The sequence below is a fragment of the Pristiophorus japonicus genome, chromosome 4, assembly GCF_044704955.1.
Source record: "Pristiophorus japonicus isolate sPriJap1 chromosome 4, sPriJap1.hap1, whole genome shotgun sequence".
In the NCBI taxonomy this organism is placed as follows: domain Eukaryota; kingdom Metazoa; phylum Chordata; class Chondrichthyes; family Pristiophoridae; genus Pristiophorus; species Pristiophorus japonicus.
This window is the reverse complement of record NC_091980.1, coordinates 69,445,676-69,589,854: the sequence shown is the minus strand read 5'-3', so window position 1 is coordinate 69,589,854 and position 144,179 is coordinate 69,445,676. Positions and strand designations below refer to the sequence as shown.

The window sequence follows — 144,179 nt, the reverse complement described above, 5'->3', positions numbered from 1 at the left end:
ACTGGTGTGCAGGCTCCAAGCACGTGGGGCACTTCTGGGTCAGGAATGTTGCACATAGGCACTCCATAGGCATCGGGCCTCAGCACCCCATAATGGAGGGAGCCAGTACCCCATGCACAGCAGCGCCATAGGCACAAGATCACATTATCAGCCCTTTGTTTATCTTATGACGGGTTCATTCCAGAATTATTATTGAATAAGGAGTAAAACCATCATCTGTGGATGCTCGCTTCCTCATGCCTTTTGTTCATGGTAAACAGTAGTTTCAATTGTCAAGAGCATTTGGAATTTCACCTTGAATTATTCATGGTAAAAATGTTATTCTTTCTCTCCTAGTTTATCTTATTCCCTCTTTCCTTTTCTCTCGCCACAATACACTCTGTCTCTTTTCATATTTCCTCTTTTCCTCACATCCTCCCTCCCTCTTTCCCTATCTCTCTAGTTCCCTTTATCTCTTATATTTATCCCATTCTTATTTCCTCTTCCCCTCGCAATCTCTCTATCACTTTCATACCCTCTCTCTCGCTCCATCTTTCACATTCCCTCTCTCGTTTCCTTCTCCATGTCTTACTCGTTTCCTCTTTGTCTTTCTTTCTCATCCCCTCTATTCTCCTTTGTTGCACCCATCTCTTCCTATTTCTCATGTTCTTTCTCTTCCTATCTCTTTTTTTCCTCACTCCCTGCTAAGTAGTGGACAGGGGAATGTCTATGGATGTTATTTATATGGACTTCCAGAAGGCATTTGATAAATGTTCTCATAAGAGACTGTTAACGAAGGTTGAAGGCCATGGAATTGAAGGCAAATTATTAACCTGGTTAGGAAATTAGCTGAGCGGCAGGAGACGGGGAGTAGGAAAAACGGGCAGTTGGACCGAATGGCCTGTTTCGTTGCTGTAAGTCGTATTGTTCTGGGTGAACGCAGGCCTTTCTTATAATGAGATTTTTTTAAATACAGCAATGGTACACTGATGCAACAATCAAATAGCTCCCACAGTCATAGAACCATAGAAACTTACAGTGTGGAAGGAGACCATTTTGGCCCATCATGTCCGCACCAGTCGACCAAGAGCCATCCAGCCGAATCCCACTTTCCAGCTCTCGGTCCGTAGCCCTGCAGGTTACGGCACTTCAAGTGCACATCCAAGCACTTTTCAAAATGTGGTGAGGGTTTCTGCCTCGACCACCCCCCCAGGCACACTATGATATGTGTGCGCACTAGGTCCGTGCAGCAGAGCTGGTCTCCAGTCGCCCTGGGTAATCTTTGCCACTGGACCAAGACTTAGCTCTGTCAAGCCCGTGTCGTAACTGGTGTGCAACGGTCACCACACGTTAAAAAAAATCCACGCACAGGCATTTTCCACCCTTCAAGATGTAGTTCGGGTCCTTCATTGAAACACCTGTGAACTCATCCTTTTTTAGTGTGGAAGCAAGTCATTCTCGTTTCGAGAGACCGCCTATGATGATGATGATAACGGGCAGATACTCTAATTGGCAGGATGTGACTAATGGTGTCTCAAAGGGATCTGTGTTGGGACCTCAACTATTCACAGTAATTATTAACGACTTGGATCATGGGATAGACAGCCACATATCCAAATTTGCCGATGGCACAAAGAAAGGCGGCATTGTAGGCAGTGTGGATGAAAGCATAAAATTACAAAGAGGTATTGATAGATTAACTGAATGGGCAAAACTGTGGCAAATGGATTTCAATGTAGGCAGATATGAGGTCATCCACTTTGGACCTAAAAAGGTTAGAGCAGGTTATTTTCTATGTGGTGAAAAGGCAAAAACAGTGGCAGTCCAAAGAGACTTGGGGTCCGGGTACATAGATCAATAAAATGTCATGAACAGGTACAGAAAATAATCAAAAAGGCTAATGAAATGCTGGACTTTATATCTAGAGGACTAGAATATAAGGGGGAAGTTATACCACAGTCATACAAAGCTCTAGTTAGACCACACCTGGAGTACTGTGAACAGTTTGGGCACCACATCTCAGGAAGGCTATATTGGCCTTGGAGGGGTGCAGCGTAGGGTTATCAGAATGATACCAGGACTCCAGGGGCTAAATTACAAAAACTAGGGTTGTATTCCCTAGAACTTAGAAGGTTAAGGAGTGATTTAGTCAAAGTTTTCAAGGTATTAAGGGAACAGATAGGGTAGATAGAGAGAAACTATTTCTGCTGGTTCGGGAGTCTAGGACTAGGGGGCATAGTCTAAAAATTAGGAGTGAAACCAGGAAACACTTCTATAGACAAAGGGTGGTAGAAGTTTGGAACTCTCTTTCGCAAATGACAATTGATGCTAGACCAATTGTTAATTTTAAATCTGAGATTGTTAGATTTTTGTTAACCAAAGGTATTTAGGGATATGGGCCAAAGGCAGGCATATGGAGTTAAGTTGCCAATCAGCCATGATCTCTTTGAATGGCGTAATAGACTTGAGGGGCTCAGAGGCCTACTCCTGTTCCTCTCATTTCATTTCTTTCTATACCCATCTCATTCATTCTTATCCCCCTTTGTTTTTTTCTCATTCTCCTCTCTTATTCCCTCTCTAAATCCCTTTCTCTTTTCATTTTTCTGGCACTCCCTGTGTCTCTTTAATTCCATTCTACAATTTTTCTCTTTTATGAACTGATTTCTAACATGAAATCTCCAGTTACCAAATTTCTCTCTCACTCGCAGCTGATTCTGCTCTTTGTCATGAATTTGGAGGCAGTTCAGAGAAGGTTCACCAGGTTGATTCCTGAGGTGAAGGGGTTGTGGTGAAGGAATCTAATTTCACCACCCTGTCCCCAAAATAGTTCTTTTCCACGAAGAGCTTTTTATTTGGAATCTGGAGAATTCATGGAAACACTCAAATAAAGCAATGAAGGTGTGGTTCGCATCACAAATAGTTCAAGGATTATAATTTTAGCTGCTATTTTAATCCAGCACAAGATTGCTCATTGATGTCAATTATGTTCACATGCATTGGATTCTACCTTTAGGCATTGCTACAGGAGAAAGGGAGGAGATAAAAGAAATCCATCATCATCATAGGATAAATCCCCAGGGCCTGATAGTCTGCATCCCAGAGTGCTTAAGGAAGTGGCCCTAGAAATAATAGATGCATTGGTGGTCATTTTCCAACATTCTATAGACTCTGGATCAGTTCCTATGGATTGGAGGGTAGCTAATGTATCTCCACTTTTTAAAAAGGATGGAAAGAGAAAACAGGGAATTATAGACCGGATAGCTTGACATCGGTAGTGGGGAAAATGTTGGAATCAATTATTAAAGATATAATAGCAGCGCATTTGGAAAGCAGTGACAGGATCAGTCCAAGTCAGAATGGATTTATGAAAGGGAAATCATGCTTGACAAATCTTCTAGAATTTTTTGAGGATGTAACTAGTAGAGTGGACAAGGGAGAACCAGTGGATGTGGTATATTTGGACTTTCAAAAGGCTTTTGACAAGGTCCCACACAAGAGATTAGTATGCAAAATTAAAGCACATGGTATTGAGGTTAATGTATTGACGTGGATCGAGAACTGGTTGGCAGACAGGAAGCAAAGAGAAGGAATAAATGGGTCCTTTTCAGAATAGCAGGCAGTGACTAGTGGGGTACCCCAAGGTTCAGTGCTGGGACCCCAGCAATTTACAATATACATTAATGATTTTGATGAAGCAATTGAATGTAATATCTCCAAGTTTGCAGATGACACACAGCTGGGTGGCCGTGTGAGCTGTGAGAAGGATGCTAAGGGGCTGCAGGGTGACTTGGACAGGTTAAGTGAGTGGGCAAATGAATGGCAGATGTGGTATAATGTAGATAAATGTGAGGTTATCCACTTTGGTGGCAAAAACAGGAAGGCAGAATATTATCTGAATGGTGACAGATTAGGAAAAGTTGAGGTACAACGAGACCTGGGTGTCATGGTACATCAGTCATTGAAAGTTGCCATGCAGGTACAGCAGGCGGTGAAGAAGGCAAATTGTATGTTGGCCTTCATAGCTAGAGGAATTGTGTATAGGAGCAAGGAGGTCTTACTGCAGTTGTACAGGGCCTTGGTAATATACATTTTGAATATTATGTACAGTTTTGGTCTCCTAATCTGAGGAAGGACATTCTTGCTATTGAGGGAGTGCAGCGAAGGTTCATCAGACTGATTCCTGGGATGGCAGGACTGACATATGAAGAAAGACTGGATCGACTAGGCTTATATTCACTGGAAATTAGAAGAATGACAGGGGATCTCATAGAACCATATAAAATTCTGACGGGACTGGACAGGTTAGATGCAGGAAGAATGTTCCCGATGTTGGGGAAGTCCAGAACCAGAGGTCACAGTCTAGGGATAAGGGGTAAGCCATTTAGGACCAAGATGAGGAGAAACTTCTTCACTCAGAGAATTGTGAACCTGTGGAATTCACTACCGCAGAAAGTTGTAGAGGCCAGTTCATTAGATATATTCAAAAGGAATTAGATGCGGCTAAAGGGATCAAGGGGTATGGAGGGAAAGCAGGAGTGGGGTACTGAAGTTGCATGATCAGCCATGATCCCTTGAATGAGAATGACTTGCTTCCATACCAAAAGGGATGAGTTCACAGATGTTTCAATGGAGGATCCGATATTCCAGTCCTGAACTCCAGGGATGGAAGATGCCTGTGCGTGGATTTTTATAACGTGTGTTGACCGTTGCACATCAGTCATCATACGGGCTCGACAGAGCTTGGCCTTTATCCAGTGGCAAGGGTAAACCAGGACGACTGGAGACCTGCTCTGCTGCACGGACCTAGTGCGCACACATAATGCAGTGTTGGCTGGACCATGCTGCCCCTGGGCCCTTGACTCTTCTGGGCCCCTGTAATGGTTTCTGCATTCCTTGTCCTTACTACAGTTCTTTGACTCTGGGATTTACAGGAAAAAAAGATACACAACACAAAGGTTTAGGCTCAACCCAAAACTATTAGTTTATTAAAACCAACAACACACAGACAAAAGAGATATGGTTGAAACATACAATCACCAATTCCTCGGCTGTCGTCTGAGATTGACGATCGGCCGTTTCCTTAGTTGCAGCTTGTGTCCGGAAGACTAGCTAGCGTCGTTGCTGTTCCTGTGTTCTGCTTCTTCTTCCAAAATGAGTCTTCGTTATACCAAAAACCAACAACACAATGGCTGCATCAAATGTAAACTCTTGATGGCTAATTGTTCCTCATCTAGAATCATGGTTGGTTTCCTGGTAGCCTTCATATCCAAATGGCTCAGGATCCAGTCCATTGTATAGGTCTGCCCTGGTACCAGCCTTTCTGGAGTCACAGTCCAGAAACTAGGTAACCCCTTAAGGTAAATGAATATATGAATGTTCCTGTATCTTTTCAAAAAGGAAACCATTGAAGGTGTGAATGTCTCGCTTCTGCTGCCATTGCACTCTACTCGGAACTCCTACATGGCAAGCGAGCCCCGGGTGGGCAGAGGAACCATTTAAGGACATTCTCAAAGCCTCCTTGAAAAAATGCAACATCCCCACTGACACCTGGGAGTCCCTGGCCAAAGACCACTCTAATTGGAGGAAGAGCATCCAGCTGAGTACCTCGAGTCTCGTCGTCGAGAGCATGCAGAAAGCAAACGCAGGCAGCGGAAGGAGCGTGCGGCAAACCAGTCTTCCCACCCACCCTTTCCTTTAATGACTGTCTGTTCCACCTGTGACAGCGACTGTAATTCCCATATTGGACTGTTCAGTCACCTAAGAACTCACTTTTAGAGTGGAAGCAAGTCTTTCTTGATTTCGAGGGACTGCCTATGATGATGATTGTCAAGTGATTTAGGTCGATAGCATATTTCTTGTATCGTTGTCCCTCATGATGTCTGATGGTTTGGCTGTAATGTAAGAATTAACCTTTTCCTGCCCAGCTCTCTTAGCAGGCTGTAACGCAGTTCTGAAGTTTTATATTCAATAGTCCAATTTTTACCGTTGGGAGGGAGGAACGGATCATACATCTCCCCCATTTAATGTCTCTTCTTAAAACTAGAGATATTACTCCAGACGACTTCTCCTTCTCCTTCTCCTTTGCCAGTCTCAACCAAATCTTTACATTACATACATCTGACTTCAGTTCATACATTCTCACCCTCCCGCTTCAATAATCCTTCAAGATTCCCCTGTTTTGTCTTTCTTTTTCATTTACATGACAAGATTAACAGATACAACACAATAATCAACTGTACAATCACTAACATATGTGACACGATTTGAATCCAAGGATGGATCTCAATGTTACCCCAATGTTTTTCACCCGGTATACAGGTACAGGTTGTTGCAACTGATTCATCACCGGCATCCTAAAACTATCCCATTATAGGTTGAGTACTCTGACCACAGTTGACTGGGACTGGGTATGCTTCAGAGGCTGACCGCAGCTGACACGGATTCAGGATGTTGTCATAAATATTTAAAGCCTTTCGGTGCTTGTTGCTGATCCACGATGGTACGTGGCCTTGTTTTAAATCTTCCAAATTACTGCACCAGGCTCCATACATGACACACACATCATTTTGGGCAGCCCGATCCAATCCTCCTTTATTAATACATTGATGGTCTGAGCGTGAGTCTCCACCTCAGCTACCATCTCCTTTAGATGAATTGTCATCACATGGTCTTCCTGTAATTCGTGACTCTCAATGTCACTACCCTCCCCCAGTATTTTCTTGAGCTGGTCCCTTCGAGTATTTACTTGCAATTGCAAATGCGCTTTGTCCATGCTATTGACCAGTGACGTCCCCGTGTTAAACGATGTAGCCACATCATTAATCAGTACCCATTTTCATCTCCGCCAACCCGTGTGGTTGTTGTTTATTTATTTGTACGCTTCTCCCTGATTTTCGTCCCCGTAATTCTTCTGGTAGAATTGTTTGAACATTTCTTTTAACAACTGCTCATTTAGCTTTACCGTCTCTGGCAGGCATCACTGGGGCAATTGTAACTCCATTAAATTAAGAATAACCGACGCTACTTCATCATACACGGTATGATACAGCATTTTCCATGTTGGGATTAACACCAGCCCATTTTTAAAAACATCAGAACATAAGAAATAGGAACAGGAATAGGCCATAAAGCCCCTCGAGCCTGCTCCGTCATTCAATAAGATCATGGCTGATCTGATCATGGACTCAGCTCCACTTCCCTGCCCGCTCCCCACAACCCCTTATCCCCTTATCGTTCAAGAAACTGTCTATTTCTGTCTTAAATTTATTCAATGTCCCAGCTTCCACAGCTCTCTGAGGCAGCAAATTCCACAGATTTATAACCCTCTGAGAGAAGAAATTCCTCCTCATCTTAGTTCTAAATGGGCGGCCCCTTATTCTAAGATCATGTCCTCTAGTTCTAGTCTCCCCCATCAGTGTAAACATCCTCGCTGCATCCACCCTGTCAAGCCCCCTCATAATCTTATACATTTCGATAAGATCACCTCTCATTCTTCTGAATTCCAATGAGTAGAGGCCCAACCTACTCAACCTTTCCTCATAAGTCAACCCCCTCACCCCTGGAATCAACCTGATGATTTAGGTTCAGGTGTCGTCATGGGACATTTAACTTCTTTACCCTGTGTCTCCTGGATTTTTGGTAGAGGCTTTAATCTGCTCACGATTAGTTCGGTCGCATTAACTGCTTTTGGAGGATCCAAGGTCACGCAAGAGTCAAAACCCTGCGTCCAATTCATACCCGACCCGGAAGCCTGCCACTGCCTTTTAAAAATAATAGCCACACGCCCCTTACAGTTGTGGGCCAACCCGACCACACACACACAAATCCCTTGCTCCGTCTTCCACCATTTCTCCCAACACAACTTCACCCCTTCCTTCGTTCCCATGGTCCGCCTGTTTGAGTTATTACCCAACTTCTCCCATTCCGTAGATGTGTTAATTTTACTCCTGTCTGGGGGTGCTCCCTTTACATTCCAGACAAGCCTGTGTACCCTCTTTCACCCGTACCTTCTTGGTCGTGATGTTGGGCAAGACACTGATACCTCCCCAAGTTTGTTTCCGGTTTGCCTTGAGTACTTGGTTGAATTTAATTCTAGCCACTTGGCCCACTTCCAGTGTGAGCGTACGCACTTGTACCCTTATTACTCCGTATTGCCCACTGCCCGCCCCGCCCCCCGGAGTTACGGTGGGGCCGGTTCCTCCCATACACCCATATGTAAGGAATATTTCGGTGTCTCCCCGATCTCCCCACCCTGCTTTAATCAAGATCATTCACACGCTCATCCACAGCATCCACCTTATCTCACGTCCTCAACTCGATTTGCTTCTATAAAAACAAAATAAAAGAATAGCGCTCCCCTTCACTTAGGTTATATACATATTATTCATGCTGTGATAGCTGCAATCACCGTGTCCCTTTTTCCTTTCTATCCTTAAATTTCTGCTAAATTTCCCTTCCCGAGTGCTTGAGCAGCAACTCATATCAATTTAGCTAAGTCAATTTTAATTTCACAGAACCTTATGTCCAGCCTTTGTAATTTAACCTTACTGGAGATCACACAGCACTGCCCTATCAACGTTCAAGTTCGGTAACACCTTGACGTCATCTCCATATTAAAGGACCTCTCTTGGTAATCAACACTCATGCTTAGAAGAAAAGAAAAAGAACATCCATTGTGGCTTTCCTGCCATCCCAATGGGTTAATTCATCAATTCTGATCCTCTTTTTGTTACTGAGGGAAATATCCGCTCAAATTCGAAACTTAACATTTTATTAAAATGTGACAAATGTTCAAAATATTTACATTCAACTCTACATAAGGTGTTGCTTTCTGAAGTCTTCCTTTTTTCCGCATTTTAAAAGTTGCATTACCTTCTATACTCCACGCATAACAATATGTAATGTCTGTAAGCTTGTAATGTTGTAGCTTCACACTGTGGATGTGGACTTATTGGGCCCAAGTTTTGGGCCGCACCTAAAACGGCGCGGCCCGGACCTGGACGCTCGTTTATCGCGCCAGAAAGTGCGCCTAAAAAAAACTTACCTATTCTCCGGCTCCTTGCAGGTCCTCTGGAGCTGGGTGTGGCACAGCATGAGCTGTGGGTGACGGAGCCAGGTCCCTACGCTGAAAACAGTGCCGGGACCTCTGCACATAGCGCGCATGTGCAGTAGCTCCAGGCGCCCAAAACTGTGGGAGGGGCCCGAAGCACGCAGCCCCTAGCCCTGGCTGAATGGCCAAACTGGGGCTGCGTGGATAAGGCTCCTCCCACCCGACCGGACCCGACCCGACTCCCGCTCTCCCCCCGCCCGCGGCAACCCGACCTCCGCTCACCCCGCCGGACCTCCGCGACTCTCTATCCCCCCACCCCCGGAGCTCCGCGACTCTACCCACCCCAGACCTCCGCGACTCCCATCCCCGGACCTCCGCGACTCTCCCCCCACCCCCCCCGGACCTCCGCGACCTCCCCCCCGAGACCCGACGCCACCTACCTGTAAATCCAGCCCGAAGTCTTTGGCCTGGCCGTTCAGCCTCCTTCTCTCCCTTCCCCCCTCCTCTCTCCTTCCCTCCCTCCCTCCCCTCTCCTTCCCTCCCTCCCTCCCTCCCTCCTCTCTCCTTCCCTCCCTCCCTCCCTCCTCTCTCCTTCCCTCCCTCCCTCCCTCCTCTCTTCTTCCCTCCCTCCCTCCTCTCTCCTTCCCTCCCTCCCTCCCTCCTCTCTTCTTCCCTCCCTCCCTCCTCTCTCCCCCTCTCCTGCCTCTCCCCCTCGCCCCCTCCTCCTTCCCCCCCCTCTCCCCCCCTTCTCCCCCCTCTCCCCCCATCTCCCCCTCTCCCCTCCTCCCTCCCTCCTCCCCCCTCCTCCCCCCTCCTCCCCCTCCTCCTCCCCCTCACCTCACCCCCCCTCCTCCCCCCCCGCACCCCACCCCACCCCCCCTACACCCTCCTCCCCCACCCCACCCAACCCCTCCCCACTCCCCTCTACCCCCACCCCACCCCCTCTACTCCCACCCCACCCCCCTCTACCTCCCAACTCCTTCCTCCCTCTCCCCCCTTCTCCCCCTCCCACCCCCCTTCTCCCCCACCCTCGCTGTCAGAAACACAGACACTGACAGACAGAGAGTGAGAGACACACACACACAGACAGACAGAGAGATAGAGACACTGACAGAGACACACTGGGGGGGCCGTCCCAGCACGCTGTTGGAGGACTCCCGGTGCTGCAGTCGGTAAGTAGAAAATGTTTTATTGATTGATTTTTAAAATTTTTTTTATTTTTTATTAATTTTTTTTGATTGATTTATTGGTTGATTTATTGATGTATTTATCATTTATTATTGATGATGGCTCTTTATTTGTAAAACTGAAGTGTTTAATGTTTGTAACCTTCCCTTTAAACCCCGCCCCCCCATTCCCTACGGCTAATTTGTAACCTACGCCTGATTTTCTAAAGTGTAGACAAGGTTTTTTCGAACGTACAAAAATCTTCACTTACTCCATTCTAAGTTAGTTTGGAGTAAGTTTTCACTGCCTAAACTTTGAAAACAGGTGTAAGTGGCCGGACACACCCCCTTTTGAAAAAAAAATTCTATTCCAAAGTGAAACTGTTCTAACTGACTAGAACTGGAGCAAATTAAATGCCGAGAATTCAAATTTCTAAGATACTCCATTCTAAACCAGTTGCTCCAAAAAAACAGGAGTAACTCAGGCCGAAACTTGGCCCCACTGTGTTACTGCAACTAAAGATGAATAAATGAGTCAGCTGACCAGAAGCTTCAGGAACTTTTGAGATGTTAGTGAGGCCTCACCTGGAATATTGTGTTCAGTTTTGATCTCCTAATCTGAGGAAGGACGTTCTTGTTATTGAAGGAGTGCAGCGAAGATTCACCAGGGATGGCTGGACTGTCATATGAGGAGAGACTGATTCCAGGGATGGCTGGACTGTCATATGAGGAGAGACTGGATCAACTGGGCCTTTATTCACTGGAGTTTAGAGGGATGAGAGGGGATCTCATAGAAACGCATAAGATTCTGACGGGACTGGACAGGTTAGATGAGGGAAGAATGTTCCTGATGTTGGGGAAGTCCAGAACCAGGGGACCTAGTCTTAGGATAAGGGGTAGGCCATTTAGGACTGAGATGAGGAGAAAGTTCTTCACTCAGAGAGTTGTTAACCTGTGGAATTCCCTACCGCAGACAGTTGTTGATGCCAGTTCATTGGATATATTCAAGAGGAAGTTAGATATAGCCCTTACGGCTAAGGGGACCAAGGGTTATGGAGAGAAAGTAGGAAAGGGGTTCATGAGGGAATGATCAGCCATAATCTTATTGAATGGCAGTGCAGGCTCGAAGGGCCAAAAGGCCTACTCCTGCACCTATTTTCTATGTTTCTATGTTTCTATCTACCCGCATTACTTCCCTCCTGTCTCCATTCCCTTTTACTCCTCACATTCCCGTTCACTTCGTACACCTACCCCCATTGTTTCTCCTCTTCCCCTTGTCCTGACTTGAAAGCTAGAGTCAGCTTTCTCAACACACCCACCTCCGTATTGTGGAGGGCCTCTGGGACAAACCATGACTCAGTCCTTGCCCTGATTCTCGGCAAACTACTGGACACTGTGGTTCTCAGCCAATGATTTCTGGGAGCCCCTATTAAGTCTGCACGGACTAGATTCCCTCCAGTGGTCCTCAAGTAAGTCGGCCATAGTCTATCTGCAAACGTATCTGCCGATTCGCCTACTTGCTGTTTAGTCTGCTCTACCTGCCAGAACAGATTATCTTGGCTGTGCCCTAAAGCTACCAAAATTTCCTCTTTTAAGCCATGCATGGTTCCTCCCCCTAACTTAATGGCTGCCGACAAACTCTGATATAGCTTCCCATCCAGGGAGACCAGTATCAACTTTCTCATCTCTTCCTCGTTGCAGTTATTAATGCCTCCTATCTGCTCCAGGTTGGCAAAATGCACACAGACATCCCCTCCCTGCTTCAGTTTAACCCCACCCATTAGCATTTCCTGCAGCTGAAGTGGCGTAAATGGGAACACATAATCACTCTGCAACGGTGCCAGATCACTGCCTTGTGGGGGTGGACCGAACTTCTGCTGTCACGGGGACCCATCGGTCTCGGAGGTCCTGGTGCCTTGGGAGCCGGCCGATGCTCGCTATACTGGGGCTCATTGTCTGATTCCTTCCCCTCTAGATCCCAGTCTTCCCCAACTCCTCCAGGCACCAGGAGACAAACCATCCCTTTGGCCCCGTTTAGCTCTGAGGTTAACTGACGGATCCTTTCCTTACAAGGCCCGTGATCTGCCCCCTCATAACCCTGATTCTGAGATACTTTGTACACTATTTTTATATTCCTTAATCGTTCCTCCGCTTCTTTGGCTCTTTCTAGATTTCTTTTATTTTGTTCACAGCAAATCTGCCGCTGCTTCTTAAACTCGGTCACCTGACACTGCAATTATTCTAGATTGTTCTGCGCCATTTCCTCCTTCACTTTTTGCTCCTGCTTTTCCTCATTTAAATCTTTCATCAGCCGCTCTACTATGGAATCCTTATCACTTATTTTGCTTTCCAGTTCCCTTTTCTCGTCCTCCAGCTGTCTCACCTTTTCCCTGAGAAGCTGTGTTTTCTTCTGTAGACACATTAGCCAAATCACCTTCTCTCTTGACCTTTTATGGTTATTACTAACCGTCCACTCAGCCACTTTTTCATGCGGGTCCTCAGAGAGTAACATTTCTCGTGCCCATGGCTCAGAAATGTCTAACTTATTACAGATGTACGAAGATACCTTAGCCTCCATAGACTTCCTACGACTACCACTAGCCGCCCACTCTGCCACTTTTCCCTGCGGAGAATCCATTTCCTTTGCCCCTGGCTTGGAAATAGTTACCTACCATCTTGTCCTCCCTGAGACCACCTTTGCCTCCATGAGTCTGCCTTTGCCTCCCTGAGACCACCTCAGCCTCCCTGAGACCACCTCAATCTCCCTGATACTGCCATTGCCTCCCTGGGGTTTCTTGCCCTCACTTTGTGCCTGTTTTTGTTCCAAACTTCAGAGTCCTTCTGCGGTCGCCATTTGTGTAAGTTTATTGCTTTCCTTGTCCTTAATACAGTTCTTTGACTCTGGGATTTATAGGAACAAAATATACATGACACAACCCAAAACTATTAGTGTATTAAAACCAACAACACACGGATAAAACCCCTTAGAGATTTGGTTGAAACGTACAATCAACAATTCCTCGGCTACCTTCTGAGGTTGACTGTAGGCCGTTTACTTAGTTGCAGCTTGTGTCCGGAACACTAGCTAGCTTCATTGCTGCTCCTGTGTTCTGCTTCAGTCTTCGAAAATGAGTCTTCTTTATACAAAACACCATCATCATCATCATCAAAGGCAGTCCCTCAAAATCAAGGAAGACTTGCTTCCACTTCAAAAGTGAGTTATCAGGTGACTGAACAGTCCAATTCAGAAATTACAGTCTCTGTCATAAGTGGTACAGACAGTCGTTGGAGGAAAGGGTGGGTGGGGAGTCTGGTTTGCTGCACGCTCCTTCCGTTGCCTGCACTTGATTTTTTCCATGCTCTCAGCAATGAGACTCCAGGTACTCAGCGCCCTCCTGGATGCTCTTCCTCCAATTAGGGCGGTCTTTGGCCAGGGACTCCCAGGAGTCGGTGGGGATGTTGCATTTTATAAAGGAGGCTTTGAGGGTGTCCTTGAAACGTTTCCTCTGGCCACCTGGGGCTCGCTTGCCATGTCTGAGTTCCAAGTAGAGAGCTAGAGCGAATAATGTGGCCTGCACAATGGAACTTCGATGCTGAGGATGTTGGCCTGATTGAGAACACTGACGTTGGTGTGTTTGTCCTCCCTGGGGATTTGCAGGATCTTGCGGGGGGCATCGTTGGTGATATTTCTCTCACGATTTGAGGTGTCTACTGTATCATCATCATCATCGTAGTATAAGATTTCTAAATCTCTCTGGGCTTACATTTGACAGTGAGACAATTCTTTCAAAACAATTGGCACAGTTTATTAAAAACATACACTCATGCACATTATCAGCAGTGATCAGATTTCTTAAAAAGACACACACATGCACATTATCAACAGTGATCAGTGATCAGTTATCTTATAACAGAGCTACAATGAGGTTATAATAACAAGCAATTACTTCCCTTTGATTGGCTGGTTTGAACATATGGCTTGCCGTTTCAGCTGGTCTTAGAAGGAATATCTCGTGCCGTGTGTTCCCAAAACAGAGAGAGTGAAAAGTTGCTGCAGGGTCCTTTATATTCCTAAAGTTCATTGTTCCTCAGGGCAGTTCCTTATTGGCTCTCCTCACCTATATGGCTGTTTTGACTAGCCCACCCGCCTCTTGATTAGATTATGCTAAAATGTCTTTCCAATTAAGACAAAGAACAAAAGCCGTGTGGCATCTGTGGGGGCTTTCATTTTGATTCCTTTTGTTTCAACACAGACGGGCCTTCCCGTACAATCCACACTTTTAACATTTATACATACACAGAATCAATTAATAAACACTTTTATTCTTACAGACTCCCCATCTTGAGGGGGAAATATCCTTATTGAGCCCTCATATTGAGAGGGAGAGAAAGAAAAGTGGGTGGCCTGACTTGGTCCCCACCTCGAAAGGTGTAGGGGATTTACTATAGTCCATTAATATCTCCAGCGGAGACTCTCCCCTTCCTGTATCTTCAGCGCACTGTCGCTTCTCACAGCACATTGATGATTGATGATGTTCGTGAGTCATGCTGCACCTCCTGCTTCTCCATCTTCCCTCGGCTTCGGTCTTGGCCAGTGTCGTCCTGACAATCGTGAGGATCCGTAACATGCTCTGTGGGAAACAAGATCAGTGCAGTATTTACTCTTTGGCAGTTTTTAACTGATTAATGTGAAACCATTTCTTGTACTTAACACCCTTCTTCCCCGGTAACTGAATCAAATAAACCGCGGGGTTCAATCGGTCTATAATCTTATGCGGTCCCCACCACCTGGGCTCAAATGCAGCTTCTTTTTCCCATAATTTGGAATCATGACTGAGTCTCCCACCTCGTATTCAAAGGGACGTATTTTCTTGTCAAAGTATTTTTTAAGTTGTCTTTTTGACTTCTCCAATTTGATGGCCACAAATCGATTGAACTGATCGGTGTGATCTATCACTTGTTCCAGCCACTTGGAACTAAATGTTTTCATTGTCAGGGGACTCATCCCTGTTAGTGTTAGCTGGCCTGGTGTTCTCATGAGCCTCCCCATCATGGCCTGATATGGGGAGACCCCTGTTGTTCTATGAGGTGTGGATCTCATTGTCATTAAGCACATTGGCAGCATGTTAGCCCATTGAGTGGGGTGGTCCACGCACAAATTTTTTAACATTAACTTGAGCGTCCTGTTCCCCCTTTTGACCCCTCCGGATGACTGGGGGTGGTGATCAATATGTAATTTGTGTTTTATCCCCAACATTTCCTGCAGGTGGGTAAAATTTTTACCGGTAAAGTGTGAACTTTGATCGCTGTCCACTTGTACTGGTACTCCCCACCTACAAGACACATGATTCAGTAATGTTTTGGCTGCTGTGATTGCAGTCAGTGTTGGAGTGGCAGGGGACTGCTTCGATCCGTTTAGTGAATTGATCCACCACCACTCAGGCATGCTGAAAATTGCCTTGTGCCTGTGGAAGTGGTCCAATGAAGTCTACCTGGAGGTGAGTTCATGGGCCTTGAGATAGAGGTGCACTTTGAAGCAAGGCTCGATTAGTGCATGCGGGAAGATTATGTTGCAGGCACAGTAGGCATCATGCCACGTATTGGTCGATTGTTTCCCTCGTGGAAGGCCACCAAGCTGTGGATGTTACCTTGTCGAAGGTTACCAGGGCCGAATAGTGCCCTGCTGTGGGGTGGGAGTGAAGGAGGGAAAGCAATTCCTGACCTACCTCTGGTGGATCACACACCACCGGGCAGGCGTTTGTCTTTCTTTTGAACATCAGCAACTGCTCATCTGAGTCAGGGACAGTGGCTAGTATAGTATTGGGAGCCAGGCTGTTAGTTGAGGAAGGGGTCTGCCTTCCTCGTTGTTATGTATGTAAACATTACCAATGTGTAAGACTTGCCACCAGGGGGCACACCTGTGGGAGACCCAAGGGTCACCAAACACCCTGGGCAAGCAGGTATAAAAGGCAGTCTACCATGCTACTTCCTCATTCTGGAGTTCCAATAAAGAGACCAAGGTCACAACAGTTTGAGCTTAAGATATACAGTCTTGTGGAGTTATTCTGAACTTAACAATTGGCGACGAGTAACAGATCACGAACTTTCACGCGGTTTTGGCTGTCGTTGGTTTGTTGAGGGTGATAATTGGGAAGCTTTCGTTGAGCGTCTTGACCAGTACTTCGTGGCCAACGAACTGGAAAACAAAGAAACCGGGGTCAAGCGCAGGGCGATTCTCCTCACTGTTTGCGGTCCATGATATATGGCATCATCAAAAATCTGCTAGCACCGACGAAGCCAACGGAGAAGACATATGAAGAGTTGTGCACGCTGGTTCGGGAACACCTCAAGCCAAAAGAGAGCATCTTGATGGCCAGGTATCGCTTTAATATGCACCACCGCTCCAAGGGCCAGGTTGTGGCAAGCTACGTCGCCGACCGAGGATGCCTTGCAGGACCGTGCATATTTTCTGGCTTTTTGGGGGAAGTGTTGCCGACTTTTTCGTGCTTGGAATCGGCCACGAGGTCATTCTTCGCAAACTACTGTCCGCCGAATCCCTAGATCTGAGCAAGGCCATCACTATAGCCCAGGCTTTTATGTCCACGAACTATAACACTAAACAGATATCATTGCAGCATCGAAACTCATTGGCAAGTACCGTGCATAAAATAATGTCTTAAGCAGGCAGAACTGTTCATTGCAGGGCCTACATGCCTGCAGAGGCCGGACCTAGGATGATTCAGAGTCCGCCATGGGACGTGAATACAAATCCATTAGCACAATGATGGCGCTGCGGGGATAATGTCGATTCAAGTACTACGTGTGCAAGGGCTGTGGAACAATGGGGCACCTTCAGTGAATGTGCAGACATGCTGCGACTCACCACGTGGCAGAGTCGGCAGAAGATGACCGATCCGGCGCAGATCATGCTGAACGAGTAAGAGAGGCAACTCAACCTGAGGCTGAAGAGGAAGTGTATGGGGTACACACCTTCACCACCAAAAGCCCTCCGATAATGTTAAAAGTCAAATTAAACTGTATTCCAGTTTCCATGGAATTGGACACGGGGGCGAGTCAGTCAATTATGAGCCAGAAGGCTTTTGAGAAACTGTGGGGCAACAAGGCACAAAGGCCAAAACTAAGCCCGATCCACACCAAGCTGCGCACTTACACCAAAGAGCTCATATCAGTCATTGGCAGTGCGGCAGTTAAAGTATCGTACGATGAAGCTGTGCATGATTTACCACTATGGATTGTACCAGGCGATGGCCCAACACTATTCGGCCGAAGCTGGCTAGGAAAGATCCAATGGAACTGGGACGACATCAAAGCACTGTCTTCGGAGGGTGACGCCTCATGCGCCCAAGTGCTAAACAAATTCCCTGTTGTTATTCGAGCCAGGCATCAGCAACTTCACAGGCGCCAAAGTGCAGATCCCTCTAGGCCCTGATGCATGATCTGTTCATCACAAGGCCCAAGCAGTTACATATATGATGTGAGAGAAAGTCGAGATTGAGCTGGATAGACTTCAACGAGAGGGGATCATATCGCCAGTCGAGTTCAACGAGTGGGCCAGTCCAATTGTTCCAGTGTTGAAAAGCGACGGAACGGTCAGAATCTGCGGGGACTACAAGGTAACGATCAACCGAGTCTCGTTACAGGACCAGTACCCACTACCCAAAGTGGATGACCTGTTTGCAACACTGGCAGGGGGGAAGTCATTCACCAAGCTGGATCTAACCTCTGCTTATGTGACACAGGAGTTGGCTGAACCTTCAAAATAATTGACGTGCATCAACACGCACAGAGGACTGTTCACATACCACAGATGCCCCTTTGGGATTCGCTCGGCTGCGGCCCTCTTCCAGAGGAACATGGAGAGTCTGCTGAAACTGGTTCCGCGCACAGTGATGTTTCAAGATTATATCTTGATCACTTGCAGCAACACCTCCGAACACTTGCACAACCTGGAAGAGGTTCTCAAGCGACTTTACAGAGTGGGGCTCAGGCTGAAATGTTCCAAGTATGTTTTCCAGAGGTCGAATTTCTGGGGAGAAAGATTGCGGCGGACGGCATCAGATCCACAGACTCCAAGACGGAGGCCATCAAGATTGCACCCAAAACACAGAATGTGACATAGAAACATAGAAACATAGAAAATAGGTGCAGGAGTAGGCCATTCGGCCCTTCGAGCCTGCACCACCATTCAATATGATCATGGCTGATCATTCACCTCAGTACCCCTTTCACGCTTTCTCTCCATACCCCTTGATCCCTTTAGCCGTAAAGGCTATATCTAACTCCCTCTTGAATATATCCAATGAACTGGCATCAACTACTCTCTGTGGTAGGGAATTCCACAGGTTAACAACTCTCTGAGTGAAGAAGTTCCTCCTCATCTCAGTCCTAAATGGCCTACCTATTCTGAGACTGTGTCCCCTGGTTCTGGACTTCCCCAACATCGGGAACATTCTTCCCACATCGAACCTATCCAGTCCCGTCAGAATCTTATATGTTTCTATGAGATCCCCTCTCATCCTTCTAAACTCCAGTGTATAAAGGCCCAGTTGATCCAATCTCTCCTCATATGTCAGTCCAGCCATCCCTGGAATCAGTCTGGTGAACCTTCGCTGCACTCCCTCAATAGCAAGAACGTCCTTCCTCAGATTAGGAGACCAAAACTGAACACAATATTCCAGGTGAGGTCTTACGAAGGCCCTGTACAATTGCAGTAAGACCTCCCTGCTCCTATACTCAAATCTCCTAGCTATGAAGGCCAACATGCCATTTGCCTTATTCACCTGCGTTCATTCTTGGGATTCCTCAACTATTTTGGTAACTTTCTACCGGGGTTGAGAACTTTGCTCGAACCATTGCATTTATTGCTACGCAAGGGTGACGACTGGGTTTGGGGTAAACCTCAAGAGACAGCCTGTTATGTCTTGAATAAGGAGTCAGACTAGATACTGCAAGCTCAAAGTAAGTGTGACCGTAGTCCTTTATTACAGATCTCAGAGTGTCCCTCCAGCCAGTGAGGCCTTCTTATATACAGGTGCTCCCAAGGGATTATGGGATCCCTTGGGACTCCAGGGGATAAGCCCTCAGGTGGTGAGACATGGTAATTAAAGATATTTACATACATAACAACACTCCCCCCCCCCCCCCCCCCTCCCCAATGTCAATTGTGCAACTATTTACAGTGTGAGGCGATCGGGGGCCTTCCTTTCCCTGGTTGATTGTCCAGGTGCAAATGCTAGTATAGGTGAGTCGTTTGTTGGGCCTTCACTGGGCTGCTGCGCAGCTGGTCTTGCTGGACTGCTGGGGGTGGTGAGCCTTGCTGGGCTGCTGCAGGTGATGGGTTCTGCTTCATGGTCAACCGCTGGGTACCGGTTGCCACTTGTGTGTGTGTTGGAGGGTCGAAAAAGGTAGAGTCTATTGTGCGTTGTTCTGGATTGTCCGTAAATCCGAGTTTGGTTTGGTCCAAGTGTTTTCTGCAGGTGAATCCATTTGCGAGTTTGACCACAAACATCCTATTCCCCTCTTTGGCCAAAACAGTGCCAGAAATCTACTTGGGACCTTGTCCATAGTTCAACACAAATACAGGATAATTTATTTCAAATTTGCGAGACACATTTGCGCGATCATGATATGTATTCTGTTGAAGCCGCCTGCTCTCTACCTGTTCGTGTAGATCAGGGTGGACTAACGAGAGCCTTGTCCTAAGTACCCTTTTCATGAGCAGTTCGGTGGGGTTTTGTGCGGTAACTAAGCAGGACTCGGGATAAGCGAGTCTGCAGTGAGCCTTCAGTTACCCTTTTCAAGCTCTGCTTGATTGTTTGAACTGCTCGTTCTGCCTGACCATTGGACACTAGCTTAAGCGGGACAGATGTGACATATTTGATCCCATTGCAGGTCATGAATTCCTTGAATTCGGCACTGGTAAAGCACGGCCCATTGTCACTTACAAGGACATCAGTCAGGCCGTGCGTGGCAAACATGGCCCGTAGGCTTTCAATGATGGCAGCGGATGTGCTCGCCGACATTATCACGCATTCAGCCACTTGGAGTACGCATCTACAACCAAAACATTTTTCCCAAGAATGGGCCTGCATAGTCGACATGAACCCGAGACCACGGTATGGAGGGCCAAGACCATAAACTTAGTGGCGCCTCCCTGGGTGCATTGCTTAACTGGGAACATGTATTACATTTGTGCAGACAGGACTCTAAGTCTGCATCGATACCGGGCCACCACATGTGGGTTCTGGCTATCGCTTTCATCATTACAATGCCTGGGTGGGTACAGTGGAGATCACTAATGAAAGTATCTCTGCCCTTTTTTGGCACAACTACCTGATTATCCCATAGGAGGCAGTCTGCCTGTATAGACATTTCATCTTCGTGCCGCTGGTATGGCTTTATTTCTTCCTGCATCTTTAACGGGACACTAGACCAACTCCCATGGAGCACACAGTTTTTTACTAAGGACAGTAAGAGGTCCTGGCTTGTCCAGGTTCTAATCTGTCGAGCGGTAACAGTTGATTGCTCACTCTCGAATGCTTCCATTACCATAACTAAATCTGCAGGCTGTGCCATCTCCACTCTGGTGGTGGGCAATGGTAGCCTACTGAGAACATCGGCACAGTTTTCTGTGCCTGGTCTGTGGCGGATGGCGTAGTTATATGTGGACACTTCTCGGCCTTTTGGCTAAGATCATGCGTAACTGACCTGACAGGGGAGTAGCCACCATGACCTCCGGGTGGTTCTCCCTGGATCAGGAAGGTATATGCTTGCTTTTTTGGAAACAGGAGGTGGGTGGGGTGGCTTGACCCATCCACCTCCACGGAGGTGTGTGGGGGACCTGACCCATTCACCTCCATGGCACGAACCTGGTATTGCAGTACTTCCAGGAACGGTGCAGTGGCTCTAGGCCTTTTGGCTAAGAGCACTGGCGCAGAGTGATCCTTGGCGTGTGCAAGGTGACCTCTGGCGTTTGTGATTTGACAAAGAATTGGAACGATTGGCTACGAATTTCAAAAAAAAAAAAAAAAAAATTCTCGGCCTTTTGGCTAAGATCATGCGGAACTGACCTGACAGGGGAGTAGCCACCATGACCTCCGGGTGGTTCTCCCTGGATCAGGAAGGTATATGCTTGCTTTTTTGGAAACAGGAGGTGGGTGGGGTGGCTTGACCCATCCACCTCCACGGAGGTGTGTGGGGGACCTGACCCATCCACCTCCATGGCACGAACCTGGTATTGCAGTACTTCTAGGAACGGTGCAGTGGCTCTAGGCCTTTTGGCTAAGAGCATTGGCGCAGAGTGATCCTTGGCGTGTGCAAGGTGACCTCTGGCGTTTGTGATTTGACAAAGAATTGGAACGATTGGCTACGAATTTAAAAAAAAAAAACCTTTTTTGGGTGAGGGCCAATACATTTGTATTTACCCTCTTATTTTCAGAAAAGAGGGATATAAGCGGCTTATGGTTGGTTTCCAATTCAAATTTGAGCCCGAACAGATATTGATGCATTTTCTTTACCTCGTAAACACACTCTAACGCTTCTTTCTCGATCATACTGTAGGCCCTCTCGGCCTCAGACAGACTTCTGGATGCATAAGCAACCGGTTCCAATTTCCCAAGTTCATTAGCTTGTACGACGATGCATCACATGCTAGTACCAAACGTTTATGTGGATCGTACAACACCAAACAATTTGTTTGAACATAACAGCTTCCTAGGTTTCTCAAAGGCATTTACTTCGCTTTTACCCCATACCCATTCATCTCCTTTACACAGTAAAGAGTGCAGGGGTTCTAACAATGTGCTAAGACCCGGTAAGCAGTTACCAAAATGTAGTCCGAGAAACGACCACAGCTCCATCACATTCTGTGGTCTTGGTGCATTTCTGATTGCCTCCGTCTTCGAATCGGTGGGCCTGATGCCATCCGCCACGATTCTTCTCCCTAGGAACTCCATTTCAGGTGCCAGGAAAATGCACTTCGAGTGTATTAGCCTGAGCCCCACATGATTAAGCCGACTAAGAACCTTCTCCAGGTTCTGCAGGTGCTCGACAGTGTCCCAACCTGTAACCAAGATATCGTCCTGGAAGACCACGGTGCGCGGGACCGACTTCAGCAAGATTTCCATGTTCCTCTGGAATATCGCCGCGACTGATCGAATCCCAAATGGGTATCTGTTGTAAACGAAAAGACCTTTGTGCGTGTTGATGCAGATGAGGCCTTTCGAAGATTCCTCCAGCTCCTGCGTCATGTGGGCTAAAGTCAAGTCCAGCTTTGTAATCATTTTCCCTCCCACCAGCGTCGCAAATAGTTCATCTGCCTTTGGTAGCGGATATTGATCCTGCAATGAGAAACGATTGATAGTTAGTTTGTAATCACCACAGATTCTGACGGTGCTGTCTCCCTTGAGGACTGGAACAATCGGATTGGCCCACTCATTGAATTCGATCGGCGAAATGATGCCCTCTCGTTGCAGCCTGTCCAGCTCGATCTCCACCCTCTCTCTCATCATGTAAGGTACTGCTCTCGCCTTGTGATGGATGGGTCGCGCCCCCGGAATCAAATGGATCTGCACTTTTGCTCCTTGGAACTTCCCGATGACTGGTTCGAACAGCGAGGGGAACTTGCTTTGGACCTGGGCACATGAGGTGTCGTCGACAGATGGAAGCACTCGGACGTCATCCCAGTTCCAGCGTATCTTTCCTAGCCAGCTCCTGCCAAAAAGCATGGGGCCATTGCCCGGTACCACCCAGAGTGGTAAATTGTGCACCGCTCCATCGTAGGAGACCTTCACGGTAGCACTGCCAATTACGGGAATCAGTTCCTTTGTGTACGTTCTAAATTTGGTACGAATGGGAGTCAGGACTGGCCTTGAAGCCTTGTTGCTCTACAACTTATCGAAAGTCTTTTTATGGACAGGCCTGCACCCGTGTCCAGCTCCATGGACACCGGGAGTCCATTGAATTCAACCTTCAGCATTATTGGGGGACACTTTGTGGTAAATGTGTGCACCCATATACTTCTGCCTCCTCAGTCTGAGGCTCTGGTTTGTCATGATCCACAGTGGATCTGTCCTCCTCTGCAACATGGTGGTTTGCAGGATTAGCAGGGTTTGCAGCTCGCCTGCACATATGTTGGAGGTGTCCCATTGTTCCACAGCACTCGCAAACGTATCCTTTGAAGCAACATGAAGCGGCAAGAAAAGTAAAAGTGGAGGGCAGAGAAGCACAAGGCAAAAATCAAAAAGGGCCACATTGCTGCAAAATTCTAAAAGAGCAAAGTGTGTTAATAAGACAAGCCTGAAGGCTCGATGCCTCAATGCGAGGAGTATTCGTAATAAGGTGGACGAATTAACTGCACAGGCAGCAATTAATGAATATGATACAATTGACATCACGGAGACATGGTTCCAGGGTGGCCAAGACTGGGAACTCAACATCCAGGGTTATTCAACATTTGGAAGGATAGACAGAAAGGAAAAGGAGGTGGGGTAGCATTGCTGGTTAAAGAGGGAATTAACGCAATAGTAAGGAACGACATTAGCTTGGATGATGTGGAATCTGTATGGGTGGAGCTACGAAATACCAAAGGGCAGAAAACGCTAATGGGTCAAACAAGAAATTAGGGATGCGTGCAATAAAGGTACAGCAGTTATCATGGACGACTTTAATCAATATATTGATTGGGCTAACCAAACTGGTAGCAATACGGTGGAGGAGGATTTCCTGGAGTGTATTAGGGATGGTTTTCTGGACCAATATTTCGAGGAACCAACTAGAGGGCTGGCCATCCGAGACTGGGTAATTTGTAATGAGAAAGGACTAATTAGCAATCTTGTTGTGCGAGGCCCCTTGGGGAAGAGTGACCATAATATGGTACAATTCTCTATTAAGATGGAGACTGACACAGTTAATTCAGAGACTAGGGTCCTGAACAGTAGTGGGTAAAATGATGGAATCAATTATTAAGGATTTCATAGCAGTGCATCTGGAAAATGGTGACATGATAGGTCCAAGTCAGCATGGATTTGTGAAAGGGAAATCATGCTTGACAAATCTTCTGGAATTTTTTGAGGATGTTTCCAGTAAAGTGGACAAAGGAGAACCAGTTGATGTGGTATATTTGGACTTTCAGAAGGCTTTCGACAAGGTCCCACACAAGAGATTAATGTGCAAAGTTAAAGCACATGGGATTGGGGGTAGTGTGCTGACGTGGATTGAGAACTGGTTGTCAGACAGGAAGCAAAGAGTAGGAGTAAACGGGTACTTTTCAGAATGGCAGGCAGTGACTAGTGGAGTGCCGCAAGGTTCTGTGCTGGGGCCCCAGCTGTTTACATTGTACATTAATGATTTAGACGAGGGGATTAAATGCAGTATCTCCAAATTTGCGGATGATACTAAGTTGGGTGGCAGTGTGAGCTGCGAGGAGGATGCTATTAGGCTGCAGAGTGACTTGGATAGGTTAGGTGAGTGGGCAAATGCATGGCAGATGAAGTATAATGTGGATAAATGTGAGGTTATCCACTTTGGTGGTAAAAACAGAGAGACAGACTATTATCTGAATGGTGACAGATTAGGAAAAGGGAAGGTGCAACGAGACCTGGGTGTCATGGTACATCAGTCATTGAAGGTTGGCATGCAGGTACAGCAGGCGGTTAAGAAAGCAAATGGCATGTTGGCCTTCATAGCGAGGGGATTTGAATACAGGGGCAGGGAGGTGTTGCTACAGTTGTACAGGGCCTTGGTGAGGCCACACCTGGAGTATTGTGTACAGTTTTGGTCTCCTAACTTGAGGAAGGACATTCTTGCTATTGAGGGAGTGCAGCGAAGGTTCACCAGACTGATTCCCGGGATGGCGGGACTGACATATGAGGAGAGACTGGATCGACTGGGCATTTATACATTGGAGTTTAGAAGGATGAGAGGGGATCTCATAGAAACATAAAAGATTCTGACGGGACTGGACAGGTTAGATGCAGGAAGAATGTCCCGATGTTGGGGAAGTCCAGAACCAGAGGACATAGTCTAAGGATAAAGGGTAAGCCATTTAGGACTGAGATGAGGAGAAACTTCTTCACTCAGAGAGTTGTTAACCTGTGGAATTCCATGCCGCCAGTTCATTGGATATATTCAAGAGGGACTTAGGTATGGCCCTTACGGCTAAAGGGATCAAGGGCTATGGAGAGGAAGCAGGAAAGGGATACTGAGGTAAATGATCAACCATGATCTTATTGAATGATGGTGCAGGCTCGTAGGGCCGAATGGCCTACTCCTGCTCCTATTTTCTATGTTTCTATATTTCTATGAATCGATGATCACCCCCGCAGCACCAATAAGGTGTTAATTGCCTTGTATTCATCACCCTTGATGGCAGACTCTGAGTCATCTGCGGAGGTGCAGCTACAGGCGTGCAAGTCCTGCCCTGTACATTGTGATTCAAAAACAACGTTACTTTGTTCACAGTACTTGCAGCAGCACTAGTGTGCTGGGAAATTTGTTTGGTATTGTCACTGGTGGAGATAAACACCTGGGCTATCGCTATGGCTTTAATTAAGGTTGGGGTCTCTACAGTCAAAAGTTTGAGAAGTATTACTTCATGGCCAATGCCAAGTACAAAGCATATGCTCCAAGTGTCTTTCAAATTTGCACTGTCCTGCAAGGCGCCTTAGCTCGGTGACGTAGCTCGGCACTTCCTGGCCTTCAGACCTCTTGTACGTGTAGAACTGATACCTTGCCATCAGAACGCTTTCCTTCGGGTTTAGTTGTTCCCAGAGCAGTGTGCACAACTCATCGTACGACTTGTCTGTGGGCTTTGCTGGAGCGAGCAGGTTTTTCATGAGGCCATATGTTGCCGCCCCGCAAACGGTGAGGAGGTTCGCCCTTTGTTTGGCAGCGTTCCCTTTTCCTTCCAGCTCGTTGGCCACGAAGTATTGGTCAAGTCGCTCCACGAAGGTTTCCCAATCATCTCCCTCCATAAATTTCTCCAGGATGCCCACAGTTCTCTGCATTGTTGCATTGGGGTTCGTCATCTGTATCTCGTTGCCAGTTGTTATGTCTTGGATAAGGAGTCAGACTAGATACTGCAAGCTCAAAGTAAGTGTGACCGTAGTCCTTTATTATAGATCTCAGAGTGTCTCTCCAGTCTGTGAGGTCTCCTTATATACAGGTGCTCCCAAGGGATTGTGGGATCCCTTGGGACTCCAGGAGATAAGCCCTCGGATGATTAGACATGGTAATTACAGGTTTACATACTTTAACAAGGCCAGAAACCTACTATGTTCTAACAAGTTCCTTGTATTGTATGACCTGTGTAAGCGTTTAGTACTAGCTTGTGATGCATCTTCGTACGGGGTCGGTTGTGTGTTACAGCAAACCAATGGGTCAGGCAAACTGCAACCGGTTGCATATGCGTCCAGAATCTTATCTAAGGCTGAAAGAGCCGACAGTATGGTTGAGAAAGAAGCATTAGCATGCGTATATGGGATTAAGAAAATGAACCGATACCTATTTGGACTCCGGTTCGAGCTCGAAGCCGACCACAAGCCGCTCATTTTGTTGTTCTCAGAAAGCAAAGGTATAAACACCAATGCTTCGTCCCGCATCCAAAGATGGGCACTGATGTTATCTGTGTGTGATTATGTAATCCACCACAGACCAGGCACTGAGAACTGTGCTGATGCCCTCAGTCGGCTACATTTGCCCACCACCGGGGTGGAAATGGCACAACTTGCAGACTTGCTTCTTGTAATGGATGCTTTTGAGAGTGAGGGGTCACCCGTCACAACACGCCAGATCAGGACCTGGACTAGCCAGGACCCGGTGCTATCACTAGTAAAAAGCTGCATCCTCAAGGGGAGCTGGTCAGCGGTCCCAGGGGAAATGCAAGATGAAATTAAGCCATTTCACCGATGCAAGGATGAAATATCCATCCATTCGGACTGTCTCCTATGGGGGAATCGTGTAATTTTGCCCAAGAAAGGCAGGGAATCGTTTATACGTGACCTTCACAGCACCCACCCAGGCATAGTCATGATGAAGGCTATCACCAGATTGCATGTTTGGTGGCCTGGCATTGACTCGGAATTGGAGTCATGCGTACACCAATGTAGCACTTGCTCACAGTTGAGCAATGCACCAAGGGAGGCCCCACTGAGTCTGTGGTCATGGCCCTCCAAACCATGGTCCAGGATCCACGTAAATTTCGCTGGCTCCTTTCTTGGAAAGATGTTCCTAGTAGCAGTGGACGTTTATTCTAAATGGATTGAATGTATAATAATGTCGTCATGTACGTCCACTGCCACCATTGAAAGCCTCCAGGCCATGTTCGTCACCTATGGTTTGCCCAGCATCCTTGTTAGTGACAATGGACCATGTTTCACCAGCTTGGAATTTAACGAGTTCATAACCTGCAATGACATCAAGCATGTCAGGTCTGTGCCGTTTAAACCCACATCCAATGGTCAAGCGGAACAGGCAGTCCAAACCATCAAGCAGAGCTTGAAATGCGTGATGGACGGTTCCCTGCAGACCCAGTTATCTCAGATTCTGCTCAGCTACCTCACGCGACCCCACTCGCTTACCGGGGTTCTCCCTGCAGAATTGCTAATGAAGAGAGCACTCAAAACCAAGCTCTCCCTAGTCCACCCGGATCTCAATAATATAGAAACCCGGCGTCACCGGCATAACATGCATCAGGATCGCACGGCTGTATCACGTGACATTGAGGTTAATGATTCTGTGTTTGTTCTTAATTACAGTCATGGTCCCAAATGGATTGCTGGCACCGTGTTAGCCAAGGAGGGGAATAAAGTGTTTGTTGTCAAACTTTTGAATAGACAAACATGCAGAATGCACTTGGATCAGATAAAAACTGCAGTTCACTGACAACCAAGAACAGTTTGAAGAGGACATTACCATCAGTGATCCACCCACACACACACAACCGACAATCGACCTCGCGGTCAACCACGAGGATGAACCCACCATGCCCGACAGTCCGATCAGACCAGCCACACCGCAGAGCAGCAATGATCCGACCGACCCACCCATGTCAGGACTTCAACTCAGGCGATTAACCCGGGAACGCAGAGCCCCGGATCGACTCAACTTGTAAATAACTTGTATCTGAGACTTTGTGGGGGAATGATGTTATGTATGTAAACTTTACCAATGTGTAAGACTTTCCACCAGGGAACGCACCTGTGGGAGACCCAAGGGTCACCTGCACACCCTGGGCAAGCAGGTATAAAAAGCAGTCTACCATGCTGCTTCCTCACCAAGGAGTTACAATAAAGAGACCAAGACAACAGTTTGAGCTTAAGATACACAGTCTTGTGGAGTTATTCTGAACTTAACACTCGTGCCATCGCTTACAACAGCATATGACTAGTATTGCTGCTGCAGGGATTTTAAATCTGAGTGATCTGAGCCTTGCTAACAACTATATCCTCTAGTTGCAGGGCTCAACAACTATATCCTCTATCTACCCATCAATCACAACATCCTTGGCTGCTCTGTCTGCTCTGGAATTTCCCTCACTATGTAAACCCTCTTTTCTATGGGCTGCTACCTTTCCTATGAAGCAGGGCTGGGATCGCTGTTTAAGGTATGACCAGAGCAGGCGTAACCAGGGCCCATGGACCAGGGCCTTACCGTCTATCATACAACAGTCATTTTTGTGGTATAGGGGCAAGGAGAGCATGGTGTTTATAGCATAGGAACTATCGCACCAAATATTCACAGGTCTATCTGAGGTTTCCTTTATAGCAGTTAGAGGTGTGCCGATTTCTGCTTATTGTGAAGACTGTCTGTTGCACCTTCGCTGGATGGTTCTTTCTGGCAATACCACAGCATGTCCGGTGTGAGGGGATCCTTCAAGGTGATATGAGGACCCATCGATGTGGGCATCTGGGGCACACTGTATGGGCTCTTTCTGCACAGGATGGGTCTCAAAGTTAATCAGGGGTAATGGACATTCATGCGGGTCCCCTTCATAGTTTAGAAATTGTGGCAGAAATGGTATCAATGTCTCTTTCCATAAATTCCAATGTCCATTTGCTGAGGAGCTGTGAGGAAACAAGAAAATCTCCAGGTTTCATCAGTAGCTTCAGAGGTGTGTGTCCACTGTGCAGGATTGTAGCCTGTAACCCAGTAATAAAGGTAAAGTAATGTACCAACCAGAATATGGCCAGTAGGTGGCGCTTGCATGCGGTATACGTCTTTTCTGCCCCCTGTAGGATTCGAGACGCATATGCAATGGGCTATGGTTGATCAGCTCGCGTTTGGCACAGAACTGCAGTGAGGTTTTGCTCTGTGGCCCCGACCTCCAAATGGAAGGGCTGCATGGGGTCAGGAGGGATCAGACATGCGGCCTGTATCACTGCAGTTTTTAATTTAGCTACAGACCGGGTGTGGGTATCAGTCCATGCCGGGCGTATGTCATCACCCTGAAGTTTTATCACCCTGCACACTCTGCAAAGCCTGGGATAAAGTTCCTTTGGTACACCACCAAACCCAAGAATGATCATAGGGCTGTTTTCGAAGTGGGTAATGGCAGTCGCTGTATTATCTCCACCTTGTGAGCGTCAGGGGATGATCCCTCTGGAGAAATGGACACTCCTAGAAAGCTGACCCGTTCTTTTACTAATTGAGCCTTACGGAGGGGATTCACCTTTAGTCCCGCCTGAACCAACAATGTCAAAAGTTCGTGCAAAAGGGACAGATGCTACTCCATGCTGTCGGTTGCCAGCAGTAGGTCGTCTACATACTATAGCAAGCAGGTAGGGCGGGAAAAGTCTTTTAAAATTGCAGCCATTCTTTTGTGGAATATCGTGGGAACATTGTGGAATCCCTAAGGCAAGCATGTCCAGGTGTAGCTCTGATCCTCAAATGTGAATGCAAATTTGTACTGGTCTTCCCCTTTAACAGGGATACTCCAGAATCCATTGGCGATGTCGAGGGTCGAAAAGTACTTGGAACCAGCAGGAATTTGAGATAATATGGTAGGAGTTTCTCTTACTACCGGTGAGCAGGCTGGTGTTACAGAATTTAACTTTCTGTAATCAATAGTCAGTCACCAGCTGCTATCAGGCTTTTTATCCAGCCATGCGGGTGAATTGGTCTTGAAAGTGCCTGTCCTAAGAATACCCTGCTCGACTAGGGATTTTATGGTGTCTCGGATATAAGGGTGACTCTCCCTTGGGATGGGGTACTGTTTAGTGAATGAGTGGTGGGGTCCCTCAATAGATTCCTCGCCTGCCATTTTTCTAGTCATGCTTGCACGTGGCAAACACCGCTAGGTGTTCCTGAATTAATTTCGTCACAGCTTCATTTTTTCTCCCTGGAGCGTCATACTCAAATGGCTTTTTAATAGCAAAAACCGAGTGAGCATCTGAAATTTCTATCACTTCTGCCTTATCGCCCAATCCCATCCAAACACAGTCCTGATTATAATCTATCACCGCGCCATACTGATCCAACACACCAGTCCTTAAAATTCCCTTCCGCCGGGGGTGGTCATCAGCATCAGGTGCTGGGACCTTACAGGTGAGGCCTCCCAACTGAAGTTCAGTGGCCTTCCCTGTATATGCGGTGGTTGTATCACCATTAAACCCTTTAAGGGTCATACAACCCTTGCCTGCCGCTGCATGGCATTCAGGGTATAGGGTGTGGATGATGGTAACAGCTGAGCCAGTATCGATAAGCATAAACTGCTGCCAGCCCCCTTTTAAGACAACAAGAACTATTGGTCTCCCGCTAGCACCACGTCGGAACCCCACTTCTGACCAATTTTTGGGGACCAATCTTGGAATGGGTCTCTCTAATGAGTGTGCATTGTCGATTACGTGCACCGGTAAATACTTTTCCATCCTACCGGTGGCAATTTGGGTTTGTATAAGGGTTATTAATTTATCCAATCTTTGATCTGTCCCTGAGGGCTTGGATTCGTCCCTTGGGAGGTATCTATGCATTGCATCATGGTTCGGTGCTGGTCTGGGTCTGCTGCAGTCTTTTGCTCGGTGGCCTACCTTCTTACAATTAAAGCACTGTTCCTCAAAGGAGTAGTTTCAAGATCCCTCCACCATTGACACTGGTTTATTTGCAGTGGGTGGTGACTTCCCCTTTAACTGGTCTTTTACCATCTCCCAGGCTATTTGAACGTTGGTCTCTATATCTGTCCACTGATTCGTGGGCCTCATGGCTAATCCCAGGGTGGTTTTAACTAAAGGGTGGAGTTGGGTCAGGAACATCAATTTAAATTGTTCCTGATTCTTTCCTACTGTAGCATTTGCGGGTGCCTGCTTCTGCACACGTTGATAGATATCGTACAGGCGATTACTGAAAGCTCTAGGGGTCTCTTCTGGGCGCTGCTTGGTCTGATTAAGCAGAGCCACTAAGTTCAAGTTTTGGATCCCTAAATGGTTTAGGATCTCAGTCATGAGTAAATCGGCCGCTGCGGAAGCCTGGAGGACTGCTTCTGGCAGATTATCTTTTAGGGAAGTGGAACAGGCCAGGAAGAGGACTCGTGTTAAGTCTCTCTCTTCCAACTCGGGGTGACCCCTCCTGAAATTTGCCCACTTCCTATTAACTTCCAGTGGGTCGTCCCCATCATTAATGGGCCCTAACTCGTGGCTACATGCCGTGGCATCAGCGCCAAATATGGGCTGTGAGTCGATATGGTTGCTGGTGATGTTGCCTTGCGCATTACATTATTACGGCTATGATTGACTCTTGAGTCTCCAAGGTATCCCTTTCTACATCACTCTCTGGGGAATTATACTAACTTCCTTCTTCTTCCCAATCTGTTTTCCCCTTTTCCCCACCTGCTTTCTCTGTTATGGCTTCCCGTGTTACTGCGGATACCAGGGCCTGCTGCTCCCCTAACTTACTTTTTTGCCTCGCTATTTCTAGTTGGCACTGGGAGTGATCTGCCTCCCTATGTTGCTTCTTAATGACTTCCCTTAATGCATCCCTAACATCTTCTATCTCTTGCTGGAGCCTCAAGTTTTCCAATTTATATTTTTTAAACTCTAATTTGTTTTCATTTCCTTCAACAATGGCTGCGGTGGCATTTAAGTTTGAAAAGCTTTGTTGCTGGAGCAGTGAAGCTGCCTGTTCGGCCCCTCTTTCTAACTGCTTAATACTGTGGTTTAAGTGGCCAATTTCTTGTCTTAAATGCTGTATTTGTTAAGTCCTGACTCTAATGTACTGACTCACACGAGACACATGTTGAAGTCAAGGTCACTCAGGACCTGCACCTTTAATTCCAACTCTCCAGTGCTGCACTTGCCTGAGACCTCCCTTTATATACCACAGTGGGACAAGTATGGAGTGTCTCCTGCAAGTGCACCCCTGGTGGTAAGGTATGCTTATTGTTACAGGTCATATCCAGTTACAGTCATGTATAGCATGGTAAGATACAGTTATATACAGTAATGTGAGATACATGACAGTATTTCTCCTTCTTTTAATTGCTTCACAAGTTGGAGGCCTTCAATCTCTCTTTTAACTTAATCTCTTTTACTTGCAATTCTTTCAAATCTTGTATCACTTTGGCGTCTTGCCTCATTAATTCCTCATCTCTCCTGGAACAATAAAAAGCACTAAACGCCATGAGACTGTTTGCCCGTATTGATCTCAGCTCTCCCCTATCTACTCTCTCCTGTATAAGTTTCACCATCTCCCCAAATGACGCAGGTCTACCCTTGTGCTGTGCCTGTGCCCTTAACTCTTCTGTGTCTTGTATTGGGAACTTTTGGGACAATCTCTCCTGATAAACTAGCTCAACATTACTTTTTATGGTTGGCTTTCTGTCCATGACTGATCCCTTCACCCTGTGTCTTTTAAATATAACTACCGGTGGGTCCCCACTTAAACAGTTCCAACCCACCCCACTTGAACAGTTACAACTATCGAGATCACCATTCTACTCTTCAAGACGCAATTTCTCCCGAACCGTTTAATCGTTTCAATTATATTCGCAACACAGGTTAGAATCGCAACTCCCGAGATTTCCAATTGTTCAAAAGAATCATAAAAAAGCTGTCTCGCCAGATGCCCGCATTCTCCACCAATTTATAAGATTTCTAAATCTCTCTGGGCTTACATTTGACAGTGAGACAATTCTTTCAAAACAATTGGCACAGTTTATTAAAAACATACACACATGCACATTATCAGCAGTGATCAGATTTCTTAAAAAGACACACACATGCACATTATCAACAGTGATCAGTTATCTTATAACAGAGCTACAATGAGGTTATAATAACAAGCAATTACTTCCCTTTGACTGGCTGGTTTGAACACATGGCTTGCCGTTTCAGCTGGTCTTAGAAGGAATATTTCGTGTCGTGTGTTCCCAAAACAGAGAGAGCGAAAAGTTGCTGCAGGGTTCTTTATATTCCTAAAGTTCATTGTTCCTCAGGGCAGTTCCTTATTGGCTCTCCTCACATATGTGGCTGTTTTGACTAGCCCACCCACCTCTTGATTAGATTATGCTAAAATGTCTTTCCAATTAAGACAAAGAACAAAAGCCGTGTGGCATCTGTGGGGGCTTTCATTTTGATTCCTTTTGTTTTAACACAGACGGGCCTTCCCGTATAATCTATACTTTTAACATTTATACATACACAGAATCAAATAATGAACACCTTTACTCTTACAATAGGCAGTCTGTCAGAATCAAGGAAGACTTGCTTCCACTCTTAAAATGAGTCCTTAAGTGGCTGAACAGTCCAATATGAGAGCCAAGTCCCTGTCACAGATGGGGCAGATAGTCGTTGAGCGTAAGGGAGAGTGGGACAGGTTTGCGCACGCTCTTTCCATTGCCTGCGCTTTATTTCCGCATGCTCTCGGCGATGAGACTCAAGCTGCTCAACGCCCTCCCAGATGCCCTTCCTCCACCTAGGGCGGTCTTTGGCCAGGGACTCCCAGGTGTCGGTGGGGATGTTGCGCTTTATCAGGGCGGTTTTGAAGGCGTCCTTGTAACGTTTTCTCTGCCCACCTTTGGCTCGTTTGCCTTGAAGGAGTTCCGAGTAGAGCGCTTGCTTTGGGAATCTCGTGTCTGGCATGCAGGCAATGTAGCCTGCCCAGCGGAGCTGATCAAGTGTGGCCAGTGTTTCAAATGCTGGGGATGTTGGCCTGGTCGAGGACGCTAATTTTGGTGTGTCTGTCCTCCCAGGCGATTTGTAGGATCTTGCAGAGAAATCATTGGTGGTATTTCTCCAGCGACTTGAGGTGTCTACTGTACATGGTCCATGTCTCTGAGCCATACAGGAGGGCGGGTATTACTACAGCCCTGTAGACCATGAGCTTGGTGGCAGATTTGAGGGCCTGGACTTCGAACACTCTTTTACTCAGACGGCTGAAGGCTGCACTGGCGCACTGAGGCGGTGTTGAATCTCGTCATCAATGTCTGCTCTTGTTGATAAGAGGCTCCCGAGGTATGGGAAATAGTCCACATTGTCCAGGGCCGCGCCGTGGATCTTGATGACTGGGGGGCAGTGCTGTGTGGTAAAGACAGGCTGGTGGAGGACCTTTGTCTTACGGATGATTAGCGTAAGGCCCATGCTTTCGTACGCCTCAGTAAATACGTCGACTATGTCCTGGAGTTCAGCCTCTGTATGTGCGTCATCCGCGTACTGTAGCTTAACGACAGAGGTTGGGGTGGTCTTGGAGCTGGCCTGGAGATGGCGAAGGTTGAACAGGTTCCCACTAGTTCTGTAGTTTAGTTCCACTCCAGCGGGGAGCTTGTTGACTGTGAGGTGGAGCATGGCAGCGAGGAAGATTGAGAAGAGGGTTGGGGCGATGACGCAACCCTGTTTGACCCCGGTCCGGACATGGATTGGGTCTGTAATGATCCATTGGTAAGGATCACAATCCTGCATATCATCGTGGAGCAGGCGGAGGTTGATGACGAACTTTTGGGAGCAAGCAAAATGGAGGAGGACGCTCCATAGACCCTTGCAGTTGACAGTGTCACAAGCCTTTGTAAGGTTGAAGAAGGCCATGTATAAGGGCTGGCGCTGTTCCCTGCATTTTTCCTGCAGCTGTTGCGCTGCAAAAAGCATGTCCATTGTGCACCGTAGGAGACAAAATCCACACTGTGACTCCGGGAGGAGCTCCTCGGCCACAGGGAGAAGCCAGTTGAGGAGGACTCTAGTGACAACTTTCCCAGTGGCTGATAGCAGGGAGATTCCACTGTAGTTGCCGCAGTCGGACGTCCCCTTTTTTTAAAGATGGTCACAATCACGGAATCTCTGAGATCTCCCGGCATGCTCTCCTCCCTCCAGATGAGAGAGATGAGGTTATGTTTTTGCGCCAACAGTGCCTCTCCGCCATACTTCAGTGCCTCAGCAGGGATTTCATCTGCTCCTGTAGCCTTGTTGTTCTTAAGCTGTCTTATGGCTTTTTCTACCTCTTGCAGTGTTGGGGTTTTACTGAGTTGGTGGCGGGTAGCATGCTGTGGGATGGAGTCGAGATCACTCGAGTCAAAGGCAGAGTCTCGATTGAGGAGATCTTCGAAGTGCTCCTTCCAGCGGGCCCTGACAGCCTCGGTGTCCTTGATGAGTGTTTCCCCATTCTTGGCCAGCAGTGGGGTGGGGCCTTGAAAGTTTGGACCATAGGTGGCCTTGACTGCGATGAAGAATACTCCCACATCATGGCTGTCGGCCAGCTGCTGTTTCTCCTTTTGTTAGTAAGACAAAGGTCCTCCATCAGCCTGTCCTTGCCACACAGCACTGGCCCCCAAACATCAAGACTCACGGCGTGGACCATTTCCCCTATCTCGAGAGCCTCCTATCAACAAGAGGAGGCATTGATGATGAGATCCAACACCGCCTTCAGTGCTCCAGTGCAGCCTTCGGCCACCTGTGGAAAAGAATGTTTGAAGATCAGTCCCTCAAAACTGTCACCGAGGTCATGGTCTACAAGGCCATAGTAATACCCGCCCTCCTGTATGGCTCAGGGACGTGGACCATGTACAGTAGACACCTCAAGTCGCTGGAGAAATACCACCAGCAATGTCTCCGCAAGATCTTTCAAATCCCCTGGAAGGACAGACGCACAAACATTCGTGTCCTCGTCCAGGCCAACATCCCCAGCACTGAAGCACTGACCACACTTGATCAGCTCCGCTGGGCAGGCCACATAGTCCGCATGCCAGACACAAGACTCCCAAAGCAAGCGCTCTACTTGGAACTCGTTCACGGCAAACGAGCCAAAGGCGGGCAGAGGAGACATTACAAGGACACCCTCAAAGCCTCCCTGATAAAGTGCGACATCCCCACTGACACCTGGGATCCTTGGTTATAGACCGCCCTAAGTGGAGGAAGTGCATTCGGGAGGACGCTGAGCTCCTCGAATAACGTCGCCGAGAGCATGCAGAAATCAAGCGCAGGCAGCGGAAGGAGCGTGCGGCAAACCAGGCTCCCTGCCCTCCCTTTCCCTCAACAACTATCCGTCCAACCTATGACAGAGACTGTGGTTCTCGTATTGGACTGTACAGCCACCTAAGAATTCATGCTAAGAGTGGAAGCAAGTCTTCCTCGATTCCAAGGGACTGCCTATGATGATGATGATGATGCATCTCCTGTGCTTTCTCCATCCACTACCTGTTCTTTAGGTCCCGGGTTTTTTGTTGGACCTCAGCCTTGAGCTGTCTGTAATGCTGCTTTGTTGTTGCTTAAGGCTCAGAAATGCCCTGCACTTGCGATCTATTAGCTCTTGGACCTCCTGATCATTCTCATCAAATCATTGAGGTAACAACACGATGGCCGCATCAAATGTGAACTCTTGATGGCTAATTGTTTCTCATCTAGAGTCATTGTTCATGATTACCTTCCCAAGGTGACTTAATGGTTAGTTTCCTAGTAGCATTCATATCCAAATGGCTCAGGGTCCGGTCCATTGTCTAGGCCTACCCTGATACCAGCCTTTCTGGAGCCACAGTCCAGAAACAATGTAACCCCTTAAGGTAAATGAATATATGAATGTTCCTGTATCTTTTCAGACAGGAAACCATTGAAGGTGTGAATGTCTCTCTTCTGCTGCCATTGTCTAGTGATTTAGGTCGATGGCATATATCTTGTATCGTTGTCCCTCATGGTGTGTGATGATTTGGCTATAATGTAAGAATTAACACTTTCCTGCCAAGCTCTTTTTATAGGCTGTAAGGCAATTCTGAGGTTTTATATTCAATAGTCCAATTTTTACCGTTGGGGTGGAGGAACGGATCCTACACCCCGCACCCACATTTGCCACACCTCCGCCACGATCTCTCGCCGCTGATCTCTCACCGCAATTCCGCCACGATCTCTCGCCACCCAGCCACAGACAACTCCCTGCTGGGGAATGTTGTCAATGGCACCGACTGGTGGCAGCGCCGCTCCCATGGGGCAATTTCTCGCGGGGCAATTTCCCATGGGGGGGCGGAAAGGGGTTCACCACCAGTCAGTGTGGGGTTGCCGCGTGCCCAACGTGGCAGGAAAACGGGCAGAGTGAAAACCGGCCCAAGAGCAATTTCGGACGGCTCCATCCGCTCCTGGTTGGTAAGGCCTCTCTGCTCCATTCCCGCCAGTTAGAGGAGGTAATGGAACTTATGGAGGGGGGCAATTTCAGCCCCGATTTCCCTTTCATAAAACCATGTTGACTCTGCCTAACCATGTCATAATTATCTAAGTGACCTGATATCACTTCCTTAACAATAGATTCCAGCATTTTCCTGATGACTGATGTCAGGCTAACTGGCCTGTAGTTCTCTGTCTTCTCTCTCCCTCCTTTCTTGAATAGTGGTGTTACATTTGCTACCTCCCAGGGACCGTTCTAGAATCTAGGGAATTTTAAAAGATCAAAACCAATCCACCCACTATCTCTGCAGCCACCTCTTTTCGAACCCTCTTTTCGATGCAGGCCGGCAGGTGCAGGAGATTTGTCGGCTTTTAGCCCCATTAGTTTTGCCAGTACTTTTTCTCTACTTATATTAAGTATAGAGCCGTGTGACTTGTTCGAGATTAAATAAAGCCACTAATGATGTTTATAAACAAACTGCCAATCTATCTTAAGTTTATGTTTGTAAAAAAAGCAATTCATAGTTTCTCACCAAATCTCATGATTTTTAAGAATGTGTTTCATGATTTATGAGATGGGTGGGTTGGCATTACTGGAGGTGTCTATTACTTAACAATGACACAGTTAGTTATAGGTATATATTTTATTTCTCACTGCCATTAACATACTAAACTTCAGAGTAGTCATTTTCACTTTGGATGGTCAATGCCATCACTGTTGCTTAATGCAACCTGTGTACACAACCCCAACCTGTCAAGATGGTCGGTGTCAACCCCAACCTGGCAAGATGGTAGGTGCCAACCCCAACCTGATGGGATGGAAGGATGGGAAGTGCCAATCCCAATTTGGTGAGATGGGAGGTGCCAACCCCAACCTGGCTAGTTGCAACCGGCTTTTAACGTCCTGCCTAGCAACCGAGCGCCAATCAACGGCGAGGATGTCGGCGCTGCTTCCGTCAGGGGAAGGCAGGTAATTGTGTTCAGGCGGAGGCACAAGCGCAGAAAGTCACGCAGCCACTGATCATTGATCGGAGCCATTCGGACAGTTTCCTCAGCTCCAGTTTCTAACACGATGTGCGGTAAGCAAAATTCATCATTAAAATGTTGTGGACGGGAGATTCTATGGCATGATGATGAGTGTTTTCTCACTTTTTTCCTCTCCTTGTTTTCTTTCTTGGTTACTTTGTAGCACTTCAATTTTCCTTTGAAATATTCTTGCTTTTCGCTATTATCTTGTAAGGGAGTTGTACATACTCAAGTGTTTGTGTAGGGAAAACTCGGAAGTCCAGAGCAAACAGTACTGCATGGTTGCTGTTATTCCTGGCTGAAGCGCTTTTTGTTGCTGCTATGTTGCGTATTTGGAAGAGATTGTAGCAGTAGCGTTTCCCACTAGGGCTGATCATACTGATCTGGTAATTCGAGCTGTATTGGCCTGGTCAGAGGATTGAAATCGGTGGGGTTTCTCTCTCCGTCCCATTCTGCGCAGCAAGGAAGTTGCAAGCCTGTTGAAATGGACAGATGAACAAGCCTGGGGTAACTTTTTAAAATAGTAAACCGCGTAAAAAACGGTTTTGTACCTTTCCAAAAAGTAGGCTCTGTAAAGGAGTGAGATTTGACGTGTGCGAAACGTGAATGAGGGACATTTTTAAAATGTTTTTCTCAAAGCAACTGCAGAGCTTTTCTAAATAAATGTCACAACAGTACATTTAACTTGGGCCCAAACGACCTTAACTCTGGGAGCATTGTTTTATAGGTTTTATTGTTTCAAATATATGAACTTGTGAAATGTGGAAATCTGTATTATGATAGTGTAGTTTTCTAACACCAGTATTAATGAAAAGAAGGAGCTTTTATTTATTAAAGTGCTTTTCGTGTCCTCGCAATGTCCCAAAGTGCTTTGAAGAATTACATTTCAAGCGCAGTTACTGTTATCAGTAGGAAACACGGCAGCCAGCTTGATTCTAAAGAAATTAAATGAGATAAATTATCAGATTATCTGTTTTGATGTGGTTGCTTAAAGGATAAATGTTGGCTAGGACACTAGGAGAATCATTGGTGTAATATGAAATTTTAGATTTGAAGTAGAAAGATTGTACTTCAATTTTTGAGATTTATATTAAAATGCATTCTTCCTGTTCACAAACCTTACTTCCAGTTGTCATCATTTTTGGTCACCATTTGTGTATGTAAATTGGTGTCAACATTTATCAATCAGTTTTGCTATGCTATCAATCACAATGCAGTTGCAGGATCTGGCTATTCGGATAGGCTCTGTGGAATCAGTTACATAGGAATAGGAGTAGGCCATTCAGCCCCTCAAGTATGGTCCACCATTCCGTTAGATCATGGTTGATTTGTATCTTAACTCCATTTGCCTGCCTTGGTTCCATATCTCTTCATATCCTTACTTAACAATCTTATCAATCTCAGCCCTACAACCCTCTGAAATCTCTGCGCTCCTACAATTATGTCCTCTTGCTCATCCCCAATGGAATTTCCTCCCTAAACCTCTCTGTTTCTCTACCTCTCTCACTTCCTTTAAGACACTCCTTAAATCTACCTCTTTGACCAAGCTTGTCACCTGTCTTAATATCTCCGTATGTGGCTCAGTGTCAAATTTTGTTTGATAATCGCTCCTATGAAATGCTTGGGATGTTTTATTATGTTAAAGGTGTGATATAAATGTAAGTTGTTGTTAGGTTCAAAGTGGATAACCTTGCATTTCCCACATTGACCTTCATCTGCCACAGTTTTGCCCACTCACTTAATCTTTCAATGTCCCTTGTCAACATTCTACTCCTTACTATTTAGTGTTAATCATCATTATCATCATCATAGGCAGTCCCTCGGAGCGAGGATGACTTTCTTCCACGTCAAAAAAGGGATGAATTCACAGGTGTTTCAATGAAGGACCTAATATTCCAGATCTTGAACCACATGTTGAAGGGTGGAAGATGCCTGTGCGTAGATTTTTTTTAATGTGTAGTGGCTGTTGCACACCAGCCACCACACGGGCTCAACAGAGCTAGGTCTTAGTCCAGTGGCAAGGATTAACCAAGACGACTGGAGACGAGCTCTGCTGCACGGACCTAGTGGGCGCACATATTGCAATGTGGTTGGCCCGTGGTGCCCCTGGGCCCTCGCCTCTCCTGGGCCCCAGACTCACGCCTCTCCTGGGCCCCGGTCACTTCCCTCGACAGACTCTTGCCGCTCTTTCGCCCCTCCTGCTGTGCCTGCCCGCACTGCAATCAGCGACCTGACTTTGTAGCCGTCGCCCTCCTGCAGCAGCACGCGCTGCTCCCTGCAGTAGTATGCCGCCACACACTGTTCCCTCCAATGGTTCCGGCCTGCTGATGGTCTTTCAGGCCGGGACCGTGCCGATTTACGGGCCGGGCTGCCGCACGCTGCTCCCACCAATGGTCCCGGCCTGCTGATGGTCTTGCTACTACTACTTGCACTACTTACTACTTACTATTACACCTAGCTTTCTGTCATCAGCAAATGTGGATATAATGCTCTCTATTCCTTCACCTATTCCAAGTTTCTGAAGTCTCCCAACTCCACTGTGCATTTTATATTAGGCAGTCCCTCGGAATCGAGGAAGACTTGCTTCCACTCTGAAAATAAATCCTTAGGTGGCTGAACAGTCCAATACGGGAATTACAGTCTCTGTCACAGGTGGAACAGACAGTGGATGAAGGAAAGGGAGGGTGGGACTGGTTTGCCACACGTTCTTTCCGCTGCCTGCGCTTGATTTCTGCATGTCTCGGCGATGAGACTCGAGGTGCTCAGCGCCCTCCCGGGATGCACTTCCTCCACTTAGGGCGGTCTTTGGCCATGGACTCCCAGCTGTCAGTGGGGATGTTGCACTTTATCAGGGAGGCTTTGAGGGTGTCCTTGTAACGTTTCCTCTGCCCACCTTTGGCTCGTTTGCCATGAAGGAGTTCAGAGTAGAGCGCTTGCTTTGGGAGTCTCAAGTCTGGCTTGTCGCACTGTCGGAGGTGCCGTCTTTTGGATGAGACATTAAACCGAGGCCCCGTCTGCCCTCTCAGGTGCACATAAAAGATCCCGCGGCACTATTCGGAATGGCTGTGGCCACTGATCTCTCCTCCTCCCACGAAGTGGACCTCTGGCCAGCCCAATGCCTGCCCTTGGTCAGGAGCTAATACCTGGGAGAGGGAAACATTACCCAAATCTCTCACCCCCACTTTCCACGCCTCTAATCTCCCACCACCTCACCGAAGGGTGCTGCTCAGCGTCGAGCTTGCGGCTCGCACCTCGCCGTAGATACCTAGGCTCATACAGCGGAGCCTGGTCTCCAGTCATCTTGGACCCCTTGTCACTGGGCCAAGACCTTGCACCGTCAAGTCCGTGTGGTAGCCGGTGTGCAACCGCCACCCCACCTTAAAAGAACTCATGCACAGGCATCTTCCACCCTTCAAAATGAATGAGAACTCACTTTTAGAGTGGAAGCAAGTCTTCCTCGATTTTGAGGGACTGCCTATGATGATGATATTTTAGTAATGCTGACCAACATCTTTCCTCCCACCCCCCAAATTAGTGATATCCTTTGAAAAGACTAGAGTCCTTTTAATTCTTACATAAAATAGTTAACACTGGAGATTCACAGCAGTTCAGTCAGCATCTGAAAAGCAGGCTAACATTTTTGATGGAAATCTTCAGACTAAAGTTTTGCATTTTGCTCTGAGGGAAGTTGGAGCAATTGCTGTCTTAGTTTCTGCCTTATGGCTTTAAGCTATACTATAAAAATACTGAACTTTAGACTGGTGATGGAGAAATAATGTCTGGATTTCATTTGTTAGACATTATTAGTCATAGTTTGATATCCTGTTGTTCTGCAAAAAGTTAACTGAACTTTTTGTCTGGAGATGGAGAAATAAATGTCTGTTTCTTTTGATCTTAATTAGTTAAGCATTTAACTGAACAGATTAATCGGCAGTGAGATGACTTCAGCTTTGCTCACCCAAATGAACCTTAATGTAATTTTAGTCATATTAGAGTTTTCTGAGACTCTGCCAATTGACTTGGCCAATTGTATGTTTTTTAAATTTTAAAATGCCAGTATATTGAAATGATTTATGACTGAAGACTGTATTGTACTAATATAAAATTTGCAATTCTTAGTAATTTATGTCAATGGGTGCAGTCTTCAGTGAGTAATAGTAAGTTAATGAATACTGGTTTTATTTTTTTTAAGAAGTTGGTTCCTAATGTGACGTTATAAAGTTTTTAAGATATATATATATAAAACCCAGAACCTCAACTAGAAAACATCAATTTCTGTTACTTCCTATCATAATGTTAGGCATCATTTCCCAACTGAGTGGGAATGAAGATGATCTGTTCTTAAGCCGCTACCAGTGATGTCCTGTTCGTGGCTGCTGAAAGGGTTGTGGGGACAATGTAAGCTTTTTGGATGATTCTCAAATTTTAGTGTGCAATGACCAATTGGTGCCTAATCTAAGGCCTGGTATTACTGGTAGTAAGCTTGGGCACTTTTGGATAGTTGTAAGTTCAATTTAAAAAAAATTATTTTAGGCAAAAGGACTAGATTTGAAATATGAAGTTGCCACAATTCCAGCCTAGCATCTGCAGCGTGAAAAAGTTCAGTGTACTGAATGCACGATTTGTTTGACTTTAATCCAGGAAATGTTAATCTAGCCTTTTGGCAGTCCACTTTGAGACAAAATGTCTCAGAGAAGTGGTCTCCGGTGAGCCTTATGGTTTGCATGTGCAGGAGCAAAATGAGGGTTCACTTGAAAATGAAACTTTAGCCAGTCAAAGAATAAAGGGAGCATTGTGAGAGCAATATGAAGGAGGCCTCCAAATAAATTTTTTTTGCTCATAAATATTAGAGTAAATCCACAGTATTTTTTGGTTTGGTTAGCATTGGGCATGTGCTAATATATTTTTTGCTCATTGTAATACAGATATTTCAAACTAAAATGTAGCTGGGAAAAATGTATCAGCGATTACTAATCAACCAGACCTGAACTAAGTAATCCTTATTTGAAGTAGCAAGTGAGTAATGATGAGCAAATGTTTTAGAATTTTAAAACTGTTTTTTGGGCTCTGTTACTCACTGGATGAATGAGGACATTTTGCATGAGAGGAACAGTGGTATGATTTTAATTCAGGGCATCTGCCACAATCATTGAATATAGGAGTTACAGATTGAACCTCCCTTATCCGGAACCCTTGGGACCTGGCCTGTTCTGGATAAGGGATTTTTCCGGGCGAGGGTTGGTCACATTAAATTGGATGGTACAAATACTGAGCAAGGGGACATCGGGGCTGGGAGTGTAGCAGAGAGATCATGGGGCGGTGGGGGGGGCTGCGGTGGATCGCGGGGTCAGGCCAGTGATTGCAGGAGTCGGTAGCAAGAAAGGACTTCAATTTGTTCATGTCGGAGTTCTGCATATGTGCCACCCGGTGGCCAGGAATGGTTCTGGACAAGGGGTGGTTCCGGATAAGGGAGTTCTAGATAAGGGAGGTTCAATCTGTACCAGTTTGAAAATCCTGCAATAAAATTTTGGCAAATTGGCTGTCGCGTTTCCCACATTACAACAGTGACTACATTCCAAAAGTACTTAATTGGCTATAAAGCGATTTGGAATGTCCAGTGGTTGTGAACGGCACTATATAAATGCAAGTCTTTCTTTCTGATAGGTATTTTTATGTTGGCATTCATCGATCCCAAGATTTATTTACATTTTTACTTAAGTAAAGTATTTGGTTATGTATTTGTATATAAATTATGGATATATAATGGGAATAGATATTAAAGAGAACAAATGCCCCAAATATAAACAATTGGATGACATAGAGCCACATGAGAAATGGGCCAGCACAATAGGTAACATAGGGCTTGATTTTCCACTGCATCTCCGCCCTGTTTCTCGGCGGTATTGGTCGTTTTGGAAATTCTGAAATTTCCAGAAAGTGTTCCACCGGCGGTTTCGTAATACCGCTGGGGACCGTCCAAAAACTACTACCGCCCAAGTTTGGGCTTAGCAGTGACCCGTAGGTAAGTAGAAAAAAAACGCCCACGAAAAGCAGCGGGAGCTGGGCGGTTGGTAAGTAGCCCTACAAAAAAAAGTAAGTTAAAGGGTTTTTAATTATTATTTTAAAATTCTTTTACAATGATTACGTTGAAAAGGGTCCTGAGAATGTGTTCTGATTTTTTTTATTTTATGTTTTTGGAAAAAATATATTTTCTGTTTTCCCCCATCCTACTCCCAACCTGCAGCTACGGTCTAAATTTTAGTAATTACTGCCCATTTTGATTAAGAATCGCCCTATCAGCCCAAGATTGCATTTTCTGCCGAAAGTCGGGTATAAGGTCCATTTTTTCCGCCAGGCGGAATTTTTTCCTTTTGTGGAATTTTTCACCCGCGGTAATTTTAAAATCTTATCGGTGTTTTGGGCGGCAATCTGGAGCTGGCGAATTTTTGGGAAATTCTAGCCCAAAGTCAATAAACTAGCAATAGAGTCATTTAGATTTGTACCAGTTCCAAGTGTCAAGTGTTTTATTTTGAGAGGATATGCTATTCTTTCAGAACATGCACCTTTCTGTTTTTACCTCCTCAGTTGCACCATGATGCTATCCTACAGTTGATTACCAGGAGACATGGCTGTGGCCTTGCTGGATCTTGGGCTTCCTGTATGCATTCAATGATCACAAAAAGTTATGCAATCGGCTAAGGAATTGGAAATCTGATGAGGCAGCAGCAGTTAAGATTGCTGTTTGCCATTAAAGAGGGGGTAACTTTTGATGTAAAAAAAAAGCTGCCATGTAAATGCAAGGCTGGTGTTTGTGAAGATTTGGAGAGGATGCTTTGGAGGCTAGAAGTCGTGCCACAGGAGTTGTAACAAACTAGGCTGCCCATATTTGGGACAGAATTCAATACCAGGGATTAGAGATTGCAGTTATGAGGAGAGACTAAAGAAACTGGGGATTGTTCCATTAGAACAAAGAGTAAGGGAAGATCTAATAGAGGTGTTCAGAATTGAGAGGGTTTGTTAAAGTAAATGGGAGGAAAACTATTTCTACAGGTTGGGGTGTCAGTAACTGGAAGGCATACATTTAAGATTATCACCAAAAAAACAACAGGAGAGGTTATTAGAATTTTTTTTGCACGGTTAGGACATGACATTCCCTGCCAAAAACAGAAGTTTAAGCAGAATCCCTAATAAGCTTTTAAATTGGATAATTATTTGGAAAAGAACAATTTTAAAAGTTTGGGGAAAGGGCAGGAAAATAGAATGAAGTGGAGAGCTTGTTCAGAGAAGCAGCATCGGTGTGGTGGGTAGAATGGCCTCTTTCTGTGCTGTAAAATTCTATGAATCTTCTTGAAGTCCAAAATACCTTGATGAGACATTGGCCAGACTGTTAATTGGTAACTTCAATTTCTTTTTGGTACTTGCATTTCAATATTTAATCTTGTACTTGTTTTCTGAGGCTGGTTAAAGTTATTGGTTTACTTAGTGAAGTTAATTTTATGACATGTTGCTGTGGGTGTTGGGTAAATTGGTAGTTTGAATAGAAAACTTGTATTTTGCAGGAATCTTTGCATACTTGAACTACAGAGTTCCTCGCACCCGGAAGGAGATCTTTGAGATCTTAATCAAAGGTCTGCAGAGACTTGAATACAGAGGGTATGATTCAGCAGGTAAATTCTCAAAATGTATTTAAGCAGTTTTGAATATGTTCTATTAAATCAGGATATGTAGCAGAATACAAGAAGTTTCAATTTTCCTAAATAAATTCTGTGCAATTACTGAGTGCCCAATTCATCAGCATCAGATACAGATCAGCATTAGCAAAGGACTGGAGCAGAGTATCTACACTCGGAAATCTGTTGTGTGTATGGTGTAGTAACTCATCATCATCATAGGCAGTCCCTCGAAATCGAGGAAGACTTGTTTCCACTCCAAAAGTGAGTTCCCAGGTGATTGAACAGTCCAATACGGGAATTACAGTCTCTGTCACAGGTGGGACAGACAGTCGTTGGAGGAAAGGGTGGCTGGAGAGTCTGATTTGCTGCACGCTCTTTCCGCTGCCTGCGCTTGTTTTCTGCATGCTCTCGGTGATGAGACTCGAGGTGCTCAGTGCCCTTCCAGATGCTCTTCCTCCACTTAGGGCGGTCTTTGGCCAGGAATTCCCAGGTGTCGGTGGGGATGTTGCACTTTATCAAGGAGGCTTTGAGGGTGTCCTTGAAACGTTTCCTCTGCCTACCTGGGGCTTGCTTGCCGAGTACAGCGCTTGCTTTGGGAATCTTGTGTCGGGCATGCGAACAGTGTGGCCCGCCCAACGGAGCTAGTCGAGTGTGGTCAGTGCTTCGATGTTGGGGATGTTGGCCTGATCGAGGACACTAACGTTGGTGTGTCTGTCCTCCCAGGGGATTTGCAGGATCTTGCGGAGACATCGTTGGTATTTCTCCAGCGATTTAAGGTGTCTACTGTATATGGTACATGTCTCTGAGCCATACAGGAGGGCCAGTATCACTACAGCCTTGTAGACTATAAGCTTGGTGCCAGATTTGAGGGCATTATCTTCGAACACACTTCCTCAGGCGGCCGATGGCTGCGCTGGCACACGAGACGGTGTTGAACCTCGTCGTCGATGCCTGCTCTTGCTGATAATAGGCTCCCGAGGTATAGAAAGTGGTCTACGTTGTCCAGGGCCATGCCGTGAATCTTGATGTCTGGGGGGCAGTGCTGTGTGGTGGGGTCAGGTTGGTGGAGAACCTTTGTTCTACGGATGTTTAGCTTAAGGCCCATGCTTTCATATGCCTCAGTGAAGACGTTGACGATGACTTGGAGTTCAGCCTCTGAATGTAGCTCAACGACAGGGACTATGGAGCGTCCTCTTCCATTTCAGCTGCCCCCAAAATTTTGTCGCCATCCTCCGCCTGTTCCACGATGACATGTAAGCCGTGATCCTGACCAACGGATCCACCACAGACCCAATCCACGTCCGGACCGGGGTCAAGCAGGGCTGCGTCATCGCGCCAACTCTCTTCTCGATCTTCCTCGCTGCAATGCTCCACCTCACACTCAACAAGTTCCCCGCTGGAGTGGAACTAAACTATAGAAGCAGTGGGAACCTGTTTAACCGTCGTCGCCTCCAGGCCAGATCCAAGACTGTCCCATTCTCTGTCGATGAGCTTCAGTAGTAACTGGGCACGGAATGAACAACATGATCCATACATAGCAAATGCTGGAAACACTCAGCAGGTCAGGTAGCACCTATGGAGCAAATGGACAGGTTGGCATTTCACTTGTGGGCCCTTCATTAGAGTGGGACAATTTTACAGAGGAGTAGCATTTAAAAATAAACAGAACAAAAAGAAGTCAACCTTCATCTACAGATACACGAGAAGAAATAGAAGAACCTATAAAGTGCTTGAGTGGAAAACAGGAGATGGTTAAATGGCCAAAATAATATTACCGTGAGACAATAGAGACAATAATGAGAAATCAAAGGCCCCGATATTGGTGTCCTTACCACCTGCTGCCACCGAGTTTTGCTGCCGTTTTCCTCTCGCTCCCAGTTTCCACATGGGCTGGAGCGGGCGGAAGGGGAGCACCGCTGGAAACCGCTCGCTGACGTCCTCTGGTGACCAAGTCGTGTAAGTGGCCTCCCGCCCGCCGAGATGCCAGATTGGTGCAGGCAAGAGTTGGCGCCAGAAGGGGGAAGGACCACTGCATGGAGGCTGTTCTTACCCCGACGGTAGGTATGAAGACATGAAAGAAAAGGTTAGTGAACATTTTTTTTTACAGCGAGTTATCTGGATAGGTTCCCCTGAAGGTGTACCGGTGTTTTTTTTTTTTGGTTATGTTTTTTAACTTTTAAAGAGTTTCCCCCCCACTCCCTGGGCCCGACTCCATCCTTGGCGACACTTGGGCGGCAAGCTCATTTGCCACTGAGATTGAGAGCTCCCGCCCGCTGCTGCCCAGATTAACGGTGTAAGCCGTTATTTTGCTGGCGGGCGGTACTGCCACCTCTTTTAGAGGAATCATTCAGACAAAGTACCACCTGGTCTCTCGGCGGCCATCGGCGGTCCTTTGAGTGGCAAATGGGCGGGCTTTGTAGCTCACGAAAACCGGAACCAAAGAATTTAGACATTTGAGACAATGAAAAAGCATGAAAACGTCAGGAGGTGGAGTTAATGGGCTCAAGTTTCGGCTCGAGTTGCTCCTATTTTTTTTTTGGAGCAACTAGTTTAGAATGGAGTATCTTAGAAATTGCAATTCTCGGCATTTAGTTTGCTCCAATTCTAGTGAGTTAGAATAGCTTTGTTTTAGAACATTATTTTTTCAAAAGGGTGCGTTATCAGCCACTTACGCCTGTTTTGCAAGTTTAGGCAGTGAAAACTTACTCCAAACTAACTTAGAATGGAGTAAGTGTAGATTTTTGTATGCTCACAAAAACCTTGCCTACACTTTATAAATTAGGCGTAGGGAACAAGAGATGGGGAGGTGGGGGGGAGGGAAGGGAAGTTTACAAGTATTAAACACTTCACTTTTATAAATAAAGAGCCATCATCAATAATAAAGATCGATAAATCAATAAATCAACCAATAAATCAATCAAAAAAAATGTTTAAAGATCAGACAAAAGAAATTAAAAAAATAATAAAAAAATCAATCAATAAATAAAAATTTAAGTTTCTACTCACCTACTGCAGCACCGGGAGCCCTCCAACAGCGTGCAGGGACGGGGCCCCCCCAGGAGATAAATACTGTCAGGCCACTTGGCCCGGGATAGGGGCAACGTCCCTTCGGCCAGGGATAGGGTCGTCGCCTGGAGACAGGATGCACTGGGAGGGCCAGGAGCTACTGCACGTGCGCACAGCCTCCATTGCGCACACATGCAGCTGCCGGCACTGTTTTTGGTGCAGGGCTATAGCTCCGCCCCCAGCAGCTCCTGCTGCGCCGCGCCAAGCTGGAAATGGCCTTACAGATATCGGAGAATCGCGAGGTAAGTATTTGGCACTTTTCCAGTTCTACAAATTAGGTGAGCCTCTCCGATGTGCACCGTTCTAGCGGGGATCCAAAACTTGAGCCCTAAAGTAGGTAGAAATGGAAGCACAAACAATTAGTCTTTGCTGATGATAGAGCAAGTTGGCGTGGAGGCATGGGTTGCTAATTCTGGATGCCAGCCTACCTTCTAATGCCCTTTATCACTTCGTTCCAACCGTATCACTTCCTTCCAACCATATCTCTCCTAATCTCATCCCTTGCCATATTTTCACTATCCCCTTCAACCCCTGTCTGAGCCGAAATAATCCATCCTCAGTAATGGACTCTACTTCATTCCTCTACACACCACCTCAATTAATTCCGAGCATGACATGATGCTGAGCATTTTCATTAGGTTTTAAAAGTGTTGAGGAGGAAGTTTATAGAGTTCTAGAGGTTTAGAGCTGAGGTGGCTAAAGGCCTTACCACGAATGGTGGATAAAGGGAGGGCGGTTGAACAAAAGGCAAGAATCAGATGACCAAAGCATTCAAGAAGGATTATAAGGCTTGAGGAGTCTATTGAGATGGGTGATAAGACACCAAGGAGGGATTTGAAGACAAGGATTAGGATTTTATATTTAATGTGATGGGCATATTGGGGAGTCAGTTTAAGTTAGCAAGGACTGAAATGATCAGTGAGCTGGAGTTGTGCAGTTCCAGACTGCAGGCAGCTGAATTAGGTACACATAATTTATTTGTCAACCTTGGTTTAGTGGCAACACTCTTGCCCTTGTGTCAGAATGGCATAGGTTCAAGGCCTACTACAAAGTCTTTGAGCACATAATGTAGGCTGACACTTCAGTACAGTACTGATGAGCCCTGTACTATTGAAGTTATCATTTAAAAAAAAATGTTTTCAATTGAGGCCCAGTTGATTCAGTTGTCTATATTCTGTGGAAGAGGTGATTATTTGGGCAGTGTTCCATATTTTTTTTAAAACTCCCTCAGCTTCTCTCCCCTTCTTAAACAATAGGCTCAAGTTTCGGACCCCTGCTAGAACGGCGCACATTGGAGCGGCCTGCCTAATTTGTAGAAGAGAAATTGAGCCGAATACTTACCTCGCGATTCTCCGATATCTGTGGGCCCGTTTCCAGCTCGGTGCGGCGCAGCAGGAGCTGCTGAGGGTGGAGCTGCGTACGTGCGCAGTAGCTCCTGGCCCTCCCAGCGCATCCTGTCTCCGGGCGACGACCCTATCCCTAGCCGAAGGGACGTTGCCCCTATCCCGGGCCGAGTGGCCTGACAGCCCTTACCTCGTCGGCGGCAGGGCCCGCCCGCCTGGCATCTCGCTGGGGGCGGGCCCTGCCCGAAGTCCGCGGCAGCGGCCCGGCTTCTTCTGGGTGTGGGCCACGCCCGAAGTGGAATCAGCGTTGTTGTCGGCAGCGAGGCCCGCCCCCCCCGGCATCTCGCTGGGGGCGGGTCCCGCCCCAAGTCCTGGGCGGCAGCGGGGCCTGCCTGACTAGCATTTCCTGGGGAGGCCCCGTCCCAGCAGGCTGTTGGGGGGCACCGGATGCTGCAGTAGGTGAGTAGAACTTAATTTTTTATTTATTGATTGATTTTGTATTTTCTTTTATTTTTAATTTTTTAATTTTAAATTTTTAAAATATTTTTTTGATATTGATTTATCATTTATTATTGATGATGGCTCTTTATTTGTAAAAGTGAAGTGTTTAATGCTTGTAAACTTCCCTTTCCCCCCGCCATCTCTCGTTCCCTACGCCTAATTTCTAAAGTGGAGGTAAGGTTTTTCTGAGCGTACAAAAATCTACACTTACTCCATTCTAAGTTAGTTTGGAGTAAGTTTTCACTGCTTAAACTTACAAAACGGGTGTAAGTGGCTGGACGCGCCCCCTTTTGGAAAAGAAAGGCTGTTCTAAAATGAAACTATTCTAACTCACTAGAACCGGAGCAAACTAAATGCCGAGAATTGCAATTTCTAAGATGCTCCATTCTAAACTAGTTGCTCCAAAAAATAGGAGCAACTCAGGCCGAAACTTGAGCCCATGATTCATGCTCGAATACAGCACATTTCCCTCCATAACGTCATTCTTCACGAGTAAGCCCAGACAATGAATATCTGTCTGTGAGCTCTTTAACCATTCAATTGGGGAGGGATTTGGAATGTGGCATCACATTTTAAACCCAATCTTGCTCAACATCTTCATATAGGCACAGCAGAGATTTTGCACCCTTCTTTCTAGTCTGTGGGGCACAGACCCAATTGGAGTGTGACTAATCACAATAGAAAGAAAACATCTTTATTACAAATCTTTTTGTTGCCTGTGCAACCATGTGCGTTAGTTTCTTCAGCAAAACTTGATATATTCTGCTTTCATCCCTGAATAACTACTGTTTTAAATAACAGGAATAGCAGTTGATGAAAATTGTGACAAAGATCATGAAAATGGTGGACGTATCTGTCTCTTTAGAAACCGAGGAAAAGTGAAGTCCCTGGCTGAACAACTTCATAGTAAGTGACCATGATCTGCAAATTCTAGTTTCAGTACTTTGCCAATACTCAATTTGATAGTCTTTAGTATTTAACATTTTTATTTTTGATGCTTGTATATTTTTCTCTCTGCAGACAATGAGCCACATAAAATTGATCATTCTATTTTTGTTTTGCTTTTGTATATTTTTGCATTTTTGCAGGCTCGAAGGGCCGAATGACCTACTCCTGCACCTATTTTCTATGGCCCCAAGTTTCCACATGATTTGCTCCTGATTTTTAGGAGCAACTGGTGGAGAATGGAGTATCTTAGAAATCGGAATTCTCCACATTTAAGTTTTCTGCAGTTCTAGGCAGGTAGAACAGTTTCACTTTTGAACAGAATTTTTTTTTCAAAAGGGGGCGTGTCCGGCCACTGACGCCTGATTTGAAAGTTTCCACAGTGAAAACGTACTCCAAACTAACTTAGAATGGAGCAAGTGAAGATTTTTGTAGGCTTGAAAAAACCTTGTCTACACATTAAAAAATCAGGCGCAGGTTACAAATTAGGCGTCAGAAACGAGGTGGGGGGGGAGTGGGGGGAAGGGAAGTCATTAAATTCTACAATAAATCCTTAGTTATACTTACACAAATATTATACAAATAAATCCAACCTGAATTAAAATGTATAAGCAAAGAAAAGATTAAATAAACCATGTTCCTACCTGTGTGAAAGTGCTTTAGGTAGGCCTTTCAGGCAGCGGTTTGCCGTTGGGACCGACCGACGGCAGGGGGAGGGAGGGAGGGAGAAGGCTGCAGGAAGCCTCAGTACTTGAGGCAGCCGTTTGCCGTCGGGACCGACCGACGGCAGGGGGAGAAAGCTGCAAGAAGCCTCAGTGCTGATCATGGAAGGGCAATGTGGTTTTATTAAAAAATGTTAACAATTGAACAGCTACAAAGAATTTGAATAGTCTCAAACAAGTGCATGTGTCCCGTTTATCACAGTCTATCTTTAATTACAGAATGCACTCCCTCACCCTCACACACAGAAATATCAAGAAAATTAAAATACAAGCCTTTGCAAGGGTTCAATAAACAAATTTTCACTTTTTCTGCAGCACTTTTTAAAATGGCCGAGTGCCAATGTTTACTTCAGACTACGCGTGCGTGAACGCTCCAACGCGCACACGCAGGGTTGCCGGCACGAAAAAAACTCATTTAAATTGTACCCGCCCCCCTCCTACTTACAAAATCGGCACGAGTGGTAGGCTCCGCCCCCTGTGCGCCGCGCCAAGCAGACATCGAGCTGCAAAGTGCTCGTGAATAGCGCGGTTTTTTTCAGGTGCCGTTTTCGGCGTGAAAAACGGGCGTCCAGCTCGGAGGGACACCTGTTTTGCCGCGTGTGGAAACTTGGGGCCTATATTTCTATGTTAATTTTTTAGGCTATTAAAAGGTATGACCTGTTTATCACACAATTAAAAATGAGTCTGAGCTTTCTTTTTTTCCAGCTGAGTATTGGTCTAGCCAGTAAATATGCGATCTCGGCATACATACCAATCTAGAAAACTAGTAAAAGCTAACTGACATATGAAGACACAGTACACAAAATCAGAGTTTACAATCAGCTGCATTTTGAAATGATTGAACACATTTATTTCTGAGGGCATGTTCCCAGAAATCCCAAATGTGTATTATTTAATGCCTGAGGGTAATTTTCTGGTATTTGAAGCCTACTATAATTGAGTGTAAATCTCAATGTAATTTTTCAAATTAAAACCCATAACCATGCCAACCCTACTTCGCATTTATTTCAAAACCCTGTTGAATCCAGAAATACGTGACCAGTGTGCTGAAATAGAGCCCATTCGTGAATTTACATCAGGAAACATTTTTCTGATCTCAAAAGTCTGGAAGAAAATAAACATTCCTCTAAGACAGCAGCTGAGAAGTCCCAGAAAGTTTTTCTGAGGAAAATGGAAACCCTTTTTAAAAGCTGGACTTTAGCAACCCTATTTGCTGTATACAACTTAATTGGGGGCAAATACTAAATATACACATTTTGATTGCGTGAAATAATTTGTTTTAAAGTTATCTGTTTATGTCATGTTCATGCATACTCAGCATTCGGGAAACATAATGCCTGGTTGATTTAGTTCCACCAACTTCCAGTCATGCCTTCCATAGATCTGTGGTTGATATTGACAACCTCCAATCTTTTTGTGAAATAGGCTGAAATTTCAACACCTTTGAAATACGGATAGGTGGTCGAATTGCTACCAGCTAAGATATATGTCCAAAACTAATCCCACTGCTCACTCTCTCCCCATAACCTTGAATCTTTAATGTATTCATGTTTCTTTTCATGCTTCATGTATTCTTTTTTTTTTAAGATGCAATAATATCTGCCTCAACCACTCCATATGGCTAAATATTCCATGCTCCAATAACCTGTGTAAATAAATTTCACCTAGCCTCTTTCTTTACTTTGTGACTATTTTAAATTGACTCCCCAAACATAGGAAATGGACTTTCGCTAAGTACCCGACCATAACATTTCAAAATTTAAAAAAAACTCTCCAGTCATTTCTTAGCCTTCTCTGCTCCAGTAGAAATAGTCCTAGTATCTCAAGTCTCTCCTTATAGCTCGAGTTTCTCATCTCTGTTATCATGCTGATTTATCCTTTTCTCCCGTCTTCAACAAAGGTGTCACATTGGCTACTCAACTGTCCCATGGTACAATTTGCATATCCTCTCTGACTTCTCTCAATGACATAAGATGTATGTCACTTTCATCCCTGAGTGGTCATACCTTTTCTTTAGCTATCCGTTTACTTTTTATATGCTTTTTAAAAAAAAGCCAATACTATTTCCACATATAATCTGCTAGTTTGTTCCCTTTTCGCCCATCTCTTTTTTTTAAATGCTCTATCTCTTTTTACATTCCTTATGGTTTTCTTCAATATTGTTTCAATCTCTATTTTTATTCATGGTCCTTCATTCCTTGATGCAGCCCCTTTTTGCCTTATCAGGATATATCTATTATATTCTGTCCATATCACATTTGAAGATTTTCCACTGCTGACCCTGTTTACTAACTATTCCACTCAGTTAATTTGGGCCAGACTCTCTCATCTTGCTGAACTTTGCCTTTTTCCAGTCCAGCATCCTTATCATTGACTCTCATCTATTATTTGCCCCATTTGATTTTCCAGAACTAAATCAAATAAAACTCCTTTCCTGATTGAATTATAAATATATCAATCAAGGAAGCAATCCTGGAGGCATTCTAAAAAGTGTCATTTTGATCAAGTGCATTATCTTTATTGCAATCTATCTTGGGATGGCTAAAATCACCCATTATTGCCCCTGTTGTTCTTGTACATATTTTTCTGAAATGTCTGTAGCTCTTCCACTTATCTCATTTCCACTGTTGGGTGGCCTGTAATGCACACGGAGAATGATGCTGTTTCCTTTTCAGTTTCTTAACTATCCATGTGGATTCTGTCTGAATGCAACCCCATAGGCTATCATTATGTTCTATTGCTACCATCGTACCACCTTTTTTCTCTTCTATCTATTCTAAAAATGTTATAACTAGAAATATTAAGTACTGTCCAAATCGAAGTCATACATCTGTTATAGCTAGTACATCGCATCACGCCTTTGTTATTGATGCTTTCAGTTTGCTCCATTTTATCTCTTACCAAATCAAAAGCTCTTTGTAAGTATGAAGAGTTCTCCATGATCTAAAACCTAAAAATAGACTTTAAAATACCTAAGTTTTGACCCTTTTTTATACATAACCTATGTTGAGTTGTGCTCAATTCCTTTGAATAAATTCTGTGTTTGAATTTTAGTTGTTTTTTTCAATTTGGACAGAAATTATGAAAAGTTGCAAAACCAGTGTAAAACACTCCTTGGATTGTCATTGGTTAAATTTAAGTTTTACAGTTAGACCTCTCTAGTCCAGCACTCTTGGGACTTGACCAGTGCCAGAACAGATAATGTTCCGAACCACGGGAGCTCACACCTGTCGACAGCCCCTGGGTTGCTGAGTGTGTGTGTGTGCGTGCTGGCAGCCTGTGGGCGGCTCCTTCAGCCGATTGCATTCGCTGATTGACAACCATTCCAGCCGATCGCCGAATACACGTCTGAATGTCATTGCCCACTGTCATGTTTTACTAAGAAAATTAAAGCTGCTTTAACAACTTTGAAGCCTCTTCTACTTTTCAGCAGTGCAGATATGCAGTATGGGCCCATTCAGCCTCGACTGTACCTCCAATCCAGGGCAAGTTCTTACCTCTCTCTCCCTCTTGATTACCAAGTTTGAATGGAGTACCGACACAATTCGATTGACAGCCATTCCAGCCAATCACTGATTGATTGACAGCCACTCCAGCCAATTGCCGAACACACTCACAGATTGAAAGCCGCTCCAGCCAATCAAAATTTTTTAATAAACCCTCCTCTCCCTCAGGCCCAACTAATTCCGAATCACGGATGTTTTTGGATTAGAGTCCCGCACTGGAGAAGTACAACCTGTACTATAGAATCATGATATTGAACACATTTTGCTTATGGAGTTCTAGTACAGAGATTGAGAATGAGTTGCCAAGTGTCTGAGCTGAGTAATTTTTCAGACTATTTACATTCAGATGGAAAGTCCTTAAAAAGTATTTTCCTGCTACTTATTCTATTAGCCTACAATGTGAATCAGTAGTGAAGATAAATAAATAATATATTGCAGTTTTTTTTAAATTTACAAAAATGTATTTCATCGAATTGGCAATAGCTGCATGAAACGGAAGGGAAGAACCCCTCCACTTTAAAACTTCCCTTTTTACACGAATATTGGTGTTAAACTCTTCCCCCCCCACCCCAGAAAAAAGTTAAGCCTTGTCAAATGAGGTGTAACTGAGATTTTAATGGCGTACAGATTCAAAATTACTGCTGAACAACTGTTTTGGCCCGGAAAAGCTATTTTATATTTGCGGTATGTCAAATCTTTCCATTATGATAATTTATAGTTTTTAATATTTTTTTAAGTTTGTTTATGATATTTCAGCTTCTATCTTGATCCCATGTGTATGGCCGAATCTTTATTTCGCTATCTGTAAAATGATTAAAAAGTGGAAAGAAAACCAGTGCATTTTACTTCCTAGTTTGCTGTCTGTGAGAATTCTACAATGCGATTGGCTGCTTAGCCAGCTTGACAACATCACGGAGGCTGGAGTTCCCCTAGACTTGGCGTCAGAATCAAAGTGAAATTGACGCCACAGAGATCGCTAGATCTTTGTGAGCAGATTTCTTCAAGGTCAGCAGCGAGAGCCATCACTTTTTCGTCTCGCCGCTGATCTCAAAATCCATGCCAAAGTATTTTAGAAGAATGCCATTCTAGGGCGGGAAATAATTGCAGTGTGAAATACCTAATTTCCCAGTATCCCGTAAAGATTATTTATTACGGCTGCTGTCTGAAACATATTTTACCTTGAGTTCATGTTGCATCTAATTGGCAGAGGCACAACCCTTCAGGCAGCATGGGAGGTATACTTGCCCAACTGACTTTTTTTTTTAAAGTTAATAATAGATTTGCATTTCTGTCCTCCAAATTGTAAGTAATATGGAATGTTGTAATAGTCTGCAATGATCTATATTTATGCTTAAATACAGCACTTTGTGTACAACAATTATTTTGTTTTCAGAACAAAAACTTCTGGACTTTGATGAGGAATTTGAAATGCACTTTGGGATTGCTCACACTCGCTGGGCAACACATGGAGTTCCAAATGAAGTGAACAGTCATCCTCATCGCTCTGATAAAAACAATGGTATGTGTTTTGACTGCATTAAAAATGATGAGAAGAGTACAGATACCCGAAACTAGTCAGAATATAAAAAATTGAAGATTGAATTATAGCCCAAAACTCCCTGCTAACCACATACTGTAATATGTACTGAAAGATCTTGTATTTCTTACTGTTGGGTGGTAGGTGTGCTGAATAAATTTGTTACATAAAGATGCCATGTTGTGAATGAAATGGAGGAAACAACTGTGACAAAAATGAAGCCCGGCTTTCTTTCGCTTGATATTAGCAGTTTTAAAAAATTTCTTTTTTATATATTCACGGGATGTGGGCATTGCCGGTATTACCAGCATTTATTCCCTATCCCTAATTGCCCTTGAGAAGATGGTGGTGAGCCGCCGCCTTGAACTGCCGCAGTCTGTGTTGTGAAGGTACTCTCATAGTGTTGTTAGGGAGGGAGTTCCAGGATTTTGAACGAGCAACGATGAAGGAACGGCAATTTACTTCCAAGTCAGGATGGTGTGACTTGGAGGTGATGGAGTTCCAATGCAACTGCCGCTCTCGTTAGGACAAGAGGTCGGTGGTAGAGGTCGGGGGTTTGGGAGGTACTGTTGACGAAGTCTTGGCAAGTTGCTGCAGTGCATCTTGTAAATGGTACAGACTTCAGCCAGAGTGCGCCGGTGATAGAGGAGCGAATGTTTAAGATGCTGGATGGGTTGCCAGTCACGTGGCAAGTGCAAGTTCTGAGGCAGCCAGGCAGTTGTCCTCAATGACCATATTTATTTATGCGTTTCCTTTTGCAGCAACGATCATCTGCAAAATGCAGACAGAGGACCCATAGAAATGTGTGGTTCTCAAAATCTCCAATCTTTATCATTGACTACTCCATCAAGATTGCCTACAGAGGAGTTCTCCAGGCTCAGAAATGGATAGTCAGATGGCATGTCTCTGAACGGCACAAACCTAGAGGAGCAAGCATTTTAGCAATTGATTATTGCTACTTTATTGGATTTTAGGAGATGATGTGCTTTGAAGAAATTGAAATGTTATGTTCAGTAGTGCAAAGTCGACTTTTTTAACCTGCTGGAATGTGATCTGCCAACTGTTGTATATTTGCAGATTCTGCTAAATCAGAGTGTGTTGAGTTCACGGAGAACCTCTGTTCCTATTGTTTCTGTTTATTGCCAACCTTCGGAAATGGCAGTTCAGTGTTCAGATTCATGAAAATATCTGGAATGTATAGTCTTTTGCTACTCGGGTGGTTTCTACTTGTTGCTGTGGTACTTGGTGCTCCAGGTGCCGTCTCACCAGGGCCCTATATAATTGCACTTCCATACTTTTGGAAATTTAGCTGCGCAATGTCGTAAGGCTTTCCACAGTTGCAAAAAAGTTGCGGAATTAGCCTTCTGAATTTGTGTTGGTTACTGCTTACTAGGTTATTGGTGTTAGGTTGCTGATTGGAGCGTGGGCAGGTACAGCAGGAGCGGCGAGGTTGGGGGCGCAGGAGCGGCAAGTGATCGTGGCACGACGTGATCGGGGCCCAGGAGAGACGTGAGTTTGGGACCCAGAAGAGGCGTGGGCCCAGGGGCAGCACAGGCCAGCCCACACTTCAATATGTGTGTGCACTTGGTCCGTGCAGCAGAGCTGGTCTCCAGTCGTCTTGGTTAATCCTTGCCACTGGACCAAGACCTAGCTGTCAAGCCCGCATGGTGGCTGGTGTGCAATGGCCACCACACGTTAAAAAAATCCACGCACAGGCATCTTCCACCCTTCAACATGTGTTCGGGACCATTGAATATTAGGTCCTTCTTTGAAACGCCTGTGAACTTATCCCTTTTTGGCGTGGAAGCAAGTCATCCTCAATACGAGGGACTGTCTAGGATGCTTTCTCCTGGATAGTATTGAGCTTCTTGAGTGTTGTTGGCGCTCCATTGCACTGAGAGTACTGAGAGTACTCCATTGCACTCCTGACTTGTGCCTTGTAGCTGGTGGATAGGCTTTGGGGAGTCGCGAGATGAGTCACTTGCCACAGAATACCCAGCAACTGACCCTCTCTTGTAGCCATAGTATTTATGTAGCCGGTCAAGTTACTTGCCACTTATCAGCCAAACCTGGATGTTGTCCAAATCGTGATGCATGCGGACACGAACTGCTTCATAATCTGAGGAATTGCGATTGGAATTGAATTGCAATCATCAATAAAAACAGAGAGTAAGAGCTTCTACAGATATATCAAAAGGGAGAGGGTAGCTAACGTAAACGTTGGTCCCCTAGAGGATGAGACTGGGGAATTAATAATGGGGAACAGGGAAATGGCAGAGACTTTGAACAAATATTTTGTATCAGTCTTCATGGTAGAAGACACTAAAAATATCCCAATAATTGATAATCAAGGGGCTATAGGGAAAGGGAAACTTAATACAATCATATCACTATGGAAAAAGTACTCGGTAAAATAATGGAACTAAAGATGGACAAGTCCCCTGGACCTGATGGCCTGCATCCTAAAGTGTTAAAAGAAGTGGCTGCAGAGATAGTGGATGCATTGGCTGCAATCTACCAAAATTCCGTGGAGTCTGGCGAGGTCCCAGCGGATTGGAAAACTGCAAATGTACCGCCCCTTATTTTAAAAAAAAGAGGGAGCCAGAAAGCAGTAAACTATAGACCAGTTAGCCCATCATCTGTTATTGGGAAAATGCTGGAGTCCATTATTAAGGAAACAGTAGCAGGACAATTGGAAAATCATAATGCAGTTATGCAGATTCAGCATGATTTTATGAAAAGAAAATCATGTTTGACACATTTTCTGGAGCTTTTTGAGGATGTAACGAGTAGGCTGGATAAGGGGGAACCAGTGGATGTGGTGTATTTGGATTTCCAGAAGGCATTCAATGAGATGCCACATAAAAGGTTACTGCACTAGGTAAGAGCTTATGGGATAGAACATGGATAGAAGATTGGCTAACTAACAGAAAAACGAGTCGGGATAAATGGATCGTTTTCCAGTTGGTAAACAGTAACTAGTGGGGTGCCACAGGGATCGGTGAATGGGGCCTCAACTATTTACAATCTATATTAATGACTTGGATAAAGGGACTGAGTGTAATATAGAAACATAGAAAATAGGTGCAGGAGTAGGCCATTCGGCCCTTTGAGCCTGCACCACCATTCAATAAGATCATGGCTGATCATTCACCTCAGTACCTCTTTCCCATTTTCTCTCCATAACCCTTGATCCCTTTCGTCGTAAGGGCCATATCTAACTCCCTCTTGAATATATCCAATGAACTGGCATCAACAACTCTCTGCAGTAGGGAATTCCACAGGTTAACAACTTTCTGAGTGAAGAAGTTTCTCCTCATCTCAGTCCTAAATGCTTACCCCTTATCCTTAGATTATGTTCTGGACTTCCCCAACATCGGGAACATTCTTCCTGCATCTAACCTGTCCAGTCCCGTCAGAATTTTATATGTTTCTATGAGATCCCCTCTTGTCCTTCTAAACTCCAGTGAATACAGGCCCAGTCCGATCCAGTTTCTCCTCATATGACAGTCCTGCCATCCCGGGAATCAGTCTGGTGAACCCTCGCTGCACTCCCTCAATAGCAAGAACATCCTTCCTCAGATTAAGAGACCACAACTGAACACAATATTCCAGGTGAGGCCTCGCTAAGGCCCTGTACAACTGCAGTAAGACCTCCTTGCTCCTATACTCAAATCCCCTCGCTATGAAGGCCAACATACCAATTGCCTTCTTCACCGCCTGCTGTACCTGCATGCCAACTTTCAATGACCGATGTACCATGACACCCAGGTCTCGTTGCACCTCCTCTTTTCCTAATCTGACGCCATTCAGATAATATTCTGCCTTCGTGTTTTTGCCACCAAAGTGGATAACCTCACATTTATCCACATTATACTGCATCTGCCATGCATTTGCCCACTCACTTAACCTGTCCAAGTCACCCTGCAGCCTTTTAGCGTCCTCCTCACAGCTCACACCATCACCCAGCTTAGTGTCATCTGCAAATTTGTAGATATTACACTCAATTCCCTCATCCAAATCATTAATGTATATTATAAATAGCTGGGGTCCCAGCACTGAGCCCTGCGGCACCCCACTAGTCACTGCCTGCCATTCTGAAAAGGACCCGTTTATCCCGACTCTCTGCTTCCTGTCTGCCAACCAGTTCTCTATCCACGTTAATCTTTTGTGTGGGACCTTGTCAAAAGCCTTTTGAAAGTCCAAAAACACCACATCCACTGGTTCTCCCTTGTCCACTCTACCAGTTACCTCCTCAAAAAATTCTAGAAGATTTGTCAAGCAGGATTTCCCTTTCATAAATCCATGCTGACTTGGACCGATCCCATCACTGCTTTCCAAATGTGCTGCTATTTCATTTTTAATAATTGATTCCAACATTTTCCCTACTACCGATGTCAGGCTAACCGGTCTATAATTACCCGTTTTCTCTCTCCCTCCCTTCTTAAAAAGTGGTGTTACATTAGCTACCCTCCAGTTCATAGGAACTGATCCAGAGTCGCTAGACTGTTGGAAAATGATCACCATTGTGGAATGGAATCACCAATAGTGGAAAATGATCCACTATTTCTAGGGCTAATTCCTTAGTACTCTGGGATGCAAACTATCAGGCCCCGGGGATTTATCGTCCTTCAATCCCATCAATTTCCCTAACTCAATTTTCCGCCTAATAAGGATTTCCTTCAGTTCCTCCTTCTCACTAGACCCTCGGTCCCCTGTATTTCCTGAAGGTTATCTGTGTCTTCCTTTGTGAAGACAGAACCAAAGTATTTGTTTAACTGGTCCGCCATTTCTTTGTTCCCCATTATAAATTCACCTGAATCTGACTGCAAGGGACCAACGTTTGTCTTCACTAATCTTTTTCTCTTCACATATCTATAAAAGCTTTTGCAGTCAGTTTTTATGTTCCCAACATACTCTATTTCCCCCCTCCTAATTAAACCCTTTGTCCTCCTCTGCTGTATTATAAAATTCTCCCAGTCCTCAGGTTTGCTGCTTTTTCTGGCCAATTTATATGCCTCTTCCTTGGATTTAACTCTATCTTTAATTTCCCTTGTTAGCCACGGTTGAGCCACCTTCCCTGTTTTATTTTTACTCCAGACAGGGATGTACAATTGTTGATGTTCATCCATGTGATCTTTAAATGTTTGCCATTGCCTATCCACCGTCAACCCTTTAAGTATCATTCACCAGTCTATTCTAGCCAATTCACGCCTCATACCATCGAAGTTACCTTTCCTTAAGTTCAGGACCTTAGTCTCTGAATTAACTGTGTTGCTCTCCATCTTAATAAAGAATTCTACCATATTATGGTCACTATTCTCCAAGGAGCATCACACAACAAGGTTGCTAATTAGCACTTTCATTACACATCACTCAGTCTAGGATGGCCAGCCCTTTAGTTGATCTAGAAAACCATCCCTAATACACTCCAGGAAATCATCCTCCACCGTATTGCTACCAGTTTGGTTAGCCCAATCAATATATAGATTAAAATCGCCCATGATAACTGTTGTACCTTTATTGCATGCATCCCTAATTTCTTGTTTGATGCTGTCCCCAACCTCACTACTACTGTTTGGTGGTCTGTACACAACTCCCACTAGTGTTTTCTGCCCTTTGCTATTCCGTAGCTCCACCCATACTGATTCCACATCATCCAAGCTAATGTCCTTCCTTACTATTGCATTAATTTCCTCTTTAACCAGCAATGCCACCCCACCTTCTTTTCCTTTCTGTCTATCCTTCCTAAATGTAGCCACGTTTTCTGATGATACAAATATGGGTGGGAAAGCAAGTTGTGAGGAGGACACAAAGAATCTGCAAAAGGATATAGACAGGTTAAGTGAGTGGGAAAACATCTGGCAGATGGAGTATTATGTGGGAAAGTGTGAGGTTATCCACTTTGGCAGAAAAATAGAAAAGCAAATTATAATTTAAATGGAGAAAAATTGAAAAATGCTGCAGTAGAGAGGGACCTGGGGGTCCTTGTGCATGAAACACACAAAGTTAGTCTGCGGGTGCAACAAGTAATCAGGAAGGCAAATGGAATGTTGACCTTTATTGCAAAGAGGATGGAGTATAAAAGCAGGAAAGTCCTGCTACAACTGTTTAGGATATTGGTGAGGCCACACCTAGAGTACTGCGTACAGTTTTGGTCTCCTTATTTAACAAAGGATATACTTGCATTGGAGGCAGTTCAGAGAAGGTTCACTAGGTTGATTCCTGAGATAAAGGTGTTGACTTATGAAGAAAGGTTGAGCAGGTTGGGCCTATACTCATTGGAGTTTAAGAATGAAAGGTGATCTTATTGAAACATAAGATACTGAGGAGGCTCGACAAGGTAGATGCAAAGAAGATGTTTCCACTCGTTGGGGAATCTAGAACTAGGGGGCATAGTTTAAGAATGAGGTCGCCCATTTAGAACTAAGATAAGGAGGAATTTCTTCTCTCAGAGGACCATAAATATGTGGAATTCTCTGCCCCAGAGAGCTGTGGAGGCTGGGTCATTGAATATATTTAAGGTGGAGATAAAAGATTTTTGAACGATAAGGGAGTGAAGGGTTATGGGGGGTGGGCAGGAAACTGGAGCCGAGCCCAAGATCAGACCAGCCATGATCTTATTAAATGGCAGAGCAGGCTCGAGAGGCTAAATGACCTACTCCTGCTCCTATTTCTTATGTTCTCATGAACATTCCCACATCTGACCCCATGATGGAGGAAGCTCATTGACGAAGCAGCTGAAGCTAGTTGCACCTAGGAGACTGCCCTGAGGAACTCCTGCAGCGATATCCTGGGGCTGCGATGATTGGCCTCCAACAACCACAACCCTCTTCCTTTGTGCTAGATAAGACTCTAGCCAGTGAAGATTTTACCCCTGATCTCTATTGACTTCAATTTTACTAGGACTTCTTGGTGTCATACTCGGTCAAATGCTGTCTTGATGTCAAGGGCAATCACTGTCTCGCCTCCCTCTGGACATTTGTCCATGTTTGGACCAAGGCTGTAATGAGATCTGGAGCCAAGAGGTCCTGGCTGAACCCAAACTGAGCATCAGTGAGCAGGTTCTTGGTGAATAAGTGCCGCTTGATAACTCTCAACAACCCCTTCCATCGCTTTGCTGGTGGTTGAGAGTAGACTGATGGTGCAGTTATTGGCCAGATTGGATTTGTCCTGCTTTATGTGGACAGGACATACCTGGGCAATTTTCCACTTTTGTCGGGTAGATGCCAGTGTTGTAGCTGTACTGGAACAGCTTGGCTAGAGGCATGACTAGTTCTGGAGCACAGGTCTTCAGCACCACAAGCGGAATGTTATCGAGGCCCATAGCCTTTGCTGTATCTAGTGTGCTCAGCCTTTTCTTGATATCATATATGGAGTGAATCAAATTGGCTGAAGACTGGCATCTGTGATGGTGGTGACCTCAGGAGGAAGCCGAGATGGATCATCCACTTGGCTCTTCTGGCTGAAGATAGTTGCAAATGCTTCAGCCTTGTCTTTTGCACTTATGCTGGGTTCCATCATCATTGAGCATGGGGATGTTCATGGAGCCTCCTCCTCCGTTAGTTGTTTAATTCTCCACCAGCATTTATGACTGGATGTGGCTGGACTGCAGAGCTTTGATTTGATCTGTTGGTTGTGGAATTGCTTAACCCTGCCTGTAGCACACTGCTTAGCATGTATGTAATCTTGTGTTGTAGCTTCACCAGGTTGGCACCTCGTTTTCAGATATGCCTGAGGGTTTATTTAGAATTTGGAAATACACTGATTAATCAAGGACAGTCAGCATGGATTTTTTAAGGGAAGTTTGTGTCTGACTAACTTGATAGAATTTTTTGAGTGGGTAACAAGGAGTTTCGATGAGGGTAGTGCATTTGATGTAATCTACATGGATTGTAGCAAGGCTTTTGACAGGGTCCCACATGGCAGACTGGTCAGAAAAATGAAATCCCATGTGATCTAAGAGAAAGTGGCAAGTTGGATCCAAAATCTGGCAGGAAAAAAAGGGTAATGGTCGACTGGTGTTTTTGTGACTGGAAGGCTGTTTTCCGTGGGGTTCCGCAGGGTTCAGTACTAGATCCCTTGCTTTTTGTGGTGTGCATCAATGATTTAGACTTCAATGTATGGGGGAATGATTAATAAGTTTGCAGATAATTTAAAAATTGGCAGTGTGGTTCATGGGAAGAAAGCTGTAGACTGCAGAAAGACATCAATGGACTGGTCAGGTGAGCAGAAAAGTGGTAAATGAGATTCAATCCGGAGAAGTGTGAGGTAATGCATTTTGGAAGGACTAACAAGGCAAGGGAATAATTTGGTAGGATACTAAGAAGTGTAGAGGAACAGAGGGACCTTGGAGTGCATGTCCACAGATCCTCGAAGGTAGCAGGACAGTAGGTAAGGTGGTTAAGAAGCCATATGGGATACTTTCCTTTATTAGCTGAGGCATAGAAAATAAGAGCAGGGAGGTTATGTTTGAACTGGATAAAACACCAGTTAGGCCACAGCTAGAGTACTGCATACAGTTCTGGTCATTGCATTACAGGAAAGATGTGATTGCACTCAAGAGGTGTACAGAAGAGATTTATGAGGATGTTGCCAGGATTGGAGAAATTTAGAAAATGAGGAAAGATTGGATAGGCTGTGATTGTTTTCTTCGGAACAGGGGAGGCTGAGGGGAGATTTAATTGAGGTGTATAAAATTATGAGGGGCCTAGATAAAGTGGATAGGAAGGACCAATTTCCCTTAACAGAGTGATCAATAACCAGGGTGCATAGATTGAAAGTAAATGGTAGAGTGGGTGAATTCAGTGTCAAATCAGGTACAGAAAGAGAAATACGGAGGGAAAGAAAGATTGGATTAAGAGAGAGAAAAAAGATAGAAAGGAAAAGTAAGAAAAAAGATTTTAAAACTTTCAAATTTGATATTTTTTAAACCTCCTAAAACAAGTCACCACCTGAGGGAATGAGACTCCACACTTTTATAATTATTGACTTTCTGGGCAAGAGAAGTTGATTGGCAGTTCTTTAAAGGGTGCTTAGCTATTAATTACAAGATTTAACTTTCTGTGGTGAGTTTAACGGACAATTTATGTGCAAATGCTGCAACTTCATGAAAATCGTGGGGAAGTTGAGCACAAGATGCCGTTTTCACGAGGCTAACCGTGGAGTGGCGAATTGGCACGCAACTTGTGGCAATTCACAATTGACGGGGTATCTGTGCCTCACTCCAAGTTGCTGCCCAATTTATGCATTAATAACAGCATACATTCTTCAGATATTGTTTCTTTTTCAGCAAAATCTGTCCCAATTTGTCAGCACTGAGTTGGGCCCATAAATTGTTTACATTTATTACAATGCTATGTTGAGTGTAAAATATGCTGATTAAAGGCATTCATGTGAAAAAGCGGTATTATTGGGGCCTCTGGAGCAGTGTTGTCCATTACATTAGCTCTCAAGCAAGTGTTGCTAATTGGTAATCCAGATGTGGGTAATTGCATTTCTGACAGAATGGTATTGGCAGAGCTTGGGGATAGATCACGTGCCTATCATGTCTGCCAAAGATACTGTGTGAGATGGATAAATCATAGAAAGGAAACAACATATCCTATTTTTTCAATATTATTTTTCTCCAAAACCCTGCCTGGGAATTCTGAGTACAAATTGTACTTTATGTACCACTAGCCTGACCTAAAAACAGCCAACTACACACTGACCAGGAATTGAATCTGGGATCTTACTTGCTTGCATGGTCAGTATAAATGATCCATTGTGGCAACCCTGTACAAAAAATTCATCTAAAATTGGATAACTCGAGACTTCTGTCACCAACATCCTTGATAGCATTGCCAAGATCAGTAATTCATTGGGAGAGGAATACAAGGCATGATTCATGTCTTACCATTTTGACTCGCCAATGTGCGGTGGCATTGATGAGTCTTAAATATGTTCTTTAATTTTGTACAAGTATGGATTTAAAGGATTGATGACTTACAGGTTCAACAGTGCTATTTTGTATTTTTAGAATTTGTGGTTGTCCATAATGGAATTATCACGAACTACAAAGATCTCAGAAAATTTCTGGTAAGTAGAATTGTAGTAAATCAAAATGTAATGCATATGGTAAAAATGTGTTCATTCCAATATATTCTAAATGTCCTTTTCCATTTCAGGAGAGTAAAAATTATGAGTTTGAATCTGAGACAGATACTGAGGTGATTCCTAAACTAACAAAGTATGTGTATGACAACAGAGAAAGTGAAGACATTAGATTTTCTACTTTGGTGGAAAGAGTTGTTCAACAGCTGGTGAGCTGCAATTAATTATCTTTCTAAAAAGAAAAACATTTGAATATTATGTTTACAGTGCATGGTAAATGGAATATATAGGTTATTTAAGTATCCATAGTAATCTGGTTCATGTAGCCTTTATCACTGTATATTTTATAATAGAATTTCATCACCTATATGCTGGACATTGAAAAATTAGGCATATTTCATAAATGGAAAGTAAAATGTGCAATTTAAAATATTTTATGATCAAGAGTACCATCAGATGTCCCACTTAAATAATAATACATATAGACTTAAGAACTTGTATTGAAATCAAATTACAATTATGACCAAGATTAGGGCAGTGACTATGCAACTTTTAATATGTTGTTTTGGCTATCTAATTAACCCATGCTTTAGTGGCAGCACTGGCTACCTAATCAAAATCTAAGTAGATAACAGTTGGAAACATTTCAATACATTCTTTTAAGTTGTACAGGTATTTTGGATAGCCATTCAATTAAACAGTTGAATTGGGATTTTGATTCACATAACTTTGGGGCCTCCTGTTTACTTTATGCTGATGACATCATTAATATAGCTATCTAGAGACTATTTTCCTGAAACTGTGCCAAGAAGGTCTTTTTATTTTGTGGAAATGCCTCTAAAGGTCAAATAATTAATTTTCTTTTATTAATTTTTTTTGCAGAACAGTCTGAACATTGTGCGTAATTATACTGAGAGTGTACTCTTGCATTTCTAATAGCCATTTTTGTGAGTGATTACCTCTGGCTTTTTAGGTGGCAGTAAAACAGATTTACCAACAGAAATGACATTTTCTTTGTACTTGCAGGAAGGAGCATTTGCACTTGTCTTCAAGAGCAGTCGTTTCCCAGGTGAAGCTGTTGCTGCTAGGTTAGTGAGAGGTTATGATATCTGTAATAATTACTATTTGAGCTTCTTTGTCAGATCATTGCGCACACTTGTAGTGTTAACTAGCTTGTCTTATAATTTCAAAAATGTCTGTGGTTCTTACAGCCTATTTACGATTGTTATCTTTTTATTATTGTTTTTTTATTTCAAGTCAGGTATTCTAATTATTGTCTGTTGGGTTGGGAGTGAATCAGTCGTGAAATAAGTAGATTTTAGAAACATAGAAACATAGAAACATAGAAAATAGGTGCAGGAGTAGGCCATTCGGCCCTTCTAGCCTGCACCGCCATTCAATGAGTTCATGGCTGAACATTCAACTTCAGTACCCCATTCCTGCTTTCTCGCCATACCCCTTGATCCCCCTAGCAGTAAGGACCTCATCTAACTCCTTTTTGAATATATTTAGTGAATTGGCCTCAACAACTTTCTGTGGTAGAGAATTCCACAGGTTCACCACTCTCTGGGTGAAGAAGTTCCTCCGCATCTCGGTCCTAAATGGCTTACCCCTTATCCTTAGACTGTGACCCCTGGTTCTGGACTTCCCCAACATTGGGAACATTCTTCCTGCATCCAACCTGTCCAACCCCGTCAGAATTTTATATGTTTCTATGAGGTCCCCTCTCATTCTTCTGAACTCCAGTGAATACAAGCCCAGTTGATCCAGTCTTTCTTGATAGGTCAGTCCCGCCATCCCGGGAATCAGTCTGGTGAACCTTCGCTGCACTCCCTCAATAGCAAGAATGTCCTTCCTCAGGTTAGGAGACCAAAACTGTACACAATACTCCAGGTGTGGCCTCACCAATGCCCTGTACAACTGTAGCAACACCTCCCTGCCCCTGTACTCAAATCCCCTTGCTATGAAGGCCAACATGCCATTTGCTTTCTTAACCGCCTGCTGCACCTGAATGCCAACCTTCAATGACTGATGTACCATGACACCCAGGTCTCTTTGCACCTCCCCTTTTCCTAATCTGTCACCATTCAGATAATAGTCTGTCTCTCTGTTTTTACCACCAAAGTGGATAACCTCACATTTATCCACATTATACTTCATCTGCCATGCATTTGCCCACTCACCTAACCTATCCAAGTCGCTCTGCAGCCTCACAGCATCCTCCTCGCAGCTCACACTGCCACCCAACTTAGTGTCATCCGCAAATTTGGAGATACTACATTTAATCCCCTCATCTAAATCATTAATGTACAGTGTAAACAGCTGGGGCCCCAGCACAGAACCTTGCGGTACCCCACTAGTCACTGCCTGCCATTCTGAAAAGTACCCATTTACTCCTACTCTTTGCTTCCTGTCTGACAACCAGTTCTCAATCCATGTCAGTACACTACCCCCAATCCCATGTGCTCTAACTTTGCACATCAATCTCTTGTGTGGGACCTTGTCGAACGCCTTCTGAAAGTCCAAATATACCACATCAACTGGTTCTCCCTTATCCACTCTACTGGAAACATCCTCAAAAAATTCCAGAAGATTTGTCAAGCATGATTTCCCTTTCACAAATCCATGCTGACTTGGACCTATCATGTCACCTCTTTCCAAATGCACTGCTATGACATCCTTAATAATTGATTCCATCATTTTACCCACTACCGATGTCAGGCTGACCGGTCTATAATTCCCTGTTTTCTCTCTCCCTCCTTTTTTAAAAAGTGGGGTTACCCTCCACTCCATAGGAACTGATCCAGAGTCAATGGAATGTTGGAAAATGACTGTCAACGCATCCACTATTTCCAAGGCCACCTCCTTAAGTACTCTGGGATGCAGTCCATCAGGCCCTGGGGATTTATCGGCCTTCAATCCCATCAATTTCCCCAACACAATTTCCCGGCTAATAAGGATTTCCCTCAGTTCCTCCTCCTTACTAGACCCCCCGACCCCTTTTATAACCGGAAGGTTGTTCGTGTCCTCCTTCGTGAATACCGAACCAAAGTACTTGTTCAATTGGTCCGCCATTTCTTTGTTCCCCGTTATGACTTCCCCTGATTCTGACTGCAGGGGACCTACGTTTGTCTTTACTAACCTTTTTCTCTTTACATATCTATAGAAACTTTTGCAATCCGTCTTAATGTTCCCTGCAAGCTTCTTCTCATACTCCATTTTCCCTGCCCTAATCAAACCCTTTGTCCTCCTCTGCTGAGTTCTAAATTTCTCCCAGTCCCCAGGTTCGCTGCTATTTCTGGCCAATTTGTATGCCACTTCCTTGGCTTTAATACTATCCCTGATTTCCCTTGATAGCCACGGTTGAGCCACCTTCCCTTTTTTATTTCTATGCCAGACAGGAATGTACAATTGTTGTAATTCATCCATACGGTCTCTAAATGTCTGCCATTGCCCATCCACTGTCAACCCCTTAAGTATCATTCGCCAATCCATCTCAGCCAATTCACGCCTCATACCTTCAAAGTTAGCCTTCTTTAAGTTCTGGACCATGGTCTCTGAATTAACTGTTTCATTCTCCATCCTAATGCAGAATTCCACCATATTATGGTCACTCTTCCCCAAGGGGCCTCGCACAACGAGATTGCTAATTAATCCTTTCTCATTACATAACACCCAGTCTAAGATGGCCTCCCCCCTAGTTGGTTCCTCGACATATTGGTCTAAAAAACCATCCCTTATGCACTCCAGAAAATCCTCCTCCACCGTATTGCTTCCAGTTTGGTTAGCCCAATCTATGTGCATATTAAAGTCACCCATTATAACTGCTGCACCTTTATTGCACGCACCCCTAATTTCCTGTTTGATGCCCTCCCCAACATCACTACTACTGTTTGGAGGTCTGTACACAACTCCCACTAACGTTTTTTGCCCTTTGGTGTTCTGCAGCTCTACCCATATAGATTCCACATCATCCAAGCTAATGTCCTTCCTAACTATTGCCTTAATCTCCTCCTTAACCAGCAATGCTACCCCACCTCCTTTTCCTTTTATTCTATCCTTCCTGAATGTTGAATACCCCTTGAATTTTGCATATAAAATTAAATTTATTATGAGCTACTTTAAAGATAAATTAAAATGCATTGCCATAGTCAATAATGCTGTATGCAGCTCAATTTTTCTCCCCCAGCCAATGCTAAAAAGGTTATGAATGGAGTCTATTCTACAAAGTTTTAAATGCAGTTCTTGTACAAATTGAGGTTCTTTTTGGCTGTTGTTCAAAGGATTACACAGGACACTGTTATGTGGGGTGACAAGCAGGCAAAGTAAATTAACATTGAGCACTGAAAAATGTACTAAAATGAAAAAAAATTGTAATTTCCTTTAACTTTATTTTTAATTTACAAAAGTACCAGTTTTAACTGCCAGCAGGAGTCATCTGGCTGGGCCAAGGCGGGCGGCAAACCGTCCGATTTCTGAGCAATGCGAGACTCGGGAAATTTTAACTCTTGGGCCTAATCGGCACAGCCCCTGCCAGTCTCCCACCCGAACCCGGTGGGACGTGATAGCTGGCCAGCAGGCGGGGTGCAGGATTTTGGGTGGCAGGAGGATGCTGCCAGAGTCCAAACAGAATGGTCTCCAACAGTAAATTAAATGGCTAGGAGAGGGTCAGATGGGCAATGCTGTTGGGGGATGGGAAGGGAAGCTTGGGGTAGGCCCAAGGTTTCCTTGTTGGGCTCAACAGAGCACCCCTGCTCCAGTCCCGGTGGGGAAACCATATTAGCTTCCCGGTACTGGCCTGGGGTTAAAATTGCAGTCGAGGCCCGATGACATCATCGTGTCCCGATCTGCATATTTAAAGTAGGATCCTGCTGGCTTCCAGCGGCTGTCCTGCTCACCAGCTCAAAAGAGCAAGTTAAAATTCCAACCAGCTGGAAGGCAGCAGTTAAGTTGCCATAATGATTTTAACTTCCTGCTTGCCCAGTTTCCATGGAACAGGCAAGGTTAAAATCAATCCTAAAGTGTTTACTGAGAGAATTCCAAACCAGGCATCACAATTACTTTGCAGTATATCAACAGAGGAATTGATTTAGCTAAACACTAAAAGATTTTTGAAAAGGCATTTATTACTAGTATACTGTTTGAAAATAAAGCAACTCTTAAGAAGTGAAGCAATTGTAACTTGGGACAATCTACTTATTGTACTATATTAAAAACTTATTGACTTAGTGAACCTGAATACTTGTGAATGCTGCATGATTTCAGTTGTGCTATTCCCTCTAAATTTAAACTTGTAAATAAGAATTTAAATGAGAAAATTCAGTGTTATTTTTTTCAATTTCTTTAGGCGAGGGAGCCCCCTGCTGATTGGTGTTCACAGCAAGTACAAGCTATCCACTGACCAGATTCCAATCGTGTACCAAACACGTAAGTCGGCCATTAATGTATAAGTCAGCCAGTCAATATTTGTTCCAAATGATATAGCTTTTTTGTATTGTTAATTGACCGTTGTCTGCCAAAAATACAAAAATATGAATCTTTTTTAATCAGAGCTTAACTGGGTTTTAGCTAAACAGAAACTTAAATTCTGGCCCTAGGCTCAAACTTTTGATTGTTGTTGCTAATTAGGAGTGATTTGAACTATGATGTATAATTGGAGCTGCTATAGTTGAATCATTAAATTGTAACCCCCCACCCCAAGATTAAACAAGTCTGGTGAGGAAAGTTTTGGTAATCAGTAAGCGTCCTCTTAAGCTTTACTGTAAATGGTCACAAGAAATCTATAATTAGAATTGAAAGAAAGAAAACTTGCATTTGTATAGCATCTTTCAGGATGTCCCAAAGCATTTCTCAAATAATTAATTATTTTTCCAAGTATGGTTACTGTTGTAATGTAGGGAAATGTGACGGCCAATTTGCACACAGCAAGGTCCTACAAACAGCACTAAGATAAATGACAAATTAAACTATTCTAGTGGCTGAGGGATAACTATTGCCCAGGACACCAGGAGAACTCCCTTGCTCTTCTTCGAATAGAGCCATCTTATGTCCACCTGAGAGAGTAGACTGGGTCTCTGTTTAACATCTCATCCGAAAGATTGTGTAACACTCCCTCAGAAAGGCACCACATGTTACACTTTGAAACTTTCACAACAAAAAACTCAGGGCTGTGTGATACTTTTTTATTTTCGGAAGGAGTTCCTTATTTTCCTTTGTAATTGTTAATTTATTTTTTAGCAAAAGCACTCAACTATATGATTTACTGAAGTTCTTTTTTCACTATAGACAACAGTAACAAAAATGGCAGTACAACCAAGGGACACCGAATTGAGACTGAAAATTTTAAGTGCCTGCATCTCACTGGAGAGGAGGAAACTGTTGAATTTTACTTTGCATCTGATGCTAGGTAAGTGCAAAACAATACTTTTTTATTTTGTTTGTATTTTTTTTTCAAAGACTCCAGTTGTAATCTGTGCTAGTGATTTGCTAAAGTCAAAAACATTGACATGCTAATTAATAGACCAAAAATGTACCAAAGCAAAATACTGTGGATGCTAGAAATCTGAAATAAAAACATAAAATGCTGGAAAGAGTTTAATTAACTGGCCCGCATTCAAAGAAAGCAACAGTATATAAACAGAAACTGTCGGAAATACTCAGATCAGGCAGCATTTGTAGAGAGCGAAACCGAGTTCATCGACCTGAAATGTTAACTCTGTTTCTCCCTCCACAGATGCTGCCTGACCTGAGTATTTCCGGTAGTTTCTGTTTTTATACTGTTGCTTTCTTTGAATGTGGGCCAGTTAATTTAAACGCTTCTGAAGAAATGTTTTCCTTTTATTAAAAGAAAGATGTGACTATTGGATACTTTATAGTATCACTTAGTGGATATTCATCTGCCTCCACAGAAGCTTGTATTCAGAGTAAAACTTAATTATAAAACTGTATGAAGCAATTGCTGTGTTATAAATTGCCAGCTTGGCGCAATCATTAGTAATCTCTTAAACCAGATGGCTGTGGGTTTCAGGACATTAGCACATAAACTAAGCTGATAATTCAGTGCAGCAGTGAGGGAGTGCTACATTGTCAGAGGTGCCTTATTACAGATGAGATAAATTGATGCCTTCTCCATCTATCCCAGTGATTTGAATTCCATTAAAGATCCCATGGCACTATATGAAGAAGAACAGGGTCTTTTGGTGTTCTGACCAATATTCTTCTCTCAACCAAAGGACCAAAAACACACACATTAATCTTATTTGTGGGACCTTGCTGTGTGGAAATAGACTGCTGCATCTGCCTACATTATAATGACTACACTTTCAAAGTAATTAATTGATTGTGAAGTACTGGGGGATGTCCTGAAGATGTGATGAGGCACAATACAAATGCTTTGTTCTTTTGTTTCTTGCTTAAGTGGACAAGACCATTGCCAAACAGGTACACAATAACAACATGCATTTATATAGCACCTTTAATGTAGTAAAACATTCCAGGGTGCTTCATTGAGGTAACACTGAACACTGAAGTTTAAAAAACGGAGTGACTATTTGTCCTAACTCTTACTTCTGCGCATGCGTAGAGCGAGAGTTAGGACAAATAGTCTCCGACTCCGCCACCCCGCCCCCAGCACAATTTCCACTAAGCTTTTTCTGCGCATGCATTCTCCTTTTTCCTCCTTGCACCCCCCTCCCCCCGACGCCGGAACCGGCCCTGAACACCACGTTGCCTCATCTGCCTCTGATCCATCGGCAGCCCCAAAGCTCCAGCAGCCCCGAGCCTCTGATCAGGCAGCATGCGGCCAGGACCAGCTCCTTTCTCAGCGACAGTTTGCGTAGAGTCAAGCGGCACCATAACATGCTCCATGAGGAGAGAGAAGAGAGAGCCTGGGGAGAGGGGTGGGGGGGGGAGGAAAGAGAGCCTAGGGGTGGGGAAGAGAAAGAGAGCCTGGTTGGGGGTGGGGTGTGGGGGAGGGAGAGAGAGACAGACACGGCAGACACTGGGGGAGAGAGCCTGGGCGAGGGAGAGAGAGAGAGAGAGAGCATCTGGCGGGGTGAGGAAAGAGAGAGAGTCTGGGGGGGGTGGAGGTGCGAGGGGAAAGAGACACAGGTGGGAGGGGATCAGAAGGGAGAGGGGGAACTTGGGAAGACGGATCACGTTATTCCAACCCCCTGGTGCGTGCAAGCTCGGTGCGTGTGTTACAAGGGACATCGTTGGAGTAGATGAAATCCATGACACTGTCGCTATTCACTTCATACCCAATAAACGTTAACAATCTGCACACAATGCCCCATCTATGGGGGGGTGGGGGGGGATAATAAGGTTGTGCACTTGCGCTTGGTTAAAGGACTTCAGCTGGGGGAGGGATGCACTTGCGCTGGGGTAAGGGACTTCAACTAGAACTTGGCTGGGGGAGGCAGCACATGTGCTGGGGTAAGGGTCTTCAGCTGGGGGAGGGATGCACTTGCGCTGGAGTAACAGACTTCGGCTGGAACTTGGTGGCTTTTGGGGAGATCTCACCTCTGGCTTCTGAAGTCAAAATGGATCGAATTACAAATTGAAAAGTCAGTCAGAACGTGGGCTGGGCGGTTCCAGTTATAAATTCCAGAGGAACTTCAAGGTGTGGCTTATTCCCCCAAGGGGACCAATCAGCAATAGGTCATGTGATAATGGAGAGCCAATCACAGAAATGGCTGCCTTTCCATTAGTACAAATAAACACATCCTTTAAAGTTGCTGCTGCACAAGAAAGTCCCTTACTATTGCTGTGTTTTTTACTGGGGAAAATGTTCAATGACATCTGGACAGATTTTTAATGTAGGGAAAATTGTGAAAATATCTGTTATTGACTTTACAAATGTTGCTGTAATGCACATACACAGGAAATAGTAATACATGAGTGTTATGCAGTTGTACATTTCTTAGTTACAATTATGTGTCAGGTTATTAGAAAATACATCTTTAATCAATTCTTCAACAATATCTTAATCATTCTTCAACAGTGCAATCATTGAGCACACAAACAGAGTTATATTTCTGGAAGACGATGACATTGCTGTAGTGGCTGATGGTTGTCTCTCCATTCACCGTGTTGAAAGATCAGTGGGCGATTTGGCATCTAGAGCCATACACACTCTGCAGATGGAATTACATCAAATAATGAAAGGTGAGTGGAATGTGAAAAAACAATTATAAACCCAAGTAGGAGCCAATGAGCAGAGAACTGTATATTTGTTACAGTATGTATATACTGAGCGTTGCTTTCCCTGATGAGGCAGAATAAATGAATGTCAGCTCAACATCAGTCTATTAAATATAGCACTAATTTACTTGTACCAGCAATGTACTTGACTGGAATTCCCTGGATCGGTTGTAATGCTGAAATACCAATATTACAGTTATCTCTAATATTTTAAAATATAAAGCGACTCTCTTAGGAGTGGTTTTTAAACCATTAATTTGTTTAGTTGTACCGGGTAATCGTAACTAAATTCAGATAAAGTTAACAAGAATTTGTAACACTTTTGATTGCCTCGTTTTCCCATCCCTATCTATTCCCTCCTCTGTCTCAATCCTTTCCTTTGTATTTTTATTATTCTAGCATTACATATACCGGTACCTTGTACTTTTCTAATGTTGTATTTTTTTCTTTGATACTTTTTTGAAGCTTAAATATTTCATCTACGTTTCTTTGTGTCTTCAGAGTGAAGATCCTATATTAGCATCATAAATGTAGTCAGCGTTTTATCATATTTTGAACATCAGAAGGAAAGCACTGTTGCTTTAACAGTTCCAACAAGATTTTGTTCATGCTCCATGGCTTCATTGCACTAAAATGTTTGTAAACCTGGAATTGATGAATCATTTTCCAAACACAAATTTGGCTAATTGTTGGGGTTTTACTAAACTGTTCTTTCTTTTATTTCTCCCCCGCTTTCTCACTTCTGTATGCTGCACTTAAATTATTTATTTAAATTTCCCAGTCTGTTTAATTGATCTTTTATCCCCTGTGGAGTGAGGATGTCCTACAGATTTTTTATTACTGGCTTAGTTGATGTGTTATGTTTCATGAGCCCTAAGTTGAACAGTAGACTTGAGTGCCATAAACATTTGTTGAGATAAGCATTTCCAGGTGTATCTTAAATATTTGGGGGCAAGTAATCAGTAATTTCAATTTTTTGATGCAGGTAACTTCAGTGCATTCATGCAGAAAGAGATTTTTGAACAGCCAGAATCTGTTGTTAATACTTTGCGAGGAAGAGTAAACTTTGAAACAAGCACAGGTAATATATGCTTCAGATTTGCATTTGTGAAGCAAAAGTCAGTTTCACTATGATCTGTCAACCATCAGTTGGCAAGTTACTAGTATTTTAAATGCGCTTTTTATTAAAAAGTGAAGGCATACAGTGTTTTATAATCATTAATATCTTTCAATTATTACAGTTACACTGGGTGGATTGAAAGACCACCTAAAAGAAATAAAAAGGTGCAGACGCTTGCTCTTGATTGGCTGTGGTACTAGTTACCACGCTGCAGTGGCAGTAAGTATGAACATTCAAAGTTGTGCTGTGCAATTTTTTAAAATCTAAACTTCAGCTACCTTTAGGAGCATCATCTTTTACAACACTATTTTAGATTTATTATTTTTGTTTAGCTCATAACATATAGTTTTTAAAATAAATTCTCGTCTTTCCCCCCCCCCCCCACAAATTAATATTGTTGAACTAAACATTTGACATTCTGGGACGATTTTCAATTGCCGCTGACCCATTTTTCGCCTGAAAAATGTGTAGTCAACTTGGAAAATTGGTGGGTGGGGCGGAAATGAGGTCGTCTCTTGGATGTAAATGGGTACGCAGCATGCCCACTTGAAACATGTAGGAATGCCTATGCAAAACTTATGCCGGTTGTAGGACTCCATTTGGAATTTTCAGGTACAAATGGGGAGAGCATGGTGAGCAGCCTAACCAGTGATCCTTAGCTAATCCTCACTGCAGGCTTTCCTTGCTCTTGGCACCCTTGATGTTAGGAACAGAAAAATGAAAATGGGGTGGTGTTTGGGGGAGAACTAAGCACAAAACTTAGTTTGAGATGAATTGAAGTAGATTGTTAAAACCTCTGCTTAAAAAGGATTTTTTTTTAAAGTGCAAATATTTTGCTACACTACCAGTTCCATAAATTTAGCCCTAGTTTTATTGGGCACATGTTTGCCCCGACGGTTAGAAGCGCCGGCTTTCTGGAACAAAAAGCGCGCCTAAAACTTACTGAGGAATTTTCCCCGCTCCTCGGGATTTCTTTGGTCTCGGCGTGGCACACCACATCCAGTGGGGGGGCGGAGCCAGGTCCCGGCGCTGGAAACAGTGCTGGGACCTCTGCACATGCGCGCTAGAGTGCGCGCACATGTGCAGTAGCTCCTCGCCCCCGAATCTCTGCAGGCTGTGTGGGAGGGGTCCGAAGCACGCCGCCCCTAGCCCTGGCCGAATGGGCTCCTGGAGCGGGTGACCGATTATGCGGAGGAGAAGGAGATCCTGAGCTCATACCTGGAGACGGCAATGTTCGGAGATAGGAGATGCCGGGAACAGAAAGCTAAACAAGAAAGGAAGAAGGAGCTGGCAAAAGTGACCATCAAGAAGAAAGATGTCGAACTCATTATGAACGAGATGGAGATTTCTCGAAGTGCAGTAGAGCGTGGTCTCCGGGAGCATCTGGGAAATGTCGCCGAAGCCTTGATTGCTGTCACTGACTGAGGCCATCGAGTGTTCCTTGGAACTGTCTCGAAGATGTTCGGGGAGGGGGGGGGAGGTGGGGACGTGGGTAGCAGGAAAGCAAAGAGGTTGGGGGCAAGACGTGAGTAGGATGGGACCTACTGTCTGTTTAACGTTGCCCGCAGTTTGGGGGCAGGATTGGGGCGGTCTCCGTGAAATGAATGCTTTGCTTGTGCAAGAGTTTCTCGTTGTGCCCCGGCGATGAATCCTGAAGATGGGCGCAGCCTTCCAAACGGAAAAAATTGAAAGGACTCAGAACATGAAACAATAAAATCCAAGCTCACTGAATCAAAAAAAAAAGGATTCCCATGATGTTGCCCAGGTGCGTTTTGTTACTGGGAACAAGATCCTCAGGATACTGAATTCCAAGTGGCTGGCTCCAGACCTTCCAGAGGATTTGTACCATTTGATCAAGAGGGTACTTCCACCTCTTCACCCCCCCCCGCCCCCCTCTTTCTCCCACCCCTCCAGCGCCATCCCCCCCCTCCCTGCCTTCCCTTCACATAAAGGTAGGACTTCTATTTTTTATTTGTTATTGATTGATTGATTGTTTATTACTTTGGTCTTGGTGCTTTAGGTGCAGGGTTCCTTCCATTTTTTATCAATTAATTGCTTATTACTTTTTGTGCTTTGTTTAGTGCTTTGTAAGTCTTGGTGCTAGGTTCAGGTCCTCTCGGCTTCCTTGTATTTTTATTTGTTATTGAATGCTTATTTTTGTGCTTTGTTTAGTGCTTGGTGCTTTAAATGTACTGCTTTGTTTAGTGCTTAGTGCTTTAAATTTACTTATGCTTCTTTAATGTTGTTGTGAAGGTCTTTAGTGCGTTGGAAAATCCTCTAGCTTCTCTTCCCCCTCCTCCCCACCATCTCTGGCTGCCTGCGCGGATTTCTTAAGTCTCCAAGGCTTTTCTGAGCGTACAAAAGTGGACACATACGCTGGCCTAAGTTAGTTTGGAGTAACTTTTCGCTGGCTAAACTTGCTTAAATGGCCAAAACAGGCTTAAGTGGCTGGTAACGCCCTCTTTTAGAAAAAAAACTGAACTGAACTAACCCACTTAAACTGGAGCAAACTAAATGGGGAAAATTGCAATTTTTAAGGTACTCCAAAAAAAAACTAGTTGCTCCAAAAAAATAGGAGCAACTCCTGGGGAAACTTGGGCCCATTGTGTTGGAAATGCCACTCCCAGGTGATTGCATCAGCAGAGATGAGCAATCTCCTCTGGTTTTCCAGGGTCCCCTTATAAACAGGCAACATATGATTGGTGCGCTACCAGCATCGTTTAAATCACACGGTAGGAATGTAAAGCTTGACAGGGGCAGGAATTCCTGTGCAGAGCTGTACCTGCAGTTCCTGTTTGGCAGTTGGAGGATAAAGTACAACCAATGGTACCAAATCCTGGAGGTGATGTTAAGTGAGGTCCTGGCCTTTTGGATCTGAGGGGCACCCTCCTTAGCGAGCTGCAGCCAGTGTGGCCTGGGAAAGGTGCCTGGGCAGGGCAGGGCACAATTTCAAAATGTGCAGATGACCCAAAACTTGGAAGTATAATGAACAGTGAGGAGGAGAGTGATAGACTTCAGGAAGACACAGACAGGCTGGTGAAATGGGCAGACGAGGTAGAAGAAGTTTAATGCACAAAAGTGTGAAATTATGTATTTTGTAGAAAGAATGAGAGGACAGATAAACTAAAGGGTACAATCCGAAAGGGGATGCACGAACAGAGAGACAGAATGTGTGCATAAATCATTGAAGGTGGCAGGGCAGGTTAAGAAAACAGTTAAAAAGGCTTACGAGATCTTGGGTTTCATAAATAGAGGTATAGAGTTCAAAATTATGATGAACCTGTATAAAACACTGGTTCGTCTCCAACTGGAGTTTTGGTTTCCATATTTATGAAAGGATATACTTGCTTTGGAGGCAGTTCAGAGAAGGTTCACTAGGTTGATTTCGGAGATGAGGGGGTTGACTTATGAGGAAAGGTTGAGTAGGTTGGGCCTCTACTCATTGGAATTCAGAAGAATGAGAGGTGATCTTATGGATTATAAGATGGAGTATAAGATTATGAGGGGGCTTGACAAGATGGATGCAGAGAGGATGTTTCCACTGATGGGGGAGACTAGAGCTAGAGGGCATGATTTTAGAATAAGGGGCCGCCCATTTAAAACTGAGATGAAGGGAAATTTCTTCTCTCAGAGGTTTTAACTCTGTGGAATTCGCTGCCTCAGAGAGCTGTGGAAGCTGGGACATTGAATAAATTTAAGACAGAAATAGACAGTTTCTTAAATGATAAGGGATTATGGGAGCGAGCAGGGAAGTGGAGCTGAGTCCATGATCAGATCAGCCATGATCTTATTGAGTGGCGGAACAGGCTCGAGGGGCCGTATGACCTACTCCTGTTCCTATTTCTTATGTTCTTATGGAGTACTGTGTCCAATTCTGGGCACCACACTTTAGGAATGATATGAAGGCCTTAGAGAAGGTACAGAAAAGATTTACGAGAATTATTCTAGAAATGAGGGACATCTGCTATGTTGATAGACTGGAGATGCTGGGTTTGTTCTCCTTGGAGCAGAGAAGATCGAGAGAAGATTTGATAGAGGGGTTCAAAATCATGAAAGGTCTGGACAGAGTAGATAGAGAGAAATTGTTCCCATGAGCAGAAGGGTCGAGAACTAGAGGACACAGATTTAAGGTGATTGGCAAAAGAACCAAAGGCGATGTAAGAAAAAACTTTTTTACGCAGCGAGTGGTTGGGATTTGGAATGCACTGCCTGAAAGGGTGGTGGAAGCAGACTCAATCTTATCTTTCAAAAGGGAGTTGGATAAATATCTGAAGGAAAAAAAAATTGCAGGGTTACGGGGGAAAGGATAGGGGAGTGGGACTAGCTGAGAGCCGGCACGGGCTGAATGGCCTGTTTCCATGTTGTGACCATTCTATGAATCTAGTGCAGTCTCTGCAATAAAGATGTCATTCTCCCAAATTATGAAGACATTTAATAGCCTGAAGAAATTTGCCAAGCAAAGTGAATTCTCCACTTATCTCTTTGTAGGGATCTTCAATTGCATGCCTGCAACACATTCGTGCTTCCCCTCAATCAGCTGCATACTCACATGAGATGCTTTCTAAATTTGATATACCCTTGGCTGTCTCTCCCACCTGCCCATGTTCTTGCATGACATACCTTTCATCTCTCAAAACATTTACCTCATGTGGATAGGCTCACAAAAGACTCTCCAATGTCCACTTACAATCTGTCTGTTCTTGCATCCCTGTTTAGAAAAGCACAGTCGCCAATTGCCTAGCTTTGATAGGCTGAAGGAAACCGTCAGCATTTCATTCAGGTCTTATGATTAAAGGACAAGAATGCCCACAATACAAAAGAGACATTAAGCCAAGGCTCCATCTGCCCTATTAGATGGATGTAAAAGATCCCATGGCACTATTTGGAAAAAATACAGGCGAATTCTCCTGGTGTCCTGGTCAAAATTTATCCCTCAGCAAAAAATACTGAACCAGACTGGGCTGTTTCTGTGCTGTTAATTCTATACTGTATCTGGAGTTTGTTCATCATAGTTGAAGAACCGTGAATGATTATAGAAAACTTGAAAAGACTAGATTAAACTGTGCATAAGTATGGATATTTATGTAGTTAGGAATGGTTATCCTTTATTTTTACAAATGCCATCTTGCAACCAATGTAGATTCATACATTTATGTTTGATCATTTTATCCAATATTTTTGTTCAATGTAGACACGTCAAGTATTGGAAGAACTAACTGAACTGCCAGTGATGGTTGAACTTGCCAGTGATTTCTTAGACAGAAGTACTCCTATTTTTAGAGATGATGTCTGCTTTTTTATTAGCCAGTCAGGTGTGCATTAAAACCAGCTTTTTGAAGTTTGATGTCTTTTATTATTTCTTGTAATAACTTGTGCATCTGCATGCAATCATGAGGAAAATATCCTTTCTGCAGTTCTGAAGAGATATCTTGGAATCTGCTTATTTAACAACATTGAACATTATTAATTTGGAAAATAAAGTTATCTGTAGTAATTTTGTATTCTTGCAATTTAACTGATTTGAAGAGAACAAAATTGATTGTAAAACAAAATTTTACATCATGCTAAAATCTATCTAACAGGTGAAACTGCAGATACACTCATGGCTCTGCGATACTGTAAGGGTCATGGTGCCTTGACTATTGGCGTTACAAACACAGTTGGAAGCTCTATTTCTCGAGAAACTGATTGTGGTATACACATTAACGCTGGACCTGAAATTGGAGTGGCAAGCACAAAGGTTATTGAGTTCTTTATTTTAAAACTAGCAATATTACCTTGTATTTATGCTTTGAGTACTTTAGAATTTTGTGACTGCTTAACCAACCCAAGTAATTGTCTGTTTACAATTTTGTAATATGTACTACAGCTGAAAATACTGAGTATTTATTGGTATATTTTGCTTAGATTGATTCATTTGCGGCTGTGTACTCGCCTTGCATTCACTGGCGAGTTTCAGGAAGTCTGGGAAAGCCGTGGATCTGACGTCAGTCAAAAGTGTGTTAATATTGCTCTAATTGAGCGATTAACAGATGGTAATTGGTAACCCTTCTCACCCGTGGGGGTTGCATGCACGCAGCCTACTGCATCCGAGTTAAATGCTGAAGTCGGTGGGTTGCAGCTGGATTCCCAAAGAGCTGACATTTTTCCCGGTTTTAATCCCCCATCCTTACCCAAACCCACGTGCTCTTCCAGGTTAAAATTCAACCCAAAGTGTGTTGTAATATAAAGTGCTTTTGTAAAATGGTTTGTATGTGCAATACAAGATTGAGGCCAAAATCATTGGTTCCTCTAGTTGTTTGCTGACTCGATTCATGATTAGTGTGTTTTGATTTCCACTTTCTGCTTATTTGTTGGAAGGTTCTTTATCCTGTTCAGTAGGTTCCGGATCCTGTTCAGGATTTTTACTGTTTTATAAATGAAATCACAACTGACTGTTGCACCTGAAAGGTGAAGATTGTTGCACACTGAATGCAAGACTTTCTAAATATGTTAGTGATAGTTTATTTGCAGAAAACTTTCTTATGCTGGTATCGTGTTCCAGGATTCATTCACTACTGGCTTAGTTTTTTGACTGTTAAAATATTTGCTAGTGAGAGGGGAGCACGTAGAATGCACTACATTTTATTTTTCTGGTGTATATTGCTTTCTCCTCCATGTTCCTGCTTTTTCTTGCATTAGAGTCTGGCCGCTCTTCCAATGCTGTCTTTGACCAAGCCCAAGGAGATGTATTATTGTGATCTGCAGATACCACCTCTGCTTGGTATTGCCCTACATGGCACAGTTCAGAGCAGAGTGGTTTAAAGGCTCCAAACAATTCAAATAAAATAATGGCAATCTGTAGCGTCTGAATAATACTTTGATCAGAATGATTAAAGAAGCTTTGAAATATTTGAGATGAGAAATAGAATTAGAACCCTAAGAAAATTATTACATAATTTTAAATCTTGCCTGCCTGCTTTCTTGTCAGCACCATAGGAATTTACCTGAAGCATTGGTAGAAATGGTCTACTATATCCCTGCTTCAAAATTTGAGGGTGAAAAAATATAAAGGACGAATCCCTGCCCTGTTGAGTAGAGGGTCTACATTTTTCATCTGTATTTATTTATTTATTGTGTAGGGAATCATAGTCATAAGAACATAAATAGGAGCAGGAGTAGGTCATTTGGCCCCTCGAGCCTGCTTCCCCATTCAATAAGATCATGGCTGATCTGATCACGGGATAAACTCCACTTCCCTGCCTTCTCCCCATAACCCTTTACTCCCTTATCACTCAAAAATCTGTCTATCTCTTAAATATATTCAGTGGAGGAAGTGCATCCGGGAGGATGCTGAGCACCTCGAGTCTCATCCCCGAGAGCATGCAGAAATCAAGCGCAGGCAGTGGAAAAAATGTGTGGCAAACCAGTCCCACCCACCCCTTCTCTCAACGACTGTCCCACCTGTGACAGAGACTTTGGTTCTCATATTGGATTGTTCAGCCACCTAAGGACTCATTTTAAGAGTGGAAGCAAGTCCTCCTCGATTCCGAGGGACTGCCTATGATGATAATGAAATACATTCAAAGACCCAGCCTCCACAGCTTTCTGGGGCAGAGAATTCCACATATTTACAACCCTCTGAGAGAAGAAATTCTTCCTCATCTCAGTTTTAAATGGACAACCCCTTATTCTAAAACTATGCCCCCTAGTTCAAGATTCCCACATGAGTGGAAACATCCTCTCTGCATCTACCTTGTCAAGCCCTCTCATTCTCTTATATGTCTCAATAAGATCACCTCTCATTCTTCTAAACTCCAATGAGTACAGGCCCAACCTGCTCAACCTTTCTTCATAAGTCAACCCCTTCATCTCAGGAATCAACCTAGTGAACCTTCTCTGAGCTGCCTCCAATGCAAGTATATCCCTCCTTAAATACGCAGTACTCTAGGTGTGGTCTCACCAATACTCTGTACAGTTGTAGCAGGAATTATCTTCTTTTATACTCCACCCCCTTGCAATAAAAGCAAACATTCCACTTGCCTTCCGGATTACTTGCTCTGCCTGCATACTAACTTTTTGTGTTTCATGCACAAGGACCTCCAGGTCCCTCAGTACTGCAGCATTTTGTAATTTTTCTCCATTTAAATAATAATTTGTCTTTTTATTTTTTCTGCCAAAGTGGATAATCTCACTTTCCCACATTATACTCCATCTGCCAAATTTTTGCCCACTCACTTAGCCTGTCTATATCCCTTTGCAGATTTTTTGTGTCTTCCTCGCAACTTGCTTTCCCACCCATCTTTGTATCATCAGCAAATGTGGCTACATTACACTCGGTCCCTTCATCCAAATCATTAATATAGATTGTAAATAGTTGAGGCCCCATCACCAATCCCTGTGGCACCCCACTAGTTACTGTTTGACAACCGGAAAATGACCCATTTATCCCGACTCTCTGTTTTCTGTTAGTTAGTCAATCCTTTATCCATGCTAATATATTACTCCCAATCCCGTGAACCTCCAGCTAGTGCAGTAACCTTTTATGTGGCACCTTATCGAATGCCTTCTGGAGATCCAAATACACCACATCCATTCGTTCCCCCTTATCCAGCCTGCTCATTACATCCTCAAAGAACTCCAGCAAATTTGTCAAACCTGATTTCTCTTTCATAAAACCATGCTGACTCTGCTTGACTAAATTATGATTTTTCAAACTGCTTTGTTAATAATGGACTCCAGCATTTTCCCAATGACAGATGTTAGGCTAACTGGTCAAAAGTTTCCTGCTTTCTGTCTCCCTCCTTTTTAAATAGTGGCATTACATTTGCGGTTTTCTAATCCGCTGGGACCTCCCCAGAATCCAGGGAATTTTGGTAGATTACAACCAATGCATCTACTATCTCTACAGCCACTTTTAAGACCCTAGGATACAAGCCATCAGGTCCAGGGGACTTGCCCGCCTTTAGTCCCATTATTTTACCAAGTACTTATTTTTTAGTGACGGTGATTGTTTTAAGTTCCTCCCTCCCTATAGCCCTTTGATTATCCATTATTGGGATGTTTTTCGTGTCTTCTACCGTGAAGACCCATACAAAATAATTGCGAAAGTCTTCTGTCGTCTCCATGTTCCCCGTTATTAATTCCTCAATCTCATCCTATTGCTATTGAGGGAGTGCAGCGAAGATTCACCAGACTGATTCCCGGGATGGTGGGACTGACCTATCAAGAAAGACTGGATCAACTGGGCTTGTATTCACTGGAGTTCAGAAGAATGAGAGGGGACCTCATAGAAACGTTTAAAATTCTGACGGGTTTAGACAGGTTAGATGCAGGAAGAATGTTCCCAATGTTGGGGAAGTCCAGAACCAGGGGTCACAGTCTAAGCATAAGGGGTAAGCCATTTAGGACCGAGATGAGGAGAAACTTCTTCACCCAGAGAGTGGTGAACCTGTGGAATTCTCTACCACAAAAAGTTGTTGAGGCCAATTCACTAAATATATTCAAAAGGGAGTTAGATGAAGTCCTTACTACTCGGGGGATCAAGGGGTATGGCGAGAAAGCAGGAAGTGGGTACTGAAGTTGCATGTTCAGCCATGAACTCATTGAATGGCGGTGCAGGCTAGAAGGGCCGAATGGCCGACTCCTGCACCTATGTTTCTATGTTTCTATCCTCTAAGGGACCAACATTTACTTTAGCCACTCTTTTTTTTATATACCTGTAGAACCTCTTACTATCTGTTTTTATATTTCTTGCTAGTTTACTTTCATAATCTATTTTTCCTCCCTTTATTATTTTTTTAGTCGTTCTTTGCTGGTTTTTAAAAGTTTCCCAATACTCTGGCCTCCCACTAATCTTGGTCACTTTGTATGCCATTGTTTTCAATTTGATACCATCCTTTATTTTCTTAGTTAGCCACGGATGGTTATCCCTTCTCTTACAGTCTTTCCTTCTCATTGGGATATATTTATTTTGTGAGTTATCAGCTATCTCCTTAAATGTCCGCCACTGCTCATAACCGTCTTACACTTTAATCTATTTTCCCAGTCCACTTTAGCCAACTCTGCTTTCATACCTTTGTAGTCTCCTTTATTTAAGCTTAGGACACTAGTTTGAGATACAACTTTCTCACTCTCGAATTGAATTTGAAATTCAACCATGCTGTGGTCACTCTTTCCTAGAGGATCCTTTACTAGGAGATCATTTATTAATCCTGTCTCATTACACAGTTCCATATCTAAGATAGCCTGTTCCCTGGTTGGTCCCGCAACATACTGTTCAAGGAAACTATCCCAGATACACTCTATGAACTCTTCCTCAAGGCTACCTTGGCCAATTTGATTTGTCCAATCACTATGAAGATTAAAATCGCCCATGATTATTGCCGTTTTTTAAAAAATAAGCCTCCAATATTTCTTGATTTATACTCTGTCCAACAGTGTAGCTACTGTTTGAGGGCCTATAGACTACGCCCACCAGTGACTTTTTCCCCTTATTATTCCTTATCTCCACTCAAACTGATTCTACATCTTGATCTTCTGAGCCAATATAATTTCTCACTACTGCACTGATCTCATCCTTTATTAACAGAGCTACCCCACCTCCTTTTCCTTTCTGTCTATCCTTCCGAATTGTCAAATACCCCTGAATATTTAGTTCCCAGCCTTGATCACCTTGCAACCACGTCTCTGTAATGGCTATCAGATCATGTCCATTTATTTCTATTTGTGCCGTCAACTCATCTATTTTGTTACAAATGCTGCATGCATTCAGATAAAGAGCTTTTAATTTTGTTTTTTTACCATTTTTTCCTACTTTGACCCCACTCTCTGATACACTCTTATGTTTATACATTCTGTCCCCTCCTGACACGCTCTGGTTATCATTTCCCCCAGTGCTACCCTGCTCTATTGCCTTCGACTTGCTCTTTGACTTAGACTTTTTAAATTTCTGCTCACCTGAACCGAACCGCACCCCGCCCCCCCCCCCCCCCCCCCACAACAGAACAGCTTGTTACAGGTATTATTATTGATTGAAGTAATATCAGCACAAATTAAAGTCCCATAGTAGTGGTTCAGGTGACTACCTATTTCCTACGAAGTACAGAATTTATGTATTGCTTTTTAACTGTGAGGGAGGAGGAAGACTAAAATACATTGCTGTTGAAGGATGCGGTGAATGATGTTTTTGATTTGACATTAATGCTGTTTGGTAGCAGTGCTTTCCAAGTATAGTTTAACCCAGCCTATACAGTTTATTATTCAACAATTAGGTCAGTGTTATAACATGAATAATTTTCCTGCTATTAGTTCAGCTTGTGATATGAAATTTGTTTTTTCGGATAGAATTGTAAAACATTAACAAATTATAGATCACATATGATAGAAATGGTCATCTCCATTCTTTTTATATGGAGGTTAAGCCTGTTTTGAGTAGAACTTGCCAAACTCCCTGGAAAATAAATGTTGCCCCAAAATACTGCTCCTTTGGCGGAGGTGGAGTTGTCCCAGTACATGTCACTTTTGTGAAAATTATATCCTTGTGCTGCGATTTCCTGGAAGTACCATCGTCACAAGGACAGCGGCAGTTCAAGTAGAAGACTTTGGGTAACTAGAAATGGGCAATAAATGGTGGCATTGCCAGTAGTGGTCATATTACAAGAACAAAAAAAACATTGATTGGGGTGTGTGTGTGTGTGTATGTGTGTGTGTGTGTGTGACATACGCGTAATTTATGTCTGTCTTTTAGCAGCAATCTTGATGCACAAGAAAGCTTCACTAGTTTTGGTACTTTTTTCTGTTTATAAAATATTGGGGCTAAAATTCCGGTCGGAGGCTTCCTTCATGTAAACTCCTGTCCCCTCAGTACAGATTCACACGAGGCATGTAGTGAAGTCAAGGTCGCTCTGGACCTGCACCTTTATTTCACAGCTCTGGAATGCTGCACTTGTTTGAGACCTGTCCTTATATACCTGTCTCTTGCAAGTGTACCCCTGGTGGTAAGGTATGCTGGTGGTTACAGGTCATATCTTATTACAGGCATGTATAGCATGTTAGGATACAGTTATATATAATAATGTAAGATACATGACATCACCCTCACCCAAGGTCTTATTGTCTTTCAGGTGGTCTACGCTCTCGCGTGGAGCATCTGAATTGTGGTTCAGTTGTTTGCCTTTGGGTGTGGTTGCTGGTATCTCGCCCGGGCTGTCTGTTTCGATTGGTGTGATTGTTGTTGACTCGCCTGGGCTATCCGTTGGGATTGCCCTTTCCTCAGGTTGTTCCCTCTGTCTGTCCGCCAGGTGTGGTGCGAGTTCCACATTGTAATCTGCCTCTGGTTCCGCAGTGTTGTTGGTAAATCTGCTTTTGACTTGGTCTACATGCCTCTGGCAGGTTTTGCCATTGTCCATTTGTACTACCAGTAGCCTGTTTCCTTCCTTGCCCGTTACTGTCCCTGCAAGCCATTTGGGATCCCTGCCATAGTTTAGTACAAACACTTTGCCCCCTATCTCATTCCATCTCCCCCTCGAATTTCTGTCATGGTACTCAGTCAGCTTACGGTGCTTTGCCTCAACGATTTCGTGCATGTCTGGGAGGATTAATGAGAGCTTTGTTTTTAAAGTCCTTTTCATCAACAGTTGCGCGGGGGGGATCCCAGTCAGTGAGTGCGGACGAGATCTGTATGCCAGCAGCAGTCGCGACAGGCGACCCTGCAGCGTGGGACCTTGGATTTTAAACATGCCTTGTTTAATGATTTGCACTGCTCTCTCCGCCTGGCCGTTGGAGGCCGGCTTGAACGGTGCCGTCTTGACGTGATTTATGCCGTGGTCAATTATAAAGTCTTGGAATTCTGCACTGGTGAAGCACGGACAATTGTCACTGACCAATGTGTCAGGGATTCCGTGCGTTGCAAACATGATTGCGAGGCTCTCCACAGTGGTGGAGGTTGTGCTCGAGTTTAAAATGGTGCATTCGATCCACTTTGAAAATGCATCTACAACTACGAAGAACATTTTGTCCATGAATGGGCCCGCATAGTCTACGTGCACCCGCGACCACGGTTTGGTAGGCCAGGGCTCAGTGGAGCCTCCCTGGGGGCATTGCTGAGTTGGGCACAAATCGTGCACCTTCGGACGCAGAGCTCCAAGTCCGCGTCAATACCAGTCCACCAGACGTGGGATCTGGCTATGGCCTTCATGAGAACGATCCCCGGGTGCTCGCGGTGGAGCTCCCGAACAAATGCCTCTCTGCCTCGCAGAGGCATGACTACTCGGCTGCCCCACATCAGGCAGTCTGCTTGTAGCGATAGCTCATGCATGCGCCTGTGAAAGGGTTTTAATTCCTTGGGGCAGGCATCGCGAGCCTCTGCCCAGTCACCGCCTAGGACACATCTTTTTACAAAGGATAACGTGGGGTCGCTGGCCGTCCAGGCTCTGATTTGGCGAGCCGTAATGGCGAACCTGTGGACTCAAAGGCATTGATTGTCATGGCTATCTCACAGTCCTGTTCGTCAGACCCTTCCGTGGTCGCCAGGGGTAGCCTGCTGAGCGCGTCGGCACAGTTGTCTGTGCCTGGTCTGTGCCTTATTGTGTAGTTGTAGGACGCCAGCATGAGTGCCCACCATTGAATTCGTACCGAGGCGCTGGCGTTTATTGCATTGCTCTCGGATAGGAGGAACGTGAGGGGCTCGTGGTCGGTTTCTTAAGCGAACTTGGCCCCGAAACGGTATTGGTGCATCTTTTTGACACCGTATACGCACGCGAGCACCTCCTTCTCTACCATTCTGTACCTGCGCTCCGCCCGCGAAAGTGACCTGGAGGCATAAGCTATGGTTTGTAATTTGCCCGCACTATTGACATGTTGCAAAACGCACCCGACTCCATATGCTGACGCATCGCATGTGAGAACTAGCTTTTTACCTGGGTCAAAGAAAGTCAAAACACTGTTGGAACACAGAAGGTTGCGTGCCTTATTGAAGGCGCGTTCCTGGGCGTCCCCCCAAAACCAATCGCACCCCTTCCTGAGTAGCACGTGGAGAGGCTCCAGCAGCGTGCTTAAGTTCTGTATAAAGTTCCCAAAGTAATTGAGTAGCCCGAGAAAGGCGCGCAGTTCTGAGACATTCCGGGGCCTGGGTGCCAGGCGAATTGCTTCTGTTTTGGACTCTGTTGGGCAGATTCCATCAGCGGCAATCCTTCTGCCCAAAAATTCAACCTCGGTTGCGAGAAACAGGCACTTGGATTTCTTGACTCGTACGCCTACCCGATCCAACCGCTTTAGTACTTCCTCCAAATTACGGAGATGGGAGTCGGTGTCCCTGCCCGTGATAAGTATGTCGTCTTGAAATACAACCGTCCCCGGATGGACTTGAGCAGACTCTCCATGTTGCGCTGGAATATGGCAGCTACCGACCTGATGCCGAATGGCATCGATTGTACGTGAAAAGGCCTCGATGTGTGTTGATGGTGGTGAGTAGCTTGGATTCCTCGGTCAATTCTTGACTCATATACGCAGATGTGAGGTCTAATTTTGAGAAAAGTTTACCTCCAGCCAATGTGGTAAATGAGTCCTCCGCTCTGGGCAGCGGGTACTGGTCCTGTAGGGAGACTCTGTTTATGGTAGATTTGTAGTCCCCACAGATTCGTACGGATCCATCAGGCTTCATGACTGGGACGATGGGACTTGCCCAGTCGCTAAATTCCACAGGTGATATAATGCCTTCCCGCAGAAGCCTGTCTAGTTCGTGTTCAATCTTTTCCCTCATCACATAGGGTACAGCTCTGGCCTTGTGATGGATCGGTCTAGCATCCTGTGTGACGTAGATTTTGACTTTGGCCCTTTTGAAAGTGCCCACACCTGGCTGAAAGAGATGTTCGAATCACTTTATAACTGTTGAGCAGGAGGTCCGTTCCTCTAATGACATGGCATGGACATCATCCCATTTCCAGTTTAGTTTTGCCAGCCAGCTTCTCCCCAGCAGTGCTGGGGGGGTCTCCGGGGACAATCCACAGGGGAAGTCAGTTCACTGTCCCTTTGTGTGTGACAGAGAGCATGGCGCTGCCGAGGACTGGTATGATTTCTTTGGTATAGGTCCTTAGTGTGGTGCCGACCCTTGTGAGTTTTGGTCTCTCTCTTTTATGCGGCCACAGTTATTCAAATTGTTGAGCGCCCATGAGAGATTGACTCGCTCCTGTATCCAGCTCCATGTTGACTGATATCCCGTTGAGTAGGACCCTCATCATTATAGGAGGCGTCCTGTTGTAGGAGCAGCGGCCATTGATCGTGTTGACCCGCTGTACACCGGTGTCTCGGGTACTGTCCCCACCATCTTCTGGTCCGCTTTCCGATCCATCCGATTCGTATACCAGCCGAGCTGCCGTTTTTTTGCACATGCGGGCCAGTGCCCTGTATATTCACAATTTCTGCAAACAGCCTGCTGACATCGACATCCCCTTGACGAGTACCCACCCCCACACCTCCAGCACAGACCTGTTCCAGTGTTCAAAGAGTTCCCAAAGAATGAGCTGCGTCTGGCTGATCTCTCTTGAGCTTCTCTCAGTTTGTAGTTGATTGCTCGCATTGTGGGTTGATGAGGTGTGAACGGCCGTTCCTGTGGCCCTTGATGGCTTCTGCCTGCTGTCGAGAGCCTGTTCTCCCAGTTTTGTCTGTGTGTGGGGGTAGCAGCTTGATGGCTTCAGCCTGCTGTCGTGAGCCTGTTCTCCCGGTTTTGTCCGTGTGTGGGGGTGACAACTTGTTTAGTGCTGTGAACTTCTTCTTCCGATATTTCGTTAGTTGTCGTACCTGCATTGTAAATCAACCTCGTTTCTTCTTCCCCTTCCAAGAATGTCTGTGCAACCAGTGCTGCTGCCTCTAAGGTCAGGTTCTTGGTCTCTATGAGCTTTCGGAATATGCCTGCGTGGCCTATTCCTTCAATGAAAAAGTCTCTCAGCATTTCTCTCCTCAGTTCATCGGAGAACTCACATAAACTAGCCAACCTCCGAAGTTCCGCCACAAAGTCGGGTATGCTCTGGCCCACACTGCGTCTGTAGTTGTAGAACCTGTGTCTAGCCATGTGTAAGCTGCTCGCTGGCTTCAGGTGGTCTCTTACCAGTGTGCTAAATTCTTCAAACGACTTGCTTGCTGGTTTCTCGGGTGCCAACAGATCCTTCATTAAAGCGTATGTTTTCGAGCCACAGCTGGTCAAGAGATGGGCTCTTCTCTTGTCTGCCTTATCGTCGCCTAACCAGTCTTTGGTTACAAAGCTTTGCTGGAGCCTTTCTATAAAGTCCTCCCAATTGTCTCCCGCATTGTACTTTTCATCTGATCCGTTGTTCGCCATTCTGTGGATTCTGTAATCCCATCCTCGTTGCCACTGTAAAGTCCTGTCCCTTCAGTACAGATTCACACGAGGCATGTAGTGAAGTCAAGGTTACTCTGGACCTGCACCTTTATTTCACAGCTCTGGAATGCTGCACTTGCCTGAGACCTGCCCTTGTATACCTGTCTCTTGCAAGTGCACCCCTGGTGGTAAGGTATGCTGGTGGTTACAGGTCATATCTTATTACAGTCATGTATAGCATGTTAGGATACAGTTATATATAATAATGTAAGATACATGACACTTCGGATGGACGCCTCCAACCCGTGCCTGGTGGTCCCGGAGACACCCTCGATTCCGGTCGAAGGCCTTCTTTCGATGCGTAGCGTACGGGAAGAGGACTTCCCAGTCCGCACGAAAAAGCTGGAGTCACGTGGGCTTAGACCACCAATCACTCTGCAGTATTCTCATAGATAATAATGGCAATGCTGTTTTTACGAGTTCCCATTATTATAAAAGCGAATAAACCCCTAAGACAAGAAACACAACATAATAAATAAATAAAACACCTCACATATTGAAAATTAATTGAAATTAAAGTTAATTAAATGTTTTAAGAGAAAAAAAATATGTTTTGACTTTTTTAACGTGTTTTAATACAGTTTAAAATAAACTTGCCTTAATGGACAGGGTTTTTAACGTAAAAATGTGTTTTTAAATTTAATTTTTATAGGTTTTAAAACTCTTATGCTGGTAAAAGTAGGCTATGTGCCTGCTTTCACCAGGTGTAAGAATTTGAAGGACATTCGCTGGGCATGAGTTGGGCAAATAGCCCAATCTCTCCCGCGCAAATGTCCTTGTCCCGGGGATGCGGAGGATCTGTCAAGAGAATCTTGATAGATCGGAAAAGCCAGCATCGCGATCCGCAAACTGACTTTTGCGAGGCCTCGCCGGGTCCGTCCGCACTTTGTACAAACCCGATGAGGCCGGAATTTTAGCCCCAGTATCTAATATACAATCCGTAAAGTGCAGCAAAAATGTTGAAAATTAGAATTTTATTTCTTGAGCTTGAAGGTTTAGAAAAAAATTCAATATCGCCTCCACTGATGCAACATTATTGTTTTTTTGCGTGTATTAGTATTTTCCTGCTTTGGGAAGATTCATTTGGCCTTCAACTGATAAAAGTTTCAAAGTTTGTGCTGAATGTCATGGATCCTTCCCTGTGACTGGTGCCCACAGCACCTACTTACACCGGGGGAGAATTTCCACGGGGATTTCCCAATATCCACTGTGGTTTTTGCGGAAACCCTTAAGTTACAGTGTAAATGGCCATTATTTGCTATTTATGTTGTTTATCCAGGGATTCTGCTGATCTTCTGCTGGAGAACCCTGTGGAAATTCCAGTCTTTTATTGTTGGATGATTTTCCAAAATATGAAACCTGCTATAAACAGCAAAAGAGCTTGCTTCCCCCATTGTATTCATGGAAAGTTGTCCCTTTACCAAAAATGTCCATGGTCAATCTCTGTCTGTTTGGAAGAATCAAGTTTTTGCATGAAGCAGGCCTTCAGTTTAAGACTGGTTCAGAGAGAATAGGATTTAAAGAATTTGCTTTGGACGGCATCTAATTATGTATTAAAGCTAATAAGCAGCAAAGATGTTGCAGTCGCTTTTCAAACAGGAAGAATGAGCTCAAGCATAAAGAAAAACTAGTAATCTGCAGAGTTTTCCTGCTGAGATCAAGTTGTTAATGATGGAATAAATGAAAAAAAATTTTTTAGTTGAATTATACATTTTTAATGACCACTTGGATGGTTTAAAAAATATGACAAGCCAATCCATATGTTTGCAAGGCCCTGCAAGAACATCTCATAAATTTAAGATAATCTAGCTCCCATGTTGTATAAGTGTACTTTCACTAGCCTTTTTCCAGACTTGGTTTCTTAACAAGGGTCTCTGTTGGAAATGCCCTCTGCTGGGATTTCAAGCTGAACTTTCTCATAGAAGTGTTTTTGTTTGAAATCAAATACTTCAAAGAAAGAAACTATAGGAAACCCAGAGATCCAAGCATCTTCCTGTTGAGGTCGAGATTCTGCAATCCTCAGACACTTCTCTCTTCCCTTTCATAAAGTGTCAGTTAATGATTTTCTAATGTTTTCAGACCTGTGTAATGCAATTTTTGCAATAAGGACTAACATCGTAAGAGCCACTTATGGCACTACTCTAAAACTGTATTGAGTGAGCAGAGTAGATCTCTCGAGTGGGCACTCCATTGGCTGTTTTGAAATAAATTAAATGCATTTTACTAGTTATGCAAAAGCAGTTTTGACAAAAGGTCATCGACCTGAAATGTTAACTCTGTTACTCTCTCCACAGATACTGCCTGACTGGCTGAATATTTCCAGCATTTTCTGTTTTTATTACTAGTTATGCAAGCAGGATTGTAAAGAATGCTGCTAAATAAACTGCTGCTTCATCAAACGGCGGCCTAACTAGTTTCCATTCACCACCACCCTCCTGCCGCTGGCTGAATTTGTCTTCACATTGAATAATTTCTCCTTTGATTCCACGCACATCCTCCAAATAAAAGGTGTTGCTATAGAAACCCGCATGGGTCCTATCTATTCCTGCCTTTTCGTGGGATATGTAGAACATGATTTGTTCCAGTCTGACTCTCTGGTCCCCTCCTGCACCTATTTTTCCAGTACATTGATGACTGTATCGGTGCCGTTTCCTGCTTTCGCCCCAAACTGGAAAATGTCATCAACATTGCTTCCAATTTCCACCCTTCCCTCGCCATCACATGGTCCATCTCCGACTCTTCCCTTCCCTTCCTCAACTTCTTTGTTTCCATTTATGGAGATAGGCTATCGACCAATATCTACTATAAGCCCAGACTCCCACAGCTACCTTGACTATACTTCCTCCCACCCTGCTTCCTGTAAGGACTCTATTCCATTCTCCAAGTTCCTCCGTCTCCCACATCTGTTCTGACGATGCCACCTTCCATACCAGTACTTCAGATAGGTCTTCCTTTTTCCTCCACCGTGATTGACCGGGCCCTCGACTGTGTCAGTTTCATTTCCCACACTTCTGCTCTCACCCCTTCCCTTCCCTTCCTGAACCACGAAAGGGTTTCCCTTGTCCTCACCTTCCACCCCACCACCCTCCACATTCAACAGATCATCCTCCAGCGAGATCCCACCACTAAACACATCTTCCCCTCCATGCTTGATCCTCCCCATACCTCCACACTGTTTATTTAGAACTTGTTCATTCCAATTGGTTATATAAACATTTCCTAAATATAGGGAATACAACATTCTGAACCTTTTGATAACTTGTTTTATCCTATCTTCTTTACAGGCCTATACTAGCCAGTTTGTTTCCTTGATTATGTTTGGCCTCATGATGTCTGAGGATCGTATCTCTCTGCAGCAAAGGAGAAAGGAGATCATCACCGGGCTTCAATCTCTACCAGGTGATTTTCATTGTTTATCAATTTAATTGTAGAACATTTAATCAGAGAAATGCATTTTAAATTATTGATGAGATACACAAAATGAAGTGTTATCTTGTTATATCTTTGTAAATAAACAGTTGTACAATTGAAAATTGTTAGTCACCCCGATCACTTGATTTACTCTCTTTAGAACCCTTAAATTGTTTTTGAAACTATAAACATTAAAGCCCCGATTTTAACCCCTCATGCCCAATGAGAACGGGGTTGCAGGGATTAACGTAGGAGCAGAGTACTTGCCCTCCCGTAAGCGCTGCATTTCTGCTCGCTGCCAATTTAACTCCCTGGTTTCAGGAGATGTACAAGGGTCTCCTAAATATTCAAAAGGCAGGGTGCAATAATGTCACTCTGGCCCCGATCCAGATTTAATCCCGGGCCGAGGGAATGGCTCTCAATGCCAAATGTGCTGGGGGAAACTGGCAGCAGATGGATCCAGAACCAGAGGAGGTCCAACCAGCTTTTTCTTTTAAAGTTTCACTGGTTCCTTGTAGGCCAGGAATTCCAGCATGAGTATTCCTCCGGGCCCCTACCAGGAAACCTTGGGCTTTCCTCCTGCTCCCCCCCAACTATGATCGCATCCTGACCCCACGCCCTCAGCACTTTCCTTAGTGTTGGAGATTGTTCCCTCGGGGCTCTGGTGGTGACCTCCTGCCACCTGAACTCCCGCCCGCCAACCTCCTTGACATTCCCTCCGGGTTCGAGCATGAGTCAATCCGAGAAAATGGTAATGAGGCCTGGGTTTGGAATGGTTCGGGTCTTGTGCCACTGCGGCTGGGCATCCTCGTCATTTGGCCTGCCCTCACCCAAACGCCGCGCTTGGGCCCCAAATTTAAATCGGGGATTAAATGATTTTTGGGGGGGTTATAAATAGGTTATAGAGAACAAGGATAATGAAATAATAACTTGTACAACATATTGGTTCGAACACAGTTAGAGTACTGTGTGCAGTTTTTGACATTTCATTACAATAAGAACAGTAAAGTTACAGAGCATACAGTGTAGATTTCCTCGGATGATGCTAGATATGGCAAACTAGTTAGGAGGAGTGACTTCATAAACTGGGATTGTTTATACTGCAGCAGAGAAGAGTAAAATTAGATTTGATAGAGTTTTTTTTAATTACAAGGGGTTTTGAAAGAATAATAGGGGGAAACTATTTGCTTTGGTTGGGGACTCAGTAATGATCATCAACTTAGAATTGTCACAAGAGTGAGGAGAGAAGTTAGGAGGATCTTCATACTGAAGATTGCTGGAGCATGGAATGCTTTGCCACAGGGGAGCTTAAATATTTGAAGCAGAGGAAGTTACAGGGTTATGGAGGGAGAGTAGAGCATTTGGATTAGTTTTTGATTGATCTGGGAAAGTCCCGACATAGGCATGTACTGTAAACTTCTGCGATACGATGTGAAAATATATTCATATTGAATGTAGCATGCATGTTGCCTCTACAGTTTGTAAATGTCATGTGATATTTAGAAGATAAATACATGTGAACATCTCCATATAAGATGTACTTACTACAGGTATTAACCCCATAACTACCTTCAATTATTTTATTAATCCATCATTATTATTCCCACATAATACCTCTTAGAGATGATTAAAGAAGTTTTGTCCTTGGATGAAAAAGTTCAGCTACTAGCCCGTGAGCTGTTCCAGCACAAATCACTCCTAGTCATGGGCCGTGGGTATCATTATGCTACATGCCTAGAAGGAGCCTTAGTAAGTAGAGCCAATACAAAAGCCGTCTTTGATTTCTATTCATGATTATTTGCAACTTAAGACCATCATGTTCTATAGATTCTTCAATTATATGTGTTCTTTGTTATCCTCTTCTGTCCCATTCTTAAATTCATTGAATTCTTCTTCAAGGAATAGCTAATTTGCATAGGATTAACTGCTTAGGCTAGGAGTCTAATGTTGAATTATTTTAAGAGAATTGGTTAGTTGCTGCAGAAAAATGGATATTGAAGGATGTGAGTGCAATGAGGACACTGGAATTAGACTAGGCTGATGGCCCAACTGATACCCTAAATAGCCTGTTTCTGTGCTACGACACTATTTGATTTCCTGATTCCCTTTAATGGCTATATATCACTATCATTTTAAAATATTCTGTTAAACAGTGATAAGTGGGAGCCAAATGACCTTTTTAAACTTGTGCTTCTTGCATCATTTATTTTATTTGGTTCTCTCTTGCTACTATCTACAATCCATGATTATTCTCCTTGCTCTTCTGATATTCCTTTTAAGTTATCATTTAACTTTTGTTTGGCTCCCAGTACAGTTTTGTTTCCTAGGAAAGCTTAAAATATTTCTGTTTGGCTTTTGGGTTTTTTATACTGCATTATTCAGGCACTGAGGACTTGATCTTGCTCTCCTTTTCCTCTTTTCTCCCCCCTTCTGTTCTTCAAGAGATTGTTTTATATTCTGCAAAATCTATTAAAGAAAATCCAGTCCCATTTGATTCCCATAGCTCAAAATGTTTTCTAAAGTCTTTTACATTCATGTTTTTTTCCCCTATCCATTGTCACGACATAAAATATAACTATTCAGTGATTATCAGAACCCAAGTGAGCTTTTAGGTTTTTCACTTTTGCATAACTGCTGAATTCTAAATCTGATATACTGTTCCACTTCACCATCAGGATCACATTGATTTCTTCTGCAACATTGTTTGCACTTCCAGCCCATTCTTTTGGTTATCATTGATCTGCCCATTCAGTCATAGCATATTTCATATCTGATATAAATAAATTCCCTGTTGCCTTTCTTGCTGTAAACCTGCTTACTGTAACAACTGCTAGTGAATGACAAGTTGGTACTTGCCCTTATCACTAACAGCTACCGGTATTGTTTTTGCTACCTAACTTTTCTTTCTGTTCCAATCAAGTGGGCTGCTTTGTCCAGGATGGTGTTAAGCTTCTTGAACTTTGTTGGAGTTGCACTCATCCAGGCAAATGGAGTGTATTCCATCATACTCCTGACTTGTGCCTTGTAGATGGTGAAAAGGCTTTGGGGAGTCAGGAGGTGAGACACTCGCTGCAAAATACCCAGCCATTGATCTGCTCTTGTAGCCACAGTATTTATGTGTCTGGTCCAGTTAAGTTTCTGGTCAATGGTGATCCCCAGGATGTTAATGGTGGGGGATTCCGCGATGGTTAGACTGTCGCTTGTTGGAGATAGTCATTGTGTGGCGCAAATATTACCTGCCACTTATCTACCCAAGCCTGAATGTTGCGGGCATGGACTGCTTCATTATCTGAGGAGTTGCGAATGGCACTGAACACTGCAGTCATCAGCGAACATCCTCACTTCTGACCTTGTGATGGTGAGAAGGTCATTGATGAAGCAGCTGAAGCTGGTTGAGCCTAGGACGCTGCCCTGAGGAACTCGTGCAGCGATGTCCTGAGGCTGTGAAGATTGACCTCCAAACACCACAACCATCTTCCTTTGTGCTGAGTATGATTCCAGCCAGTGAAGAGTTTTTCCCCTATCCCATTGACTTCAGTTTTATGAGGGCTCCTTGATGCCACACTCGGTCAAATGCTGCCTTGATGTCAAGGGCAGTCAAACTCGCCTCACCTCTGGAATTCTGCTCTTTTGTCCACGTTTGGACCACGGCTGTAATGGGTTCTGGAGCCAAGTGGTCCTGGTGGAACCCAAACTGGCCATCGGTGCACAGGTTATTGGTGAGTAAGTGCTGCTTGATAGCGTGGTTAGTTCTGGAGCATGAGTCTTCAGCACAACAGTCGGGATGTTGTCAGGGCCCATAGCCTTTGCTGTATCCAATGCACTCAGCCGTTTCTTGATATCACGTGGAGTGAATCGAATTGGCTGAAGACTGGCTTTTGCAATGGTGGGGACCTCAGGAAGAGGCAGATACGGATGATTTACTCGGTACTTCTGGCTGAAGATGGTTGCAAATGCTTCAGCCTTGTCTTTTGCACTCATGTGCTGGGTTCTGCCATCATTGAGGATTGGGATATTCATGGCGCCTCCTCCTCCTGTTGGTTGTTTAATAGTCCACCACCATTCGCAATTGGATGTGGCAGGACTGCAGATCTTTGATTTGATCTGTTGATTGTGGGATTGTTTAGCCCTGTCTGGCATGCTGCTTTTACTTTTTATCATCCATGTAGTCCTGTGTTGCAGCTTTCCCAGGTTGGCACCTGGTCACTGGTGACCCTTGGAATGTTTGATGGTGGGGGATTTGGTGATGGTAATGCTGTTGAATGTCAGGATGCGGTGGTTAGACTCTCGCTTGTTGGAGATAGTCATTGCGTAGGATTGTGTAGCGCAGATGTTACTTGCCACTTATCAGCCCAAGCCTGAATGTCATCCAAATCTTGTTGCATGTGGGCATGGACTGCTTCATTAGCTGAGGAGTTGCGAATGGAACTAAACACTGCCATCATCAGCGAACATCCCCATTTCTGACCTTGGATATTTCTTTATTGCAATCTTTCAGTCTTTAATATATATGGTGAAAATGTCTATAAAATATTTATGTATTGGCACTTGATCGCAAGAATAAGCTAGCCCCCATTCTGACCATTTCTAGGTTTTTAAATTAGGTACAGCATTCTCTGAAATATTGATTGCAGCAATAAGTTTGAATACTAATTAATTTTTTTATGTCGACAGAAAATCAAAGAAATTACTTACATGCATTCTGAGGGTATCTTGGCTGGAGAGTTGAAACATGGTCCTTTGGCTTTAATTGACAAGCTGATGCCTGTTATAATGGTTGTCATGAAGGATCCATGCTACACCAAGTGTCAGAATGCTGTGCAACAGATCGCTGCACGACAGGTACAGCTACAATTGCTATATTTCACAGTACACTTAGTATTGCATTGGAGGTAACAGTACTAATTTCAATACTTTGCGCGCCACCCTGTGGCAGTGTCAAACATTACTTGAAAAGGTAAATAAATTCAATTAAAATTTTTGATAATTAAATCTAGCATGATATTTTTGTATTGTTATGAAAATTTAATCCCATAATTAGCTTGGCATACTGGATAAATGTTTACTTTTGGATTGATTAACACATCTGGATGCAAAGTTTGGGGAGGGATAGAGAAACTAGCTTTTTGCTATTATATCTCTGTAAAAATGTGAGCTAGGTTAAGCATTAGTCCAGACAATTGTATTTGATGTATTTATATCATGTAGCTAAAACTAGCTGTGGCAACAAGAGAAATTAGTATATGTTGCCCTGTGCACTCTGATGGTGTTCTTCTTCAAAATATTTTAATGAAGGAGGCCGTTGATGACATTTTGGGCCAATAGCAGAAGTTGGATTTGGACACTTGTTTTTCAACCTAGATCTTGCTTGTGCATTACATTTATCTACAACTGAGAAATTAAATCAACTGTATATACTTGTTGTACAAAATTATCTTGTCTGAATCACAAGGACAGAAAAATGCTGTGTACTTTACATACTTGGAGGGTAGAAGGGTGAGCCGGGAATTGCAATGTGAATGCGCATGTTCAGTGAATTTATTTTAAAGATTCTGCTTCTAGATTCTCATTATGTTATATATTCACTCAAAATATTTTACGAGGATTTTTTATCAGTGTCAAAAAGGAATTTGTTAAGCAGTTTTAATTTGTGCTCATTTTTTAGGGCCGTCCAATAATACTCTGTACAAAGAATGATGAGGAGAGTATGAAATTTGCATACAAAACTATTGAAATTCCACATTCAGTTGACTGTTTACAGGGTATTTTAAGTGTAATTCCTCTTCAGCTCCTTTCTTTCCATTTGGCTGTTCTTCGAGGATATGATGTGAGTATATCTTAAGATGTGCTGACTATATAAAAATCAACAAAGTGAAAATATCCATACCTTCTCAGAAGTCAAACTTTTAAAAATACCATTCTGATACAAACTTACAACATAAGTTTTACTTGAAACTTGAGGCATTAAAGGGTCCTTGGGTTGTATTTGTTTAAAATGTGACAGAGAAGGGACTCTCAACATGGCTTCTTGAAAAAGAGGTCATGTCTTATCAATCTGGATGGATTCTTCAATGAGGTTATTCGATTGAAGGATGAAGGTAGCCCTGTAGACATTGTATATTTGGGTATGGCTAATGCCAAGAATGTGTATACCATGCTGAGTTCTGAATTAGTCTGTTGAGCAGATGTCTAAATTAATGAGCCTCTAAATGTTCATGACCAGTGCCGAGAGGTTATAGCAAACACAAATACTCTATTATACATCTAGGATGATTCAGTGGAAAACAAAAAACACCACAGTGTCCTTATACTTTCTCTGTTGTCTCTCTCTCCTTTCTGTCTGACTTTCTCTTTCTCTCTTCCCTCTGTTTTCCCCAATATCCATGGGGACCACTTATCTAATACTTAGGAACTCCCATCCGTCCGTCTGTCCGTCCATCCATCCGTCCGTCCATCCATCCATCCATGCTCGAGTGTTCCTAGCTGGACAAGTGGCGGGAGCATTACCAGTTCAGAGTACTAGTAATCTGCCTGCTGCGTCTATTTGTCAGGTTATTGGCTTGGAGGAGCGGAATGACATCAACCTTATTGCTGTCAGATTTGTTGTCTTTCCTGTCTATGAAGAAAGTTATGTTTTTAATGTGAATAAATTGAATTTCTTATTTTAGGTTGACTTTCCTCGAAACCTGGCCAAGTCTGTCACTGTAGAATGAAGACCTGAAAACTCCGAGCATTTGAAGATTGGTGTTCTGACCAATCTTTTGTATTCTTTTTCGGTTATCTTTTTCTTATGAAATGTGAAGGTTATAATTAAATAAAGTTATCTAATTGGGGCATGTGCAGTGATGTAGAATATGCATATGTTGCATATTTGATTTAAAATTTATGTAATGTTATATGTAGCATGAATACAATTTTAAGTGCCTTATCCTTAGTATTCTATCAATGAAGAAACTACGTCTCATTCTTTTAGCTGCTTTGATTTAAAAGTTGAAAGGAAACTAATGTTTACACAAGCTGCATAGAATGAATCCATACAATAGTGCAATATTTACAACTGCAGAGAAGCAAATGTCAGACCTTATCCACAATCCTTTTTCTATATTTTCATGGCTTTTAGATTATTTATGACTGTTTTACAAAGGATCACGTTCATTTTTCTGTTTATCGAGGATATCTGCAGCGATCGTGCTTACTGGAATTGTATTTTAATACAGTGTATATCTATATATTTTTTGGGTTAAGGGGGATTTATTCAAAGCTTGTGAATGAAATAAATATGCAAGAAGGTTCTGCATTTACGATTCATTTTACTGTTACATGTACTGAAATTGAGCTTTACTGATCAATGTGTAAGAACCAAATATTAAAAACATTTGATGGTATGCATTGTGTATGTGTGTCTATCTTGTATTTTGTTTGGTAATGAGAATTCTTAGAACATGTTAGAATAAACCATTGAATTACTGATGTGTCTTTTTCGCATTCATTGCCCCAATAGATCATGTATCACTAAGTGAAAGTTAGAAGCAGAAGTCACTTTTTTAAAAACTTACCCTGTAGATAATAACTCTACATTGATGATAGATGTTATCTGTTGCAATAGTATGTACACAGATGGATGGAATGGAACGGGTTTCTTTAATACACTGATGTTTTGCTTCAGTAAGGAGCATTGACTTTGAGATTTGTACAGTTCTTAAATTTAAGTTGTATATTAATGAAATCCTGCATTCTAAGTTGGTATCTAACATACTTTGATATACATTTGCTCAGAGAATAGGTAATTAGTTTCAACATTGTTCTCATTCCAGGTAGATGGGAATATATGGGCACTTTGCCCATGGCAGAAGTTTCCACAGACTTAATCCATAATGTTTTAGCTCGGCTAATATTAAATGTTAAGGCGTTGTGGAATCATGAGGTCACTGGGGTATTTATGATCTTCTGGGTGCTTCAGTCAATCTGAATCAGCAGGTCCCAGTCGCAGAGCCTTTGTCATTGTAAAGTATCTTTGCATGTTGTTCTCTTTCATTGGATGAGCTGCATTGACACTTTAGCAGCCGGTTGCTAGAGTCAGCTTTTGGTTTATTCTCGTTTTAATGGTGATTCCAGTGATTCCAATTTATTGACTCACATTTACCTTACTTGAGAATGTTAAATCATGTCTGAAAATTGGTAGGGCTGCATTCCAGTGCTATACGGGGAGATAGTGTTGGGAATATTCAGATTAATGTTCTGGTTTATTTGATGGATTACATTAAGTTAGCATGACTAAATTTTTACACACCCACAGCAAATGTTGTGCCACTGGGTATAACTTTTTTTTAATAGAAAAACATGAAGGTTTATAGCGTAATGGCCATGTTATTGAGTTTCTTACAGACTGAAAGGTATTGTCTGTCTTAACCCTCTTAGTGAAGGAGCAGTTGTGATGACTAAGTCTTAATTTTCATCTGTAGTGAATAATGAAGAGCCATACTCGAGAAACTAAGCCCAATGAGGATTCACAAGGATTTTGGCACAAATGATTTTTACTTCTCTTATATAATTATTCACAAGTCACTATAGTTGATTTCTATTCCTTTTTTAAAATGTTTTCTGCAGCTGTTGTTTGGACAATAAAAGCTAATTTAGAATTGCAAAAGGATGCTCAATGTGTGTGCTAATTCCGCTCAACACATCTTTTTGCAATGCTAAGCATCATCATCATAGGCAGTCCCTCGAAATCGAGGTAGACTTGCTTCCACTCCAAAAGCGAGTTCTCAGGTGACTGAACAGTCCAATTTGGGAATTACAATCTCTGTCACAGGTGGGACAGACAGTCGTTGGAGGAAAGGGTGGGTAGGGAGTCTGGTTTGCCGCACGCTCCTTCGGTTGCCCGCGTTTGTTTTCTGCATGCTCTCGGCGAAGAGATGCTCAGTACCCTCCCGGATGCTCTTCCTCCACTTAGGGCAGTCTTTGGCCAGGGACTACCAGGTGTCGGTGGGGATGTTGCATTTTATCAAGGAGACTTTGAGGGTGTCCTTGAAACGTTTCCTCTGCCCACCTGCGGCTTGCTTGGCGTGTAGGAGTTCCGCGTAGGGTGCTTGCTTTGGGAGTCTTGTGTCGGGCATGCGGACATTGTGGCCTGCCCAACAGAGCTGGTCGAGTGTGGTCAGTGCTTCGATGCTGGGGATGTTGGCCTGATCGCGAACACTGACGTTGGTGCGTCTGTCCTCCCAGGGGATTTGCAGGATCTTGCGGAGGCATCGTTGGTGGTATTTCTCCAGTGATTTGAGGTGTCTACTGTATATGGTCCATTGTCTCTGAGACATACAGGAAGGCGGGTATCACTACAGCCCTGTAGACCTTAAGCTTGGTGCCAGATTTGAGGGCCTAATCTTCGAACACTCTCTTCCTCAGGTGGCCGAAGGCTGCGCTGGTGCATTGGAGCCGGTGTTGAAACTCGTTGTCGATGTCTGCCCTTGCTGATAATAGTGCCCCAAGGTATGCAAAGTGGTCCACGTTATCCAGGGCCATGCTGTGGATCTTGATGACTGCGGGGGGGGGGGGGGTAGCTGGGGGCGGGGGCAATGCTGTGTGATGGGGTCAGGTTGGTGGAGGACCTTTGTCTTATGGATGTTTAGTGTAAGGCCCATGCTTTCGTACTCCTCGATGAAGTTGACTTGGAGTGTCTGTGCGTAGATGCAAGCGTCATCTGCAAACTGTAGTTCAACGACAGAGGATGGGACGGTCTTGGATCTGGCCTGGAGAAGGTTGAACAGTTCCCACTGGTTCTATAGTTTAGTTCCACTCCAGCAGGGAGCTTGTTGAGTTTGAGGTGGAGCATTACAGCGAGGAAGATCGTGAAGAGGGTTGGCGCGATGACACAGCCCTGCTTGACCCCTGTTCGGATGTTGATTGGGTCTGTGGTGGACCCATTGGTCAGGATCACGGCTTGCAATTCCGCTCAACACATCTTTTTGCAATACTAAATAACATGAACTCGGCTAATGAGTCTCGCACTCCGACTAGTCTGAGAATCCGCTCAAAGTTCCAATGCTCACTGATTTGGACCCTCATTCGTATGCTTTTTAAAAAAAAAAATGGTGGTCAACTAAACCACCTGTTATCGACCACCCAGTTCTGTGTAGAGTTCCCTTGCCCCCACTACCTGACTGCTGTGGCGTCCAACTGAAGGAAAGTGAATTAAAGAAACATTCTAAACACTTTATAATAAGTTGTTTCCTGTGATCGTGAAAGGGGCTATATAAATGCAAGTCTTTTCTTTCAAAATACATACTTTTTTCACCTAACACTATGTAAAATAATCATTACTTTTGAAAATTACACTGAAATTAAAATATTGGGAACAGGCCAACTGGTCCAACACCCAGTGGTGTCTATCCTCCACAGGAGCAGTAGTTCTAATCCCATGTGCATGCATTGTTCCCAAATCCCTTTCACCTCCTTTTCTTCAACCACCAATCTAATCTATTCTTAAAAATTAATTGACATAATCTCTGCGTCAATCACTAATTCCAGTAATGTATTCCATAACCTCACCACTCGAAAAAAGTTTCTCCTCTCTGTCCTAAATCTCTTGGATTAAAGTGTATAGACACTCTTGTTCCATATCACTCAACCACTAAAATCGTCTGTTTCCATCTACTCTGTCCCACCCCTTATTAATTTAAATATTTCTATTAAGTCATCCCATAATCTCCTGTTTTAATGGAAACCGACCCAATTTTTTGTATTTGTATTTTCTGATGCCAGGCAGAAACCCAGTGAATTTGTGCTGTGCCCTTTCTGTTGTCTCAACGTTTTCCCTATAGTGTGGAGCGCAGAACTACGCACAGTACTCCAACTGTGGTCCTTATTAAAGTTTTATAATAGATTCACCATTATATCTCGACTTTTATATTCTCTACCTCTTGCTAAAAAAACAAGTATTCCATTAGCTTTTTTATGGTCTTATTTACCTGAAGTACTGCTTTTAGTGTCTTCTGAACCTGCATCCCCCAATCCCTCTGCTCTTCCACATCACCCAACCGACCCCATTCGTAGTATAAATGTACCACTTCACATTTGCTGACATTTGAATTCCAACTACCATTTTTTTTGCCCATTCTACCAACTTTTCAATCACCCTTGGCAGCTTCATTTGGTCCTCAGAATGATTTACTATGTCTAATTTGATATGATTTAGATTATTAAGGATTACCTCGGAAATAGTCACACTATTTTAAACATGACAACATTGACAGATTGGCAGGATTCTTTACAGAAAATATAACTGTTCAGTTCTGAAGTCTGAGAGTGGTATCACTTGTTTGAGTAATTTGCTATAGATACCCCTGTTCTGTTGTGATTCTCTTTGCCAGTCTGATTTATTTTGAAAAAAGTAGATTGCACAGCTTAAGAATGCTGCATGGCTTATTAGCTTATGCTCATAGCATGCATCCATACAAGTTTACAAGAGGGATTGCATCTTCATATGTAGCTTGTCTACCAAGTGGAGGAATTTTAGTTTGCTCCAACAGTCCTGATCTCCATTCACTTGTTTGATATTTTTTCATAAAGGGGACATTATTAGATTTTTTAAAAGCTGGTAATTGCGACCAGCTTAAAATAAAATAGTTGTATTTAAAAATGATGCTGCATCCTCCAGTGTTTTTTGTAACTTGGTCTTCTGTGCCCAAATGTTGGTTAATAGGATAATTTGATCAACTGCATGGGGAAGATGAAAGCCAGGTAGCAATACTGTTTCTTTTGAATATTTATGCAAGATTATACCATTGGCCTCACCAGACAGACAAGGAGAATCAGGCAGGTAGTGCAGGAGCTCCCTGAGTGCATCTCGCTCTCCAACCAGTATTCTGGTGAGGGTGATGGTTCCTCTGGGGAGTACAGCCAGAGCCAAGTCCATGGCACCACAGATGGCTCAGCTGTACAGAGGAGAGGGGAAAAAGATTGGGAAGACAATAGCAGTCGGGGATTCGATAGGGGAACAGACGGGCGTTTCTGTGGTCCCAGATGTCTTTCCAGGATGGTATATTGCCTTCCTGGTGCCAGGGTCAAAGATATCACTGAGTGGCTGCAGAACATTCTGAGGGGGGAGGGTGAACAGGCAGAGGTCATGGTCCATATTGGTACCAATGACATAGGTAGAAAGAGAGATGAGGTTCTGCAGGCAGATTTTAGGTAGTTGAGAAAGAAATTAAAAAGCAGGACCTCAAAGGTCTCTGGATTACATCCGGTGCCCTGCGCGAATGATTATAGAAATAGGAGGGTGGAGCAGATGAATGCGTGGCTGGAGATATGATGCAAGAGGGAGGGCTTTAGATTCCTGGGACATTGGGAGCAGTTCTGGGGGAGGTGGGACCTGTACAGGTCAACAGTACCCCCAGGCGGGGGTGTTTGCTAGTGCTGTTGGGGTATTTAGTGGGGTCAGACTTAAAGTAAACACAGGATGGTCTAAGGTAGGTTTACAGTGTATGTATGTGAACACATGAAGTATAGTAAACAACGTTGGTGAGCTGCAGGCGCAAATAGCCACGTGGGAATATGATGTCGTAGCAATAACTGAGACCTGGCTCAAAAAAAGGCAGGATTGGGTATTAAATATTCCTGGAAATAAGGGGGCCGAAATTGCCCCTTTTTATAGCCTCCGTGAGGCGCTAACGGGGCGCTAATGACTTATCGCCCGGGTGCGGGCAGTGGTAGTGACCCACCCGGAATTGTCCTGGGATGCCGTAGGCGAAAACGGTTTTGCGCTGCGTCCCTTACTTTCCGCCCGTGGCGGGAGCAGACTGGGAAAATTGCCCCGTGGGATGAGAGATTGGCGTGGGGCAATGCCAACGACAGCTTCATGAATCGCGAAGCTGTCGTGGCTCGGGTGCCCAGCCGTCCTTAAAGGGTATGGCCTTGCGGCACAGCTGCTATCATTTCTTTTGTCGGCTCCCTAGTGGCCCAGTGAGCGCCAATAAAGTGGCTGCGAAGTTCACAGCGGCCTTCCCCTTTAAAAGGGGAGGGATGTTGTGACGCATCAGCGCACGCTGAGCCTCGCGCCCCACTAATGCTGCGCTATCGCCCCACGGAAGCGAATCACGCCTCCAATACCACCCCGCACATTTTTTTTCAGACAAAGACCTCAATTCAGCGACATTTAGCGGCCCATCTCATCGGGCGCTAAATATTCATTTAATTCAAGTTTTGTGCCGCGCAGGGTAATTTCACCCCCAAGGTGTTCAGGAAAAGTAGGGAAGTAAAGATAGCAGGTGGTGTGGCAGTTTTGGTTAAGGAGAATGTTAGTGCTGGAGAGAGAGGATGTCCTGGAGGGGTCAAGGACAAAATATTTATGGCTAGAGTTAGCCATTACACGACTAGGTGTATTTTGGCAAGGGGGTCCAAGATGACTGGAGACCAGGCACTGCTGTATGGGCCTAGTTGCCTACGGTGAGATGTTGGCCGCAGGCTCGGCACTGGGTAGCGCCTTTGATGGTAGGTGGTCCAAGGCTTGTTGGGGGCAGTCATTGGGAGGGTCAGTGGCCCACTGGGGTTCAGAGTGGGAGGGCAGTAGGGTCACAGTCATGTTACTCACCACGTGCTGGAAGAGGAGAGGAGGCCAGGTCATCAGTGGAGAAGTAGCGGTCCAGTCGTCGTTGAAGGAAGTGGGGGAGGCCAGCCGACCTGGTCGCTGTTGAGGAGGAGGTCGCCTGTCGCCACAGGAGGTCCAGTCATCCGTCGTGGAGGAGAGGCCCATCTGGCGCCGCTGGAGATGTTCCAATCGCCGCTGGAGGAGGGGTGGGCGGTGTGGAGGACCGATAGCCAGGCCCAACCACCCAGTCGCTGCAAGACCTTCCGCAGCTAAGCCGGTGTGCAACGACCACCCCATGTTAAAAGAACTCATGCACAGGCATCTTTCACTCCTCTTAACATGAAGTTCGGGACCTGGAACGTCAGGACCCTCATGGACAACCCCAAAAGCGACAGACCGGAACGCCGCCATAGTTGCCAGGGAACTTGGACGCTTTAATATCGACATCGCCGCCCTAAGCAAGACCCGGCGGGCAGGGGAAGGCCAGCTCAAGGAACAAGGTGGAGATTACACCTTCTCTTGGAAAGGGAAACCAGAGGAGGAACGCCGCCTCCACAGAGTTGGCTTCGCCATCAAAAACGAGCTGATCGACTGCCTCAAAGACTCCCCCTTCGGAGTTAACGAACGTCTCACGACTCTTCGACTCACCCTATCCCGAACCAGTGCATCACAGTCATCAGTGCGTATGCTCCAACACTCGATGCAACAGATGAGACCAAAGAGGGTTTTTACTCCAACCTCGAAAAATCGCTGTCCTGCGTCCCCGCGGGCGACAAACTGATCCTCCTCGGTGACTTCAATGCCAGGGTCGGCAAGGACACAGACTTCTGGGGAGGCATGATTGGCAGAGAGGGGGTAGGGAAAACCAACTCCAGTGGTACCCTACTCCTGACAAAATGTCTAGAGCATGAACTTCTCATCACCAACACCTTGTTCCGCCAAAGGGACAAATACAAGGCATCGTGGCAACATCCTCGCTCCAAGGACTGGCACCTGCTCATGTCATCGTCCGAACCAGGGATCGCAAGGATGTGCTGTGCTATGACAGGAGCTGACGATTGCTGGATGGACCACCACCTAATCCGATCCATCATTGACATCAACATAGCCCCAAAGCGGAGGGGGCAGCAGAAGCAGTGCCGCAAAAAAGTCAATGCAGGGGCACTTAAGGACCCAGCTAAGAGAGCCCTTCAGCGCTTCACAGCTAACCTGACGTGCCTTGATGACCCTGAGATGCAGAATGCCCACAGCGCTCGGTCTGCCCTCCAGGCCTCCACAACCGGTGCCTGCAAAGAGACGCTCGGTCACTCAATCAAGAAACACCAGGACTGGTTTGATGAGAATGATCAGGAGATTTAAGAGCTAATAGATTGCAAGCACAGGGCATTTCTGAGCCTTAAACAACAACCCAACTCAGGAGCAGCAAAGCAGCATTACAGACGGCTCAAGGCTGAGGTCCAACAAAAAACCCGGGACCTAAAAAAACAGGTGGTGGATGGAGAAAGCACAGGAGATACAGCAGCTGGCCAACAGCCATGATGTGCGAGGATTCTTCATCGCAGTAAAGGCCACCTACGGCCCAACACCCAAGGCCCCACCACACTGCTGGTGAAGAACAGGGCAACACTCATCAAGGACACCGAGGCAGTCAGGGCCCGCTGGAAGGACCACTTTGAAGATCTTCTCAATCGAGACTCTGCCTTTGACTCGAGTGTTCTCGACTCCATCCCGCAGCATGCTACCCGCCACCACCTCAGTGAGACCCCAACACTGCACGAGGTAGAAAAAGCCATAAAAAACAAGGCTATGGGAGCGGATGGAATCCCTGCTGGGGCACTGAAGTATGGTGGAGAGGCACTGCTGACACGAATACATGACCTCATCTCTCTCATCTGGAGGGAGAAGAGCATGCCGAAAGGTCTTAGAGATGCAGTGATCGTGACCACCTTTTAAAAAGGGGACAAGTCCGACTGCAGCAGCTACAGAGGAATCTCCCTGCTATCAGCCACTGGGAAAGTCATCGCTAGAATCCTCCTCAACTGTCTTCTCCCCATGGCTGAGGAGCTTCTCCTGGAGTCGTAGTGTGGATTTCGCCCACTACGGGGCGCAACGGACATGATTTTTGCAGCTCGACAGCTGCAGGAAAAATGCAGACAACAGCGCCAGCCCTTATACATGGCCTTCTTCAACCTTACAAAGGCCTTTGACACTGATCACCGCGAGGGTCTATGGAGCGTCCTCCTCAGTTTCAGATGCCCTCAAATGTACGTCACCATCCTCCACCTGCTCCATGACGACATGCAGGCCGTAGTGGGCAAAATGTTGGAATCAATTATTAAAGATATAATAGCAGCGCCTTTGGAAAGCAGTGACAGGATCGGTCCAAGTCAGCATGGATTTATGAAAGGGAAATCATGCTTGACAAATCTTCTGGAATTTTTTGAGGATGTAACTAGTAGAGTGAACAAGGGAGAACCAGTTGATGCGGTGTATTTGGACTTTCAAAAGGCTTTTGACAAGGTCCCACACAAGAGATTAGTGTGCAAAATTAAAGCACATGGTATTGGGGGTAATGTACTGACATGGATAGAGAACTGGTTGGCAGACAGGAAGCAAAGAGTAGGAATAAACGGATCATTTTCAGAATGGCAGGCAGTGACCAGTGGGGTACCGCAAGGTTCAGTGCTGGAACCCCAGCTATTTACAATATGCATTAATGATTTAGACGAAGGAATTAAATGTAATATCTCCAGGTTTGCAGATGACACTAAGCTGGGTGGCAGTGTGAGCTGTGAGGAGGATGCTAAGAGGCTGCAGGGTGACTTGGACAAGTTAGGTGAGTGGGCAACTGCATGGCAGATGCAGCATAATGTAGATAAATGTGAGGTTATCCACTTTGGTGGCAAAAACAGGGAGGCAGAATATTATCTGAATGGTGACAGATTAGGAAAAGGGGAGGTGCAACGAGACCTGGGTGTCATGGTACATCAGTCATTGAAAGTTGGCATGCAGGTACAGCAGCCGGTGAAGAAGGCAAATGGCATGTTGGCCTTCATAGCGAGAGCATTTGTGTATAGGAGCAGGGAGATCTTACTGCAGTTGTACAGGGCCTTGGTGAGGCCCCACCTTGAATATTGTGTTCAATTTTGATCTCCTAATCTGAAGAAGGACATTCTTGCTATTGAGGGAGTGCAGCGAAGGTTCACCAGACTGATTCCAGAGATGGCAGGACTGACATATGAAGAAAGATTGGATCGACTAGGCTTATATTCACTGGAATTTAGAAGAATGACAGGGGATCTCATAGAACCATATAAAATTCTGACGGGATTGCACAGGTTGGATGCAGGAAGAATGTTCCCGACGTTGGGGGAAGTCCAGAACCAGGGGTCACAGTCTAAGGATAAGGGGTAAGCCATTTAGGACCGAGATGAGAAACTTCTTTACTCCGAGCATTGTGAACCTGTGGAATTCTCTACCACAGAATATTGTTGAGGCCAGTTTATTAGATATATTCAAAAGGCCCTTACAGCTAAAGGGGTATGGAGAGAAAGCAGGAATGGGGTACTGAAGTTGCATGATTAGCCATGATCATATTGAATGGTGGTGCAGGCTCGAAGGGCCGAATGGCCTACTCCTGCACCTATTTTTTTATGTTTCTATGTCTGTGTTTCTATGTGATCCTTACCAACGGATCCATCACAGACCCCATCCACGTCTGCACCGGGCTACGTCATCACCCCAACCCTCTTCTCAATCTTCTTCGCTGCCATGCTCCACTTCACCGTCGACAAGCTTCCCGCTGGAGTGGAACTAAACTACAGAACCAGTGGGAACCTGTTCAACTTTCGCCGTCTCCAGGCCAGGTCCAAGACCACCCCAACCTCTGTCGTTGAGCTACAGTACGCGGACGATGCCTGCGTCTGCGCACACACAGAGCCTGAACTCCAGGACATAGTCAACGTATTTACTGAGGTGTACGAAAGCATAGGCCTTACGCTAAACATCAGTAAGACAAAGGTGCTCCACCAGTCTGTCGTTGCCACACAGCACTGCCCCCCATTCATCAAGATCCACGGCGCGGCCCTGGACAACGTGGACCACTTCCTTTATCTCGGGAGCCTCCTATCAACAAGAGCAGGCATTGACGACGAGATCCAACACCGCCTCCAGTGCGTCAGTGCAGCCTTCGGCCGCCCTGAGGAAAAGAGTGTTTGAAGACCAGGCCCTCAAAACTGTCACTAAGCTCATGGTCTAGAGGGCTGTAGAAATACCAGCCCTCCTGTATGGCTCAGAAACTTGGACCATGTACAGCAGACACCTCAAGTCGCTGGATAAATATCACCAACGATGTCTCCGCCAGATCCTACAAATTCCCTGGGAGGGCAGATGTACCAACGTTCGCGTCCTCGTCCAGGCCAACATCCCCAGCATTGAACCACTGACCACACTTAATCGGCTCTGCTGGGCAGGCCACATCATTCGCATGCCAGACACGAGACTCCCAAAGCAAGCGCTCTATTCGGAACTCCTTCACGGCAAATGAGCCAAAGGTGGGCAGAGGAAACGTTACAAGGACACTCTCAAAGCCTCCCTGATAAAGTGCGACATCCCCACTGACACCTGGGAGTCCCTAGCCAAAGACCACCCTAAGTGGAGGAAGTGCATCTGGGAGGGTGCTGAGCTCCTCGAGTCTCGTCGCCGAGAGCATGCAGAAATCAAGTGCAGGCAGCAGAAAGAGCGTGCGGCAAACCAGTCCCACCCACCCCTTCCCTCAATGACTATTTGTTAAGAGTGGAAGCAAGTTTTCCTTGATTCCGAGGGACTGCCTATGATGATGCTTAGGTGTATTTTATAGGCCACCAGCAGGAAAAATATGGAGGAGAAAATTTGCATAGAAATTACAGAGAGATGCAAGAACTATATAGTGATAATGGGGGACTTCAACTATCCGAATATAGACGGGGATAGTAATAGTGTGAAAGGCTGAGAGGGGGAAGAATTTCTGAAGTGTGTTCAGGAGAACTTTCTGGATCAGTATGTTTCTGACCAATGAGAAAGGAGGCATTGCTGCATCTGATTAGGACGAATGAGGTAGGTCGAGTGGAGCAAGTGTCAGTAGGTGAACACTTAGGGAACAGGGATCATAGTATCATAAGGTTTAAATAAGCTATGGAAAAGGACAAGGAGCAATCTAGAGTAAAAAAACTAAATTGGAGGAAGGTCAATTTCAGTGGGATGAGAATGGATCTGGCCCGGGTAAACTGGAAGCAAAGAATGGCAGGCAAAACTGTAATGGAACAGTGGGCTTCCTTTAAAGAGAAAATAGTTCAGGTACAATCGAGGTACATTCCCACTAGGGGGGAAGGTAGGGCAACTAAAGTCAGAGCTCCCTCGATGACGAAAGAGATAGAGAGTAAGATGAAGTAGAAAGAACATGCATGACAGATGTCAGGTTGAGAATACATCTGAAAATCAGGCAAAGTATAGAAAGTTCAGAGGAAAAGTGAAAAAGTTAATAAGAGAGGCAAAGAAGGGTATGAGAATAGAATGGCAGCTAACATAAAGGGTAATCCAAAAGTCTTCTATAGACACATAAATAGTAAATGGGAAGTAAGAGGAGAAAGATCCAAATTGTAACACAGATTCCAGGGGAACACCAATAGCTATATTTTCCAATCTGAGAACCATCCATTCAATTCAACTCTCTTGATTTCTCGATACTGCCATTTTGCCTTTAATACAATGGGACTTAAGCCTCTTATGTGGCACATTATCACTTTTTTTTTTTGAAAATCCAAATAAAACCACATCTATTGCATACCCTTTTTATAAGCTTGATAAGTTCCTTGGATTTGACCTGATTTAATATAGCCTGCCTTCATAAATGCATATTAACAGCCCATATCTTTCTAAGTGTTCATTCATGTTCACCCTTATTACGGTTTCTACCAGGTTTCCTACAACTGAAGTGAAGCTAAATCATCTGTAGTTAATTATCCTTTCCCTTTATTTTTAACTAAAGTGTAACATTCACCACCCTCCAGATGCTTAAAGCTGTGTTTCCCATTTTAAACCTATAGTTTACAATCTCTTTGAACAGGTAGCAATTTAGCTGCTATATTGAAAGAGTTCAGACATCATCTGTAGGGTGCTGGTTCCATATTGGACTTGTATTAATTTTTTTTGTTCCTAGGATGTGGGCATCGCTGGCAAGGCCAGCATTTAATGCCCATCTCTAAATGACCTTGAGAAGGTGGTGATAAGCCACCTTCTTGAACAGCTGCAGTCCTTGTGGTGAAGATACTCCCACAGTGCTGTGAGGGATGCCGGGTGATCCATTCGGTTTTATTCTTGTTATTGTTTTTCGTAGCATTGTACAACTGAGTGGCTTGCTGGGCCATTTCAGAGGGAAATTAAGAGTTGATGAGCAGTGGCAGACATGTAAGGAAATATTTCATAACTTGCAACAAAAATACATCCCAATGAGAAGGAAAGACTGTAAGAGAAGGGATAACCATCCATGGCTAACTAAGGAAATAAGGGAGGGTATCAAATTGAAAACAAAGGCATACAATGTGGCCATGACTAGTGGGAGGCCAGAGGATTGGGACATTTTTAAAAGCCAGCAATGAACGACTAAACAAATGATTATGAGAGGGAAGATAGATTATGAAAGTAAACTAGCACGAAATATAAAAACAGATAGTAAGAGTTTCTACAGGCACATAAAAAGGAAAGAGTGGCTAAAGTAAATGTTGGTCCCCTGGAGGATGAGACTGGGGAATTAATAATGAAGAACAGGAAAATGGCAGAGACGTTGAACAAATATTTTGTATCGGTCTTTATGGTAGAAGTCACTAAAAACATCCCAATAGTGGATAATCAAGGGCTATGGGTAGGGAGGAACTTAATACCATCACCATCAAGTAGTACCCGGTAAAATAATGGGACTAATGGCAGACAAGTCCCCTGGACCTGAAGCCTTACATCCTAGGGTCTTAAGAGAAGTGGCTGCAGAGTACTGGTGCAGCATGGGAAGCCTGCTTATATACAGTGCTCCCAAGGGATGCTGGGATCCCTTGGGACTGCAACAGATGCGTCCTCTGGTGGCGGTAGAATGCTGGTTACATAGTGTTGCATACATAACAGTTTTGGTCTCCGTATTTAAGGAAGGATATACTTGCATTGGAGGCTGTTCAGAGAAGCTTCACTCGGTTGATTCCGGAGATGAGGGGGTTGACTTATGAGGATAGGTTGAGTAGGTTGGGCCTATACACATTGGAGTTCAGAAGAATGAGAGGTGATCTTATTGAAACTTACAAGATAATGAGGGGGCTCGACAAATTGGATATTTCCACTCAAATGGAAAACTAAAACTAGGGGATATAGTCTTAGAATAAGGGGCCGCCATTTAAAACTGAGATGAGGAGATAGACAGATTTTTGAGCGATAAGGGAGTATAGGGTTATGGGGAGCAGGCAGGGAAGTGGAGCTGAGTTCATGATCAGATCAGCCATGATCTTATTGAATGGTGGAGCAGGCTCGAGGGGCCAAATGGCCTACTCCTGCTCCTATTTCTTATGTTCTTACGTAACTACATTGCTGAGGATCTGGAGTCACATAGAGGTCAGATCGGATAAGGATGGCGGATTTCCTTCCCTAAAGCACATTAGTGAACAGATGGGTTTTTACGGCAATCCAATAATTTTATGGTCATCATTACTAGCTTTTTAAATTCCAGATTTTTAATTAATTAACTGAATTTAATTTCCCCAGCTGATTATCTGATGTTATAAACTTTTTTGGGGGCAGATTTTTTTCCTTCCAGAAAATATCCTACACTTACCTATTCTATTGGATTAACTATTACTCTCTAAACTACGTACATCTACATTCTTTCTGAAAGCTCACAAAAACTAACCTTCCATTTAAGTAACTTTTCAAAAAGAAAGCATTTATTCAGGCAATTTGATTGACCAGTTTCACAAAGTCAGAATTTCAATTAAAACTGCATGGGGTTTAAATTGGGCTGTGTAACACCAGTTTTTTAGGCATTACATGGCCACATCAGGTTTGAAAATGGGGTCTGAGGTGCCTGTGCGTTCTTCCGACAGGAAGTGCACAGGACACCATCTTGCTAAAGAGGTTTGCGCGCACGAGCTTAATAACCTCCAGCAACATGTAGAGCAGCAAGATGATGACTCAAATAAGTGTGCAACGCTGATTTGACACCAGCACTGCCATTTTCAAACTCCATACTTCAGCCAATGCCCTGTCTTAAGCTCACACAGCTGAACATGATGTTAACCAGAACGTAGGACACGCCACCAGCACTATTTAAAGGGATCATGAACTAGAAGAATCATAGAAATTTACAACACGGAAGGATACCATTTGGCCCATCATGTCCGTTCCAGCTGACAAAGAGCTATCCAGCCTAGTCCCACTTTCCAGCGCTTGGTCTATAACCCTGTAGGTTATGGCACTTCAAGTGCACATCCAAGTACTTACAGGTTATTGCTGGATTATTTCTTCTGGCTGCTGGTGCAATTGTATGTGTTTTTGGAGCTTTCCTATACTTGGCTAAAGTTTGAATATTCTACAGGGAGTGGTCTGGCTGGTCTTGAAGTCATTTTTTTGGTTATTTATAATCATGTGCTGAAACAACTTGCTTGCAGACATGGGTGGCCTGGTAGGGCTTCCTCTGGGAATTGAACAAGACTGGGAAAATGAAGCGAGGCCACGCAGAGCAGGACAAGCTGCTGGAAGAGGGAAGAGGAAGGAGGGGAAGAAGGTGCTCAGCAGGAGGCCATATCTACTGAGGGTCTTCAAGGAGCAATTCTCTTATCTCAACTTCAGCATGAGATGTCTTCGTTTCACAAAAGAGATCATGACTGAACTCTGCCACAACTTCCACCTCAAAGCAGCACAAGGGCATCATTACCTGTGGCTGTCAGGTTGAATAGCTGCAAGTGTGTGTGAGCTGTGAGTTGTGGGTGTGAAGCTTGCAATAGTGTTAAGTGTGTGAGGGTGAGGTAATGCATATGAATTGAAGGGTTGAGTACTAGATAGAGATTTTTGGTAGGTGTGTGATGGAGTGTAGTGAATTGAATAGTGGATGAGGCTAGTGGTACAGTTGGTAGGATATGCATTTGAACAATAAACTCACTCACCTTGACAACTCGTATTGGATCGTTAAACTTCTTCCTACACTGCATCAATGCTCTTGGAGCAAACTCCTGGCTTGGACCTTCGGCCACTAGTTCTTCCCACTGCCTCCCAAGCATATGTCTGGAGGGCCTCCTCCCTCCCCTACCACCCTGAAGATACAGGATGTGTCTCCTTCTCTCCACCTCTTACACTAAGACCTCCAGTGCAGTATCTGAAAACCTTGGTGCACACTCTCTCACATGTTCAGCTATTCCTCAAAGTATCACAGTGCAGATTCACTTTTCAAAGGACTCCCGCCCAGTTAAGAGGTGCAGGCTACCTTTAAGTAGCGCAAGCCACTCGCGATATCAGGCCCCCTGCTGATGCGTACAGCCAATGAACAGCGCGGATGATGCTGGCTGCACACAGCAACCACAATCCCGTTTTCGGTCATTATCTAATTTAACCCACAGAAATGTATAAATTTTACTCACCTGATTATTTATGTAAGTTCTTCTCATTTACATTTATTAAGGTGAATCAGGATTAAGAAAGTTGTCGTAAACAGTCAGGATTCGTGCTGTGTTAGTGTTTGTCAAGTGTATAGACAAAGCCTAATTGAATCCTTTATCATCAGTGTCTCTAGGGTCTATTGTTAGGCCAGGTTAACACTATTACATTGAATTTGTCACTGCCTTTCCTGGACATTTAAGCATTAAAATGTACATTTATAACAACATATAATTGTAGTACCAAATCAACCTTAAGAAAGATGATTAGATGGGAGTGCATTCTGAATGTTCTTGGCAGCTTCATAATCTTGTTTTTGTCAGCCTCTGCTGGTGTTGCCACATTCGACAAGATGCAGTAGGCATCAGAGTATTGGAACTTTGGACAATGTTGCAACCTGCTCTATGTAATACATAAAAATCCAAATTTAACATATAAGATGAATGCTGTGCTTTTGGTAGTGAGCAGCTTTATACTCTTGGATTGAGTCTACAGCACAGAAGCAGGCCATTCGGCCCAACTGGTCTATGCTGGCATTTATGCTCCACACAAGCCTTCTACCACTCCTTTGCATCTAGCCCTATCAGTAAACCATTCTATTCCTTTCTCCTTCATGTGCTTATCAAATAAAAATGAACCATAGTATTTACTTACAAATTAGACCATATAATGAAGCATAAAAAAATAGATAACTACAGCATCCAGATTCGGGCAATATTCAGAGCACGAGATAGAGATCAACAAGGGTATTTTATTATTTGGGCAATGTGCAGTGGAACGCGGGGGCCGATTACCTGGAGCGTGCAGTTGGAAGACTGGACCATTTTGAGAGTAGGGTATGATTTAAATAGAACCGGTGAGCTGCTACCCCCAATGAGGCTTCCCAATGCAGTTTGCCGAATTTGGCCTGATGCAATATCAGGCAGCCGCTGGGCTGACCAGCCGGCAGCGAATGAAGTTCTGGGGGGGAGTGGGGAGTCACTTGGATAGGGGTGGATTAATTAAGGAAAGCCAGCACGGATTTGTTAAAGGCAAATCGTGTTTAACTAACTTGATCGAGTTTTTTGATGAGGTAACAGAGAGGGTTGATGAGGATAATGCAGCTGATGTGGTGTACATGGATTTCCAAAAGGCGTTCGACAAAGTGCCACATAATACTTGCCAGCAAAGTTGAAACCCATGGAATAAAAGGGACAGTGCAGCATGGATATGAAATTAGCTATGTGATAGGAAACAGAGTGGTCTCTGTTTAAGGGGTGGTCTCGGGGGTCAAGTTCACCTCTGACCTTCTGAATGGTTCGAATCGCTCCCATTCCCTTGGGTTCTAGACTCTGGGTTTATTTGGGGGATGTGATAAAGTGCAAGAGACAACTGGTATGGTGCAAAAGAACTTTGATTTTATTAAAGGCAAGAAAATGCAATGTGAAACTTATAATTACTTTAATAAAGTACATCATACATTCAAAGGGGTTACAGTGAATAATACACCTCCCACCTCCCAATACCTAACACTGACTAGATTAGACTCCAGGGCAAACAGGGACTATGCTTACCAATCCTTTATGGTCAGTTGGCGGTAGTTCACGATTTCGGGGTTCGCTGGATTCTGTAGGTTCTGCTTGCCATACCCCGAACGTTGGAGAAGACTTCTTACTGCGCAATCTTCAGTTGGGTGGTGTCCGCTGATGCGGTAGGGTGCGTTTTGGACTTATGGGGTAAGTACCCGTTTTCTTTCGTTAGAAATAGGTTTATAGTCTCTTTAGGTAATGTTTTCACCTGTTGGTAGTCAGGACTTAGAAACATAAACATAGAAACATAGATTGTAGAGTGGAAACTTTCGATTCTTCGGTTTCTTCCTTGTGGAGTTTTGTTTCGAATTTGGTCAATTGCGGTGGTTTTGGTGGTACCACGTTGGCTGTGGTCGGTTGCTGCCGCGATGGTGATGTTCTTCCTTGCTTTTCCGATTTCAGGACGTCGAGGCTGGAGAAGTTAGTTACAACTGCTGCGGTGGTCTCTCGCCCTTCTTGATGCTAAGTGTCCCAAGCAGTGTCTCCTGAGGCAGTAGAATACCCTTTATTAAAACAGGGTCCAGTTGGAGCTGTTCTAATCTTCACGCCAAATCAGCCCGGATTCTTTGTTTACAATTTGACGGGCTTGGTATTTCTTTGTCATATTTTGGCGGGCTCATTAAAATGTTAACTTGCCTCGGGTGTGTCGATCTTCTAAATCTGTTTCTTGATGGAAATATTAGTTTGGTATTTGCAATGTCTATTTATGCTTGGGATTTTTCATGCGGGCTGGATGGGCCTTTGTTTGTTATGCATATGCTGAAATGGCTTTCCAGATTCAGGCTGATTGTTAGCTATCTCTGGGTTAATTGTTGCTATGTTAATGTCTCCTGTGGAGAAGGATTTTTGAGTATTCATTGTTCTCCAGACAATTTACTTTAGTTTCAATACCCCAGACAGCTTCGATACTCAAACTGGTTTCTTTGTAGGATAGCCATCCTTTAGTTCTCCAGCCCGGCCCACACAGACGAAATTTGTCTTGTAAAATCCCAAATTCGATTAAAGTTCGTAGTTTATTCCATGTGTACTTTATGATTTCAAACTTTCTAATGAATAGCTCCAAATTAAATTTCCTTTCCAATGAGTCCAAACACTGGGGTGATTTCCCACGAACTTTGCCCCCTTCAAGAGTTGTGGTGAATGGTTGTTTTTCTGGCTGGAGGAAGGTATACAGTGGTCAGTGCTAGGACTGTGGTGTCCCTGCACCGTACTACAAACTCACACGAGGCATGTACTGTAGACACAGTCACTACGTGACCTTAACCTTTATTCCCAGGACCAAGGAGTGCTGACCCTGGGTGGGACCTTCCCTTTTATACCTGGAAACCCAGATGAGGATTGTCTCCCACAAGTTAATCCCCTGTGATCAGGGTGTGCATTTCTAGGGTATAAGTACAGTGTACAGGAGTTGCATGAAGATTACAGTTACATGAAGATTACCATTGCATGGTGGTTACACACATGACATCACCTCCCCCCTTACGTCTTTTTGTGTCAAAGGTTAAGTCTTTCAGGTGGTCGATGCTCTCTCGTGGAGCGCCGCAGTTGTGGCTCTGGTGACTGAGCCTCGGCATGTGTCTTTGTCACCTGAGGTGATTCCGGCCTGTCCGGGCTGGCCGCAGGGATTGTGCATGCTGTGGATTGTCCTCGTTGCTCGTCCACTGGCAGTGGTGTGGGTGACATCTCATGCCCTTCTTCAGGTTCCTCCGTGTCTATGCTGAACCTTTTCTTTACTTGGTCCAAGTGTTTGCGGCATATCTGCCCATTGTTTAGTCTGACCACTATGTCCTATTTCCTTCTTTGCCAATTACTGTGCCCTCAAGCCACTTGGGTCCCAAAGCATGGTTAAGAACAAATACCGGGTCATCCATTTCTATACACCTTCCCCTTGAGTTTCGATCGTGAAACTCGGTTTGGGACTGGCGCTTGCCCTCGACAATGTCTGCCAGGGCCGGGTGAATGAGGGATAGCCACGTTTTAAGCATGCGTTTCATGAGGAATTCCGCTGGCGGGACCTGTACGCCAGCAGGAGGCGTGATAAGCGGTACTGATGGGAGGGTCCTTGGATACGTAGCATGCCCTGTTTTATGACTTGGACCACATGTTCCGCCTGGCCATTGGAAGCCGGCTCGAACGGCGCTGTCCGGACGTGTTTGATACCATTGCCCGACATAAACTCCTGGAATTCATGGCTGGTGAAACACGGGCCATTGTCGCTGACCAGAATATCTGGCAAGCCGTGCGTCGTGAAAACCATACGCAGACTCTCTACGGTGATGGATGTCGTGCACGAGTTTAATATGATGCACTCGATCCATTTCGAGTATGCATCGACAACGATCAGGAACATTTTTCCCATGAACGACCCCGCGTAGTCTATGTGAATACGTGACCATGGCCTGGTGGGCCAGGGCCACGAGCTGAGTGGGGCCTCCCTGGGGGCATTGCCCAGCTGGGCACACGTTGTGCACCTGTGAACCCAGTGTTCCAGGTCTGAGTCAAATCCGGCCACCATACATGTGACCGGGCAATGGCCTTCATTAACACGATGCCAGGGTGCTCGCTGTGGATTTCCATGATGAACGCTTCCCTGCCTTTCTGGGGCATGACTACCCGGCTGCCCCATAGCAGGCAGTCGGCTTGGATGGAGAGCTCATCCATCCGTCTCTGAAACGATCTGACCTCCTCGGGGCACGCTCTGTGTGCGGCTGCCCAATCCTCAGTCAGGACACATTTCTTTATCATGGATAGGAGGGGGTCTCTGTTGGTCCAGAGTTTGATCTGGCGGGCTGTGATGGGGGAACCTGCAGTGTCAAAAGCCTCAACGGCCATGACCATCTCAGCGCTTTGCTCCGCTGCTCCCTCGGTGGTGGCCAGTGGGAGCCTGCTGAGTGCATCAGTGCAATTTTCGGTGCCTGGCCGGTGTCGTATGGTGTAGTCCTACGCAGCCAGAGTGAGAGCCCATCGCTGTATGCGAGCTGATGCATTGGCATTGATAGCCTTGCTGTCGGACAACAGGGATGTTAATGGCTTGTGGTCCGTCTCTAGCTCGAACCGTCTACCGAAAAGGTACTAGTGCATCTTTTTCACGACGTAAACACAAGCGAGTGCTTCCTTTTCGATCATGCTGTATCTACACTCTGCCTGGGAGAGCGACCTGGAGGCATAGCCATCGGTTGGAGTCGGCTGTCGTCATTACCCTGCTGCAACACACACCCAACCCCGTAGGATGATGCATCGCACGTTAAAACCAGCTTTTTACAGGGGTCATACAAAGTCAACAGTTTGTTAGAACACAGCAGGTTCCTCGCCTTATTGAAAGCCCGTTCTTGACAATCCCCCCAAAGCCATTCACAACCTTTATGTAGGAGCATGTGTAACGGCTCCAATAATGTGCTTAAGTCCAGCAGAAAGTTCTCGAAATAGTTCAAAAGTCCCAGGAATGATCGCAACTCCGACGTGTTGCCAGGCCTGGGCGCCCGGCGGATCGCCTCCGCTTTTGATTCAGTGGGCCTGATCTCGTCTGCGGCAACCCTCCTGCCCAAAAACTCGACCTCTATGGCCAAAAACACACACTTGGCCTTTTTCAGCCGCAAGCCTACCCAGTCCAGTCGGCGTAGCATCTCCTCCAGGTTGTGAGGTGTTCCTCGGTGTCTTGACTCGTTGTAAGGATGTCGTCTTGGAATACGATTGTTCCAGGAATGGATTTGAGCAAGCTTTCCATATTCCGCTGAAAAATAGCTGCCGCTGAACGAATGCCAAAAGGACACCTGTTGTAGATAAATAATCCCTTGTGCGTCATGATGGTGGTCAGAAGCTTGGATTCTTCAGCCAGTTCCTGAGTCATGTAGGCTAAAGTGAATAGCTTGCCACCTGCCAGCGTGGCAAAAACGTCCTCCGCTCTTGGGAGCGGGTATTGGTCTTGCAGCGACACTCGGTTGATGGTGGCTTTGTAGTCGCCACAAATCCTGACCGAGCCATCTGCTTTAAGGACAGGAACGATGGGACTTGCCCAGTCGCTGAATTCAACGACCAAAATTATGCCCTCTCTGAGCAGCCTGTCCAATTCACTTGCAATTTTCTCACGCATCACATACGGCACCGCTCTGGCTTTGTGGTGCACTGGTCTGGCGTCCGGAGTGATGCGTATCACTACTTTAGTGCCCTTGAACGATCCGACACCGGGTTGAAACAGTGACCCGAATTTTTGTAGGACCTGTGAGCATGAACTTCGCTCCACAGATGAAATGGCGTGCACATCCCCCCATTTCCAATTCATCTCGGTTAGCCAACTCCTCCCCAAGAGCGCGGGGCCATTCCCCGGGACGATCCAGAGTGGCAGCCGGTTCTGTCATCCATTATGTGTTACCACCAAGTTTGCACTGCCCAGCACTGGGATGATCTCTTTGGTGTACGTCCTTAGCTGTGTGTCAATGCGTTCCAGTTTGGGCCTGCTAGCTCTGTGTGGCCATAGTCTCTCAAATTGTTGGGCGCTCATAAGTGACTGGCTAGCTCCCATATCCAGCTCCATGACATTCAATAAAACTTTCAACATCATGGGTGGGATTTTATTGTGTGAGCTGTGGACGTCAGCCACGTGAACCCGCTGAACTTCAGCATTCATGGCTTTTCTCCAGGCATCATCCTGCATTGCAGACCCCTCGTCTGGTTCCTCTGTCTCGCAGATTAGCCTCGCCACAGCCTTTTTGCACATCCTGGCCAAGTGTCCACTGACGTTACAAATCCTTCAGGTATATTGCTGGAACCTGCACCTTTTCGCAGTATGTCTACACCCGCATCTCCAGCATGAGCTGAGATTGTTGTTAACAAAGGGACTGTTATTCGGCATTCCTCTATGATTGCCCATTTGATTGTTTCTAAGCACTCTGATGGTGGGTGTTAATGGTTCCATCGCGGGACGCATTGTTCCTTGAGATGGCGTGAATTGCCGATCCCCTTTCCATTGTCCCTGTTGCGGGCCCACCCTAGTGTCTGTTGCTGCCTGGGCAGTTTCGAGATGCCCTTGCCTGCCTACGGGGTCCATCGCCATGTTGGGACCAGGGCTGCGCGTGTAAATTAGCTTGGTCTCCTCTTCCCCTGCCATGAAGGTCTGAGCTATCAACGCCGCCCCTTCTAAAGTCAAGTCCTTTGCCTCTATGAGCTTCCTGAAAATCCCGGCATGATTAATGCCCTCAATGAAAAAGTCCCTTAACATCTCCCCCCTGCAGGCGTCTGTGAACTTACAGAGACTGGCCATGCGCCGCAGGTCCGCAATGAAGTCCGAGGTGCATTGTCCCTCCCGGTGCCGGTGTGTGTAGAACCAGTGCTGGGCCATGTGTATGCTATTCGCCGGCTTGAGATGCTCACTGATCAGCTGGCTGAGCTCTTCAAAGGACTTGTCCGCTGGCTTTTGGGTTGCGAGCAGGTCTTTCATTAATGCATACGTCTGTGGTCCACAGCTGGTCAGTAGATGCACCCTCCGCTTGTCGGCCGCTGTCGCTCCCAGCCAGTCTTTCGTGACAAAGCTCTACTGCAGTCTTTCCACAAAGTCGTCCCAGTCCTCAAGTAACGTTCCTCTGTGCTGCCGGTGGCCATCCTCGTGGTTCGGTGATTCCCATTTCTCGTCGCCAAATGTGGTGTCCCTGCACCATACTACAAACTCACACGAGGCATGTACTGTAGGCACAGTCACTACGTGACCTTAACCTTTATTCCCCGGACCAAGGAGTGCTGACCCTGGGTGGGACCTCCCCTTTTATACCTGGAAACCCAGGTGAGGAGTGTCTCCCACAAGTTCACCCCCTGTGGTCAGGGTATGCATTTCTAGGGTATAAGTACAGTGTACAGGAGTTGCATGAAGGTTACAGTTACATGAAGATTACCATTGCATGGTGGTTACATACATGACAAGGACCACTGCTTTTCTTGTTATGTATTAATAACTTAGACTTGGGTGTACAGAGCACAATTTCAAAATTTGCAGATGACACAAAACTTGGAAGTATCGTGAACAGTGAGGATGAGAGTGATAGACATCAGGAAGACATAAGACAGGCTAGTGAAATGGGCGGACATGTGACAGATGAAATTTAATGCAGAAAAGTAATGCATTTTGGTGGAAAGAATGAAAGGACATATAAACTAAATGGTACAATCCTAAAGGGGGTGCACAAACGGAGAGACCTAGGGGTAAATGAGCATAAATCATTGAAGGTGGCAGGGCAGGTTAAAAAGCAGTTAAAAAGGCTTATGAGATCCTGGGCTTCGTCAATAGAGGTATAGAGTATAAAAGTGTGGAAATTATGATGAACCTGGGTCGGCCCCAACTAGAGTATTGTGTCCAATTCTGGGCACCACACTTTAGGAAGGATGTGAAGGCCTTACAGAGAGTGTAGAAAAGATTTGCGAGAATGATTCCAGGAATGAGGGACTTCAGTTGATAGACTGGAGTAGCTGGGGTTGTTCTCCTTGAGGCAGAGAAGATTGAAAGGAGATTTGATACAGATGTTGAAAATCATGAGGGGTCTGGACAGAGTTGATAGAGAGAAACTGTTCCCATTTGCAGAAGGGGCGAGAACCAAAGGACACAGATTTAAGGTGATTGGCAAAAGGCGACGTAAGAAAAGACTTTTTTATGCAACGAGTGGTTAAGATCTGGAATGCACTGCCTGAAAGGGTGGTGAAGGCAGACTGAATCTTCTCTTTCAACAGGGAGTTAGATAAGTATCTGAAGTAAAAGAAATTGCAGCACTACGGGGAAAGAGCGGGGGAGTGGGACTAGCTGAGAGTCGGCACAAGCTCGACGGGTCAAATGGCCTTCTTCCGTGCTGTAACCATTCTATGATTTTCCAGATTTGAGTACACAATTGAGGCAGACGGTTCCATATAGTACTAAGGAAATCCTGTTTTTTGGATGAAATTTTAAATTGAGGCCCTGTTTGCCAGCTCAAGCGGACATAAAAGATCTCATAGCATTATTCAAAGAGTTCTCTTGTAATGAAGTTCTCCTGATATCCTGGTCAACATTCGTTCCTCAACCAACACTATTATAAATTCATAGGCCTTGTATTTTATAGGGGTTGGGGACAGGGGGCTTGTGAAGGTGTGTGTGAGCCAGCTGGCGCACCCAAACAGGTCGGGGACATGGGGGCCCGGCCGATCTTAAATAAAACTTCCTGAACTCCGCTTGACACCCAGCCCAATTCACTACCTGGTTGGCTGGCGGGAACTAGCACACAGCTGAGGACCCGTGGGAACTGTCCCCAGCAGTCAGTGTAAGGAGTGGTTCCAGGGCAATCGTGGTCAGATCGGGGGGAGGCTGGGGATTCCTCACATTGCGCGATCGAAGGAAGGCCCAAAGACTCTTTCAGAGGTAGGGATGGGGGGCAGTGTTCCTTGTAAGGTGCACGGCCACACACTGCTTCTGCGAACCCACGCAGCCGGCTTGCTGGCATTTCAATGTAAAACCGCGCATGCGCAGTATTTTGAATGGCCCACGCAGCCCCTTAAAGGGGCCGCACAGGGCCAAAAAAATTACAGGGAACATAGCTGGGGGGAGCACTCCGCCTCCTTCTGGCCCATAAGGATTTCAAAGAGAGGGACAATTTTTAAAACTTACCTTGATCTCTTCTGCCGGGGGAAAACAGGTCAAGGGAATAGACAATAAATTATAGGATACTGAGAAGTGTAGAGGAACAGAGGGACCTTAGAGTGCATGTCCACAGATCCCTGAAGGTAGCAGGCCAGGTATACAAGGCAGTTAAGAAGGAAAACTGGAAACTTTCCTTTATTAGCCAAGGCATAGAATATAAGAGCAGGGCAGTTATGGTAGAACTGTGTAAAACACAAGTTAGGCCACAGCTAGAGTACGAGGTACAGTTCTGGTCATCATGTTACAGGACAGAGGTCCTCACAATCTCATCATTCTTAAATAGTAGAGCAATTTTCCAATCTAAAGAGATGGTTCCTGAATCGAGAGAACTTTGGAAGATTATAGTTAGGTCATCTGCAATGTGCTCACCTACTTCCTTTAAAACCCTGGATGGAAACCATCTGGCCCTGGGGATTTGTCAATCTTTCGTGCCATTATTGTATTCATTACTGTTAATTTACCTATGTTAATTTTATTGAGACCCTATCCCTGATTCAGTATTAGTCTCCTTGGGATTTCGGGCATGCTATCCTCTTTCTCTACTGTAAATACTGACGCAAAGTAATTATTCAACATGTCCACCATTTCCTTATTGTCTCACCGATATCAGTTTTCAATGGTCAGCATTGTTCCTGACCAGCCTTTTTTTCCCAATATAATTGTAAAAAGTTTTTGTGTTGATCTTGATATCCCTTGCTTTTTTCTTTTCATACACCCTTTTTGTAGATCTTACTATCTATTTTGTCACCCTTTGCTGTTCTTTGTATCTTTCCCATTCACCAGGATCTGTGCTACTTTTTCATTTTTGTCTGCTTTTTCTTTTAGTCTTATGTTATTTCTTACCTCTTTAGTCATCCTTGGCTGTTTGTTTTTGACAAGTACAGCTCTTGCTCCTCAGGGGTATAAACTGGTTCTGTGCCGTGTTAAATTATATTTTGAACATCACCCACTGATCTTCTGTCAGTTTACCCATTAACAGATTTACCCAGTTTACTGTGGACAGTCTCTGTCTCATCCTGTTGAAGTCGGCCTTACCTAAATCTAGAATCTTAGTAGCTGTTTCGCAGACATTGGCATCCTTAAGGTGAAAAAGCAATAGGGTACACAGGAGGATGTTGCCAGGACTGGAGAATTTGGGCTATGAGAAAAGATTAGATAGGTTGGGGTTGTTTTCTTTGGAATAGAGGAGACTGAGGGGAGATTTAATTGAGGTGTATAAAATTATGAGAGATCTAGATAGAGTGGATAGGAAGGACCTATTTTCCTTAGTAGAGAGATCAATAACCGGGACCATAGATTTAATATAATTGGTAGAAGGATTAGAGGGGAGTTGATGAGAACCTTTTTCACTCAGAGAGTGGTGGGGCTCTGGAACTCAATGCCTTGAAGGGTCGTTAAGGCATAAACCCTCATACCATTTAAAAAGTACTTGGATGTGCTCTTGAACTGTCATGGCCTACAGTGCTACGGATCAAGAGCTGGAAATTGGGATTAGGCTAGATAGCTCTTTTTCAGCCGGCACAGACATGATCGGCCAAATGGCCTCCTTCTGTGCCATACATTTCTATGATTCGATGGTTACAGACCCTCCTGTCACTGGAAACAGTTTCTCATTACTTACTTTATTAAAAACCCTTATGGTTTTGAACACCTCTATTTAATCTCCCCTTAACCTTCTTTGCTCTAAGGAGAATAATCCCAGCTTCTCTCGTCTCACCACATAACTGAAATCCTTCATCCCTGGTATTATTCTGGTAAATCTCCTCTGTACCCTCTGTACCCAAGAGCTTGAAATCCTTCCTGAAATGTGTTGCCCAGAATTGGACACAATATTCCAACTGAGGCCTAACCGGTGATTTATAAAGGCTTTGCATTAGTTCCTTGTATTTGTACTCTGCCTCCATTTATACAGCCAAGAATCCAGTATGTCTTTTTAACAATCTTATCAACTTGACCTGTCACTTTCAAAGATTTGTGTGCATACACCCTCAGGTCTTTCTGTTCCTTCACATCGTTTAAAATTGTATAATTTAATTTATATTGCTTCTCGTCATTCTTCCTACTAAAATGCATCACTTCAGATTTCTCTGTGGTAAATTCCAGCTGCAATGTCTCTGCCCATTTCACCAGTCTGTTTATGTCGTCCTGAAATCTGCCACTATCCTCCTCAATGTTTACTACATTTCCGAGCTTTGTTTCATCTGCAAACTTTGAAATTATACCCACAGTACCCAGGTCCAGGTCATTAATATATACCAAAAAGAGCAGTGGTCCTAAAACTGACCCCTCCAGTCGGAAAAGCAACCATTCACCACTACTTTATGCTTTCTGTCTCTTAGCCAATTTCGTATGCACACTGTCGCTTTAATCCCATGTGCTTCAATTTTGTTAACAAATTTATGATGTGGTTACACAGTATTTATTAGCAAGTACCCAGAGAGGACAATTTTAAGTGCACTTACAGTATTAAGTCTTTCACACCTGGAGCATATAATGGGAAATCATAAACACACGTCCCATAACTTTCTGTCCATTCATTTTAATGGATAGAAAGTTGTGTGGAGCATACCATAAATTCCCAAACGTGACATTGTAAGATGAGCCCTAGGAAGTATAGGCTCAGCAAAGAAAAAGGACCTTGAAAGAACATGAGGAGCAGGAGCAGGCCATTCAGCCCCTCGAGCCTTCTCCGCCATTCAATTAGATTATGGCTAATCTGCACTTCAACTACGTTTTCCCCCCTTTGCTCCATTTGCCTCGATGCCCTTCTCCTACTAAAAATATATCTATCTCAGTCTTGAAAACTCCAATTGCCCCAGCACCTACAGCCTTTTGGAGGAGAGTTCCCGACTTTCACTACCCTTTGTGTGAAAAAGTGCTTCCCTGATAATGCTCCCAAATAGTCTAGTTCTAATTGTAATATTATGCCCCTTGTTCTTGATTCCCCCACCACAGTAAATTGCTTCTCGATCAGATCACCTCTCAATCTTCTATACTCAAGGGAATACAAGCCACATTTATGCAACCTCATAATTTAACCTTCTAAGCACTGGTATCATTCTGTCTGATGATGAATGGGGATTCCTCTATGAACCAATGCACATAATTTCCATCCGCAACAAAATTGAAAAAAGTACAGGTTAAGATAAATTACCAATTAGAAATATAGAAACATAGGAAATAGGTGCAGGATCAGGCCATTCGGCCCTTCAAGCCTGCACCACCATTCTATATGATCATGGCTGACATGCAACTTCAGTACCCCACTCCCGCCTTCTCTCCGTACCCCGTGATTCCCCTTAGCCATAAGGGCCACATCTAACTCCCTTTTGAATATGTCCAACGAACCGGACTCAACAATTTTCTGTGGCAGAGAATTCCACAGGTTCATAACTCTCTGGGTGAAAATGATTCTCCTCATCTAGGTCCTTTATGGCTTACTCCTTATCCTTAGACTGTGACCCCTGGTTCTGGAATTCCCCCAACATCGGGAACATTCTTCCTGCATCTAATCTGCCCAGTCCCGTCATAATTTTATATGTTTCTATGAGATCCCCTCTCATTTTTCTAAATTCCAGTGAATATAAGTCTAGTCGATCCAGTCTTTCTTCATATGTCAGTCCTGTCTTCGTGGGAATCAATCTGGTGAACCTTTGCTGCACTCCCTCAATAGCAAGAATGTCCTTCCTCATATTAGGAGACCAAAATGTACACAATATTCAAGGTGTGGCATCACCAAGGCCCTGTACAACTGCAGTAAGACCTCCCTGTTCCTATACTCAAATCCTCTCGCTATGAAGGCCAACATACCATTTGTCTTCTTCACCGCCTGCTGTACCTGCATGCCAACTTTCAATGATTGATGTACCATGATACTCAGGTCTCGTTGCACCTCCCCTTTTCCTAATCTGTCACCATTCAGACAATATTCTGCCTCCCTGGTTTTGCCACCAAAGTGCATAACCTCACATTTATCTACATTATACTGCATCTGCCATGCATTTGCCCACTCACCTAACCTGTCCAAGTCACCCTGCAGCCTCTTAGCATCCTCCTCACAGCTCACACTGCCACCATTTATACCATGTTGTCTCATGATTGCACCAATTGAATTGTGAAACCCCAGGACATTGCTCTGGAGACAGATGAGAGGAAACCAAATTCTGATAACCATTGGAACATATCTAGAAATCCAGTCCTACTAGTAATTCCAAGGTAATATTAAAAAAAATTACCCAGTTTACCACTGAACTGTAATAGGCCCACAGTAGCTCTGAAAAACAGCCCCTCGTCACTGGCAAACACTTGGGCTTTTTACCTGACTGCAGGCCAAATATGCATCCAACTAAACTGGTGCCAGATTTATATGCACACTTTGGATTAAGATATTGTGGATGATAGCTGAATATTAAAAAAATCTGTTCATTGAAGCTGAACCAGGAGGCACTCAACATTTTATATCCATCCCTGGACCAATGCCAAGAATAGATAGCCACACTATTGTGAGGTACAGCTGGTTGTCATTAGTGTACATATGGAAATGTATCATTTATCTGAAATAAAACTTTTGAGAACTCAATCTCTTTCAATGTTTTTTTCGATCGAGCAAAGAAACTCTCAAATCCTCACAGTATGAAGAGACACACCATTCTACCCTTCAACTCCTGTTGGGGCACAGATTACATTCTGGGAAATTATGAAAAATGAACATGCTCAGAATGCATAGGTATGATTGAAAAATCTTAACTGATGTGAGATAAAAAATATTCCGTCGAAAGCCGAGGCCTTCAAGTAAAATCTTTACTCAAGGCATTAAAAGGCACAAAAGACAATTTAATAGATAAATTTAATCACCTGTGAAATATGCAATTGAGTTATTTATTTTGTTTGAGCACTCGCAATTATTTTGTGAATTACAAATTACATTTACTGAGAAAAATTAGCAGGTGAAGGTTGACAAATCTGCATAACACTGCCACCCATTGGCTAAAGTGGAGAACTACAGAGTCACAGGCTGTTAATGGGAAAATCTTATTAAAAATGTGACAGGGCTGACATCACCAAATTGTGGACACCAGGTTGGAGAACAACTGATAAACACTACTGACATAGAACTTTTGAATGGAAAGATAAAAGAGATAGGGCGTAAATTACAACTTCAGCGGGGCAGCAAACAGTCGGTAGCAGATGACCCACTTGTATAGACAGTTTTCCTTTCCACTGAAGTCACTGGAGTGTGCCAACTTTACCGAGGTGGATTTACAGCATCTCCTCAAGAACAAACTGTCCTCCTTCTCGTTGCTTACTCAGTGGTCTAATAGTAATACCCCTAGTGTCATCTTGGATTTTTGGAAATATCAGCTCTTTAGTCCAGATCTATTTTAGTTGTTTTCTTAAAGAAATAAAAATTTTAAAACTGCCATGGTTCTCATGTTCTCTGGATTATTAATCCAGACCTCTAGATTACGAGTCAATAACATAACGGGGGAGAAATTCGGTTGTGCCTCATTTGGGACGATAAACCAGGCGGAACGGTAATTATAGTGCCTTGAAAAAGTTTGCATCATCGGTCCAGAAATTCGTCAGAATCGGCTGAAGAACTGACAAGGGCACTAAATCACCCATTCATTGCACACTACAGCCGGGGGGGGAACGATAACAAAAGTTTGGTCGGTAAATCTGACGGACCCATTGCGTGGAACTCCGAGTCAGACCCCGGGAACAGCCGAGTTTTAAAGGCGTGGCAACTCAAGTTGATGCATGTTCAGTTCAAGATCCACAGTATCTACAGTGCGTGAAAATGGAGGAGTAAGGAGGACGCCAGCTATCTCCCTGCTTCTCACCCACCACCCTCGATGCCTTGCTGGAGACAATGGAGAGTCGCTGGAGTGCCCTCCAGCCTGAGGGGGACGAATGTCAGTGCCTCGGGATTTGAGAAGGCTCTGGAGGGAGGTGGCTGAGCACGTTACAGCCCAGAGCGTGGTGCCCACAACAACCCAATGTCGCAATACATTCAACGGCCTTACTACGGTCATCAGGGTGAGTACCCTTTCCATTCACCTTCCAATACTTTCATGTGAACCTCAGTGTTGCACACAATGTAAAGACTTTGCACTGCCTACCCCTTCTCTATGTCTACCAGGCCATGCTCCTCCTTACTGTAGCCAGCCTGTGACCTCTCCATCACCTCAGTAGACATATCCTGCCCATCCAAGTGTCTCTCACCTTCTAGCTCCCTACTCAGCTGCACCCACCTACCAGCACCTTTCAACTCTTCATATGCGATATCAGTCCTGAGCCTCATACTTACTGGTAGTTGCTTGTGCCCCAGACCCACCATTCACACGTCCACTGTGCGATGACACACAGCATGAAATGCTGATATGCACACTTCGCCATATTACTCGTGAGTACCTGACTGCAGACACATGTGGCACACCAGCACCTACACAGCCACTAACAACTTTTTGCATTGACATTGCAGGACGTACTCCCGCACAATCTGCGCGAGTTGGATCGTCGGGGAGAAGGCCAGCCCTACCTCCAGGGCCTGACTGATGAGGAGGAGCGAGTGTCCACCCTCATGGGCACTGCAGTCGTGGTGAAGGGCGGGAAGGCAGAGCCCCCGCTCGACAGTGACGGTATATGAATGAGATGGCCGTTTTGTGTGAGTCCCCTTCGCCTTGAGGCACATGACTTGCAAGATGTTGCAACCAAAATAATTATGCCCCCCTCCTTCTTGCCTTCCTGCCCCATCCCCAACTGATAACCGCACTTCTGCTTTGTGCTTACAGATGATGAGCCAGAGGAGCGCCAGCCTGCCCACCAGCCTACGTCTTCAGATGACAAGGAAGATGAGGAGGAGGAGGTGGAGAGCAGTGTGCCAGGACAGGGCAAGATGTCCGCAGTTGCATCGAGTGGGGAGAGCACTTCGATCGAAGAGGCCGTCTTCCCAGGGTTGACTGAACCCGAGTCTCCTGGCCCCAGTGGCCTGCAGCAATGCCCAGCGCGAGGGTAAGCTCGGGGGCCAGCTCTCGGGAAGGTAAGTCGGCCCATGGGTCCTGCTCATGTACAAGCAGATGAGCATCTGGACTTCGAGGCTATGTCCAGGGAGTCAATGCAGATGCACCACTAGCTCATGGGTACATTGGCGCGGTTCCCGCCGAACGTTGATGCACTTGTGTTTGTCATGTATTCAACCAGCATTGTAACCCATATATAAACTGACCGAAGTTGTACACCGTGAGAACACTGACCACTAGGTGGGAGATACTCCTAACCTGGACCTTCAGGTATAAAAGGGGAATCTCCACCCGCCTTCATCACTTGAGTGCTAAGGAATAAAGGACAGGTCACAGACTGAATCTTCTCTCAAGCATGGGCCTCGTGTGCATTTATACTGTATAGTAAGGACGTATCAATGGCGACAAGAAACTGGGATTTAAACCACGCGAGCATGGCCACTAGCAGAACAGATGAGAGGTACTGTGTTAAGGAATGGTTGGGACAGAGATTCAACATTGTTAAAGCAGCACACAGTTCTCCAGGCAGACAAGGGCAGTCGGGCATGCCCCAACATGTAGTCGAACCCAGAGGGGGAGTTCGACAGAGACAATGGCAAGCTGAACAGTGATTCACGCCATTGCAGGGGACAATGCGGCCAGTAATGGGGCCATCAACACCTGTTAATGGTGCACTCAAGGACAATAACAGGGGCAGTCAGGGACGATCAACTGGCAAGGGACCTTTTGTTTCAAACCGCAACTCATGCTGGAGGCATGGAGGCACACACTCAGCCGGAGTGTGCAGAGATGAGCAAAATACCTGCAGAAATTGCAGAAATGGACACTGGGGGAAATCGCTGGAAGCTGAAGTTCAGCGAGTTCATGTGGAGCACGTATACAGTTCATATACCAGGATGCCACCGATAATAGTGAAAGTGCTCCTCAATGGCATCCCAGTATCAATGGAGTTAGACATGGGTGCCAGCCAGTCCCTGATGGGTATCAAACAGTTCAAAAAGTTGTGGGCATCCAAGGCCAGGAGGCCAAAATTATCGGCGATTGACGCACAGCTATGGACTTACACAAAGCAGATAATTCCGGTGCTAGGCAGCGCCACGGTAGTCGTGACCCACAAAGATTCGGAGAACAGATTGCCACTCTGAATTGTCCCAGGGGACGGTCCCGCACTACTGGGGAGGAGTTGGCTTGCTGTCATGAACTGGAAATGGAGCGATGTCAATGCAATTTCCTCTGTGGAGCAAGTATCATGCTCATAGATCCTGGACAAATTTGACTCATTATTTCAACCCGGCATTGGCACTTTCATGGGGACCAAGGTAGTGATTCACATAAACCCGGACGCCAGGCCAGTACACCACAAGGCCAGAGCGGTGCCATACGTGATGCGGGAAAAGATAGAAGGCGAATTGGACCGCCTGCTGAGGGAAGGCATCATCTCGCCAGTCGAATTCAGTGACTGGGCGAGCCCGATTGTGCTGGTGCTCAAGGCGGATGGGTCGGTCAGGATATGTGGCGATTACAAGGCCACCATCAATCGGGTGTCACTCCAAGACCAGTACCCGCTACCGAGAGCGGAGGACCTCTTTGCGACGCTATCCGGTGGCAAACTTTTTTCAAAATTGGACCTGACCTCAGCTTACATGACCCAGGAGCTGGCGAGTGAGTCAAAGAAGCTGACCACCATCACGACACACAAGGGGTTGTTTGAGTACAACAGATGTCCGTTCGGGATTCGCTCGGCCGCCGCGATCTTCCAACGAAATATGGAAAGCCTCCTCAAGTTGATTCCAGGGACGGTGGTTTTTCAGGACGACATCCTCATTACGGGTTACGATACTGAAGAACACCTCCACAACCTGGAGGAGGTGCTACGCAGACTGGACCGGGTAGGGCTGTGACTGAAAAAGACGAAGTGCGTCTTCCTAGCTCCAGAGGTAGAATTCCTGGGGATGAGGGTAGCAGCAGACGGGATCAGCCCTACTGCATCCAAGACGGAAGCGATCCAGAGAGCACCCAGACCCCGTAACACGACGGAGCTGCGTTCGTTCCTGGGGCTCCTGAACTATTTTGGGAACTTTCTTCCCAAATTGAGCACACTGCTAGAGCCGCTACACATGCTCCTACGCAAAGGTCGCGAATGGGTCTGGGGGGACAGCAAGGAAAGGGCTTTTAATAGAGCACGCAATTTGTTATGTTCCAACAATCTGTTAACGCTATATGATCCATGTAAGAAACTTGTGTTAACGTGCGATGCGTCGTCCTATGGTGTCGGGTGTGTGTTGCAGCATGTCAATGCCAAGGGTCAGTTACAGCCAGTAGCTTATGCCCGCAGAAGTCTGTCCCAGGCAGAAAGGGGCTACGGGATGGTAGAAAAGGAGACGCTCGCATGTGTATATGCGGTAAAGAAAATGCACCAGTACCTGTTTGGCAGGAAATTTGAGCTGGAGACAGATCACAAACCCCTAACGTCCCTTTTGGCCGACAACAAGGCCAGAAATGCAAAAGCATCGGCCCGCATACAGAGGTGGGCACTCACGTTAGCCGCCTATGACTACACAATTCGGCACAGACCGGGCACCGAAAACTGCGCCGATGCACTCAGCAGGCTCCCACTAGCCACCACTGAGAGGGCTACCGAGCATGCTGCTGAGATGGTCGTGGCTGTTGAAGCTTTCGGAAGCGAAGGCTCACCCGTGACAGCCCGTCAGATTAAAGTCTGGACAAATAGAGACCTGCTATTGTCTCTGGTCAAGAAATGTGTCCTGAATGGGGACTGGGCAGCCACGTACAGGGCATGCATTGAGAAATTTAAACCATTTCACAGGCGCAAGGATGAACTCTCGATTCAGGCCGATTGCCTACTGTGGGGAAACCGCGTAGTCATGCCCCAGATGGGCAGAGAGGTGTTCATCAGAGAACTCCACAATGGGCACCCGGGCATTGTCACAATGAAGGCATTTGCCAGATCACACATTTGGTGGCCAGGGATAGACGCAGATCTGGAACTTTGTGTTCGCAGGTGCAACACGTGTGCCTAGCTGGGCAATGCGCCCAGGGAAGCCCCCCTTAGCCCCTGGCCATGGTCCGCCAAGCCTTGGTCATGCATCCATGTGGACTACGCAGGTCCTTTCATGGGAAAAATGTTTTTGGTTGTAGTAGACGCCTACTCCAAATGGATCGAGTGTGACATTTTAAATTCAAGCACATCCTCTGCCACGGTAGAAAGTCTACGGGCAATGTTTGCCGCCCATGGTCTACCGGACATCTTGGTCAGCGACAATGGCCCGTGCTTCACAAGCACTGAATTCCAGGACTTCATGGCAGGCAATGGAATTAACCATGTTAGAACAGCACCGTTCAAGCCGGCCTCAAACGGCCAGGCAGAACGAGCAGTGCAGATAATCAAACAGGGGATGCTCAGAATCCAAGGGGGTTCCCTACAAACCCGCTTATCACGCCTCCTGTTGGCCTATAGATCCCGACCACACTCGCTCACAGGGGTTCCACCCGCAGAGCTACTAATGAAAAGGACACTCAAAACCTGGTTATCCCTTATACACCCCACCATGAAAGAAATTGTCGAGAGCAGGCACCAGTCACAATATGACTACCATGACAGGAATGCGAGGCACGATGTATTGATGTAAATGATCATGTTACGCTGCAGGGCCCAAATGGCTCGCAGGCACTGTGGTTGCCAAAGAGGGAAATAGGATTCTGGTAGTTAAACTTACCAATGGACAAATCTGCCGCAAACATGTGGATCAAACAAAAAGGAGGTTCAGCAACCCCATAGAAGAAGCAGAGAAAGAACACGATATAGAGTTCACTCAACCACAGGTGACCGAACACCGGAACCAAAGGGAGGAGAGCCCAGTCACTGTGGGCAGTCCGGACAGGCCTGAGGCACCGCAAACAGCAGACACTCAGGCCAGCGCCCAACAACCGGAGCCCCAACTCAGGCGCTCTACAAGGGAGCGTAAACCACCAGAGAGACTCAACCTGTGATCCCAATAAGACTTTTGGGGGGGAGGTGATGTCATGTATTCAACCAGCATTGTAACCCATATATAAACTGACCTAAGTTGCACACCGTGAGAACACTGACCACTAGGTGGGAGACACTCCTAACCTGGACCTTCAGGTATAAAAGGGGAAGCTCCACCCACCTTCATCACTTGAGTGCTAAGGAATAAAGGACAGGTCACAGACTGACCTTCTCTCAAGCATGGGCCTCGTGTGCATTTATACTGTATAGTAAGGACGTATCAGTGTTGAATGTGGCGGAGGCCACCTCAACCTTGGCATTTGCACTTCGGGGGCCCATCGAGTCCATCCTTGGTCGATTACGGTGCTCGACGCCACATGTGACCATGGGATCCAAGGCATGATGGCGCGGGCCATGGCTGACGTGGCAGTTGCCCTTGAGCGGCATGCCGAGACCACGCAACATCTGCATTCTGCCATGTTGTTCGGTGTGTGCTGGCATCAATGCACTGTCTGCTCTGACGCAGGGTCAAATTGATGCCACGCAAGCACTGACTGTTGCCATCGTGTCTGGGGCTCCCTCAGTTCAACGGGGAGAAAACGGTGCCAAGTAGGCCAACAATCTGTGCTCCGGATGCTGAGGCTCTGCCCCGGGGGAGTGGCAGGCCGTCGGTCGAGATGGAACGTGATGTCCTCTCTTAAGGGGACATCATTCGGTTTCCCGACACTGCCATTCCACCTTTGCTCCTGCTGTGGTCTGCACCCCAGCCATCCCACACTGCTGCTGCCCATTCTCAGGTGGGGCTGTCAGCAGTTGGGCCTTCCAGGCCCAGGGCTGGTCCAGGGCATCGTGCTACACTATCTGTTCTGTCTCCTTCACACACACAGCAGGCCTCAAGTACCCTTGCTGCAGGCACTGAGGACCCATTGAGGAGAAGCAGTAGGCGAGGGAGGGGATTGAGGCAGAGGGGTGAGAAATGCCTCCGCAAGACCCACTGAAAGAACATAAGAACATAAGAATTAGGAACAGGAGTAGGCCATCTAGCCCCTCGAACCTGCTCCGCCATTCAATAAGATCATGGCTGATCTGGTCGTGGACTCAGCTCCACTTACACGCCCTCTCCCCGTAACCCTTAATTCCCTTATTGCTTAAAAATCTATCTATCTTTGACTTGAAAACATTCAATGAGCCAGCCTCAACTGCTTCCTTGGGCAGAGAATTCCACAGATTCACAACCCTCTGGGAAAAGAAATTTTTTCTCAACTCGGTTTTAAATTGGCTCCTTCGTATTTTGAGGCTGTGCCCCCTAGTTCTAGTCTCCCCCACCAATGGAAACAACCTCTCTGCCTCTATCTTGTCTATCCCTTTCATGATTTTAAATGTTTCTATAAGATCACCCCTCATCCTTCTGAACTCCAAGGAGTAAAGACCCAGTCTACTCAATCTATCATCATAAGTTAACCCCCTCATTTCTCGAATCAGCCTAGTGAATCGTCTCTGTACCCCTTCCAAAGCTAGTATATCCTTCCTTAAGTAAGGTGACCAAAACTGCACGCAGTACTCCAGGTGCGGCCTTACCAATACCTTATACAGTTGCAGAAACACCTCCCTGCTTTTGTACTCCATCCCTTTCACAATGAAGGCCAACATTCCATTTGCCTTCCTGATTACCTGCTGCACCTGAAAACTAACCTTTGGGATTCATGCACAAGGACCCCCAGGTCCCTCTGCACCACAACATGTTGTAATTTCTCCCCATTCAAATAATATTCCCTTTTACTGTTTTTTTTCCCAAGGTGGATGACCTCACACTTTCCGACATTGTATTCCATCTGCCAAACCTTAGCCCATTCGCTTAACCTATCCAAATCTCCTTGTAGCCTCTCTGAGTCCTCTACACAACCCGCTTTCCCACTAATCTTTGTGTCATCTGCAAATTTTGTTGCACTACACTCTGTCCCCTCCTCTAGGTCATCTATGTATATTGTAAACAGTTGTGGTCCCAGCACTGATCACTAACCACTGACTTCCAACCGGAAAAGAACCTATTTATTCCGACTCTCTGCTTTCTGTTCGCCAGCCAATTCTCTATCCATGCTAATACATTTCCTCTGACTCCGCGTACCTTTATCTTCTGCAGTAACCTTTTGTATGGCACCTTATCGAATGCCTTTTGGAAATCTAAATACACCACATCCATCGGTACACCTCTATCCACCATGCTCGTTATATCTTCAAAGAATTCCAGTAAGTTAGTTAAACATGATTTCCCTTTCATGAATCCATGCTGCGTCTGCTTGATTGCACTATTCCTATCCAGATGTCCCGCTATTTCTTCCTTAATGATAGTTTCAAGCATTTCCCCCACTACAGATGTTAAACTAACCGGCCTATAGTTAC

General features: G+C 44.8%; 1 protein-coding gene and 2 pseudogenes across 1 annotated transcript; all 3 read left to right on the top strand.

The window, feature by feature from the left end:
- Nucleotides 1-20,881: 20,881 nt before the first annotated feature.
- LOC139263626 (U2 spliceosomal RNA) lies at nt 20,882-21,120 on the top strand (annotated as a pseudogene).
- A 123-nt stretch (nt 21,121-21,243) lies between these two features.
- On the top strand, nt 21,244-21,482 carry LOC139263650 (U2 spliceosomal RNA; annotated as a pseudogene).
- Nucleotides 21,483-38,768: 17,286 nt separating this feature from the next.
- On the top strand, nt 38,769-105,655 carry LOC139262082 (glutamine--fructose-6-phosphate aminotransferase [isomerizing] 2-like). The gene is made up of 19 exons (XM_070877235.1): nt 38,769-38,857; nt 46,364-46,471; nt 52,189-52,293; nt 57,954-58,079; nt 68,119-68,177; nt 68,267-68,401; nt 69,219-69,280; nt 73,540-73,619; nt 74,478-74,598; nt 77,194-77,357; nt 78,379-78,474; nt 78,635-78,732; nt 83,705-83,825; nt 84,096-84,253; nt 98,173-98,287; nt 99,921-100,048; nt 102,974-103,141; nt 103,965-104,126; nt 104,968-105,655. The coding sequence occupies exons 1-19, from the start codon at nt 38,851-38,853 to the stop codon at nt 105,010-105,012; spliced, it is 2,058 nt and encodes a 685-aa protein (XP_070733336.1). The 5' UTR covers nt 38,769-38,850; the 3' UTR covers nt 105,013-105,655.
- The last annotated feature ends 38,524 nt before the right edge of the window (nt 105,656-144,179 follow it).

Bases quoted from the DNA above. Each gene is read 5' to 3' on its own strand.
- LOC139262082 (XM_070877235.1), top strand. The intron at 46,472-52,188 runs GTAAATTCTCAA...TTTAAATAACAG, and splicing joins CAGAGGGTATGATTCAGCAG to GAATAGCAGTTGATGAAAAT. The intron at 83,826-84,095 runs GTGTGCATTAAA...TCTATCTAACAG, and splicing joins CTTTTTTATTAGCCAGTCAG to GTGAAACTGCAGATACACTC.